General features: G+C 34.1%; 10 protein-coding genes and 2 long non-coding RNA genes across 18 annotated transcripts; 4 read left to right on the top strand and 8 right to left on the bottom strand.

Moving 5' to 3' along the window:
- Positions 1-11,432: 11,432 nt before the first annotated feature.
- LOC11408985 (probable WRKY transcription factor 19) lies at positions 11,433-17,744 on the bottom strand. Of its 2 annotated transcripts, XM_039835251.1 has the most exons (6): positions 16,817-17,744; positions 16,227-16,613; positions 15,748-16,038; positions 15,098-15,379; positions 13,209-13,450; positions 11,433-12,484 (listed from the first exon to the last, which is right to left on the bottom strand). In XM_039835251.1, the coding sequence occupies exons 2-5, from the start codon at positions 16,461-16,463 to the stop codon at positions 13,211-13,213; spliced, it is 1,050 nt and encodes a 349-aa protein (XP_039691185.1). In that variant the 5' UTR covers positions 16,464-16,613; positions 16,817-17,744; the 3' UTR covers positions 11,433-12,484; positions 13,209-13,210. The 2 variants fall into 2 exon arrangements, with proteins under 2 accessions (XP_039691185.1, XP_039691186.1); XM_039835252.1 differs by lacking the exons at positions 11,433-12,484; positions 13,209-13,450 and having other exon boundaries at positions 15,099-15,654; positions 16,817-17,737.
- Positions 17,745-20,447: 2,703 nt separating this feature from the next.
- Positions 20,448-28,859, top strand: LOC120580926 (uncharacterized). Its single transcript, XM_039835253.1, has 3 exons — positions 20,448-20,769; positions 22,704-22,797; positions 28,101-28,859. Exons 1-3 carry the CDS (start codon positions 20,685-20,687, stop codon positions 28,654-28,656), a joined length of 735 nt encoding a protein of 244 aa, XP_039691187.1. The 5' UTR covers positions 20,448-20,684; the 3' UTR covers positions 28,657-28,859.
- On the bottom strand, positions 23,425-28,056 carry LOC11422817 (TMV resistance protein N). Its single transcript, XM_003620065.4, has 5 exons — positions 27,201-28,056; positions 25,863-26,976; positions 25,391-25,681; positions 24,522-25,298; positions 23,425-24,447 (listed from the first exon to the last, which is right to left on the bottom strand). The coding sequence occupies exons 1-5, from the start codon at positions 27,701-27,703 to the stop codon at positions 23,935-23,937; spliced, it is 3,198 nt and encodes a 1,065-aa protein (XP_003620113.3). The 5' UTR covers positions 27,704-28,056; the 3' UTR covers positions 23,425-23,934.
- A 13,144-nt stretch (positions 28,860-42,003) lies between the features above and the next one.
- Positions 42,004-42,878, top strand: LOC112418056 (uncharacterized). Its single transcript, XR_003008357.2, has 3 exons — positions 42,004-42,197; positions 42,299-42,492; positions 42,695-42,878. It is a non-coding gene; the product is annotated as an uncharacterized lncRNA (long non-coding RNA).
- A 79-nt stretch (positions 42,879-42,957) lies between these two features.
- LOC112418055 (uncharacterized) lies at positions 42,958-43,785 on the top strand. The gene is made up of 2 exons (XR_003008356.2): positions 42,958-43,089; positions 43,177-43,785. It is a non-coding gene; the product is annotated as an uncharacterized lncRNA (long non-coding RNA).
- Positions 43,786-45,991: 2,206 nt separating this feature from the next.
- On the bottom strand, positions 45,992-47,623 carry LOC112422852 (protein FAR1-RELATED SEQUENCE 5-like). Its single transcript, XM_024786558.2, has 4 exons — positions 46,951-47,623; positions 46,740-46,856; positions 46,216-46,326; positions 45,992-46,134 (listed from the first exon to the last, which is right to left on the bottom strand). Exons 1-4 carry the CDS (start codon positions 47,621-47,623, stop codon positions 45,992-45,994), a joined length of 1,044 nt encoding a protein of 347 aa, XP_024642326.2.
- A 21,203-nt stretch (positions 47,624-68,826) lies between these two features.
- Positions 68,827-73,073, top strand: LOC11415067 (TMV resistance protein N). The gene is made up of 5 exons (XM_003620055.4): positions 68,827-69,415; positions 69,565-70,669; positions 70,839-71,099; positions 71,182-71,967; positions 72,050-73,073. Exons 1-5 carry the CDS (start codon positions 68,898-68,900, stop codon positions 72,605-72,607), a joined length of 3,228 nt encoding a protein of 1,075 aa, XP_003620103.1. The 5' UTR covers positions 68,827-68,897; the 3' UTR covers positions 72,608-73,073.
- A 2,542-nt stretch (positions 73,074-75,615) lies between these two features.
- On the bottom strand, positions 75,616-83,954 carry LOC112422652 (probable cyclic nucleotide-gated ion channel 20, chloroplastic). Of its 2 annotated transcripts, XM_024785970.2 has the most exons (14): positions 83,698-83,954; positions 82,334-82,426; positions 81,199-81,684; positions 80,717-80,908; positions 80,503-80,601; positions 80,116-80,253; positions 79,680-79,928; positions 78,835-79,080; positions 77,933-78,078; positions 77,624-77,701; positions 77,380-77,509; positions 76,821-77,073; positions 76,557-76,719; positions 75,616-75,950 (listed from the first exon to the last, which is right to left on the bottom strand). In XM_024785970.2, exons 3-14 carry the CDS (start codon positions 81,667-81,669, stop codon positions 75,827-75,829), a joined length of 2,289 nt encoding a protein of 762 aa, XP_024641738.1. In that variant the 5' UTR covers positions 81,670-81,684; positions 82,334-82,426; positions 83,698-83,954; the 3' UTR covers positions 75,616-75,826. The 2 variants fall into 2 exon arrangements, with proteins under 2 accessions (XP_024641738.1, XP_024641737.1); XM_024785969.2 differs by lacking the exon at positions 82,334-82,426 and having other exon boundaries at positions 83,698-83,952.
- A 7,274-nt stretch (positions 83,955-91,228) lies between these two features.
- LOC11411638 (probable cyclic nucleotide-gated ion channel 20, chloroplastic) lies at positions 91,229-96,197 on the bottom strand. 2 transcript variants are annotated; one of them, XM_039835087.1, is made up of 7 exons: positions 96,063-96,197; positions 95,882-95,959; positions 94,319-94,448; positions 93,747-93,999; positions 93,202-93,364; positions 92,844-92,960; positions 91,229-91,677 (listed from the first exon to the last, which is right to left on the bottom strand). In XM_039835087.1, the coding sequence occupies exons 1-7, from the start codon at positions 96,194-96,196 to the stop codon at positions 91,656-91,658; spliced, it is 897 nt and encodes a 298-aa protein (XP_039691021.1). In that variant the 5' UTR covers position 96,197; the 3' UTR covers positions 91,229-91,655. The 2 variants fall into 2 exon arrangements, with proteins under 2 accessions (XP_039691021.1, XP_024642325.2); XM_024786557.2 differs by having other exon boundaries at positions 91,229-91,627.
- A 9,943-nt stretch (positions 96,198-106,140) lies between these two features.
- On the bottom strand, positions 106,141-113,825 carry LOC120580880 (probable cyclic nucleotide-gated ion channel 20, chloroplastic). 2 transcript variants are annotated; one of them, XM_039835085.1, is made up of 10 exons: positions 113,625-113,825; positions 111,698-112,147; positions 111,221-111,412; positions 111,008-111,106; positions 110,620-110,760; positions 108,695-108,742; positions 108,493-108,614; positions 107,734-107,842; positions 107,228-107,411; positions 106,141-106,558 (listed from the first exon to the last, which is right to left on the bottom strand). In XM_039835085.1, exons 2-9 carry the CDS (start codon positions 112,130-112,132, stop codon positions 107,310-107,312), a joined length of 1,248 nt encoding a protein of 415 aa, XP_039691019.1. In that variant the 5' UTR covers positions 112,133-112,147; positions 113,625-113,825; the 3' UTR covers positions 106,141-106,558; positions 107,228-107,309. The 2 variants fall into 2 exon arrangements, with proteins under 2 accessions (XP_039691019.1, XP_039691020.1); XM_039835086.1 differs by lacking the exon at positions 108,695-108,742 and having other exon boundaries at positions 108,493-108,635.
- A 5,736-nt stretch (positions 113,826-119,561) lies between these two features.
- LOC120580881 (putative cyclic nucleotide-gated ion channel 19) lies at positions 119,562-120,557 on the bottom strand. The gene is made up of 2 exons (XM_039835089.1): positions 120,241-120,557; positions 119,562-119,964 (listed from the first exon to the last, which is right to left on the bottom strand). The coding sequence occupies exons 1-2, from the start codon at positions 120,525-120,527 to the stop codon at positions 119,841-119,843; spliced, it is 411 nt and encodes a 136-aa protein (XP_039691023.1). The 5' UTR covers positions 120,528-120,557; the 3' UTR covers positions 119,562-119,840.
- A 10,226-nt stretch (positions 120,558-130,783) lies between these two features.
- On the bottom strand, positions 130,784-143,030 carry LOC25496702 (probable cyclic nucleotide-gated ion channel 20, chloroplastic). 3 transcript variants are annotated; one of them, XM_013597345.3, is made up of 14 exons: positions 142,759-143,030; positions 141,479-141,919; positions 140,996-141,187; positions 140,785-140,883; positions 139,888-140,025; positions 138,386-138,634; positions 137,307-137,552; positions 134,604-134,749; positions 133,795-133,872; positions 133,558-133,687; positions 132,939-133,191; positions 132,445-132,607; positions 131,740-131,856; positions 130,784-131,156 (listed from the first exon to the last, which is right to left on the bottom strand). In XM_013597345.3, exons 2-14 carry the CDS (start codon positions 141,902-141,904, stop codon positions 131,057-131,059), a joined length of 2,337 nt encoding a protein of 778 aa, XP_013452799.1. In that variant the 5' UTR covers positions 141,905-141,919; positions 142,759-143,030; the 3' UTR covers positions 130,784-131,056. The 3 variants fall into 3 exon arrangements, with proteins under 3 accessions (XP_013452799.1, XP_039691017.1, XP_039691018.1); XM_039835083.1 differs by lacking the exon at positions 142,759-143,030 and adding an exon at positions 142,040-142,399; XM_039835084.1 differs by lacking the exon at positions 140,996-141,187.
- Positions 143,031-144,179: the final 1,149 nt, after the last annotated feature.

Below are 144,179 nucleotides of genomic sequence, written 5' to 3'. Positions count from 1 at the left end.
TTGCCTGGATCGCCCTTTCGGGTTTTCGATCCACCGGGGAAATAAATTCTCTTCAATGCCCCATTTTTGCCTGAACTGCCCTTTCGGGTTGTCAATCCAGCGGGGTGCTCATTTTTGCCTAAGCCGCCCTTTCGGGTTTTCAACTTAGCGAGCCTATTCATTTTCATGCATTTTCATTCTGTTTTTTCATTCTTGCCATTGACCACAGACTATCCTGGAGGAGAACCTGCTTGTAACATATATTGAAATAGACATCAACATACTCTCGCTCATGCATGTTTCATTTGAATGTACCCTGTTGCTCAGGTTTGCTTTTCAAAATAGACAAAAAGTTTTCAATTTTCAAAAAATGTTTGTTTCAAGCATTGTCATTATCAAAATAGAAGGAAAATAAATTGTATATAGCTTTGAAAGTAGAAGAAAAATAGAGTTTCAAACAAAAGCAAAGGCTCAAATTGATGTATGAGAGTGGTGGTCAGCCGAAGGCGTGACTCCACGGATTCACAAAGCTTGGAAAATGGTAATTTTATTGGTTGGTGGTACATTGAACACAGCAATCATTACATTTCCTGGAAACTTTGGATTCGCAAGCGTAGGAGCTTTTGATGAAGATAGTCATTAACAGCTGCAGATGCCCCAAGGGGGACGGTGGTTGGCCAGATATAGTTACTTGCCTTTTGTTTCAATCTCATTTTTGCATGAACCGCCCTTCCGGGTTTTTGATTCATCGAGACGCTCATTCTTGCCTGAGTTGCGTACAATCCCAGCGAGCTTTTTTTATATTTGTTTTTTTTTGTCCCTTATTTTTGCCTGGACCGCCCTTTCGGGTTTTCGATCCACCGGGAAGCGCATTTTTGCCTAGGCCGCCCTTTCGGGTTTTCGACCTACCACGCTGTTCTTTTCATATTTCTAGGCAAAGTATTTCTTGACTATATCGGCATTCACTGGATTTGGAAGTTCTACACCATCCATGTGTGTAAGGATTAAAGCACCACCAGAGAAGGCCTTCTTGACAACATAAGGACCTTCATAGTTAGGCGTCCACTTGCCCCTTGGGTCGGGTTGCTGGCTTACCCTCCTTTTCAATACAAGTTCCCCTACCTTGAATTCTCGAGGATGGACTTTCTTGTCAAAGGCAGTCTTCATTCTTGCTTGATATGATTGTCCACGAGCCATGGCATCCATACGTTTTTCCTCAATCAAATTCAACTGATCATACCGGCTTTGGCACCATTCAGCCTCGGATAACTTTGCTTCCATGATCACACGGAGAGATGGGATCTCTACTTCCAAAGGGAGAACTGCTTCCATACCATATACAAGAGAGAAAGGGGTTGCCCCGGTTGAACTGCGCACGGTAGTACAGTAGCCATGCAGAGCATAGGGTAACATCTCATGCCAGTCCTTGTAAGTGGTTACCATCTTCTGGACAATTCTCTTGATATTCTTGTTAGCGGCCTCAACTGCACCATTCATCTGAGGTCTATAGGGAGAGGAGTTATGATGCTCAATTTTGAATTCTTCACAAAGAGCTTGCACCACATTGTTGTTCAGGTTGGTACCATTGTCGGTAATAATCTTGCTGGGAACACCATATCGACAGATGATGTTGTTCTTGATGAACTTAGCTACCACTTGCTTGGTCACATTGGTATAAGATGCTGCTTCAACCCACTTGGTAAAGTAGTCAATTGCCACTAAGATGAAACGATGACCATTTGAAGCCTTCGGTTCAATCCTTCCAATCATATCGATGCCCCACATTGAGAACGGCCATGGGGATGACATAACATTGAGAGCGTGCGGAGGCACATGAATCTTATCAGCATAGATTTGACATTTGTGGCATTTTCTGGCGTGCTGGTAGCAATCATGCTCCATGGCCATCCAGTAGTAACCTGCTCGTAACAACTTCCTTGACATAGTATGCCCTGTAGCATGGGTCCCGAAGGTACCGTCATGTACATCATGCATTAACTGCTCTGCTTCATGTTCATCAACACATCTTAACAATACCATGTCATAGTTTCTCTTGTACAGAATATCTCCATCTAACAGGAATCTACTGGCCAATCTTCTCAGGGTCTTCTTGTCTTGTTTGGAAGCACCCGGCGGATACTCACGGCTCAGCAAGAACTGTTTGATGTCGTAGTACCAGGGTTTATAGTCAACCACATTTTCGCCAGCCTGATCGATCACATCCCCAATAGCAAACACATGCGAAGGTCTTTCAAGTCGTTGCACTTTGATTATTGGCACATCATTCCAATGGTTTACTCGAAACATGGAAGATAGAGTAGCAAGAGCATCAGCCATTTGGTTCTCATCACGAGGAATATGGTGCAACTCAACCTTCGTAAAATATGTCAGAAGACGTCTCGCATAATCACGATAAGGAATCAACTTAGCATGGTGGGTCTCCCATTCACCCTTTATCTGATTGATGACGAGCGCGGAATCTCCATAGATGTCGAGGTGTTTGATTCTCATGTCAATTGCTTCCTCGATCCCAAAGATACATGCTTCATACTCAGCCATGTTGTTTGTACATTCGAACAGAATTCTGGCGGTAAAAGGGATGTGATGCCCCTGCGGGGATACAATGACTGCCCCAATTCCTTTACCATAAGCATTGACAGCACCATCAAAGACTAAACCCCACTTGCTATTGGGATCTGGACCTTCCTCAATCAACGGTTCTTCGCAGTCTTTTGATTTCAAGTACATGATTTCTTCATCGGGGAAATCGAATTCAATTGGTTGGTAATCATCAAGAGGTTGGTAAGCAAGATGATCAGCAAGAATGCTACCTTTGATTGCCTTTTGAGTTTTGAACACAATATCATATTCAGACAAAAGCATCTGCCAGCGTGCAATCTTTCCAGTAACAGCAGCTTTCTCAAAGATATACTTTATCGGATCCATTCTGGATATCAACCAAGTTGTATGATTCACCAAATAATGACGCAGGCGTTTGGCAGCCCAAGCTAGAGCACAACAAGTCTTCTCAAGCATTGTATACCGAGTTTCACAATCGGTGAACTTCTTGCTTAGATAGTAGATAGCATGCTCTTTCTTTCCAGTCTCATCTTGTTGACCAAGCACGCATCCCATGGACTCATCAAATACTGCCAAATACATAATCAAAGGTCTTCCTTCCACGGGTGGGACAAGGATAGGTGGTTCCAGCAGGTAATTCTTGATGCTATCAAAAGCTTCTTGGCATTCATCATTCCATACAATAGGCCGATTCTTGCTCAAGCAGTCGAGTGATCTCATATGGTATGTCATCATCCTCTTCATCTTCGGCTTCATACACAGGGAATTCAAAATTTGGAGGAACCGTAGGATTACTGTGTTCAACGGGTTTATTATGGTTCAAACTGCATTGAATGGTTGAATGATTTTAGAAAATGGTTTTTTTTCTTTTATGCAGTTCTTTGAAATTGATAAGAAAAATAAAGATGTTTTGGTTTTTTCTGGTATTACCATTATTTCCAAGGAAAAAAGCACTAAAAAAAAAATAAAAGTCGTGAAAGAAACGACAATTTTTATTAATAACGGCGATGCCGAAACAAACATGCCCTTACAGAAAATATCACTGTCGCTTCGGGCAGAGCGAGAGGATTGTTATTTTTTGAAAAACAAAACACTTAAGCAACAAGACACATTACTCGGAAACATGCATGATTGAAGGAATGATGATGGCATCCCAATTTCTCGCAATGCCTCCTGGTATAACAAACATAGGCCTAGGATCAAATCCAGTCGTCTTTTCAGTAATTGCATTGGCAAACCCAGCACTGTAGAAGGTTCCTGTGGAGACTCCTGAAGTTGGGGAATATCCGAGACCCTCTTTATGCTTATTCTCAAGGAGTTGTATTAACTTGCCCCAGCCAGCAGCTTGTCCTTCTTGGATGTCATTGACAGTCAGATAATTGTCGTTCATCAGTCTCTGGATGTCATTCTGAACACCGTAGCAACCCCAAGGATTATGGAAGCATTCTGGGCAACTGGCATGATCATGGTCAAACAGAGAGGCTTGGCATAACCCGATGTGTAGTGGCACCAGAGGAGTTGCAACGTTACAAACGTCCGATCTGGGAGCTTCCTCATATACCTCAATCATGTTTACAGCAGCGTGATTCGGAAGAGGATTGTCGACGACATGAGGGACGTTATTCTCAAAGGTCAATTTTCCTTGGTCTATGAGTTTTTTTACAATGTACCTCAACGCGTAGCATCCTCCGACATCATGACCCATAGCACCTTGATGGAAATCACACTTGAGGTCCGAACGGAACTTGGGAGGCGATGGATCAAGTGGAGGCTTGCCCTGTCTGGTTGTGCAGTGCCCTTTGAGAAGTAGAGTCGGGAGTAATTCAGCATATAACATTGGTATCAGAGGAAAGGTAGGTCTAGCTTGTTGCTGCTGTCGTTGTTGAGCTGGAGGCTGTTGTTGCATTCGCTGAACGACGGCATTAACGGGTACCTGAGGTTGTCCCGATGGCAAAGGATACTGATGATAGAATGGTGGAAAGAAAGGATGCTGAGAGTATTGCGCATACGGGTACGATGGAGGTAGCTGAGCAGCATTGATGTCCAAGACCTGGAACGTGATCAGAAAGGTTTCGGGACAGACAGTTATTGGCAGATCTATCTCCCCAAGAATGTTCTTACGGGATCCGTCGAAGGCTTTAACCAGAAAGGTGCTCCTTCCCAAGGGAGTTCCCCGATAGCTCAATTGATCCAGAGTGGCCGTTGTCTGAGGCAAGCTGGTATTGACAGAGATAGGGTTCGTCCCAGGAATCTGGCCATTATTGACAGTACCAGAAACGCCAGCTGCAGTACTAGGAGTGAAAAACGGTGGAAGCCCATACGGAAACCCAGCTGGCATAGCAAAGCGAGCGTCTGCAGATGCGGTTGGGAGCATGCTTGTAGTCACCGGTACAGCTGTGACTATAGGGATAGCCGTAGCTGATTGTTCTTGAGCGGCTAGCAGAGCAGTCATGACATCATTAGCTTTAGCCAATTCCTCCCTTAGAGTGGCTAACTCGGTACGGAGCTGAGCGTTCTCTTCTTCCATAGCCTTTTTCCTTCTTCTGTATTCTCTGGTTCGATCGATTCTGTCAGGTTCGTAGACCTTCTGAGCACGAGCCACTTTTCAAACTGTGGCAGAGGAACCAGGAGGTAGTGAGCACTTGGAAGCCTTTGTGACCGATGTATGATGCATATGATGCATGATATGCAGATGCAAATGCAAAAACGACTCTTTTTAATGTCATCGAAGGACTTTTTAAACAAATTCGAAACATTGTAAACACTGTTAAACAAGCAAAATAAGGTTTTACAATGGTAAACTTATGAATACAAGTTCACACCTGCGGTGTCTTACAATGTTTCGATCTGTCTAAAAAAATCTTCGATGTATGCGTGAAAAAAAACTTATGCATGAATGCATGTATGCATGGTTGTTTTGTTTAGTTACAAAGAACAAGGTGGGTTGAGATTCAAAGTAACAGGGCCATGGATGGACACGGCGTCCGGTGAACTAAGGCTTTGGATAGTAGTAACCAAGGTTCTAACACAGTTCCCAAACTGCAACCTCTCTCACATATATCATGGTAGTACAGGACGACACCCGTTCCATGATTATTTGTGAGAAGGTCTAGTTTGAGTGTAGTATCGCGTGACGACTAAAGTTTGAGACAACACTCAATTTAGCCACCGCACTACGTCCTAAAAAGGCTAGGATGGGTTTGGTAACTACGGTTCATAGCTTCGTCGAACAATTGAAAGTGAAGTGCCTAAGCATGACAACACACGTCGACAATATCACCTTCAAAATGCCTCAGCTATGTGAGATTGATCGCATAATCCAATACACGAGGCAACCCCCGGATCGAATTGTCGATTATATCTCTACCTAAACATAAGTTCACTCAGCCCGGGTATAGGACTTTTGATATTCTCACCCCACACGTCAAATGAAAATAAACAAGTATTCACATATGTAAGCAATAAAACAAAGCGTAAATATAAACTAAGGAAAACTAGGCGCAACCCGCTAAAAAGAGTCCCCAGTGAAGTCGCCATTTCTGTTATCATGGTTTTTGGGTGTCAAGCCATTAATTGGACTTGAACCTTTTGACCGTTGATATCTCTCTTTTTTCTTGGGAAGGGTAAAAGGAGAAAAACCCTTGAGTTTCCGGATTCGGGGGTCGTTTTCGCTACGGGAAGGTGTTAGGCACCCGGGGCGATTATGGTATTCCATAAGAACCGTTCTCCTAAATTTATTTCTACGCTTTATTTTTATTGCCTACTTATTGAAAGAAGTTTTATTTGAGTGAAGAATGGAGGTGAGAAGAAGTAGAATTTGATTTATATTTCGGCTTGGAGGGGTTAAAGTCCCTTGCCTACGTACCGTTTTACGGGATCAAAACCGGCGTAGTTCTTGCTAAAAAGACTTGTGGTTTTTTGTTTTAATTGCTTGATTTTAAATTTTGGAAATAATTTTTGAAGAAAGGGATTGAGAGGCTTCATGAGCATTAGAGTATGAAAAAGTGAGGGTTTGTTTAGTGACTTTGCAAAAAAGTCTTAATGATTAGGTTTATTTGAGAATTTGATTGAGAAAATAAAAGGGAAAAATTGTTGGAGTTTTGACTCCATTTTTTATGAAAAATATTTGAAGTGAATTTGTTTGCATATTTTTGGAAAAAATTGGATTTTCTCTAAGTGTTTAAACCTAAGCATTCATCTAATCATGCAATCCTAGCCATACATCTACACATGCAATCCTAGGCATACATCTAGGGTGAGTGTGTGCGTGCCGGTGCGCCATAGTGTCCATAGTCCATATTACAAAAATTGCCTAAATACATTCTATGGCCTCTTTGCCAAGCTACAAACCAATGATAACAAATTACATCACCGAATGAATTAAAATTTGCAAAAATAAATGCTAAGCTAAAGAAAGTGGAGGAGATAGTGAAATGCTATGAGTGAAGTCACATAAGGAACAAAATGTTAGTGAAACAAAGAAAAATATAATGGGAATGATAAAAAATGCACCAAATGAATATGCAATAAAAAGGGGTAAAAACATGAGAATTTATCAATCACAATATGTAAAAATGCATCAAGAACATATATGGAATTTTAATGAGCAAAAATTAAAGAACAAAGTAAAGGAAATAAATGCAAAAATAAGCAAATAAATTCTAATACTTAGAGGAAAAATTAAAATGATGGGGAAATATTTTTAGAAAATTTTTTAGAAGCATAATACACCAAGAAAGTGTAAAAAAGGTATTTAAAACACAATTAAAAAGCAATAAAAAAAAAACTCAGCAGGATTTAATCTGGACCGTTGGATGAATCCAGAGGTCCAGATCAAGCTCTCAAGATCACATCACAGCCATTTGATCAAAGATCAAAGGGTCCAGAAAAAAGCATAAAAGATAGTGTAAAATGCAGGAAGCATAGTGACCGTTAGATCAAAGATCTAACGGTTCAAACAGAAGATATACCATATTTCACACAAAAAGTCATGCACAGGATTCAAAATCAAACACACAGCAGCCATCAGATCTTGGAACAATCCAGATCTGATGGTTCACAGAGCGAGGGAACATGGCAAGAGCACGCACGCGCGCGCGTGGGATCGGAGGGAGTATAAAAAGGATTTTCTCTCACAAAAACCTCACAAAACCTTTCCTCTTCTCTCTCTAAGTTAAACTTAGAGAGAGAAGCTCTCCCTTCTCTCTAAAAAAGGTGGCGGCCGGAGCTGATATGGAGGTGGCGGCCGGAGCTTTTCCGGCGCGGTGGCCGGCCGGTTTCCGGCGGCGGCGCCACCGCGTCGGAATTTTTTTTATTATTTTTTTTCAAAATTTTTATACCAAAAGCTTCGTTTCCTCCTCCTCTACACAAATCCGGCACTAGTTTTAGCGAGAAAGGTTCGGTTCGGACTAGATCTACATTTTTCTTTGAAAATTTTTTCACATCTTTTTTGAAAAAAAACCACGGATCTATATATCCTTTTTGCTCTAGTGTCCGAATACGGCCTTAGAATTTTCAAAATCCGAACGTACAAGCCTAGATCTACCAATACATATCCGTAACAAACTTTTTCACATGTTTATTCAAGCACAAAAACGCGGAAATGGCCTAGAAAGTGAAGAAAACGTGTTACCTTCGTCGTTGAAATGAAAAAAAATCCGAGCCTCTTCTCTTCCTCCCCGCGCGCGCGCGTGTGGCTCCGGTGGTGCCGCTTTTGCTCGAAAATCCGGTACGTTTTTTGTGTTGATGTGATGTTTCGCGGTGGTTTCGAGTGAATCCGGTTCGGATTTGTTGATTTTGTGATGATTTGAGTTGGTTTTGAGTGAATCCGGTTCGGATTTGTTGATTTTGTGAAGATTTGTTCTTGGTGTTCTTGGAGAATTTTTGGTGATTTTCTGTTTTGGATCTAACTGATTTTGGAGAGAGAAAGAAATTTCTGTTTTTGTGATGTGACTGATTCTTTTTTTTTATTTGGATCTGACACATCTATTTATAGCCTGCCATGTGTATTTGTGGGCCAATGAGAAAATGCCATCTGGACTGGGACTGAAGTGTGCGAAAATTCTGGACAAAAATGCCCCTGGGACCTTTTCTGCAAAAAAAATAATAAAAAAGGACTGGACAGCAATTAAAAATGGACAAAAAATGAAAATTAAAAGGTTTTGGACTAAATTGTGATTTAAAAATAAAATTGAACTAAAAAAAGTAATTTTGACAAACGTAAAGTGAAACTAAAATTAAAATCAACAAAAGGACTAAAACGAACCACTTACTGACATGAGGTATTTTAAAATACCTCCCTGTCGAAATATTAATAGGAAAAGACCAAAACGCCCCTAGGGACTAGACTGACTCGAATTGACTCAAATGCAATTTTTGAAATTATTTTCTTAATAAAGACTCGATAATGATTTGTACAGACAAATTGAAAAGACTCAGAGGCAAACACAAGGACTAAAATGGGTTCCACTGCAGGAAATGACCAAAATACCCTTTTGTATGATTTTTTGAAATAAAATGCAAGAAAAGTAATGCGACGTTTCAGAGAGTTCTTAAATGACTTGTAATGCAAGAAAAGACAGACAGAGGCAGTAAAATATGTTTTAAAAAGAGAGTAAAGATTCAGAGAAAAATAACAGAGAATTGACAAACATCAGTGTTAAAAAAGAAATTTGAACGAGTATTTTTAGGTCCAAAATCAGGGTATAACACATATCTAATTTTATATGTTTATAAATGGATAGCTAGCCATTTCTAGGTTAGGTCATGAAAGATAACCTTCCATGTAATTGTTTGATTATATTTCTTTGAATAATTCTATGAATATCAGTCGATTACTTTTCTATTTTATTCGGTTAGTATTGTTTTTAATGCTTTTAATCCATCAACAAGTGCTCATAAATCGATTTAGTTCACAATGATTATTATCCTAACTTTGTTAACTTGATCTATTCTAATCGTTCAATTATTGATTAGATTTAGACATAAAATAATAATAATTGTTACTTACTTTGGGATTCCTAAACCTTCATGGGTTATGGCTCACGTAATACTTTAGGGAGTAGTAACCGTTGAAGATTCTTAAACCTTATTTTCCATTCTCACACTTTTTTCTCCCTCGCCCACTTGTGCCTTACCTTGCTGCCCCTTCTCGATAATTTTTTCTCCCTCGTGCACAACCACAACACTACCATCATTACGTACCCCTCTCCCAACCTACCATTCCCCTCATCACTCACAACAATCCTATCAAACCATGCTGCTTTTGCATGAATACGAAACTGGCTAAAACAAACCGCATTCAAAGCATGCAATAATTTAGTAACATCACTTACTTTGCAAATATCACAAAACCATACACAACACCATACACATTCCGTTTCGGAGCAACAAAAATATTCTCTAAAATCCTGCACATTGCAAAAGCTTTCCACAAGTGAAAATATTGTATCTGTTACAGAGAGTTCGTAATGTAGAATGTAACGTACCTCTGAACTTTGGCCGACAATCCCACACCCTCTGAATGTCTCACGCGCGGCTGTTGTTTGGAAGGAACAACCGCGCGATACCGGCCTGCATCCACTCCATGTGATCGTCGGCGCTCACCAAAGCCATTGCCATCGTGACCAAAAAGATTTGCCTCCCTATCAAAACCTGCATAATTTCTAGAACCACACGCTTCTTGGAGCACAAGTAACATAATTCAATTCTTCAATCAAATCTTCTTAGATCACACGCGAAAATGCATCACTCCATGAATTCTAAATACGGTACATCACCTTATGTAAGATGTTGTATTATATGTCTAGGACATCTGGTCAACATTTTGTGAGATCATATTGTTTTAATAAAATAAGGCCAACTCCACAATCAAAAACACAACAAAATATATCAACATACAAGCACCGGTCACATCATTCGTAGTACTCATAAGAATACAATATTATGCCTCTAAAACAGAGGAAACTTCACAACAATAAAGACAGATTGAATGATTGAATTATTTAAATTCACATAGTGATTATTTCGTTTCCTTTATAAAAACAATAATTGACTTCATAGTGATTCTAGTGAGAAATTAACAATACAAAACATTATTTTACTAACAAATATTAAGACAAAATGTTTCAATTATGGAACATGGAAGGAAAGAGCTCATAAAACCATTATAAAAATCTACATGATTTCATTGAAAACATACGAAAGTTGGTTTTTATCCAACTAATGCAACTTGATTCATTATTCTACAAGCCCATTTATCAAACGTTTGCTAAATGCCTAACATCAAACGCTCTTTAAAAGCATACAAAATTAAAATTTAAGGCTTTCGAACATTTAAAGATACTATATAAAATAGTAGGTACATAATCAAAATAAAGGAGAGCAATGCATAATTCCTTTGCTATAGACATAGCATGAACTACCAAGGAATTAAGTTAGTAAACAAGCTCCAACAATTAGTAAACTATATCAACGACTCAAAGATGAAATTAACCTCACTTTTCATTACCTATGAACAATAGTTACAACTTATATACAAGGATTAAATTCCTGAGAACATACTATCACATATAACACTATCATCCCTTTCCTTTTGTTTTGTCGATGCAGAGTGAGATTTTAAAGCTTCGTATGTCATTTCTGCTCACCTTTAGACCAAAGATGTTGTGAATCCGGTTCTAAACAAAACCTTCACACCAATGCAATAAACAATGATGTGTGGAGCAAGTGATAGTGATAATCAATGAGAGCAAATGGTCTTCAAGCTAACAACAACAAAACAGCCTATGACTTGTGTATAGCAAAACCACACTAAGAGCTAACAAGCATAAACAAGATAAACGGTAAATGGAAAGAACAAAACACCGAACAAGATTGTTGACCCAGTTCAGCCAATGTGGCCTAATCTGGGGGAGAGAGCAGCTCTCCAATCCAATATGAGAAAGTGTTACAAAAGGTTACAAGAATTTAGCTTTCAAGCTTTACACATGAACAAACCCTAGATCTACCCTTTGGTATTTTCCCACTCTCACACTATGAACCCTAAATCCCAAGGTGATTACAATGTTTTTCCCAACCTAAGAAACACTCTCATCAAAGGCACACACCCCATAGGATCCCCTCTTTGATCTCCAAGTTTTCTCTCTTAAGTTCTCTTAAGGTTTTTTTTCAAAAAAGCACAAGAACACAATATATACTAGTCCTCCCCTGAAGAAATCGTGTCACGATTTCCCTAGATCGTGTCACGATCTGCAACGGTCCCCAGGTTGACCAGTCCTTATCAGAGATACTTAACCAGCAAGTTTCTGGATCGTGTCACGATTTCCCAAGATCGTGCCACGATTTTGCACCCTGCAAACTTGGCTCACGGCATCTCAGATCGTGTCACGATTGCTCTGTTCTTCCAGACCACAAATTTGAAGCCAATTCCAACAAAAGAGATACCAGCTTGAACATAAAACATGTCTCGATAGCATCATGCTCATGAACTACTGCAATCATCGTCTTCGCAATCCAATAATTTTCTCTTTTTACAAGGATCGGTGAATTGAATATCCGCCATGCTACTTTTCTGCTTTAATACATGGATTCCAAAATCTGTAACGAGTGTTGTCATCATCAAAGACCTGCATGTAATCTCTACATGGATCCATTCATTTTTCAGAAGTGCATTGTGCAGTATAGAATTGAACCGCATATCCTCCAGTTGAAGATCGTATAGATACGTATTATTCGGTTCTACCCCGATATTACTACCATGTCCAAGACCACTTTGACAGTCATAGTCTTTGATGAACAGATTGGGTCTTAATGAATGAAATTCACTGAGGGAGTACCAGAATTAAATACATTGGTGCTCAAACCACTCCAGAATCCTTGCAGATCCTGCCATACGAATGTTCGTATTTCCAGATATATGCAGCTCCTGTTAGTCATAAATAATTTATAAGATTACCAACATAAATTACAATATGCTATGAAATGTAAAATGAAATTTTTAAGCATGAAAATAAAAACTTATTTAGTAGCATTCTCCTGCAAAGAGGAAGTCAATGATTTGAGCCGAAGTTGTCGTACATTTGTAGTCAGGATGGAATTCAGCTTAACATTTTGGTTTGGCAATAATAGACCGCCCTCAATAGTAATCCATGACAATTTTGGCATCATGATAATACTACTAGACAACCAAAGGATTCCACGTGCCTCTACTTGTAAACTATGAAGACCAGTGAGATTTCGAAATGAAAATGGCAACTCTTCTATTGAAGTTCCCACCAAAACAAGTGATAAGATATTTTCCATCTCTCCTAATATTTGAGACTAGAACAACATGAGAGATCCAGTTGATAAAGAAAAGTTAACTTCATCGGTTGGAAACTCCTAAGCTTGCAGCAACCTTCAGCAACTAGGACTTGAAGTTTATTTAGGCAAACAGAATGGTGAATTGTAATTAAATTTATACATTTTTTAATTGAAAATATTTCTAAATTTCGGAGACCAGATATGTCAAGTATCCGTTTTAGACTTCCACAGTAGTCTAAATTTAACTCTTTCATATCTATGAACCTCTGCAAAAAGGAAAAAAAATGAATAACCTAAAAGCGACGCATTGACATACAAGATGATATAAACAGAACTATTACTCAAACCTTCAATGAGGAAGGTGACTCAAATGATTTAAGCAAACTTCATGTGAAGGATATCTATGCCATTCTAGAAATCTCAAATTATTTGGAAGATGTCCGGGATCTTTGGGAAAGAAGCCACTTTTAATGATCAAAGTTTTGAGGTTTTTTGTTTTCTTGAACGCATCTCCTTTCCATGCTACTTTTACGTCTCCAACATCCAATGACAGGTAATCCATACATATAATTTCAATTCTGCTTGTTCCCTTGAAGCACACACAAAAAAAAAAAACACAAATCAGAAGAAATCTATCACTAAGTAATCAAAAGAGATAAATCAAGGATAAAGAAACAGTTTTCTATGAATCGGGGAAGTATTGTGAAATCATTCAGTCAATTCAGATGACGTAGGACGACTATTAGGTAACTTGGATATGGTGAGTTTCTTAGGACAATAATTAGTTCGTATGTACTGTGATGGACATCTCTTCCATTCCAACATCCAATAGTGAATTTACTTTTAGCCATCGAGACTCAAGTCCAACAGGATATTAATCCGTAACATGTAAAGGAACGCGACTGATTTTGTTGGAGACATCTTTGATTAGTCAATCTATCTACAGAAAAAAAAAAATTGATCTAAGCATATATTGAATCTTTCTTTGATTGGTGAATCTAAAGCCAAAGAAAGAAACAAAAGATTAGACGGAAAAAAAGAGTGGCGTGAAGTGGGGGTAACTTCATTTCTTGAATAAAAATCAAGGATCAAAACAATTATGATCTAATCCAGAATGTAGGATCACTCTCAATCACATCACCAAACTCATAATAGTTCTCGTACTTGTTTTCTATTTTTTCATTTATGCAGCGGAGGCGAAAAATAATTAGGGATACTAAAATTACTTTCAGTCCTGCCGCCCCTTATCTGCTTGACACAGTTGATCATTGAATCATCGTTCACAATGTCATCTAATGAATGCATTTCTGGATCTCGAAGAAATGAAAACTGTACATTAACACTTTCATAGGCATGACAATAATTCCATTCATTGTTTCTATTACACAAATTCTGTCAAAACTTGCATGTCCATGAGTATATGCTTTTGCACCAATGGGTAGTTCTATGATTGGCCTGAACTTTTTTGAATGGTAGTTAGTCGTCATCATCATCATCACCAAGAACATCATCATCATCATCATCTAATTCTTGCTTTTTATAAGGATTGGTGAACTGAATATCCTCCATGCTGCTTTCTTGTTTGAATATATGCATTCGACTTTCCTTAAGGTCAAATGGCATGATCGAAAAATCATACCTAACCACCGCATGGTTCCATTCACTTTTTAAAAGTACTTCATCCATTCTTACCATGTCTTGTAGTGGCAAACAAAATAGATATGTATGATCGGGTTCTATAGTGAAATAAGGAGGATGAGATGGACAGTCAAGAGCGCATTCAATGCCATTGAGGAATATTTTAAAAATGGAGAAAATAGATGAAAAGTTTGTGTTATATTTATGGCCAGTAGTACAGAAGAGAGCAATGGAAGGGAGCTTGTTATGAAACCAGAAAGAAATTGTTTGTCTCGTGCTCTGGTGCTTAAACGACTCTGGAATCCTCAAAGTTCCGGTCAAACAAAACATGATGTCTCCAACTTCATGCAGTTCCTATTAGTCATACTATGAAGCACGAACACTCCTCGGATTAGGCCTGTCCCGGTGTCGGACACGTGTCGTGTCCGACACCGACACTTGTAATTACACTGAATTATGTGATTTTTCAAATTATTAGCTTTGTCGGCGTGTCAGTGTCCGTGTCCATATCCGTGCTTCATACTCATAAAGAACTTGTAAGTTTACAAATATAAAGTATGCTATGAAAGATTAAGTTAAATACAAGAAAAAACAAAACCTGATTCAGTAGCATGTTTCTACATGAGGAACTTGATGATTTACAATTCAATGCAGACAAGCATTTTAAATTTGGCGGAAACCATCTAATTTCTTGAAGACATTCCGGAAGAATTGTGAAATTACTCTTCAATAAGTCTAAGTGTGTCATATTGGCAAACCACTTGAGAATTATTGGAAAAGATTCATCTGTTCGGTTGCATTTTCTATGCACAAGAGATTGTACATTTGTGGACACCATGGGACTTGGTTTATCACTCTGGTTTGGCAACAGATGATAACCCTGAACATCAATCCAAGACAATTTTGGCATCATCAGAATATTACTTGGTAACCTAAGAAACATTCCAAATCCATGTAGTCGTAAATTATGGTAATTTTTTTATGAGCGTTCAAGATTTTAAGCTTATTCAGGAACCCAATAGAATCATGAATCGTAAGTAGATTATTACATCTTTCAAATGAAAATTCCTTCAAATTTTGGAGACCAGATATGTCAGTTATTTCTGTTAAACATTTAGAATCGTCTAAACCTAAAACTGTCATACCTATGAACATCTGCAACAAAGAAAAATAAAAATAAAAAAGTAAAAAATGGATAGTCAGAAGGTAATTTTTTTGTCTACAAGACGATGAAGATGAAATCATTACCCTTTCCTTCAAAGAGTTAGCCAACTTAAATGATGTAAGGCCACTGTTTGGTAACTTGCATAAGGAAATATTCTTTGGAAGAAAATCAGATTGTATTTCATGTAAAGGAAATGCATGCCATTCCAATACTCTTAAACTATTTGGAAGATGTACATGAGGGTTGAAAAAGAAACTAGTTTTAACAACAAGTGTTTTGAGGTTTTTCATCTTCTTGAATTCATCTCCTTTCCATTCTACTATTTCTTCAGGTAATGCAAAATCCAAATGTATAATTTCAATCTGACTTGTCCCCTGCAAAAAGCACAAATCAACCATAACACATATGTATGTGTTACAAATTTACGTACACTTCCTTATTGAAATTTTCATGTTAAAAGGGAATAAAAAGTTTAACATGAGCATTAGTAGCACTAATATTCAAAAGAGATTAATTGAGCTTAAAAATAAAACGAGGAAAAAAAGGTCTATGTTAGTCTTACTGAATTTCCTTCTAAAACTTGAAATATATCTTCATAGAACCACAACCTGTTGCGCTTCCCAGGCTCTTTTGGTGATTCTTGTCGTACAATTTCTTTACCCATGTCTTCTATCAAGTCATGTAATGTTACATAACCCCGAGGACAAATTTTTAGAAGAGATTTTTTAACCAACACTCCAATATGATATTTCATGCATTGACCATAATGAGCACATAACATATATTCCTCCAGGTCCATAGATCCCTATCATCTTGACTTTGTCATTAAATCCAACAGCTAGAAGTGAATTTACTATTGGGACTCGACACTGCAGGCCAACAGGGTAATCAACAACATGTAAAGGGACACGACTAATCTTGTTGAATAAACTCGAATTCATATCCATTCCTGCCCAATAAGATAAGTTTGAGTAAATTAAAATCCCTTCAAATCAATGTATTGATATATTCATTCTTTTTTGGCATACAAATAACTAAAACTTGTTCAATTATAAAACACTTCTTTCCTAGGTAATCTTTAAGATGAAATTACTATCCAGAGATTATAGAAAAATTACATATATAATGAATAATATGAGTGAAGTGGGATACCTAGGATTGAAATGGTGGCCGGACAAGTTAGCTGCTTGGTTGACAGCCATCTTCCAATTATTCAGCCTCTTCATGTTGTCATTGTACTTTTCTTTGTTATTTTGGAACCTCTCTTCATAACTCCCAGTTTGATGCCGCACCTGAGAATGTTCAATCATAGAAAATAGGCAGAACTAAGCAACCCTTTGCCTTGAAGCAGTGAATAATGTGGACAAGTTCGTCCAAACAAAATGAAGAAGAAGTATAGTTGATAGAGAAGATTGGAATGAAAATCCTGGACTCTTCAATGGCCTTGAGAGTGATGGTGTGATTTCGTCCCCTCGTTAAAGCTCCGTATCATCAATGAAGGTGTGGACTCTGTTGAAATTTGGGGCCTAACTCATCCTTACAAAACCGGCTTGTAAGGTGAGGATTGCCTCCTCTTTATAAACTCTTATCAAGAGTTTTATCTATCCGATGTGGGACATGGGTTTTTCCCAATAGACTCCACCTCCACATAGAGCGTTGTAGAGTGTTATAAAACATGTCATCCATTGAAGGAATGAGAGAAAAGTGAATAACTCTTTTGTATTGATGAAGATAGAAAGTTACAAATGAGTAAAAGTGTCCCTCTAATATGTCACTAATCTATATCTCTAATATAGAGATTTTCAGTAAAACCATAGCGAGTGTCAGTGGTGAATCCATGAGAGAAGGAAGAGAAAGAGGAAGATGATTGGAACATACACATAGGGAAAAATAATGGAAGTAAGAGTATGGGAGTAAGAGCATGGATGAGTGTCTAGGATCTCAAAACAAGTCAAGAAACGAGACTAATGAAATTGGCAACACGGTTGCACTTTAGAGGATCCACTGACCAAAGACCGTTGTGAGTTAAACTTCCTTCCCATTTCCTATCTTACCAAATACAAAAGAAAAGACAAATCAACTTTCTTTATTATAAGCACAAGTGAAAATCCAAAGAAGTTGGATGAGTCGTGTTATTTAGATGGTTAGTTCACTTTAAACAAACACGTGATTAATTATGTTTAGAGATTGGTTAATTAATATAATAAAGTGTCCTAATTTATTGAACAAAATATTGGTGCATATCTTTTAAATTCTTCAACTTAATTATTCTCCTACTTAAAACACATCTACAGAATACAAAAAAAAAAAATAAATAAATAAAATAGTTTTTGAGTCACATGAAAAATAAAATAATAGAAATTTGGTTGGTGTGTGGTTAACTTGGTGGCCAGAAATATTCCATAACCGTGTTTTGTTGGAAATATTTCATTGTCATCGATTCCATTGGGTAAGCTGTTCTCATAGCATTATCATCAATTTTCAATCATTGAATACACCGTGCGTTGTTTGAAACTGAGAAATGTGTCTACAAGCATGTAATCTTTGTCCAAAAGTATCTCCCCAAAATAAAAAATATAAATGGTATTTTCACAATTAAAAATATATTAATCATCCCCTTGAACTTAGCTCAGTTGGTAGGGATATTGCATATTATATGCAGGAGCCGGGTTTCGAACCCCGGACACTCCACTTCTCCACAATTAAATTGTGTGAGCTCTAGCCACTAGGCTACTTGACCAAAAAAAAAATATATATATATATATATTAATCATAAACATTCATTTATTAGATTTTTTTTAGATGAGACTGGTCATAGTTGACCTTTTTTGTTGTAATAAGGTTCAGGCCTCCGCTTTGCATTTTAATTTCTCTTTCTTTGATAAAAAAAAAAATTAATTCTACAAAATTCTCTATATTAAATTGCAAAGCAGAAGTAGGCATGAACCTTGCAACATATAAGCAGGTCAATTATGACCAAACTCCAAAAAAAAAAATTCTCTATATTTTCACCTCCTCTCATTGAAAGTCCTTCCCTCCCTCCACTTTAACTCGAAAATAAAGCCAGCAGAAGGGTCTCTGTCATCAAGTATGATTGTGCAAAGTCATTTTCTATATTTACATCTCCTACCCCTCCATAGTCCATTCTCTATGTTTAAAATCTTTAAATTAATCATGTGTTGTGTTATTTGCTAAATGTATAAATTCTTATTTGCTTAATGTATTTTACCCCTTATTTGCTTAATGTAGACAAAAAAATAATTAACTCATGCACATGCATACATATAGCTGTCAAAATGGGTCAGGCCCATCGGGCTGGCCCTTTGGTCCTCTATTTTAGTGTGGGCTGGACCGTAAAAAAGGCACGAAAAAAACGACCCTATCTTTTTGGGCCAGCCCTCGGGACTTGCATTTTAGATGGGCTGGCCTGGACTGGGCCGCCGGGCTTGCGGCCGACCCTTAAAAAAAAAGATAGTTTATATATAGTTTTGTTAGGTAAGACAAAATTATTTTATTATGTAATATTGAATTTTGTTATCTTCAAGGTTCACTTTGTAAGTTATGATAAGTACTTTACTTTTGCATTGATTCTTTTGTGTTATGTATCCTTATGGATGTTGATTTCATTGACGTTCTATATATAATTTAACTAAGTTTACGAAGACATGTGATTTATTTGATGTATACTAATTTATGTAATATGTTTCTATTAAAATCAAATATGTGATATTTAGCTTTATTGTTCTTTCCATTGATTTTTTTCCAAAAAAAAACAAAATAATACATTTTGAAATATGGGCGGGGCTGGCCCATTGGGCAGTGTAGCCCACTCCTAATTGGGCTGGGCTCAATTTTGGTAGCCCATGAATCAAGTGGGCCGACCCACTAAGACCCATTTATATGAGCTGGCCCACCGGACTGAGGCGGACTGGATCGGACCGACCTATTTGACAGCTCTATGCATACATTTTTAAGACTAAACTTGAAGTGACCATTTAACTATATCTATAACACACTTAAATATACGATTTCATAACAGTTTAAAATTTAATAGCAAAACAAGCTACGCAAACACAGTCAGGCAACTGAAAATTATAACATATTTGCTCATTAGTTTATCATACTGCATCTGTTGTTTTAGAGAATAAAAAGTTTTGACGAAACAGGTATCAACCAAAAAATAGACCTAAAACACGAGTACATGGATCGAAAGAGTTTTCGTGTGGATTGCACGAATAGGTTATTTAATCCACAATATATCTTTGTTCAGTGCCTTCAATTGTAATTTCAAATGAGGTAGATCGGATTGAAAACAGCTTGCATATTTGATTATATATGAGGATTGAGGGATGTGCTACGGATTGGTCTTGAATGTTGTAGTTTGTATAGAGAGGGACAGCTTTACCGTGGTAGTTGGCTTTTTTTGTTAACCCTCTGGTTCTTAAAGAGTCGGGCGTTAGTAATCCGGAGTTTGACCGCGGGGTAAATAAAGTCTTATAAAAAATTATTGCACCAATAAATTGTAATATCCCGCATGTAAAAATTCAGTATCAGTTATTTTAACTTTGAAATCTTTTTTTCAGGGAAGGACAAAATGGTAATTGTGCATAAGACTTTTCAGGACTGAAACATATTATTTCAACGGACTATGGGGAATGAAATATTTTGCTTAAAACTTTTACGATATTTTATCGGATATTCTAGTTTGAAAAAGAGTGTAAAAAAAGGGCATTTTGGTCATTTCAACCTAAGGATACAAATAAGACAATAATTTCTACACTTTTTTCCATCTTTCTCTCTCTCCAAATTTCAGATTTTTCTTCTCTCTTCCTCTCTAGCTCACGTCTTCTCTTCCTCTCCTCACCCAATCCATCAAAAACCATTAATTCTTCATGAAATCATCATGAAAATTGTTTAAGAGTGTCCCTTGTAGTGATTAGACCAAGAAGTTCAAGGTTTGAAGTGGAATCTCAAGTGGGAAGCTTATTCTAGTAAGAGTTTAATTCAAATAAGGTTAATTATGGATGCCCTTATGGTTGAGCGTGAAGTTGATAAATGTTTGAAATGCAAAAGTGAGACGAGCCTATGCCATTTTAAAGGATTAAGGTGAGTTCCTTTAGCTTAGAACCCACCTTTGGGGATCAATTATGATTATGTTACTTTATTTTTTTGGTTACAATGGTAAAAGAAACAAAGAAAAAAAACAAGAGAGAAATTAAGTTCTTAGGAAGCAAGTTCCCACAGCGTCATCTTTAATCTTGACAATAAGATCATGAGGGGGATTGTGGTGCTCCGTGAATTCTTCAGTGGACGAGGCGCCAAGCTTAGCCATGAAGTCGGCACAATGATTTCCTTCCCTAAGAGTATGAAGGATAGTGAAATTGTTTGAAGCTAATATCTCCTTGATATCTTGAATGAGCACTGCATAGGCATGGAATCTGGGTATTGCGGCTGTAATGAGGCTGATGGCAATCTGAGAATCCGAAAAACAGGCTAATTCTTCAATGCCCATGCTTGCTGCGAGTGTGAGGCCGTGGAAAATGGCTGTGAGTTCAGCGTGCAGGATGCACGTAGAGTCTTGTATAAATCCGGAAAAAGCCTTCAGAAAAAGTCCCGCATTGTTGCGTATTATTCCTCCAAAGCCAGCTCGGATAGGTGTGCCAAGGCAGCTGCCATCGACATTGAGAATGATACAACTTTGGTTACTGTTATTCCATTTAATCCAGCGGTCCGATACAGCAGTTGTGGCAGTTTGGAAGCTCTTCATGACAGTTTCTGCAGTGCGCTGCAGTTTACTTTATTGAGATAACATGAATAATTAGACCATTTTTAGAATTACTCGCCGATTGTGCAAGCATGACTATCATGCCATATGAATAGTAGAATAATTATTTTTGAATTAGGTATCCTTATTTGTTTATTCTAAAATCTCATTCATGTTAATAAGTATGTTTATGCTAGTATAAATGTTGGAGGGAAATTCTATCAACGCAATTGATGTATATAATTATAGTAATGATTTGAAAGAAAATTGAAATGAGTAACATGCTCATAGAAAGAAAGAAAAAAAAAATTGAGAAAATCTCCGTTTGCTACAACGAAGAGATAATGTAGTCTATGAGGTACGGCTCATAGTAACGAATGCAAAATCTCCGTTTGCTACAACGAAGAGATAATGTAGCCTATGATGTACGGCTCATAGTAACAAATGCGAAGACTCCGTTTGCTACAACGAAGAGATAATGTAGCCTATGAGGTACGGCTCATAGTAACAAATGTGAAAACTCCGTTTGCTACAACAAAGAGATAATGTAGCCTATGAGGTACAGCTCATAGTAACAAATTGAGAAGAAAAAAAAAACTCTGTTCGCCACAACGAAGAGATAATGTGGTCCAAATGCACAGTAAAATTTGTAGTTAATGATATGAAACTTAAGTCAAGAATTATTCGAATAATATTTCAAAAACTTATATTTTTCAATTATGGAACCAATGAAAAAATAAATAAAAAAATAAGTACCCTCCAACATGAATACTAACATAGCATAAACATATTAACATGAAAGTTATGTTTAGAATGAATTACTATGAAGCATTATTTCATTGGGTATTTTACCAATCGTTGAAAATGAGGAATTTTAGTTATGTAACTTCGGTTTAGTTTAGCCGAAACTAGTTGTTATCAGAATAAAAAAAAAAAATCAGAGACATACTCAGATAAGCATGTCAAAGTATAAGTTATACCAGAATACGATATATTGGATATATAATTGTGATTATTATTATGATTATGGTGATTATGCTTATGATTGAAGTTTTGAGTATGACAATGTTTATGATATAATCAAAATAGTATTTCAGACAGCGATTTTAGTTATCCCCTAATCGCTCAGTTATGCATAATGAAATCATATAAACCCGAAATGGGTTGAGTTTAGTAACAGATGGCGATCCTAGGTTCCCCGAGATTGCCTACAGTCTAGTATAGGTGGAACTCACTGAGACATTTTGTCTCAGCCCAATCCTTTTTATTTATTTCAGATGTACAAGTTATTATACAACATGATGGTTCGTGATGAAGAAGTAGAAGTCGCTGAAAGTTTCACGTCAGTAGTGTTAGTGTTATTTCAGAGGTATATAAGACGAGAATTTTCTATATATTATTCCGAGGAAATTTTTATTATTGTAATTTTAATGTATCCAATGCCAATTTTAACATACATGCTAGATATCATAGGAAATTTCTAGTAGGGGTGTTACATAAATCGAGCCCGAATTTTCCCGAACGATTCGTTGTTGATGATTCTCGCTAAACCATTGAGTTCAATCATTTGTTTGTGGTAGTTGAGCTTTTGTTGCTACAGCAAGTTTCATATGTACAGTACTGTTTAATTACAATGGCAGGAGTTAAATATCCCTCCTAAAAAATGGCATGAGTTAAATATGAGGGATGGAGTTACAACACAAGAGAGAGTTGATGACGTAATATTATGAAATAAAGTTTGGTGTTTTGGATAAAATGGTAATTTGAAGGAAATCCGACGACTATACAAGTTACAACTCATTCGCAGGGATAACACGAAATTTTATCTCGTGCACTTTAGCATTTTTCAAAACACAATATTCATGACAGAGCCTTTAAAAAAACATGAGAAATGTATAAACCTCGGTAAGCCCTTCCACAGGTAACATCCTACTATAAACAAAATACAAAACCAAAACTAAATAATCAGAGAAAGAAAATTAAAAATTATAACAAATAAAGAATAATAGTACCATTGTATTAAACTAAATAAGCTTGAATAGATTCATACCGTCTCTTTCAATGCAATTAAAAGTAAAGCTTCTGTCAAGCTGACAAATTTACAAATGTACTATTGTTGCATATACAAGAAGTGAATTAAAGCATCAGATCCTAATTATGAGTGTCGAAACATGTATTCCGAGAGGATATCAAGTCAAAAAGGTTGAACACACAACATTGACAATCTCAGTAAGGCCTTCTAACATTGACATCAGTTGTGACCCTAATTAGTTTTGATACCTTCGAAGTTGAGTCATAATTCTCATATCTCCAAACGAATGCAATGCTGGGCTAGAAGAAATGATATCAACTATATACATGACCAATTTCACATCCATGGCAACTTATCCATTCATTGTCACATCAAAAGCACAAGTTTTAACAAAACCTTGCATCTCTATGAATGAATCTATGATTTTCCACCAAGGAATGATTCATGATTATGAGTCTCAATCCAATCCAGAGTCTAAATCCAAGAAGCTTGAACAACTTCGGAATTTAGTTTGTAAGGATCAGTGAATCGAATATCATTCATGCTGCTTTTCTGCTTGAATACATGAATTCCACAATTTGTAAGGAGTGACTTCATCATCGAGCCATCACACCTAACCTCTACACGGATCCATTCATCTTTTGAAAGTGCTTCATCCAAATTATAATTGAGTTCTTTGTCTTGCAATTGCATATCCAGTAGATAAGTATGGTCCGGTTTCACCTCGATTAAAGTAGGATGATATTTATTTGTTCTGTTCCATCGATGATCAAGAGCCCATGCAACGCCATTGACTCTTAACGAAAGAAAGTGACTGTCAGGGAGCTTGTTATTTATGGATTTAGTAGCAAAGAAGATAGCCATGGAAGGGAACTTTTCACGAAACCAGAAAGTAATTGATGGTCCCTTGCTTTGGTGCTCAAACCACTCTGGAATCCTTTCTGTTCCTGCCCAACGAAAATCTGTGCTTCCAGCCTCATGCAGTTCCTGTTAGTCATAAGTACTTCATAAAGTTCTGTTTGGCATTATAAATTATGAAATATTAAGAAGAAGAAAAAAACCTGATTCAGTAGCTTCCATCTACACAAGTAAGTCAGAGATTCACAGCGCAATGCAGACACATGTTTTAAATTTGGCGGAATCCCCCTAATTTCTTGAAGAGACTTACAATTATCCAATTCAAGGCTCTGTAAAAAGTTGCATTCTTTGAGGCATTCCGGAAGGATTGTAAAATTACTCCCTGATAGGACTAAATCTTTCACATTAGTAATTTGACTGAGAACTATCGGAAGAAATTCCACTGACAACTTGCACCGAAGAAACTGTACGCACGAAGACATCGTAGTAGAACATAGTTTATCATTGTCTTTTTGAAATAAGAGACATCCATAAGCTTCAATACGTGCCAAATTGGGCATCATTAGAATGCCAAATGGTAACCTAACATTTCTACTACCCCATATTAGTAACCTATGAAGCCCAGAGAGATTTCGAAATGAATATGGGAGTTCTTCTATGAAAGTGCCCCTCAAAAGAATCCGTGTTACATTTTTAATCTCTCCTAATATTTCAGGAAAACTTTTGAGACTCGTACAATAAGAAAGCTCCAATTCATGAAGAGAGGTGAGCTTCATTGGTGGAAAACTTGTGAGCTTGCTGCAACGCTTAGCATTCAAGATTTTGAGTTTATTTAATAACCCAACAGAATTGTGTACTGTAATTAAATTCTTACAACATTGAAATGAAAATGTTTCTAAATTTGGGAGACCGGATACATTATGTATTCTTATTAAGCACTGACAGTGGTCTAAAATTAACTCTCTCATATTCACAAATTTCTGCAAAAACAAACAAACATATAATCATAAAAAATCATGAATAACATAAACGATGGCATACAACATGAGAGAAATGAATTCATAACACATACCTTTATTGAATCATGCAATTCAAATGATGTAAAGCAGCTTTCACGTAACTTGCATATGGAAAGTTTCTTCTGCCAAAAAATTGATGGTGAATCTTGTGAAGGATAACTACGCCATTCCAGTACTCTTAAATTATTTGGAAGATGCTCAAGACCTTTGGAAAAGCGACCTCTTTTAATAATAAAAGTTTTGAGGTTTTCCATCTTCTTTAATTCATCTCCTTTCCATTCTACCACTTCTTCTTCCTTAGACAATGGGGATTCCATATATATAATTTCAATTTTACTGGTCCCCTTTAAATACAACGTACAAGTTAAACGAAATACACGTGTATGGTACAATTTCAACACATTTATGTACAGAAATTTACATTTATAAGAGAACAAAAAGATGTAACATAGGCATTGGCAGCAGATGGAACAGGGACAAAATAAAGGTTAAAGACTAAAAAACATCTATACCAGTCTTACTCACCAAATTTTCTTCTAAAACTTGGACTATGTCTTTATGGAACCATAATCTACTCCGTTTCCCAGGCTCTTTTGGTGATTCTTGTCGAACAATTTCTTTACCCATCTCCTCTATCAAGTCATGTAATGTCACATAAGTACAACCACATTGTCTATAAATCTTTATTAGACATTTCTCGATCAACACTCTAATATGATATTTCATGCATTCACCGTAATGAGCATAGAGAATATCTTCAACCTCTGCTAATATATATCCTCTGAAACAACAAGCAATGTCGAGAAAAACACTTTGCTCATCTTTCTCCAAACTATCAAAGCTCACTTTAAGTATCTTCAGGACCTCTTTATGAGGAATCCTTTCATACCGATCTAATGTAGATTTCCACTCATCTTTATGCTTTCCAAACAAGCTAGAACCAACTACTTCTAAAGCCAATGGAAGGCCAGAGGCATAAGTAACTGCACGGTTTAAAATGTGCTCATAACTTGAATCAACTTTATTATTTTTAAATGCCTTCCATTTCAGCAACTCTAGAGCTTCTTCCTTATTTAACCCATCTAGTTCATAAGTTCTCTCAATCCCATGACATGCTAGCAAATGTTTGTCTCGAGTTGTAACGACAACCCGACTACCATGACCAAGCCAATTAGGGTCTCCAGCCAAAACCTTCAACTGTTTTAGTTCATCAACGTCATCGAGAATCAAAAGAACCTTCTTTAGTCGTAGCCTTTCCTTTATTATTGGTATTCCTTCACTTACATGTCCAAACTTAACGCTCAAACCAACTGTTTTAGAAAGGAGTTTTTCTTGGAGATCTTCTAAGCCATGTTTAGCTGAAATTTCTCTCACATTATGAAGAAAACACAAACATTCAAATTGATCGGCAATAAAATTATAAATTGCTTGTGCAAGTGTTGTTTTACCCGACCCTCCCATCCCATAAATCCCGACCAAGCAGACCGCATCATTGGAACCAACATCCAGAAGTGATTTTATTTGTAGCAATCGAGACTCTATTCCAACCGGGTAATCCGCAACATGTAAAGGAGTACGATTTATCTTGTTCGATACTTCTTTAACTATCTTTGTAATAATCTCATACTCATATTCATTCCTAACCAATAAAATAAGTTTGAATAGTATCACAATCACATCTATGCATTGATATAATTACAAGCAAAGTTGTTTTGATAAACAATGAGCTAACTTGTTCCACATAAAAGGAAAAAAAAAATATTTATACTCTTTACCATTTAAAAGAAATGATTTTACAAATGAAAATTTAAAAAAGAGACTAAAAAACAAACGGCAAAACAGGAGTGGAGTCAAGTGGGGTACCCAAGATTGAAATGGTGGCCAGAAAAGTTAGCTGCTTTGTTAAGAGCACATTTCCATTTTAGCAACCTATCCATGTCATCCTTTTGATTTTGGAACTTCACTTCTTGCTTAGCTATTGCTTCACCAAAACATTCGGTTTGATGTCGAATGTGAGAAGGATCCACACCATAGAAAACAGGCAAAACCAAACATCCCTTTGTGTTGAAGCAGTCAATGATGTGGACAAGTTCGTCCAAGCAAAACGAAGAAGAGGCATAGTTGATGGAAAACACAGGGATGAAAATCCTAGATTCTTCAATGGCTTTTACGAGTGACGGTGATATTTCGTCACCTCCTTGAAGCTCCCTATCATCAATAAAAGTGTGGATTCCACAGTCACGAAGAGCTTTGTAGAGATTTCCAGTGAAACCGAAACGAGTGTCACTGCCTCTGAAGCTGAGAAAGACATCGTATGTGAAGCCATAGGAGAAAGAAGTAGAAGAAGAAGGTGGTTGCAAAGCCATGAAAATAGAGAAAAATAGAGAATCAAAAAGAAAATGAATGAATAATGTGATAATGGTCAACGGTTATACTTTGGAGAATCCGTATGTGATATATGACCAATGACCATTCCGAAACTTCCTTCATATGTTCTCTCTCTTTCGTGATCAATAATAATTTAATAATCAACTTTGTATGTCACGAAGTTGGTTTAAAAATTACACAATCATGGTTTGTTTGTATAGGTTGCAGATAAAGTTTTGATCTACTCCCTCCGTCAATATTTATAATACCTTTTGTCATTTTTTATGGATATCAAGAAAAAGTCAAGCAGTGCAATTAATGTATCAAATTTATCTATGATTATTCTAAATTATCTTTTTATGTATGGATGCATCAACGGTTGACTTTTATATTTAGGGAGCTTCTATCAGTTATTGACACCTTTGGGAACAAAAACAGGGTTAAACCTGTGAGGGTTGGATCTATGTTAGACTCTGTCTTAAAGGAACCTACTACAAGGGAAGAAAGGGCCTCTCAGTTCAAGTCACCAAACACAGACTCACTCTTGTTGTCCTTGGATTCGGGGAGGCGTTTATCTCCACCCTTGGAGAATGATGTAATTGTTGTTGTTCCCTCAACTTCTACTCTTGTTACTGGTTTGCCTGGTTTGGATAGCACACTCCCGCATTGTGCTCTGCATCAACCTATCACAACTTACCACACCTCTCTAACATCAGACAAACTTCCGGTTTTGGAACCAGTGCATGCTGCAAATGTTTGTTCTTCTGAAGCTCAGAGAAGTGTGGACATTTTACAAAAGTTTTGGGGGATTATACTAATGGAGAGCATGATTCTAGCCTTGTCTGTCTGGCAACAACCAAGAACAAAAAGGAAAAAAAGCAGAAAAATAGACAAGTTTCACCGAAGAGCACAAGTAGTAAGCACATATAAACTCGTTCTAAAAAGGGTGTAGTCAAAAGTAATCCTAAATATTTGTGACTGTATTTGTTGTTTGACAGTTTCCTTTCTTTGGTTTACTAGCAAAGCTATGCTTCTCGCCCTTTCTTTTATCAGAGACATTTTGGTCTCCATTTTTAGATTCTCTCATTAATACTGTAATAGGGTGCAGACCCACTCCTGCCGATTTTAATGCATTTCTTAGCCTTTATCAAAAAAGGTACAGTCGTTTAATTCAGCCAATCAAATTTCAAGTCATGACACGTCAGATGTAGGACAAATTTTAATATGGACCACTTGCTCCATATGTCCCATCATGGACAAGTTTATTTCATGATCTTAAAGGTTAGATTTACTTGGTCTCTATATTATTGTGGTACGTCATCTACACATGATTTTTCTTCTAGTACCAATTCGCTCTCCTTTTATTTCCCTTTTTTTATTTATCCATATTGTTGTGTATGCCTTAAATTTGAGATTCTGAGAAAACTCATAATCGTGACACGATTATGAATGGCGTGACACGATTTTGTTGGCAGAACGTATGGTTTCTGCTGAAGGAAAATTGTGGCACGATTTGTGCAGGCGTGATGCGATTTATGGATAAGGTTGTCGTACCTTGGGTCGTACTCATCAATCGTGACACGATTTTGGATGGCGCGACGCTATTTTGTCAGTCACTGTGTACTATTTAAGTGTTTCAGCTCATTTTTGAAGGGAGAGGAGAGAGAGAACTTCAAGAGAGGAAAACTTGGAAAATCAAAGGAGTTAACTTTAGGGTTGAGGGTCTTTGATTAGAGTTCTCTTGGGTTGGGAAACATTGTAAACACCTTGGGTGAGTGAAAATCATTGAGTGTCTTGTTCATTGGTGAGAATGGGAAAATGGGTAGAAATTAGGGTTGTTCTTTGTGAGCTTGTTTAAGCTAATTTCTTGTAACCCATTTGTATTTCTTTGTAAGAACTCATTGATAGTGGATTGGAGAGATCAATCTCTCCCCCAGAGTAGGTCAAGTTGGACCGAATTGTGTGAACATTTCTTGGTATGTTTTGTTTTATCTTCTCCCTTTATCTTTTGCTTGTGGTTATGTGCTTTTCACTTTGATTCCTATATTAGATCTATGTGTTGTTATTGTCGTTATTGCTTGTGTTTACTTTGATATTGGTTACTACTTTCCTTTGCTCCACACGTCATAGTTTGTATTGGTGTGATTTTGAGACCGAATTCACAACACATATGCTATCTCTTCCAGATATTTATGAAATCAACATCTTCATCTTCTTCATCATTTATTCATCAACTTATTCATCATCTTCATGACAGAAAAAAAAAAAACCCAAAAAATTAAAAAAAAATGAAATTAAATAATAAAAAAAACATTATAGTTAAATACATTGCCATAAAAACACTTCTAATTTCAATTCCTCTTTATTTACATCACAAAGCCTCATACATGATAACTGTTCCCGTCTCTTAAACTAGCTACTACATATTCTTTGCCCATTTTTTCTAATCTCTATCAAATACTCTAATTGAAAACACATTGATGACATTCAAGGATAAACCTTGAATTTAGCTTTTCTTTAGAGTACAAATGCCCAGTCCCTTCTTCTTAGCTTAGATGCACACCAGATACTAATTCTAATTCTATACTAATTTTATTCTGATTTAATTTTTTACAGTCCTTCTTTTTTTAACAAACAATTGCAGTCCTTGTATGTTATAACAATTGCAACATATACATAGAGTTTTAAGATATAGCTTTAACATGAATTTAACTTTTTCTTCGTTACTCAAATGCACAATCCTTATATGCTTGAACAATTGCAACGTATACTGTTAACTAAAATATAGTTTTTTTATTTATCTTTTATTTGTAGCTGATAAATAACACTATGGTAATTCCAGTTTTTCTTATCTATTTCATTTTTGTTTTTAAAAAAATCAACATTATAGAAGGAAAAAAAAAAGGAGGAAAAAAAGCATCCAATCATCAAAAACGGGGGAGTATTGTTTCATGTGTGTCAAGAATAACTTCGTCTTAAAAAAATTTAATATACATGCTGAAATGCCACTTTAATTGATACACTTCTCCCAAAAGCACTTTTTTTTTTTATATTTTATTGTCACACTTAATTCTTACTTTTTTTCAAAACAAAACATTAGGACTAACCATCATTTATTGCTCCTTATCATGTGCCCTTAAATCACAAGATAACATTACCCTTTTTATAAACATAAGTTGACTTATTAATTAAAACAATTCTTGAAAAATGGTTTTTCTTTTAGTTTTTCTTTCTAAACGAGTCTAGGTCACAAATATAATCAATCAGGCCGTTGAATATGACTTTAATATAGTAATTAGGAAGTAGGAACTTGAATTTTTCAGATCGGAATTTGATTGGTAAGTCGATCTAACAAATTATCCCTTCAGAAACCTAGTCATCCGGGAAGTACACTTGTCCGACGACTTAAAGGAGTCTAGGTCACACTTAATTCTTACTTTTTTTCAAAACAAAACATTAGGACTAACCATCATTTATTGCTCCTTATCATGTGCCCTTAAATCACAAGATAACATTACCCTTTTTATAAACATAAGTTGACTTATTAATTAAAACAATTCTTGAAAAATGGTTTTTCTTTTAGTTTTTCTTTCTAAACGAGTCTAGGTCACAAATATAATCAATCAGGCCGTTGAATATGACTTTAATATAGTAATTAGGAAGTAGGAACTTGAATTTTTCAGATCAGAATTTGATTGGTAAGTCGATCTAACAAATTATCCCTTCAGAAACCTAGTCATCCGGGAAGTACACTTGTCCGACGACTTAAAGGAGTCTAGGTCACACTTAATTCTTACTTTTTTTCAAAACAAAACATTAGGACTAACCATCATTTATTGCTCCTTATCATGTGCCCTTAAATCACAAGATAACATTACCCTTTTTATAAACATAAGTTGACTTATTAATTAAAACAATTCTTGAAAAATGGTTTTTCTTTTAGTTTTTCTTTCTAAACGAGTCTAGGTCACAAATATAATCAATCAGGCCGTTGAATATGACTTTAATATAGTAATTAGGAAGTAGGAACTTGAATTTTTCAGATCGGAATTTGATTGGTAAGTCGATCTAACAAATTATCCCTTTAGAAACCTAGTCATCCGGGAAGTACACTTGTCCGACGACTTAAAGGAGTCTAGGTCACACTTAATTCTTACTTTTTTTCAAAACAAAACATTAGGACTAACCATCATTTATTGCTCCTTATCATGTGCCCTTAAATCACAAGATAACATTACCCTTTTTATAAACATAAGTTGACTTATTAATTAAAACAATTCTTGAAAAATGGTTTTTCTTTTAGTTTTTCTTTCTAAACGAGTCTAGGTCACAAATATAATCAATCAGGCCGTTGAATATGACTTTAATATAGTAATTAGGAAGTAGGAACTTGAATTTTTCAGATCAGAATTTGATTGGTAAGTCGATCTAACAAATTATCCCTTCAGAAACCTAGTCATCCGGGAAGTACACTTGTCTGACGACTTAAAGGAGTCTAGGTCACACTTAATTCTTACTTTTTTTCAAAACAAAACATTAGGACTAACCATCATTTATTGCTCCTTATCATGTGCCCTTAAATCACAAGATAACATTACCCTTTTTATAAACATAAGTTGACTTATTAATTAAAACAATTCTTGAAAAATGGTTTTTCTTTTAGTTTTTCTTTCTAAACGAGTCTAGGTCACAAATATAATCAATCAGGCCGTTGAATATGACTTTAATATAGTAATTAGGAAGTAGGAACTTGAATTTTTCAGATCGGAATTTGATTGGTAAGTCGATCTAACAAATTATCCCTTCAGAAACCTAGTCATCCGGGAAGTACACTTGTCCGACGACTTAAAGGAGTCTAGGTCACAAACGGAAACAAATATAATCAATCAGACCGTTGAATATGAACTTAATAGAGTAAGAAGGAAGTAGGAACTGTAATTTTTCAGATCGGAATCTGGTAGGTAAGTCGATCTAACAAACTATCCCTTCAGAAACCTAGTAAACTAGGAATACGCTTGTCCGACTACTGAAAGGAGTCTAGGTCACAAATGGAAACAAATATAATCAATCAGACTATTTAATATGATCTTAATAGAGTAAGAAGGAAGTAGGAAACTGGAATTTTTCAGATCGGAATTTGATTGGAAAGTTGATCTAACAAGCTATCCCTTTGGAAACCTAGTTAACTACGAAGTACGCTTGTCCGACTATTGAACGAGTCTAGGTTACAAACGGAAACAAATATAATCAATCTGAACGTTGAATATGACCTTAATATAGTAAAAAGGAAGTAGGAACTTGAATTTTTCAGATCAGAATCTAATTGGAAAGTCGATCTATCAAACTATCCCTTCAGAAACCTAGTCAATTGGGAAGTACGCTTGTCCGACGACTGAAACGAATCTAGGTGACAAACGGAAACAAATATAATCAATCCGACTATTGAATATGACCTTAATAGAGTAAGAAGGAAGTAGGAACTGGAATTTTCAGATCAGAATCTGATAGGTAAGTCGAGAATTTCTAGTAGTGCATGTCTCTCTCTTTTTATGTTTTTCACTTCCATTTGGTCTTGTTCTATTTGAACTGAATACCAGAAGTAGTGTGAGTAGCTTCACAAATCAATTTGTTGAAAGGAAAGTTGCTGGTTGTGGTGGTGGTGAGAGAGACATGGAGGAGGGAGAATAGTTGGTGGTGTGGAAAATAAATCCAGTGTTGAGAGAACATGTTAAGTAGGTGTTCTTCATTTAATCAAATGGTGGAAAAATTTTATACTTTCCCATGTGAAATGCCACCCCAAAAGTGGGTTACATTATTTTTATTGATAAGACCGGTGAGTTTTTGCACATGTTTATTAAATACAATAAACTTTGATTTTCTTGAATTTTACACGCACACAAGGGTTTATGCACAAGTGTATTCTGACCAGACTTCTTGTTCTCTATAGTATATGTGTGTGTAAGAGCATAGTGAAACATGAGTTAGTCATATCAATACTACTAAAGATAAATAAGAAAAGCATAGCAGATAATAAAAACATTACATGTATTGATCTTTTAACCAAACCACGAAAATTTCATTATTGGATGAAGAGACATCCTTGCTTCTTCATCCATTTTATATAAAAGTGCTTGCTTTCACCTTGAGTCTCAGATTAGCTTCCCTCTGTCACTCGACATCCTTACATCGTTGCTTCCATTTGCATCTTCAAAATCTTCCTTCAAACACTATTGAAGGCTCAAACTCTACTAAATATGATGAAGAACAATAGATGATTAAATGCTTATAACACATGCTTACAATCCTCAATATTGTCCACCCCGTCCCGAAACCCGGACATACATATGTATAGGCATGAACATATAACACCCTCTTCAAAGCATGTTGTGCTCTTTCTCGTTCCTAAGTGGAATAAAAAATATGGAGAAAAAATATATTTAAGTTTATTCTTTAATAAAGAATTGTATCAGTAATCTATACTTCTATACTATTTACAAAGAGAATGCATAGTTTTAAGATGACTTTTTCGCTTCAAATTATATACCCGTTAATAAATTTGACTATAAGAATGTTATTTAGTTTATGTCATTGCAAAAGATAAAAATTTATATTATATTTGTCATTGCAAAAGATAGTTCCTTATTAAGTAATTTAGAATACTAAATGATTCATAGTCACAACAATAATATGTCGTAAAATACCAATTGCAAAAACTGCAGATATGTGGCATTCATATATTGGTCAAAATTTGCCCCTTGCTTCCACGTAGAACAAAAGCACGAAAATTTCCAAGGAATTCGAGTAAAAAGGAGCCGCTGTCTATATAAGAAGGAACCAAAAAAAAGCTCAATCCCCACATTACACAAATCACCAACCTAGCTTAATTCATGGCAAAAGGCAGAATGGTCTCAGCATCCAAAGGATCTTCTCAATCTGATATCACAACGACTCGGCAATGAACTCGATCACATTCGTTTTTGATCAGTTTGTTTCAATTGGCACTCTTCTTCCATTCCAAATCATCATTAAATGTTACAATGATTTGGAGTTGAAGAAGAGCTCAAATTGGAACAAACAGATCGATAACGAATGAGATCAAGTTCATTGACGAGTCGTTGAGATATCAGATTGAGAAGATCCTTTGGAAGTTGAGACCAATCTGCCTCTGCCATGAATTCAGCTAGGCTACTGATTTGTGTGATGTGGGGATTGACCTTTTTTGTTGTTGTTCCTTCTTATATAGAGAGCGGCTCCTTTCTACTCTAATTCCGGGTGTGGTTATGGTGCATAAGGATTTCCTTATGCACCGTGCATAATTGCTTCCTACACCTCAACCCATTTTGTCATACACCCCCCCAAACCAAATGAAATCAAACTAAAGCCCATTTTGTTTCTCTCCAAAAACAGAACCTCATTTCTCCAAAAACCAAAGTCATTTCTTTTCAAAAACGAAACCACATCGTTCACCTTCACCGTAACCGTCACCGTTGCTCACCTTCATTTCTCTCCAAACCATCGTTGCTCACCACAACCTCGTCGGTCGTTGTGTTCATCACCACCAGAAACGAAACGAAAAGAAACGAAAATGAATCGCTCAAAACAAAACCAAACGAATCGCTCACCCTCGCCGTCGCCGATCAGTTGCATGGCCGCCTTCGCTGTGTTAGAACCACCGTCATTTCATAACCACCGTCACTGAAGCATTCAACATCACCGTCACTGAAGCATTCAACATCACCGTCACTGAAGCATTTCAAAACCACCGTCACTGAAGCATTCATCGCCATCACAGAGTTCATCACCATTCAAACGAAACAAACAACAAAAATGATGAAAACAAAACAGGTTCGAACTTATCATATATGATTTCTTGCTCAAATAGTTTTGAAAGTTTATCTTGTGCTTTAAATTTGGAAATGTTAGTTAATTTCGAATTTGTTTAGTTTTAGAAATGGTTTTGTTTAGCTTGGAAAGTAATTGCATTTGTGTAACCCTAATTGATAGTTTAATTTCGAATTGGGGAAAATCATCTCAAATTGAAAGTTTAATTTCGATTTGGGAAAAATCGACTCACATAAATAGATATACGATTGACAGAGTGTTGATTTGAAACATTAGCTGAATTGAAATTTATTATAGGTTTAGAACACATTAGAAAATGTTGATTGATTATAGGTTTTGAAATAGTTTCATAAGTTCTATTTGACTCTATTCTCGATCAAACAACCACCGATGTACATGTACTGACTGCGTCAAATTTCGGACTGCATAGAAAATAATTACAAAATATTTGAGCTTACATTCATGACAGCATTGTCATTTAGAGAATGACAATGTAAATTAGTTGCATTGTCATTTAGCCCTTGAAAATATAGCATCTTTTGGTTTTAGTTCATGTAATTTTGCTTTTGGTTATTGATGTTTTGTTTTAATTTTGTTGTTATTTCACCTGATCACGAAATGGAAATGACTTCTTTTTTCCAAAATCAAGGTCTCTGGTTATTGATTGTTGTTGAATAGTACACTTGTAGACCATAAGCTTTTGTCAATAGATAAATTATAATCTAGTGGAAGAAAATGAACATAACAGTAGTACTTCTTATGATCCTTTTACTATGTCACAAATATAACTTATGTGTTGTTAATCAAATATCATGTCACTTGTAAATATTATTCGCACACTTTTATTAAAAAATTAGCTTAAAGATAAATTGGTTTGAGATTAGCTTAAAGATAAATTTTCCTGAAACTGGTTTGAGATTTTAACCCCACACAAAATAAAAATACAATCAAATCAACCATTTGGAATTCAACAATGAAAACATCTTCTTGCAAATTTCTAGTTTCTTGTGACTCAACATTCTCTAACTAAAATTTTATAAGCTCTTCCAAACTTTTGATGCTCTTTAATGTTATTGAACTAGAGGAACTAGCTGGTGGAACAAGAGAATATGATTTCATTCTCTAACTTTGCTTGATTTGCTAATCTATTGTTTGTTTGTTTGTTAATCTATTGTAATTAGGATATTTGACCTCATTTAATTCCTCAAATAAGTAAAATTTTATGCTTCTTTTAAAGTTGGTACATATGCATATGCTAACAATCAGCTCAAAATACAATAATCTAATTATGAACAATACAATAATCTAATTATGAAACTTTGATTGTCTGACATAGGTGTTTAATAAAATCACAGGCCTAATAATTTGAGATTCCTCGACAAAGAATGTCAAAACTCCATACTGTCACCTATCTTTCTTATATATGAAGCCAAGAGCAAATTTTAAACAGAAATGGGCCTAGTTTGGACAAACAATATAATTAAGTGCTTATAGCATAAGCGTCTATCATATAAGTACTTGTGTTTAAGCTATTTCTATAACAAAAGTTGCAAGTTGCAAGCTGTTATATAAGATATGGAAATAATCTAAAAAATGCCTTTAAACATGTCATAAGTTGTTATAAGCGTATTCACTTAATAAGCGATGACGAGTTCGTTGAAAAGTTTCTTACTGAAAGTGCAAAGAGGTTAGCACAAAGGTACAAAATTTTCACTAGTGGATTAACCAAAGTTGGAATTAATTGTTTACAAAGTAACGGTGGACTTTTTGTGTGGATGGATCTGAGAGGACTTCTTAAGGAAGCTACATTTGAATCAGAATTGGAACTATGGAGAGTGATTATTCACGAAGTTAAGATTAATGTTTCACCTGGTGTTTCTTTTCATTGTTCTGAGCCAGGGTGGTTTAGAGTGTGTTATGCTAACATGGATGATAGAAATGTGAAAATTTCTTTACAAAGGATTAGGTCATTTGTGGTTCAAAATATAAGGAGGTTATGAAGAAATACATTAGTATGAATATATTTTTAACTTTGCACTATTTTCTGCTTGGGAAATGGTTTCTGTACTTAGAAATACATTTTGCTTTTGACAAGAAACCATTTTCTAAGAAATTCATTTCATTGATACATGTACCCACTAATTCAATGTTCTTAACACCAAAACCATTGTGCTGTGGAAATGGTTTTGGTGAGTTGTACTCCAAAATCATTAGATGTATTTAATAGTTTTCTTTGCTCATGCAGGTGAAAAAAACTAAAGAGCTAGAGCCATTGCCATCATTCAGTATTGGACTAACACAAATGGAAGAGGAGGAAAGTAATGTCACTGATGGTGATAAAAATAAGAAGCAAAAAACAAAAGAGGCTAAGGGCAAAGAAAAAAAACAGCACATAAAGATGAGTAAAAAAAAGAAACAAGAGAATGAAGAACAATTGGAGGAGGAGCGGAAAGAAGAGGCTAAAAGTAAAGAAAAGAATGAAGGAAGTTCAGATGAAGAAAATGCAAAGCAAAGACTGAGGCATAAGATGAGTATACCTAAGGTATATGATCTTATGAATTCAGTAAATGGCAAACAAAGAAAGGAGGAGATCATTAACGTATTGAACGAAAGTGGCTTTGGGGGAATGGTTCATATCTGCAACTGGAACAGAGTCTACACTTTCTTTGTGGATTGGATAGTTAAAAACTTTGACAAAGAGAACATGTGGATAGCATTAAGCAAGACCGAGGTACTTCCATTGAAAGAGGAAGATGTACATCGGGTCTATGAGCTTCCAATGGCGGGGAAGCATATTAACATTGATCTCTGCTCTGTGGAAGCAATTAAGAGATTGAGGATAGAATTAGGGCTGAATGGAAATTATTCTGCTTCTGTGAGGGTGACTGATTTGGATAGAATATTGAAGACTCAAGAGAATCCAAAAGCTTGGATGAAGGGTGCAATATGTATACGGATCTACACTACAGCTGCGGAAACCTTGGAAAGAAGAATAGCTGAGGGAAATGTTGGAACTTCTATGAAAAATGATGCAGTTACAACAGAAACAAACACAACCAAGGAAAATCCGATTGAAGTGCGACCTGAACCCGAGAAGAATAGAAGTTTGAGGACCCGAAAAAGAAAATCATCCATACCACAAACAAGCACTCGAGGGGGAGAAAGGTATTGCATCTAATTTTAGTCTCTTAATGACACTTCACATCAAAATTGTAAGACTCTGAACAATAATTTTGTAAATCATGTTCAATGACATTTCACATGAAAAACTGTATCTGTTGTTTCATATGCTTTACTGATGGTTTCAGGTTGAATAATGACAAAGATGTAGCAGATGAGATGGATGACAAAATCATTGATGATAATGACGAAAATGAAAAAGATGAAATTGATGCCAAAAGACTTGATGAATCAGTGAGGAAAGTATGCAATATAGATCTTTCTTTTACACAGGAAACAATCTTAAAGTATCCTGAGTTTTTTGATGATAGGGTAGAAGCTTCGAATGCAAAGTAAGTAATGGATATATATGATGTGTTTTAATGGTTTTTAATTTGTGATGTGTAAAACTATAAGAACGAACTAATGGTTTTCTATATGATGTGTTTGCCAATAGTGAATCAGTTAAGCCACAATGTGAAACAAGCAATGTGATGGAGGCGGAGAAACCAGAGAAGTTTCGAGAATTTTTTGATCGGGGAGAAGCTTCGAATGCAGGGTAAGAAATGAATATATATGAACTAACTAATGGTTTTTAATTTGTAATTTGTAAAACTATAAGAACCAACTAATGATTTTCTATATGTGATGTGTTTGCCAATAGTGAATCGGTTAAAACAGAATGTGAAGCAAGCAATGTGAAGCAAGAAAAGTTGATGTTAGATGTCATACCCCAAATTTGGACCATTTAAAATCTTTTTTGTCCATATTTTGAAATAGTCCACATTCTCTTCTATTCGTTTTTTTTACCATTTAAAACTCGTGTTTTTCTTCTTTAATCATAATAATCAAGTCATTTTAAAAGGTTTAATCATATTTTAAAAATCGCGTCCTTTTAATCATTTCAGACAAAATTTCGGCAGGGAGGATACTTTGAAGTACCTCATGTCAGATTTCGAAGGGACTTTTTTTTTTATTATTATTAATTAATATTTTATTTTTATTTTATTTGTCATTTTTTATTTTTCTGTTTTTTTTGTTTCTTATTATTTTTATTTGTTAAGTCTTTATCCCCAAGTCTCCAACAGGGATATTTTGGTCTTTGATCTGTACCAGAGCCAACCCTATTTTGTCACTATAAATACATTGTCCAATCATTGGGAAGAGGGGACTGTTCACGCGCGTCAGTGAGAAAACACGCGTCAGAGTCAGTCAGAAATTTCAGCCACCAATAAAATATTCACAAACACCATTCACTTTTCTCTCTCATCCAAATTCGGATCAAACCACAAAAGATCAACAAAAATGATATGAACACCTCAAGAACCTCATGAACATGAAGAACACTATGAACACAAAATTTCCAGCACACTCAAATCATCACATAATCACCATAAACCAACAGAATCAACTCAACTCATCACAAAAACACCAAAACCGAACCGGTTTCCATCTACATAATCAAAACGTGGTTCTTCATCACCAACACCAACAATTTCGAGTCAAGCAAAGAAGAAGAGAAGGAAAATGAAGTGAAATATTCCGGATCTAGAAGAAAACAAAGCTTTTTTTCTCTTTCTACAACATATTTCTCCATTTCAACTAAGGTAACTATATTCCCTCTCCTCTTTTCTCTTTCATGTACAAAAAATTTCAAATCTTCGTTTGTAGATCTAGCTCAAATCTCTCTACCCTTTTTAAAACTAATACCGGATTTGCATAGAGAAGAAGGAGAAGAAGCTTTTGATGTAAAAAATTTCAAAAAAAAAGTAAAAATAAAACTCCGGCGCGGCGGCGGCTTGGCCAATCACCGCACCGGAGGAACTCCGGCCACCCCTTCTTCATCTTCTCCGGCGATTTGTTTTTGGGAGAAGGGAGAGCTTCTCTCTCTAAGTTTAACTTAGAGAGAGAAGGATTTTGTTTTATGTGTGTTTTTTTTTGGTGAAACCACTTTATATAGCCTCATCATTTTATTTTAATTCCATGTGTGTTGTTCCATCGTATTACCGTGTATGATTATAGCTAGGCCGTCAGATCGTAGATCTAACGGCCTATGATGCATCTCGTATGTGGTTGAGTGTTTGTTTCTTTTGTGTGGAATACTGCGTGCCTGCTGTTTAACCGTCAGATCATTGATCTGACGGTCACTGTGCTTCCAGTATATCCTTCCTTTTTTCTGTTTATTTTTTAAAACCGTTGGATCTTAGATTCTATGGCTGTGATGAGATCTTGGGATTCAGATCTGGACCTCTGGATTCATCCAACGGTCCAGATTAAATCCTGCTGAGCCAATATTTTTTTTCATTTCTTATTTTTAATTGTCTTTATTTTTAAATACTGTTTTTTTACACTTTTTGACATTTTTGTGTTTAGAAAAAAATTCCAAAAATATTGTTCTCACCATTTTAATTTTCTCTAATTTTTAAAAATCTATCCTATTGGTTTTCTTTTAAACTTTTTTGTTTATTTCTTATATGATGATCTTAATTGTTGCTTGTCTTAATTCCTTGTTTTTTATTACTTATGTCTCATTCACCATGATATTTCTTATGTTACTAACGATTTAATTTTTGTCTTGAATCATAGCATGTACATTTAATTTTCTCATCATTTTATTTTGTCATTGACTTAGTGTGTATAAATAGAAAATTGATGTAAGTTTTATTTCTTGCATTTTATTTTGGCATAAAGGCCTTAGGGTTGTATTTAGGAATTGATGTAATAATGTAGGTAACACAAGCACCGACACTACCACAATATATTTACCGCTTTCCGCTCGTTCTTTTTACGACGCTACGTTAGTTTTCACCGTTAGTTTAGAAAAACCATTTTCTCAAAAAATCAAATATGCACAACTTCAAAATCATTTTCTTAATAACATTTTTCCTTTATTTTCTTAATCAAACTCTCAATCAATTTTAATTCAACTTCAATCATTTTCAAAATTTAAAATCAATCAACCTCACTCATTTTTTTTTATCTCATGCCTTGAGGCCTCTTTCTCTTCTTAAACCCATTTTCAAAAATCTTAAAATCAACCTAACCCATCAAAGAAATTTTTGTGTGGAACTACGTCGGTTTTGATCCCTTTCCCAAAAAGGTACGTAGGCAGAGGACTTGTCCTTCCAAATCAAATAAAAATAACCAAAAACATACTCCTTCTCCCTCCATTCTTTCATTTAGATTTTTAGGTAATAATTTTTCAAGTAAGCCAAATGAATTTAGCACAAGATAATCCAGGTAAGCGGTTCCTTCGGAGTACCGAAGTCGTTTAGGGTGCTTAACACCTTCCCTATTTGAAACCAACCCCGAATCCAAAGTCTCGATAAGGGTTTTTACTCATTTTTTCCCTTCCCACGAATAAAAATTGAGAGTTCAAAGATTGACGATTTAAATCAATTAATGGTTTGATATCCGAAAATCAGGGAGCACATTAGAGGAGAACCTGAAGGAGCAGAAGCCTTTGGAACCTAACAAACACTTTGTTATAGAGTAAGAATCAACCAATGTGACAATTCTACATTACAATTGATTCATTAAATTCTGCACAATATTAATTCTGCAAACTAACAATTATGTAATTTATTTGACAGGGCAATTCCGTTAAGGTCGGTGTTACCAAATGCAATAATCGACTTGGATAATGTCCAAAATGTGCAGACAAAGAAAAGAAAGAAGCATGATATGCTTTATTCTGGTGGCACATACCCTGAGCGTAGGAGAGCTGTGAAGAAATCAAAATACCTTGCAAGCCCTTACGATGAAGGTGTCTATGAGTCAAATGCAAGTAAGATGCAGAAGGACATATCTATTGGCAAATTATATGAATTAGTATGCTTTGTTAACATTCTAAAAACATTCTAACAATGGTTTTATTTGGTTACTAATTAAAACATTCTATTGGTTTAATTTCTTGTTTTATTAGGTTAGTAATCTCAAATAATATTCTAATAGTACAAAGAAATCCTAAATGTTTTATAATAATTTAGGGAGGAGGTTTTGTATTGCTCGGATAACAAGGCTCAAGCTTTCAGTCTACATAGGAGAGACTTATGGTCACTTCAAAAAGATGAATGGGTGTCATGCTTTGTGATAAATGCCTAGGTCAATTGCTTGAACTGGAGTCAACCAAATGAAAAAATGACACGAATGGTTACACCATTCATAAATTATGTACGCATTACATTCCATTAATGTTAAAAGTTTACATACTGTTTAGGTCTTTTTGGAATTGATTTTAGTCATTTTATATAAACAAGTTGACTTGCAAAGACCTGATGCCCTAAATATAACGAACCCAGTTGCATGTAAAAGATTCATTGAAAGACTGAAAAAGTTCAAATACATGGATTGGAAGGCTATTGACCCTACATGTTTAGAATATGTAAGACTCAGTTCATTATAATTTTGGAGATTTCTACATATTGAATGTTTGACTTATATGGTGTTGATTATTCTACTGATGAAATAGATAATGACGCCAGCACTAATTGGAGATCCGGGTTTTCATTATGTATGCTTCGTTGTGAATCTCAAGAGCCAAAAATTTCAATTCCTGAACAGCTTGAAAGGAGAGACATTGAACATGAAGAATGGCGAAGCAACTCTGTACAAGAAGATGTTTGATGTGTAGCTGAAGGAGGTGGAAGCATTTGTGACAGAATTGTATAAGAAAAGAATAATCACAATGCCTTTCCAGTTTAGCACATTCAAGTGGGAAACACCAAAGATGCCTAATCAATGTGATAAAGACAGTTGTGGAGTCTTTTGCATGAAGTTTCTTGCTGAATGGGATGGTGGCATTACCGAAATGGAATCGTTCAAAGATTGGTCCAAAACGAGAAAGCATGGGAAGAATGGCAGGGTTGCAAAAACTATGGATTTGAGAATTGGAATTTGTTCAACAATATTAAGCGACTCAAGCAATAGCAAAAGAAACTATGTGGAGAAGGCAGTAACTTCATACTATGAAGAATTGCTTCAAAAGCTAACACCGGATTAGTGTTAATGTTTTTTTTTTTAATTGAGTTTGTATAAAGATGTTTATGAATTACTGAATCTGTGTCAAGTTTATGATGAATTTTTGTATAAAGGTGTTTATGAATTTTGATGAATTGAAACAAAATTAGGGGTATGGAATACTGAAACCATAAGTATGGTATAATGGTTTTGATAGTGTTCTATGTAAAACCAATATAAGGGTGTAATGGTTTTAAATGAAATTATTATTAATACATGGTTCTAATGGTTTTGTAATAAAAATAAATGTGATAAACATTTATTTTTGGCCCAAGAATGCTCAATTTAATTTTATTTTATTAAAATTAGGGGTATGGAATACTAAAACCATAAGTATGGTATAATGGTTTTGATAGTGTTCTATGTAAAACCAATATAAGGGTGTAATGGTTTTAAATGAAATTATTATTGGTACATGGTTCTAATGGTTTTGTAATAAAAATAAATGTGATAAACATTTATTTTTGGCCCAAGAATGTTCAATTTAATTTAATTTTATTAAAATTAGGGGTATGGAATACTGAAACCATAAGTATGGTATAATGGTTTTGATAGTGTTCGATGTAAAACCAATATAAGGGTGTAATGGTTTTAAATGAAATTATTATTGGTACATGGTTCTAATGGTTTTGTAATAAAAAAAATGTGATCAACATTTAAATAGACTTGTATGTCAAAGAAAAATAATTGTCAAATGGTAAATAAAATAAATATAATTGTCCAAGTATTATTTTTAAATGGTTTTAAATAAAAACTATTACAGAAACCATATGTATGGTTTAATGGTTTTGATAGTGTTCTATGTGAAACCAAACTAATTGTCAAATGGTAAATAAAATAAATATAATTGTCCAAGTATTATTTTTAAATGGTTTTAAATAAAAACTATTATAGAAACCATATGTATGGTTTAATGGTTTTGACGGTGTTCTATATGAAACCAAACTAATTGTCTAATGGTTTTGTAACAACCTATAATCATCAATACATAATAAAGAATGTGAAATGTATAATTTCCAAATAAAATCTATTACAAACTTATAACATAAAAACAATCAATCAGTGACCGCTTTTTTTTTTAAAGCTTCATCATCTCTCTTTTGTTTATTCCGATTTATAAGGAATTTCTGCCTTTCTCTAGCTTTTTCATAATCACTTTTAAGTCGCTTCTTTGACTTAATTGGATTTGGTCTTTCTTTGAACTTTGGTGCAGTGGACTTCACCCCAGCAGATGGTTCACCGACAGTAGCTCCTTTTGAAGACTTGGATGATGACGTCACGGAAGATGGGTCTGTACGAATACCTTTAGAAAGAAGCAACTCCTCTGCCTTTTTCCCAGCTTCAAGAACACCGTCGAGAAAAATTTCAGATGCCTCCGGATCTGCACAAAAACGTGTAGAAAGTTGAACGGTAACAGCACAAATTTGTTGATATCGTTGTGCTTAAGTGGTGTCTTCAGTGCCAACATTGATGGTAGATTTCAACTTATCAACATACGGACGCACATCTCTAGTCCAACGCTTTAAAACATATTGTCCAGGTATTGTCTTCAAAAAATGATATTGCACATAACCACCTAAGAACTCCAATATCTTCAAAACATGTCGACATAAGAAGCCCATGTTCTCAAACATACGACATGAACAACTAAAACTTTTGCTTCTAATGTCAACTGTGACAACCCTTTCATCAAGTCGATCATGATCTTCAAAACTTGTGAAAAGGTTTTCTTGAAGTTCTTCATCCAAAACATCGACATTGGAAGGCCCGTCATTATCATTATCAACATCATCATAATTATCATCAACCTTTTCAATTGTGAAAACTTTGAAAAACTTGTTAAAGGCAGACCCTTTTGTTGTGTCCTCCTCATAATAGTATTTGAAGAAAAGGTCATACTGCCTGTGAATAAATGCAAAGCAAGCTGATGTGTACTTGTTTACAACGGACCGCATCAGCTGACAGTTGGAATAATTATTTTTTGTTCTAGTGTTTGCAGACTTGAAGTCCAACTCAGCATGATTATCCCTCATTCTCTGTACCATAATGTTGAAATGACTAAAGAATCGAACAAGTGAATGGTCTGGCTGCAGAAATCAACGAAGAAAAGCATTGAAAGACTCATTTAACTGAGTTGTTTTCAGACCAGCTGTAAAATGTGACTTGACCCAAGCTGAAGACCAATGCATACGATTTCCGTAAGTTTGGACAAGCCACCTAAAGTCTGAAGTAGGCCTTCCATTAAAACAATTTTTCATCATCTGATCTCAATTATAGTCGAAATCTGATTCATCGTCTACATTTGAAACCAAATTAGTTAACTCATCGAAAAATGCACTGTTTGCACGAGAGCCAAGATTTTTCTTTGCATTCTCTGCCATGTGCCATGAACAAAGCCCATGAAAAACACCTGGAAAAATATTCGGAATTGAACACAATAACGCACTAGCCTGGTCTGTATATATAGTATGTGGTTTCTTATTGGACATACACTTCAAGAATGTTGTAAACAACCAATCAAAAGTAGTTGTTGTCTCATCGTACAATAGTGCAGCACCAAATAAAACACTCTTACGATGATTGTCAAAACCAATAAAGGAAGCTGAAATAATGACCAATAAATGACCTAAATTAGAACAAAATACAACATATATATAACTTACACTAAATAATGAAACCAACCCTAAATTATAATGCATTTATGCTAGTCTGTAATCACAAATTATAAGAAATCACGCCTCAGCAGTGAATAAACTCAATGATAAAACACACCGAGACACTAAGTATTCTAATAAGTATGTACTAAAGATCGATCACACAAGACAATTTCTGGCTAAGTAAAAATGCCTGCAACTTTATCAATCTTACATTCAATCTCTGACACATATGACAGACACACCTAGACACTAGGCAGTTCAAAATGTACTCCTACCTATACTAACCATGCCAAAACAAAATACAACATAATGAAAGTAAACACTAATTAAAAACCTGAGAGAAGTAAAAGATACTAACCTAATGGCCGATATTGATTGTTTGTTCGATAAGTTGTATCAAAACTGATGACATCACCAAATAGAGAATAATCCAGTTGCATAATTCCATCTGCCCAAAAAATGCTAGCTATGTCTTCTGCAGCATCAACTTGGATATCATAGTAAAAAGATGGTTTCGAGAGAGCTTCATTTATAAAGAATTCTTGAATTACAGTTGCTTCACCAACTACCATCTCCTTTTGACGAATTGTCATTAGATAGTTCTTTTAAGTCTGAAAACCGAAAAGGAAGATTCTCCGTACCTCCAACTCCTTGACCAAGAACTTCATAAGACGTTCTCATCGACATTCCAACTTTAGAATTTATTAGAGCTAGTTGTCCTTGAACTTCATTTACTTCTCGAAATGATCTCAGGTAACACAAATGCTCTGGTTTTTGTAATGGATGACAGTGAGCCACATCCCATCTATAAATCTTATACACATTCAAAACTTCATCCAACTTCAAAGATATTCGAGCTTTACAACCAACCCTTTCCTCATATTTTTCTTTCACTTTCATAAACTCAATAACCAGTGGACTGTCTGATGTTGGCCTGTTGTTAGGATTAAGCAAACTTCCCTTCTTGAAACCTTGTTTGTTACAAACATAAGGCACATAATGTACCTTATCTGATTTCTTATTTTGTGAATTATTCTTCGACTTCAACATAGTCCTGATAGAAAATCCAGTGTTATATGCATAATTACCATAAAAATCTTCAATCTCTTTAATAGATTGAAAGACTAAAGACTTCCATGATTCTTTATTGCTAGGGGAGTAACATTGAGAACTATCATGAATCAGTGATGAAGTTTCAACACTCAGTTGTCCACTCTCAGATGAAGTTGATATCAAATCCATTGAAAATAGCAACAAACACTATTAAGAACAAAAAAATATATTAGTGTCAGAACTACTAGGTTTTCATTGAAACTTATGCTTTATTATGACACCACCAAATGCTGAGAATTTAGAATTATTGGGATGTGTTGATGATTCTTTGTACCTACATACTAGGTTTTCATTGTTATCCTTGTGAGATACTGATTCTAGCACATTTTGATGCTATTAAAAATGTGGTTGTGTGTTAATTTTCGGCCGATGCACTAATTGCCATGCCAACGGTTGTTTTCTTTCAATGGTTTTGCCAGACACTAACATATTTGGTTTTATTGTATGTGTGTGTGAATTATTTGAATATAATCACGTGTGTTGATGCCGACATTGATATGTCTCATGTTCATCTTGTGCTTGAGTTAGGAAAAAACACACAAGAGCCAAAAATATAAGTGAAAATAACAAGTAATATGGAAATAGAGATTTAGAAGCCACAATGCACTTTGTTAGCACTTTGTTAAACTCTCAAAACTATGTCAAAACCATTGTGATGTGGAAATGGTTTACCATTAGAAGTACACAAAAGAATACTCCTAAACACAATTTTCCACAGACAGTAGGTAAAACTTAGGAATGAAATAGACCAGAACAAAAACAATTAACAATAGGGTAGAAATCTAGTTTCTTTTCCCCTGCTAAGAATTGTGGCCAAGCAACAAGAGACAAAAACAATGGAAAGGTAGATAATGAACTAAATAACAATCAAAATCAGATTACCTATAAACCATAGTGTAAAGATTATTGTACAATAACAAATCCTATTGAAATACCATCTTCTAACAATGAATGCAAGTTTATTTATTCACAAACCAATCACTGCTAATTCCAGCATATATACTACTAGCTAGATAATATTTTCATGCATGGTAAGTTATTCAATTCTATGCCAAAATGAGTCTATATACAAAACAACTTCCCTACTAATTAAATAAAGCTCTGTGTAAAACACAATTCTGAACCTATCAGTCATAATAGAAATAAAAATAAACTAGACTCAAGGCTGCTATTCCTTGAAAGAGTTTTCTTCCAACAGAGATGTTTTGTGCATTAACACTAGTCTATTTTCATACTCCCCCCGCCACAGTTTCACCGCCCTTTTCACCTCCATTCATTTCAATCTTCCCTAGACCACTACTTTCTCAGATAACAAAGAATGCACATTAACTTTTAACACACAGAGTATCTGTGACATTGAATTTTGACCACAAATCACAATTTTGACCACTACTTTCAGCATTCCATTTATTTAAAAGTAAAAGCATAAAAAGTGAGCCAATTCAATAAGGTATTTGGTGAAGGTTAGTAGAATCATGGTATACTTCTTTTTTGTTCTTAGGATCATGCAATTGATCATAAGAACAGAAATTCATGCAATTGATCATAAGAATAGAAAACAATTAACAAAAATCCAAAATTAGAATCAAAACCTAAAATACAACAAAAATCATATACATGATTACCTCTTCAATTGCAGTACGAATGTTGCTGGAGTGCTATAGCTGGAAAAACGACGTCGGAACAGCGAGCAAGGATGAAATTCGTGCAACCTTAGACGGTGAAATCACGTCGCAATCATGTCGTGAGCAGCCGGAAAACGACGTCGGAGCGGCGAGGAAATGTGAAGCAAGGTTCGCCGTTGAAAATCGACGCAAGGGTCGCGGTGAAGTAGCCGAAAAACCACGCCAGGCAAGGGTCGCGATGAGCAAGATCGTAGAAGAAAGGGTTTGTGCAATCAGATTGTGTGTGGGGTCTGAATGTGGGGTGATAAACTTTTAGCAAGTGTATTAAAAATATATCGAAGTAATAAAATTTATAAGTTCGTATCCACAGGGACTGTTTCAATTTCTACTCGGCAAAAGCGTTAAAATAAAGGATATATTAAATTCAATGGTGCCCTAGGCAGTTGAGTTGATTGCATAAAAATAATAAATTGCAAGTAAATAAACTGGTTGGAAGATAATATGGAAAACAGATGATTAAGCTTTCGAATTGGTCTCTGTGGTAGCTAAATTCTCTAAGTTCTCAATGTAAATTCAGCCTTTACGACGGATTAACTTATTAGCTTTGATCAATCTCTTGACTCAAAACCCTTTCCTAAGTTATAACCTTTTAATCTCTTAAACCGATTGAATAACCGCAGAAGCGATGTCAGAACGTTAATTCATATGTCATAACCCTCAATTTCCTATCTCTAGGTTCCTATGTTGAATTAAACAAAATTACTATTTCAGGATTAAAAGCTAGGGTTAGTAGTCATTCAATTCCTAAAATCAATTTATGTGATTGCAAGAAGCTAGGGTTAATAATCATGAAAACAATCATATAAAAAGCAATGAACATAAATAATTCTGAATAAAGACTGAATTATATTGATAACAATAGAGTCAAAAGCTACGTGGGTTCACAGATACAATAGATTCATCTTGACTTAATCAAAGAAATTAGCTAGACATAGCAAATGAATAAACAACACGAATAAAAGAAATTACAAACATAGATGTTTTGCTTTTCTTCGATCCTTGTGCCTTCTATTTCTTTGTGTATGCGCAGCTTCCGTTTCCTGGTTCCTACCCTCCAAAACCGTGATTCCTTTCTGCCGAAACGTGAATGGCTCTTCTCTTGTACTGTGCACCCTTTTATAACAATTGCCAATCCTTCTTTTTATTCTCGGGTCAACCAAGGCAAATTTGGGTCAAAGGCCCATTTCATTATTTTCTCCTTTCTCACTTATGCATCACGTTGCTTGAATATATATGTAAGGAGACATGCTAGTTTTTCTCTATTTCAAAGCCAATGAAACACATTTTCTTTTCTTCAATGGTCTGCCACGTTGTGGCTCTTTTTGTTGGTCATTTAGCCACCATTAGTAGTACTAATAGATGATAATAATATACTCCTTGACTCAATAAATTAAAAACGATTATCTATTTAAAATGATTTTAAATTAAATACTAAACTAATAAAAATAGATCAAAAACTTAACTAAAAAGACTCTAAAAATAGTGTATGACTGACTGTCATCATGGGGTCTGAGCTGAAGACCGTAGGATTATTACAAGTGTCCAATTGATCTGATGGTTGTGAAGATCTTATGCATGGTGCATAAGTTATGGCTTATGCACCATAACTTTTGCCTCTAATTCCTAGGAAAATTTCGTGGTTTTGTTTTACGCGGAGGCAAGTGGAAAATTTTGACCAATATATGAATGCCACATATTTAAAGTTTTTGCAATTGGTAATTTACGACGTATTACTGTTGTGACTATGAATCATTTAATATTCTAAATTACTTAATAAGGAAGCATCTTTTGCAATGACAAATATAATATAAATTTTTATCTTTTGCAGTGACATAAACTAAATAACATTCTTATAGTCAAATTAATTTACGCGTATATAATTGGAAGCGAAAAAATCAGCTTAATACTATGCATTCTCTTCGTAAATAGTATAGAAGTATAGATCATTGATACAATTCTTTATTAAAGAATATACTTAAATATATTCTTTCTCCATATTTTTTATTCCAATTAGATGTATATTTTTTCATACTACTAAGACGATATAAACATAATTATTTTCATTACCTATTACACATAATTATTTTCATTACATTAATAACAAACTACTAAGAAGATATAAACAATATTTTGTAAATTCATGCTTAGGTTTTAGCAGAAACACACTCGTGCTTGTTCTTTTTTTTCCATTAGCTAATAAATCACAAGATAAAAGTAAGAAAATTGTTCATTTTATAATTGACTACATACCTTATCAGTCCTAATTCTAATGCTTTGCGTTTGTTCCATAACACCCTAAATAGTCAATCTAATTATTTCAGTGTTTTAAGACATCTTTATTTACTTGATGTTTTAGTATACATAATTACAATCTAAACATCACTTTAGTGAATAAGGTATTAATATAATTCAAAAAAGGTGAAGTGAGGAAAGATTTAAGTTGAGAAAATTAAAGTATAGGAAATCAAATATAAATTACCTTCTTTTTTAGAGTAATGATAAAGACACCATTGTAATTATATATAGGATCTTTATTATCATCGTCACCAACATCATTGTTAACATTATCAACACTTCAACCGCCTTCCTAAATTAACATATATGACAGAAACAAGAATATATTTTGACTTTTCAGTGCATGTCTACAGATTCGTTGTATTACGTGGAAAATCTATTTTGCTATTGAATATTTGTTTATAATAAATATTTATTCATCAGAGTAGGGATATTGATAGTGAAAAGTTAAACATAGTCTAGCTATGTATGCAACCCTGACCTAAAAGCTATACATTTGCAAACATCTATTAAGGATTTAATATGTCATAGTTCTAGCAACAAGAATTAAAATCTAAATTATGAAATGTAAATTCTTCATCCATTTGTTATCCCACATGGTTTGAAACATTTATATATTTAACTTTGTTATAAATAAGGAATGTAGAGAAAAACCAAAACGATTCTCATTGTTTGAAATTAATTATGTAAAATGAAAATAATAATTTATATGTATATTTGAGTGTTCCACATCATCAATATATTGTTTAAAATAAGGGTAGGGCTATTTTTTTCCCAACTATATGAATTTTAAATAGCAAAGTCACCCTTACTTATAGGTATACACATACTACCAACCTTTGATCATTATAATAAAACCAAGAAAGGATATTAAGTTATCAATGTTTAGAATTGGAGATGCATGGTATCTATATCTAGAAAGGAACATTGAATCTATTTTTATATTTTAAAGTTCAATCTTATTTATGATGCATAAACATCTAATAGGTTTTACATAACTATATAACATGATTGAGCAAAAAAAAAACATGCATAGTTAAGTTTCACCATTAAATAAGAAATGACATATTAGAATACATTTCAGTCAACTGCAAATGCTGAAAATTGAAAAATCAAATGAATAAACTCAATATATGTTTAGAAGAGCAAATTATTGAAAAAAATATATCAAACAACAAATCTCTATTATTTACCTTGTCTATAGGAATAAATCATTTGAATTTGGATATGTTGCCATGGATGAGAGATCTACTTGAAATGGTGTTGATGTTGTTCGTAGAGCCATCCAGTGAAGTTAATTTTCATGCCGATCCTTTAGTTCAAAAACAAAAGATAATAATGAAAATATGTTAAACTTAAAATATTGTCCATCAACAAAGTTTACAACAAGTTTGAGAAAATGGATTGTTCTGAAAGTAGGTTCACTATCACCAACTGGTGAAAGCAAGGGATCATCCCTCTCCTTCATTTTGAAAATGATTGGTTTTAAAAGGATAAATTGTTGCACCCAAAATTGTATAATATAACATGCGTTGGACAAATTCATAAGAAGGGAGAATGGTGAATGAGTTAAAACCCAAACTTATCTTTTCGTACTTATAATTTTAAATTTGTCAAAAGTCTAACCAAACAAAGGGGTCATTTGAATATGTTTAGTCCAAACATGTAAATAATAAAATTCATAAAAAATAAGTAAAAATTAATTTATATTCAATGAAAAAGATATTTAAATTGGATATCAACATTGTGCGTAAGAATTTATTAAAAATATATATATATATATGTGCATGATAATAAAGAAGAATTGTTCTTAAACGAATGTAGCACAAAAGCATCTGCGACACTTTAAGTAGATTATACATTTATATTAAAACTTAAAAGTACAAGAATTAAATGTGTTAAAGTCTTTTTTAACTAATTAAATGTGTTCACATCTTGTTATCAATAATAGGATTAATTGTCTCCTTAAAAAACAATAAATGTGTTCACATCTATTTTTTTACTAATTAAGTGTGTTCACATCTTTTTTTATTAATTAAATGAGGGGTGCTGGTAACCGGTGCCCTCGGAGCATTGGTTAAAAAGCAATAAATGAGTAGATTACATTTATTTTACCTTAATTAAAGTGATAAATAAGTCAATTAATTAAAATAAAAGAGAGTTGTATTTAATACTATATCAAATTTCCATTCCTTTATTTTTCTTGTGATTTTAGTTTTTTGGTAATTTTTTTCACTTGGATTTTACTTCCTTATCTTATTAAAAATATGATTTCCTTTCCTTTAAATAAGTCAACTAATTAAAATAAAAGAGAGTTGTATTATATTAATTTCTTAACAATTTTTTTTTTCACGTGGATTTTACTCAAATAAATTTTCTCTGTAAATTTTATATGAATCATTTTTTTTTCTTTCGAACCTCCGTGAATTTTTTATGAATCGTTTTTAAAAAAAAATAAAATAAATTCAATGCTTGTATCACAAAATAGGAAATTTGACAACGTATTGAATGCATATTTTCCTTATTTTAACTTATTTGACAATGTATCACAAAAAAAATACCTTTCGGAGAGTATACTAAGGCAAAACCACGATTTCACAATGATTGGAGAAAAGGTGATCCTTTTCTCATGCTTTATAATTCATATCTAATTATATATGTTTATAAGATATGAATAGCTACCCATTTCTAGGTTAGGTCATGAAAGATAAGCTTCCATGTAATTGGTTGATTATGTAGATTAGACAAATTCTATGAATATCAGTCGATTACTTTGTTATTTTATTCGGTTGATATTGTTTTTAATTCTTTTAATGCATCAACAAATGATCATGAATCTATTTAGATCATAAAGATTACTTATCCGAACTTTGTTTACCTGACATATTCTAATCATTCAATTATTGATTAGATTTAGACATATAATAATAATTGTTACTTACTTTGCTATTCTTAAACCTTCAAGGGTTATGGCTCACATAAGAAATTAGGGAGTGGTAATACATTGGCTTAACTATTTTGTTAGAAGGCATTAAAATCCAAAAATCAATAATAGTATATTCATAGTTTGTAATTATCCAAGCAACTCAAGGAACTAAATCTGACATGAACTAGTCTCTCCCTCTCCCTCTCCCTCTCCCTCTCCCTCTCTCTCCCTCTCCCTCTCTCTCTCTCCAAGACTTCAAGGATCAAGAATTTTCCAGAAGAAGTGACGAGTTTTGCGATTACGATGAATAATACTTATTCATTAACCTCTAACCCACCTTCCTCCACTATCAAAAAAAAAAAAAAAAACCATCACGATGCCTCCCAAAACCTTCCATATCCCTTGGCCTTGCGCTGAACACGGTTTGGGATATTCTCCTCACTCAACTTCCAAAATCAATCCTTAAAGGAAATGATGGCAGTAGTTATTTCGTTAATTTTATTGTAAATTCTTGATCTTTTGAGTTCACAAGCAAGCTTAAAAAGCAAGGAAAGCATGAAAAGTTGAAGATTTTGAAGAAAATAATTTTCTGAAGAATATCGGAGTTCACAGTTATTTTGACCATGATAAAGTGCGAAAAACAGGAAAAATTGAAGATGCTGAAAAAACGCCAAAAACATGTCACGATTTGCCAAAACGTGACACGATTTTACCTGACTAGAAAAACATGCTCTCGACGTTGGGTAAAATGTGTCATGATTGCAAAAACGTGACAGGATTTCTGTAGCTGTTTGTGAAAACGTGTCACGATTTACTTAAAACTTGACACGATTTTGTGCGAGTTTCTGTTCATATTTAAGCGGAAGTCTATTCTAAAGACAAGGGTTACGAATTCTGGAGAGAGAGAGAAAGAGTGATTTGCAGACCTAGAGACTGAAGAACGGGGCGATTTCCTCCATTCTTTACCAGTTTATGTATGTTTTAATTCTTTCATTGATTATGCTATTTGTAAACTCGATTATGAGTAGCTAAATCTCTTAGAGATTAGGTCTACGATGATTCTTGGTAACCTTAATTGAACCATGTTGTTGTGAAACTCTATTTACTGTGAATGACAAACTAGTTTTTATTCAAGTCAATTGTTCTTAATGCTTTTTATATATTAACACTATATAAACATGATTTAGTGAGATTGAATGACTACTAACCATAGCTTCGACTTAGACCAAATTGAATTGATCTAATAAACATGGTTAGTCTAGGAATGAAGAATCGTTTATTAGTGATATTAGGTTAACGTACTTAAACCTTCAAAGATTATTAGACCACCTAAGGAATTAGGGGTTGTAGTTTGAGAAGAGGGTCCTAACTCAAGGGATTGATTATGACTATTTTGTTAACTATCGTAGAACTAGAAAATCATTCATAAGAATAGGTGCAGTATACCAAAACTATCTTATATTTTCCAAAACTATCTTTATTTTATGTTTATTTAATTTTATGCAATCAAAACTACTGCCTAGGGCACTAAAATAATTTACGCATCCTAGATATTATCCTTAGTGCTAAATTGAGATTAACACAGTCCATGTGGATACGAACTTATAAATTTTATTACTTCGATAGTTTTAGTACACTTGCTAAAAGTTTATCATGTTTTTGGCGCCGGTACCGGGGACTGTTGAATCATTTCAATTTGGTAATTTCGTTATTATTTAGGATTTCTGTCATTTATATTTTTGTTTATATATATAAAAAAAAATTACTCTTGTTGCTTTTATTTTATCTTGTGTGGTGCTATGATGGTATCTTTTTCTTTTTGTTGTTTCTGCGAGGTCAAGCAAAATACTATTTGATTTAGGTTGGGAGATATACCATCTAGACGCACCTTAGGGGACTATGGTATAGGAACACACCAATGTCCTATCACTCATGGGTTTCAACCGGCAAACCCAGTTGCCTTCAACATAAAAAAATCAATTCTTGTGGGTCTTAGAGAAAATCAATATAATGGAGGATCACTTCAAGACCCATACAAACACTTGAGTATATTTTATGAATCTTGTTTGTTCTGCTGCCCATATGGAGTGACTGAAGATCAAAAGAAGTTGCAATTGTTCGCTTTAACATTAACTAGAAGAGCAAAAGATTGGTTGCATGCTCTGCCTAATGGTACAATTCAAAAATGGGATGAGTTAGAAGAGAAGTTTTTGAAGCGGTTGTTTCCATTATCAAAGTTGTTGAAGAAGAGAGCAGAAATTAGTGGTTTCAAACAAGGTGATACAGAATCTCTCTACGATGCTTGGGAGAGGTTCAGACTGTTATTGAAGAGGTCTCCACCACATGGTTTTAATATACTGGAACAGATGCAAATATTTACACACGGGATGAATGTTTAAACTAGGATGCTTCTTGATGCCTTAGCTGGGGGTAGTATAAGAGAAAACCCAGACCTTGAGGTTCAAACCCTAATTGAGATCATGGCTCAGAATGAGTATTATGTTGAGATTGAGCAAAGTGAGAAAGGAGTGCTTGGAGTGAATGAGAATAGTATTGTCCTGGCTAGTCAGGCATTGATGAGTAAACAAATAGAAGCACTTTCAAAATAGGTACAAGCCATAAGTATAAGACAAGTTCAAATTCAACAGATTAAACAACCACAAACAAAGCTAACCACACTTGAAGAAGCCTTGACTAGTTTCATCAAATTAACCCAAACCAACTTCCAAGAGATAAAGTCAAATCAAGAAAGTTTGCAAAGGAACAATGAAGCTTACTTTAAGAACCTTGAAACTCAAATTGGGCAGTTGTCAAAACTAATGGCAACACAATCAATGGGAGGTTTTGGTGGCAATACTTTCAACTGTCAAAAGAACGATGCATGTAATATGATTGGAGTAAGTGATGGGAGAGTAGCAGTTATCCTTATGGGATTGGATAAGAGTAAGAAAAAGAAAGTTGACTGTGAATCCAAGGAGGGAGATAAAATAAACAAACTCATAGATGCAAGCTCCATTTTGAGAATGTCTAAAAGTCAGCTCCTCAAGGATGGTTATAAGCCTCAAGTGATTCCATACTATGTGAAGTTGCCTTATCCTCATTTCAGTAAAAATAAGGAGAATGTTGAATATCCAAAGAATAAAAATCTCAAAATGGTGCTCAATCCGGTGAATCTTGAGAGTACCAACAGAAAGGTTGATGAAGTGGATAGTGAAGATGAAGTTGGAAATGAGCAACAAGAAAAAAATATAAATCAAAAGAGGATTCTTGTGGAATCAAAATGGAAATATCCACCCTGACTTGGGTGTTGGTGCGTCAAACTCAATGACGTAAAAGAAAGCGCTTGGTGGGAGGCAACCCATCCTCTTCTTATTTATTTTTGTTTTCAATATTTTATTTCTATTGTTTAGTCAAACAATCGTCAGTGTGTTTGAATAATTCATTTGTACCCCCTGTTATGTATTGAATTTCCACTTGTTTATTATTGATGAATTTTTTTGTTAGTTGATCTTTTACAGTTTAGTAACAAATTCTGGTTCAAGTGGTATACCTAAAGTTCAAAAGGAGGTGTGACTTGTGATTCAAAGGCGAAGTGTACGGAAGTTAAAGATATGTAGTCACAACTCCCAGAAATCTAACACTGTAAGGTTCATTGCCAAATTTTATTTTTCCAATTTACTTATATAGAGTGTTCCATGAATCTACATTTCTAGAACTTGCATTTTTTTCTCTACTGTCGATTCATCTTTATCATATACACACTGAGGCAAAAGTGCTTGGTCATGTGAGCCTTTTGAAGCCTTCCCTGATTATATTGAAATTTTATACTCTTTTTAGCCAAATTGAGCCGGTAGATTTAGATCTTTTTGTTCGGTGACAAACTACATTACAAGCTTAGAGACTTTTAGGATTTATCCCAAATTGTTATATCTGAGTTAGACATTGTAGAATGTTGCTAAATAATAAGTTTGAGGTTGATATTGGAATTTGCAACCAAAATGGTGTATACACAAAAAAAAAAAAAAAGGAAGAGAGAAAATAGAATGAAAAAGGGACAAAATATTGAAAATCCGAGTAACTTCAAACTCGATTGTCCCAATTGTAACAAATAATCTCTAGTACCCTTACAAGAATTGTGTTCCAAAGGTGAATGATGGATTGAATTTGTGCTTTAACTTCCGCATGAGTTCCTAACACAAAATTTTGTGTAGCCTACTTATCCAAATATTATCCCACCTTCACTTAAGCCCCATTATAACCCTTTAAGACCTCAAAGTGTGCATTATATTAACATTGATTTTGATTGACGTTTAGAAACTTTTCAAGCGTATGGTAATATGTAGTCTTGCATGTCAACTGTGTGTGAAACCTATTCATATTTTTGCGTGGAGTTGTGTAATGGTGGATGCTAACAAGTCAAACTAGCTCATCTTTTAGCTAGTAAGGAGTTGAACTTTTGGGTATTATCGCTTGATCAGGCAATTGTTATTTTACTGTCGATTCAATGTTGCAAATAAATTCCTTAAGGACAAGGAATGGTTCATGTTTGGGGTTGTGATGACAAAGTGCAAAAAACAAGAAAAATTAAAGATGCTGAATAAACGCCGAAAACGAGTCACGATTTGCCAAAACGTGACACGATTTTACCAGAGCAGAAAAACATGCTCTCGGCGTTAGGCAAAATGTGTCACGATTGCAAAAACGTGACACGATTTCTGCAGCTGTTTGTGAAAATGTGTCACGATTTATTTAAAACGTGACACAATTTTGGGCGAATTTATGAGCCTATTTAAGATGAAATCTATTTTGAAGACAAGGGTTACGAATTCTGGAGAGAGAGAGAGAGAGAGAGAGAGAGAGAGAGAGAGAGAGAGAGAGAGAGAGAGAGCGATTTGCAGACCTAGAGACTGAAGAACGGGGCGATTTCCTCCATTCTTTACCAGTTTATGTATGTTTTAATTCTTTCATTGATTATGCTATTTGTAAACTCGATTATGAGTAGCTAAATCTCTTATATATTAGGTCTGGGATGATTCTTTGTAACCCTAATTGAACCATGTTGTTGTGAAACTCTATTTACTATGAATGACAATCTAGTTTTTATTCAATTCAATTGTTCTTAATGCTTTTTATATATTGACACTATATAAACATGATTTAGAGAGAATGAATGACTAATGATCATAGCTTTGACTTAGACCTAATTGAATTGTTCTAATAAACACGGTTAGTCATGGAATGGATAATCGATTATTAGTCATATTAGGTTAACGTACTTAAACCTTCAAAGAATATTATTAGACCACGTAAGAAATTAGGGGTTGTAGTTTGAGAAGAGGGTCCTAACTCAAGGGATTGATTAGGACTATTTTGTTAACTATTGTGGAACTAGAAAATCATTCATAAGAATAGCTGTAGTATACCAATTAGGGGAACATAGATGATTCGAAATACCTGATATCATCTCTCTCTCTCTCTCTCTCTCTCTCTCTCTCTCTCTCCCCCTTATATTTTCCAAAACTATCTTTATTTTCTGTTTATTTAATTTTATGCAATCAAAACTACAACCTAGGGCACTAAAATAATTTACACATCCTAGATATTAACCTTAGTGCTAAATTGAGATTAACACAATCCCTGTGGATACGAACTTATAAATTTTATTACTTCGATAGTTTTAGTACACTTGTTAAAAGTTTATCAGGAAACAACCATAACAATCCCTAAAGATGAATATATCAAAGGATTGGAGTCTTACAAGAACAACCTAGATGCATGTGTGATTTAGCCCATACCCAAGAACAAGTTGCCCTAGCTAAAGTATGAGCAACCATGTTTGGTTGTCTCCTAACAAACTACAGCTCGAAGTTGGAATGTAAAGATAACTAATAAATAATACTAGAAACAATAACATAGAATTCTGAATCACCATGGCCCGGAGACGATAGAGCTTGCACTAGAGTAGCGGAGTTAGACTCGAAGACAACGTGATCCCATCTATTCATATTTGCAAAGTGAATGGCATCAAGTAAGGCTACTGCCTCCCCCTCCAAAACTGTCATATCTGTCCGCTGCCATTTCGTTTGAGCCTGAATAAATTGTCCACGGGAGTCTCTAACACAACACACGAAAGATGTAAGATGGTTACGATCATGGAACGTGGCTTCCTCGTTGCACTTCAACCACGTCTCGTTTGGTTTCTCCCAAACTGAGATGTTACCTTGCACTCTATTTTGCATGTGTTGCACAACCAATGGTGAAAGATGTTTATGAACCTCTTGCCATTGTTGCCATGCATCTAGTATTGTCCTTCCAATGCTTGTTGAAGTATGATAAGCATCATTTGAAATGACATCATTATATGCAGCCCAAATTCTTTGTGCAATGCTTGCAACTGAGCACGTTTCACATTTGCAGAACCTTGATGCTTCCTACGCATAGCATCCCGAATATCATTGGCTGAATTTTTGACCAATATTATTACCATGATTGTTCTATCAATGGATTGAAAGAGGTAGTTCTTTACTTTAAGATCACATAGCTTACTATCTTTTGCAGCTTTCTCTTGTTCTGGAGCATTGATGATGCCAGTTTCAATCAAGCTAGCCCAATGATCATAGACGCCATCAAACATAGGAATGGAAGGTTGCGCCAAACTTGCATAATCCTCCGTGGATAAAGCTTAAGGAATGAAAGGGAGAAGATGAAGAAACAAGCATAACAAGATTGTAAACAAACTTTCACGTCAAAGATTGTGCCTTCTAACTCATGATACAAGCCGTAACAAAGGCTCTACATACCACTTGATAGGAGAAGACTCATTTGCTATTCATTGAGTTTAAAATTACATCAAATAGATATCTATTTATTGTGAAGTATTTAAGTACAAGGGCTAGCTTGCTTTACAAGTAAGCAACGCAAACTAATACTAAACAAAACCAAACAGCTTAAGCAATAAGCTTGAACACCTGTACCTAACATAATTAATAATTGAGTAATATTTATTTGTGAATTTTATTTTATTGACAAACTATTTATTTTTTAATTTACCTTTTATATATCAAAGACTCCTTCTGTCTCAAAATAATTGTTTCTTTAAAAAATTTTGTTGTTTCAAAATAATTGTCACTTTACAATAACAATGCAAGTTTTAATTTTTTCCACTATTATATCATTATTTATTGAATTTCATTCAACTTAACTACTACTGCACTAACTAGATTCTCTAACATCAAGGAAAGTGTTGCTGCTGTTCTCTCTTCTCTTTCCTCAAACGCCATTTTCCGGCGACCCAACCACGTCCGGCGTAACTCCGGTGTGATTTCCCCCTTTATTTTTCACACTTTTCTCTTCGTTTTTCATGATTTTATGCTTCTCCACCAACATTTCATCTCTGCAATTGATGTTTTCCGATTTTATAATTCTCCACCAACGTTTCATCTCTGCAATTGAAGTTTTCCGACGCTATTGGGTGAATCTAAGGTTTGTTCGTTTTCCTCGGGAGTTTCCTTTCATTTGTTCTTTCGATTGGGATCAGTTGTTTGTCTGTCAGATTTGCTCTTTCTTTCATTGATATGGTCTGCCCTTGGCCGTTTCTTGCTGCTTTGGACACGGCGGCGGCGGGGACGATGCCGCCGGAATCTGGAAACTTTGGAAAATCATTTTCTCAAGCTCTCGCAGATTCAAATGACATTCGTCTCAGCCAGTTACCTTCGGTGGTGACTAAGACGCCGAATCCGCCAGAATCTGGTAAGTCCTTTGTACAAGCTTTGTCTTCTTCCGATGAGCCCCAATTGACTAAATTGCCCCCCAAAATTGTGATGGGAACCAGTGTTCGTTTCAAAGTGTCTCAAACGGAGTATGAATCAGGTGTGGCTGAATGTCAATTCAACCTCCATGGCAGAGTTACTCTGCACAAGGGTGATCAACCTTTGACAACCTTAGCTTTGCAACAGAAGCTGTCTATTTTGCAGCCCTATTTGCGTAATTGGAACATTACACCTTTGGGAAAGGGTTTCTTTGAGTTCCATTTTAGTTCATTTGAAGATATGCGAAGAACTTGGGCTTTGGGTGTGGTCAATTTGAAACCAGGGATTCTTTGTAACACCCCGTTTTCCCAACATAAAAATTTCATAACAATTAATCAGAGTTTTCCACATAAACGGAATGCTACACTTCTTAAAAATCATAAATGGAATAAATAACAATTTATCCTTCATAATTCAATTCAATATAAATATTCAAAACTTCGCAGCGGATTTAATTCAACAACTAAAATAGTTTTTGGCATGAAGGCCTCATCATAACATCTCATAAAAATCCAAACTAAATCATAGTCATGTAAAATCATAAGCAATACGTAAGGAATAGAAAATACCCACAAAATTTCTCATCTCGTTACGTATCAGAGCACCTAAAGACACAGTGAGAGATGGCCACTCACGAAAGCAATTAACAGCTACTTATTCTCGATCATCTGCAAGTTACTCATACGAAGAGCAACATTTCCAAGCAGAAGGGGTGAGATTTTACAAACAATAATATTAAGCATATAATTCAACAATTAAATTTAACAACATAAACATTATTAATTAATAATAATAATTCTTCATATAGTTCTTCATTAATAGTCCAATCCACTTCTAATCATCATTAACTAATAACAAATATAAACAACAACATATAATCATCTTATAATAACATAAGCAACAACATATTCATCATCTTATAATAATATAAACACAACATAATCATTAATATTCCATGGTTTGTCATCAACAACAACTTCAACGATTCAACGACGACGACGTCAACCTGACAATACAGCTACGTGAGAGTACACCACCTCTTATAATACGACAACGTAAGAGTACACCACCTCTTATAAAACAACAACGTAAGAGTACATCACCTCTTATAGAACAACAACATAAGAGTACACCACCTCTTATAAACAACAACGTAAGAGTACACCACCACTCACAAAACACCTGAACATAAACAGTCACCAACAACAGCTTCAACTACGACTTCAAAAACTTAGACAACATTAACAACTTAAGACTCAAATACTTTGGAAAGACAACTTACAACTTTACAACTTAGACCAACACCTGAAACTTGATCAATATGCAACAACAACAGAAACAGTACAAGCAATTCACAACATAACAATATTAATGAAGAGCATCAACAACTTAAACATCATACATTTTCCACATAAGGCATATAAATATTTCACATAACCAACAACAACAACATAGGCAGCACGTAAACATCTCAAGGTATAACAACATCAAATGATAATCAACATCAACTTAAACAACTTATATAATTCACATAATGCATATACATTTATATCACATTATTAACAACATCAAATCATATAATTCAGGCTTACTGAAACAACAACAGTAAGATAAGGGACTTGCTCGCTAGGCGAGCGATGAAGATCATCACTCGCTATGGCGAGGATCATCACTCGGGAGGCGAGCGATGAATGTTGGCTCGGGCAGAATTGCAGTTTTCACGAAAATTCACTTAATCACATGGTTTAAATGTCAAAACTGATTCCTGTAATCATCCTATGGATTATCTAAGGTCTGTAAACAATTTCTACATCAATCTAACAACTTTTCATCAATTAAACATCAATTTCTCACTTTAACCTAATTCTCCAATTTTCTAAAACCTCAACCTACAACCATGTTAAATTCATCTTCAGAATCACATACTCAGAATTATTGAAGATTAGTCCCACCCTTACCTTAGTATTGATGATCGGCGGTCTCTCTCCCTCTTGGTTCTTTTTTTTTCTTGTTTTCTCCAAAAAGCAGTTTCACGTAAAAACTTTTCTAAACCTAGTTTCCTCCTTATATCTCTCCTCAATCCACTTTATTTTATTTCCTCTATTTCCACTAAACTCTTCTAAATTCCAATATTTATTTTATTTTCAAATCTTATTCTAGTAAATCATAAAATAAGTCTTTAAATAAAATATCAACTCATCACATAATCATATAAAATCGCACAAATCATCAAAGTGGACTCTAAACTCTATAAAATAATTAAATAATTAAAGAGAGCGTTACATCCTTCGTTTCTCTTGCTGGTCAAGGGGCTTCAAACCCCAAGCTCAAGTGCGAACCCATGCTCAGATTTGGGTTAGACTTATGCATTTTCCTCAAGAATATTGGAGGAAGAGAACCCTTTTTGAGATTGCTTATGGTTTAGGCACTCCTCTTGCTATTGATGACCTACTCTTAGTAGAAGATTTGGGGTCTTTGCAAGGGTGCTTGTAGATGTTGATCTGTCTGAGCAATTATTTGAGTCAGTGGTTGTTGAAACTGAAGGGTACGCTCTATCCATTGATATCCAATATGAGAAACAGCCTCCTTTTTGTGTCAATTGGAAGTTCTGGGACACAATCTTCAAAATTGTAGGAAACTGAATGGATCAAACAACACTGACGGACCTGTCAAATTGAAAACCAGAAATGATTTGAGTGGCAAGAAACAGGTTGATGCTGACACGTTGGGCAAGCTCTCTGGTGCTCGAAAAGACTCACACTCTCTTCCTAGCAAGAATCTAGATGGCTCTGATTTGATGCATAAAGAAACTGATGAGCATGTGAACTCCCCTGTTAAGATTTTCGACCTTGAAACCACCAATAATGAAAATACACAATCTGAACAGGCTGCTACTGAACTACACAACATAACCAACTCCCCTGATTCTCATTTACGACTTGGAAGCTTGAATGACCTACATGACACCGAGTACTTGCATGAGGAAGGAGATCAGGAGGATGTAGCCATCATTGTTTTCATGAAAGGTGTGATTTTAAATCCTCTTTTTGGGATGAACTCAAAATCACCCTCTGCTTTAACTCTACATAATCCTTTTGATGGGTTGCAGGAAGATAGTGCAATTCATCTTGAGGAGAACCCTCTAATGGATCAGATTCAATGTCAACCTGTTGCTGATCAGGTGCATGCTATTTTGGAGCCTGTTCTCATTATCCCTCAGAAGGATGGTGTCCTTGTTCCTCATAAAAGCATTGCGAATCCTGGTGATTTAGGGGAAACTGAGAGGTCGTCATTCCTCAGTGTTGCCTCTGCATCTATCTTTCAGCTTGTGATCCTTGTGAACTGAGACCACGCCTAATGCATGTTCCATATACTACTATGTATGCTGATTTGAGTACTGATAAGATACCTTTTACCACAACACACAACTCTAAGACACCAACAGCTGCAGCAGTTAAGAGTGTTCAAATTTTGAAGCAATTTTGGGGAGATGTGGAGGATGGTGACTCTGACACTGAAGACCTCACTGTTATGCAAACAGGTGCTGATCAGTATTTGTGAGTGACACTGAAACAGTTGGCAAAGTCAAGCGTGGCAAGAAGAATAAAAAACAGAAAAGCCCCAAGTCTGTGGCTGAAGCAAGTTCTGCTAGAATAAATACTAGATCCAAGAAAAATCTCAATATCAACACATCCTAATGATACAGTTTGCGTGGAACCTCGTAAGCATTGGAAAACATGACTTTATGTTTCTAGGCATAGTCATTTAACACATATGGAGTGCTTGGTTAGCCCACATAAATGTTTGAGTTTTTAGGAGCTTTCATCTGAGTTGTGCTCTTTTTATTAGCATAGTTTTTTTTTAGTATAGATTGGTCATAGTTGGCCTACATATATGTTGTAATAAGGTTCAGGCCTCCTCCTGCTTTGCATTTTAATTTTTCTTGCTTTGATAAAAAAACACTACTACACTAACTACAATTATCAAATGAATTTTAGTAAATGATACTAATTTTATCATTGAAATCAACATAATAAATACTTCTCTTAAAAATTATGTATAAATTTTAAACGACTATTATTTAAAGACAGAAGAAGCATTCTTTAAACAAAACTTCTATTTATAAATTCCTTAACTAATACGTATGGTGTACTGGTTAGCAATACTCTAGTAAATTAAATAGTATGTCTTTTAACTACAAGACACTCATTTTGAATAATGTTCTTCACCCACCAGGTTGGAGCATGGTTGGTGTTGAATCTAAAGCATCTTCTCCTGGATAGATGCCTTTAGCAGTTGACAACGAAATGTTTCCAATAAAAGACGGTTGCGAGTGATGCGCAAGTGGCAAAATCATAACATAATAATTGAAGCAGGAAATTTTGTTTTGTTTCACAAGTATTAAATATACTAGGCACACAGTTTTTGAGAATTTGGATTAGAACAATAAATTAATTGACTATATTATCTACTCATCAACCAAATTTTCATTATTATTTTCTTTCATGTGATTCAAAAAAAAAAAGAAATTACCCTCTTTTTCCCTTCCAGGTATAAACTGACTATCCTCTACGTGCAATTGCGGAGACTAATCCCTAGAACATTGTAGGACCCAAATAAATAACATCTTCTTATATATTAAAGTTAACAAGTAAGCCCTAATTTTAACCTAAACCCTATTGCATAATTTTACTGTTTTAACCCTAATGTTCACACCTAATCTCCTATTTTCATGAACAATCCTATTGCTCTCTCCTAATCTTCTTATATATTAAAGGTAACCCGTAAGCCCTAATTCTAACCTAAATCCTATTGCATAATTTTACCGTTTTAACCCTAATGCTCACACCTAATCTTATATTTTCATGAACAACCCTAATGCTCACACCTAATCTCATATTTTCATGAGCCCTAATTTTAACCTAAACCCTGTTGCATAATTTTACCGTTTTAACCCTAATGCTCACACCTAATCTTATATTTTCATGAACAACCCTAATGCTCACACCTAATCTCATATTTTCATGAGCCCTAATTTTAACCTAAACCCTGTTGCATAATTTTACCGTTTTAACCCTAATGCTCACACCTAATCTTCTATTTTCATGAACAACGCTAATGCTCACATCTAATCTCCTATTTTCATGAACAAAGCAAATCGGCATCGCTTTATTTCCCCTATTTCTTCAAAACAAATCGCCCTATTTCTTCAACAAAACAAATCGCCCTATTGGAATAAAAGGGTTTTGAAAGATTATAGCAACATTTTTTTTTTGTTAATATTACACTTTTTATCCAAATTAGAACTGAACTCTCTTTGTTAAATATTTACCACAAAATGCACCTGAATTTTGCAATCTATATAAACAGGTGGAAGAAACATTTCAACAAACAGTTAAAGGGTATCATTTACGGTAAAGGCCAAATATTCGATAAAAGGAAAATTATTTAAATAAAACATTTTACATGTTGAGGTTAAGAATGAACTATTTTTAGGTACATAATATAACATTAACATATAATTTTTACAAAAGAATGAAGTAACATTTTTTCAAAAAAGAAAAAGAAAAATATGAAGTAACATACCAATAATATAATATTGACATATAATTTTAACAAAAGAATGAAGTAACACACGATTGATAAAAATTAATATTTTTTTGGTGAATAAGCGTGGTGTCTGAGGTTCGAATTCCAACATCAGCATATATTTGGGACCACATATTTCATTCTCTTTGATATGCATTGAGATTTGTTTTTGTCTATTATATCTACAATGTATATGACCCGTGCGGCAGCACGGGTGGAAAGTCTAGTAATAATTGAAGCAGGAAATTTTGTTTTGTTTCACAGGTATTAAATATACTAGGCACACAGTTTTTGAGAATTTGGATTAGAACAATAAATTAATTGACTATATTATCTACTCACCAACCAAATTTTCATTATCATTTTCTTTCATGTGATTAAAAAAAAAAAAAAAAATTACCCTCTTTTTCCCTTCTAGGTATAAACTGGGTATCCTCCGCTCGCAACTGCGGAGACTAATCCCTCGAGCATTATGGAACTCAAATGGACGACAAATTCTCCCTAAAAGTTTTAACACTGCTGCATGCCCAAGGCTGGATTCGAACCCAGGACCTTAGTTAAGGTAGAAGAGACCGTTCCATCACATCTAAGTGCTCTTGGGTACCCTCTTTTTCCCTTCTGAAAAAGTGTTATAAGTTGGAGAAGAATTTAGTCGAAGAATTTAAAAGATATATATGCACTAGTATTATAATCGATGAGTTGAGACAATGTGTTATATTTATTCACCATTCACTGTATGCAATTAATTACAATTAATTACATGTTTGAACTGTACTAACCATCCAATAAACACTTAAATTTAATCCGTGAAACTTTGAGGTTGTTGCACATCATTGGTTTTTCAATTGTGTTTCTAAAAAAGGTTTTTCTATTGTGTGTAAATTTGATTTTAAAAAAAGTTGATTTGTCTTTTTTTGTCGTATTTGGTAAATAGGAAGTAAAGAAGTTTCACTCAGAATGGTCTTTGGCCCTGGGTCCTCTTAATTGCAACTATTTGCCATTTTTATCATTTTCACTTCTTGACTTATTTTGAGACCCTAAAAACTCACTTATACTCTTACTTCTCAAACTCTTCTTACTTCCATTTCTTTTCTCATCTCATGGCTATGCTCCAATCATCTTCCTCTTTCTCTTCATTCTCTTATGGATTCACCTATGACGTGTTTCTTAATTTTAGGGGCACCGACACTCGGTATGGTTTTACTGGAAATCTCTACAAAGCTCTTTGTGACGGAGGAGTCCGCACCTTCATTGACCATAAAGATCTTCATGAAGGTGATAGAATCACACAATCCCTTGTCAAGGCCATCGAAGAGTCCAGGATTTTAATTCCGGTCTTCTCTAAGAACTATGCTTCTTCTTTGTTTTGTTTGGATGAACTTGTCCACATCATTCACCGTTACGAAGAAAAGGGTTGCTTCGTTTTTCCTATTTTTTGTGACGTGGAACCTTCTCACGTGCGACATCAGACGGGGAGTTATGGTGAAGCATTAGCTAAGCATGAAGAGAGGTTCCAAAATAACAAAGAAAATTACAACGACAACATGAAGAGGCTGCATAAATGGAAGATGGCTCTTAACCAAGCAGCTAACTTGTCCGGCCACCATTTCAATCCTAGGTACCATACTTCACTCCGATTATTAATTATATATTAAAAATTACTATTGAACAAGTTTTAGTTATTTGTATGCCAAAAAATTCAGAATTAATATATCAATACATTGATATGAATGTCATATATTTACTCAAACTTATCTTATTGGCCAGGAATGGATATGAATTCGAGTTTATTCGGGAAATAGTCAAATATGTATCCAACAAATTGAATCATGTCCTTTTACATGTTGTTGATTACCCCGTTGGCCTACAACATCGAGTTTTAAAAGTAAACTCACTTCTAAAAGTTGGATCTAATGATAAAGTCAAGATGCTTGGGATCTATGGACCAGGAGGGATAGGTAAGACAACACTTGCAAAAGCGGTTTATAATTTCATTGCTGGTCAATTTGAATGTGTCTGTTTCCTTCACAATGTGAGAGAAAATTCAGCAAAACATGGCTTAGAGCATCTCCAAAAAGATTTGCTTTCCAAGATTGTTGGATTGGACATTAAGTTAGCAGATACTAGTGAGGGAATTCCAATCATAAAACAAAGGCTACAACAAAAGAAGGTTCTATTGATTCTCGACGACATTAATAAATTGAAGCAGCTGCAAGCTATGGCTGGAGGGACTGATTGGTTTGGTGCTGGCAGTAGAGTGATTGTTACCACTCGAGATAAAAACTTGCTAGCAAGTCATGGGATTGAAGTAACATATGAAACACACGAGTTAAACAAGAAAGAAGCCCTTGAATTGCTTAGGTGGAAGGCTTTTAAAGCTAAACAAGTTGATTCAAGTTATGAGTGTATTTTAAACCGTGCAATAAATTATGCTGCTGGCCTTCCATTGGCCTTGGAAATATTAGGTTCCAACTTGTATGGAAAGCATATAGAAGAATGGAATTCTTTGTTGGATCGATATGAAAGAATTCCTAGTGAAGAGATTCAAAAAATACTTCGTGTGAGTTTTGATGCTTTGGAGGAAGATGAGAGGAGTGTTTTTCTCGACATTGCTTGTTGCTTCAAAGGGTATAAATTGAAAGAGGTGGAAGATATGCTTTGTGCTCATTACGGTCAACGCATGAGATATCACATTGGAGTGTTGGTTAAAAAATCTCTTGTGAAGATTATTAATGAGCGCTTTGTGACATTACATGACTTGATAGAAGACATGGGTAAAGAAATTGTAAGACAAGAATCACCAAAAGAACCTGGAAAACGTAGCAGGTTGTCGTTCCATGAAGATATATTTCAAGTTTTAGAAGAAAATTCAGTAAGACCAATATAGATTTTTATTTTATTTTAACTTTAACCATGATTCAGCTCTTTTGAATATTAGTGCTACTATTAGATTAAAATTATGGCATTAAAATTTCTTTAAGGAAGTGTGTGTGAGTTATGACACATCCATATGGGTTTTGGTTGATTTGTACTTTTTGTAGGGAACAAGTCAAATTGAAATCATACGTTTGGATTTTCCACTACCTCAAGCAATTGTAGAGTGGAAAGGAGATGAATTAAAGAAGATGAAAAACCTTAAAACACTTATCGTTAAAACTAGTTTCTTTCCCAAACCTCATGTACATCTTCCAGATAATTTAAGAGTACTGGAATGGCATAGTTTACGGGATATACCATCTGAATTTCTTCCAAAGAATCTTTCCATATGCAAGTTACGCAAAAGTTGCCCTACGTCATTTAAGGTGGATAACTCGATCGATAAACCTATTGTATACAAAAGCATTACCTTCTTCTGACTATTGTTTTTTTTCTTCTTTTTTGCAGATGTTCATGGTTTTGAAAGTTTTACATTTAGACGAGTGTAAACGTCTAAGAGAAATAAGTGACGTATCTGGTCTCCAAAATTTAGAAGAATTTTCATTTCAAAGGTGTAAGAAATTACGTACAATTCATGATTCTATTGGGTTCCTGAATAAACTTAAAATCTTAAATGCGGAAGGTTGTAGGAAGCTCAAGAGTTTTCCACCCATTCAATTGACCTCTCTGGAACTACTTAGACTGTCATATTGTTATAGGCTTAGGAACTTTCCAGAAATATTAGGAAAGATGGAAAACCTAGAAAGCATTTTTTTGAAAGAGACATCCATAAAAGAATTGCCTAATTCATTTCAAAATCTCAGCGGGCTTCGAAATTTACTCTTAGATGGATTTAGAATGTTTCTTAGGTTACCAAGTAGCATTCTCGTGATGCCAAAATTGTCTTGGGTTCTTGTTCAGGGTCGCCATCTATTGCCAAAACAATGTGATAAACCAAGTTCCATGGTGTCCTCAAATGTAAAATCTCTTGTGCTAATAGAATGCAACCTAACAGGTGAATCTCTTCCAATAATTTTTAAGTGGTTTGCTAATGTGACAAATTTAAACTTATCAAAAAGTAATATCACAATTCTTCCGGAATGCATCAAAGAACTTCGTTCCTTAGAGAGACTCTATCTGGATTGTTGCAAGCTTCTTCAAGAAATTAGAGCAATTCCACCAAATTTAAAATTCTTGTCTGCGATAAATTGCGAGTCTTTGAGTTCCTCATGTAGAAGCATGCTACTGGATCAGGTTTTGCATTTTCTTTTATTTGAGTTCATATTTCTTAACTTACTTTATCTTTCTAAACTCACAAGTTATTTATGACTAATAGGAACTGCATGAAGTTGGAGACACCATGTTTCGATTGCCAGGAACTTTAAGGATTCCAAGGTGGTTTGAGCACCAAAGCACACGACAGCCAATTTCTTTCTGGTTTCATAACAAGCTCCCTTCCATTTCTCTCTTCTGTACTATTGGATGTAAATACCACCCGAACGTTACATCTATTTTCTCCTTTTTCAAAATAACCATCAATGGCTATGAATGCTTTCGTGAAGGTCCAACTAATTTTCCTTATATTAAAATTGAAGCCAATCATACATATCTAGTTGGTTTGAAACTACTAGACCTGGACAGATTGGGTGAAGCATTTTTAAAAAGGGAATGGAACCATGCGGTGGTTACATGTGATATTTCAACTGTGCCATTTGACCTTAAGGAAAGTCGAATGCACATATTTAAACAAGAAAGTAGAATGGAGGATATTCAGTTCACCAATCATTATAAAAAGAGAGAATTAGTTGATGATGATGATGATGATGATGATGAGGAGGAGGAGGAGGAGGATGTTGTTGATGTTCTTGATGATGACCACCACCATTCACAATAGTTCAGGCCAGTCACAAAACCACCCATTGATTCATGGACATGCAAGTCTTGACACAATTTGCAAGGTAGAAATAATGAATGGAATTATTCCCATGCATGTGAAAGTGGTCATGTGCGGTTTTCATTTCTTCGATCTTCAGCGATGCATTCATTCGATGATATTGTGAATGTTGATTCAATGATCAACGGTGTCAACACAGATAAGGGATGGCAGAACCAGAAGAAATTGTAGTTTCTCCATTCGTTCTTGGTATCTTGTGCATAATTGGAACAATAGAAAACAAGTACGAGAACTATTTTGAGTTTGGTCATGCGATTGAGAATAATCCTATATATGTTTTGGACTAGATGATAATTGTTTTGATCCTTGATTTTTATGTAATGTACCTGAGACAATAGTGTATATCATTTTCGTGAGAATTCTATCAAATATATTCTGAACTGATAAGAGTTCATCTCTTTTCACATGCTGGGATTTTTTTACTTGATATATGGTTGCTTAGATTTCAAGTCTTAGAAGCCATTCAAATTTGGACTCATGAATGTCTATGTATCCTTTTGCAGTTTTGTTTATTATGTGATTGTACCCTTTTGGATTGTATCACTGCGCTTGCACCCTTTTGCTGTTTTTTTTTTATTGTCATATTTGGTTCTGATTTTAAACAGCTTAAGTGCAAAAAATTAACATCCAATCCATACTTATGAGTTTCACTTGTTGACTTATTTGGAAACCCTAGACACTGATACATACTCTGATTTCTCAGACTCTTACTTCCATTTCTTTTCTTTTCTGCTCTCATTGATATATGCTCTAACCATCCTCCTCTTTCTCTTCCTTCTCTTATGGATTCATTTATGACATGATCTTTGATTCTAGGATAAAATCAAGAATATTGAAACCAGTTTTGCAAAGCATGTTAAAACATAAAAGTGAGTTGATCCAAATTCTGAGAAAAAAACAATTATACTCAAGAGTCAAAATGAATTTTATGTGACTGTAATCACTTTTACCTCTCTCATATTTGATCCAAATATATACTTGAGTTATGTAATTGTGGCACTAAGAGTTAACATGTAACTGGGATGGGAGTTGAGTGTATGAGTTAGAGTTGATTTGAATTATGTCATTGAAACTTGCAAACAATCATTCTATTGCTCATTCCGTCCTAAAATAACTAAGTCATTTGATCATTTCACATGTATTAAGAAAAATGTTTAAGTAAGAGGGAGAGAGAGAGAGAGAGAGAGGGAGGGAGGGAGGGAGGGAGAGAGATGGTTGAATTAGATATAACAGTCATAAGGAAGAAGGGTTTGAATTGTGATCCTTTTAAAATTAAACTTGTAACTTAAAATTGATTCTCAAGTTGTAAACTTGGAATAGTTAAGTTAAAAAAAAAACTGACTTCATAACGTTCTGAAGTGTTAGTGCAATAATAGTTTAAATAAGTAAATGTGTTTGTGTGTGTTGTGTTTACTGTAAGTAAAAGTATAAGGAAGAGAAGAAGAAGACACATAAATTTATAGTGGTTCACCTAACATGGGCTAATCCACTCCTCACAATCTTGTGAGAATTTTCACTGTGATGCTTGAGATTCTCAAATCCTGCACCTTACAATCTTGTTCACCTGAACAACTACAACCTGTATTCTCTAAGTCTCGGCAGGCTTACAACCTTCCTTTCTAAGTCACACTTAGATTTTACAACTTTCTGCTTAAACTAACATTTTAGTACCCCTAAAGCTAGATGAGACTTTTATTTACAATTGATTGGAAGTTTGAATGAAATCAGATAAGAGGAAGAAGAAGAGGAGGAAGTTTATCTTTGAAAAGATAAGAGAGGAGTTTGATTCACACTCTTGGAGATTTTAATAATCTTTAGAGTTGATTTGTGAATTCAAGTTGCTATGAACCTTTAAACACTTTTAATAAGTTGTTTTGTATGCTTGTAAGTTGTGTGTTTCATTGCTGAGCCTTCTTCTCCCTTTAGTCTTGTGCCACATGTCCTGGGGCCCACCAATATTTACTTGAAAGTTTGGATCAACATTCTGAACTTCAGAATGTTTCTAGATTCCAACAACATAGATCAGAATGTTGTTGTGCTCTTCAGGATACTTGAGAATGTTGTTGTGTTCATCATGATACTTGAGAATGTTTTTGTGTTCATCATGACCTTGTACCTGGGTTCATCAAACATGAATGTATGATGTGTTCATGGGTTTAATTAATGCGTGTCAGATGAATTTATGGGTTTTGCCCATGAGTAGTGTTATTTGCACATACTTCAGAATGTTGTTGGACAATGCCTTTTTCAGATTTTCCTTGGAATGCGTGCAGGAGAGAGGAAAGTGGATCTGCATCTTCATGCTTATGCTTTGGGGGATTTCTCTGGTTCATGTACTGTACCAAATCACATCTGTGTCCAATTATGATTGAATGAGACAAGATCTTTGCTTTTTGCTTTTGCATTCACTTTTCACCGACTGTATTGTTCACATTCTTAAGCATGTGTTGAACTGAACATTCTGAACTTCAGAAAGTTCCTTTATTTCACTTAGGATTATGTGTAAGACTCTCATTTGATGTAATCAAATCCTAATAGTGAAACATCAATGAAGTGTAGTGTGTAACATCAATAAAAATGTTCAGTCTTAAATGAACATTACATTTTTATATTCATTTTTGCTGTGAATTATTCCAACTGCACCTAGATCCATTGAAAGAAGTTTAATTTTGAAACTCTACATTTTTATATTCATTTTGCTGCCTAAAATAACTTTCCGAACAATTTTCGCTGTTGCAATAAACTGAGAAATGTTATTTTGACAACTTCTTAGTTGTCGAACACCGTATATGTATACAAAGTCACATTAATAGTTTTTAACACTTTTATTGTCTCTTTAAGTATAACTTGATTTTTTGTTTTTATGATATTATTATTTCAATCTTCAAACACTCCATGTATTAATTTTACCTAAGGAATAATATAACAGTTGCTTAGAATTCTTAAAATTGAGAATTATTTTCATTCCTTAAATCAAAATGTTCATGGCTATATTTATCATGGTGAATTTAAGGATTTACTTACGTACAATAAATTCATTATATAGCACCTAGCTACTTTATAACTCTATAAGCTTATTCTATAAAAAAATTCCCTATAAGCACAGCACTATTATATTCCAAAGACTTCATTGTAGTGAATCAAACATTAGAGTAGAGCCTATGGCATCAATGTTTGATAATCATTTTGTGTGGTATTAGCTTTACTTAGACGTTTCTTCCTGTATCTCCATGCAACCCGAATTCTATTTGCTGCAAGTGATCTCCAGTAAGTTGATTCATACCTAACATAACATAACCAAATCATCATGTCAGAGTCATGTAAATAGATATTAGGCATGTAAATAACACACTTTAGGATTTGAATCAGATATGCAAATTGTTACGAGTCCCACAATGGATGAGATAAGATATGACAATATGTATTCAAGCTGTAGGTAGTTCTTACTTCTCACCTTTCATGCTGGTTTTTTAAGGGTTGAGTTAGGCCTAACCAAGATTCTAAGATGGTATCAGAGCCTGTTGACTTGGGCCACAAATCATTTATATTCACGCACCAAGTACAATAGATTTGGGCGCATTGGGAAAAACCTAATTCCCACATAAAAAAGAGATAAGGTCTGAAAATGTGTTTATATGTGGTGGGTGTTCCTAACCTTATAAGCCAAATCTATAAAGGTCGGGTTAAACCCAACCCAAACAAATTATTATGAATGGTCTTTGCCTAAAATGAAACATGGAGATATATATGCTATGTAAAGAAGTTATAGAAAAAATGAAACAACATTCTACATGAAAGATAATGCAATTGAATCGTAAAAGGGTGAAGACATATTGAAGTATCGATGCAAAGAGAACAAGGAAAAGGAATGGATCAATAAATAAATGACCTTATAACTCCTTGAACACGAGGGCTCCGCAAAAATCTTGCGAAGAGAGTTGTGACTTCTTCAATGTCTTTAGCACGAAGTGAAAATGCCTCCACATTGGTTAAGCATCTTACTGTTCTGTCGCTAGTCAAACCCTGGCCGTGAAGCTTTATTTTTTTACCTTCTGCAAGAGAAACCACATCGATTAAACATGGTTTGATGCACGTTGCTGATTGTGACAACTTCTTTGGAGGCATGTTATCATTATATCAAGTATAGTTGTACCTTTGCTTTCAGAAGACTGTTCAAGATACCATCTTAGAAGTTCTTCACCACAAGCATCCCCTTCTGATAACGGAACCGGAATTCCATCCTCTCCGACGCTCTCCAATTTTCCACGCACAATAAACACCATTTTCTGTACAAGACCACCCTGACTGAGAATTTTACTTCCTTTAATGTATGTCGTCTGTATTAGTCTCTCACGAATGGCGTCTAAGATAGGTTCATCCTCAGCCATATGGGCAAAAATTCGAACCTGTACAAATGTTAGATCATCGTAGAAAATTAAATCACCATTATAAATAGCATTCAGACATGTTTAATATAATTGGATTTTAATGTGTCATTGTTTTAGTTTCATTATGAATATGCATAAACCTTTGTCTTGAAAATTGTTTTCTCATTCAACTTCTATTGGATTCCAACAAGTTACAGGCAGACATAGGGAAAACGAATTTTATTTAAAGCATTTTAGGTGAGATTTTAAAGTCCACATAACATCTGAACCATATAAATAAAATCGACTTAAAGAGTATATCATGAACTCTTTTTAAATGCATACTTTATTAACAAATTTGAAGAGATGGCGTCTTATGTCTGTCTGGAGATCTTCTGGCAAATTTTCCAGAACCATTTTCTCAGGAACACCCCTTGTTGCAGCCCAACTATACCGTTCAGCCTGACGTACTCTCCTGCATGACAGATATCGTATCCATCATTTGTACATTATATGTAATTCCATTATTCAATAGATGCGTTTTGCCAATGTTGATATCATTCGTTAAAAGAATTAGAACATTTCATACCTTTTAAGATCTTCTGGTAAGCGACGATGGTTCATCCATTGCTCAACATCACGGCCTCTAAGTTGCATTTCTACCCTCCTGTAAGTAGGATGGAACAAAATGTATCAAGATTTTAAAATGAAAGGAACTTTAAACAGAAGTTAATTTAGAAGGAAACAGAATGACTTATGTGTTTGGTTTCATGGTAGGGAGAGCCAAAAATGATTCGTTCAAAATCAATTTTTGTTATCACGGAACGAAACACACACAATAAAGCATTGATGTCACCAACAATTAACGTAAACATAAAGTAAGAGAACCACGTTCTACCTCCGTCCAAGAGCCTGAAGAAAGTTCTGTATGTTTCCAATGAGAAGCGCAAAAAGCAAGAGTCCCAATCCTATGATGGACATTGTAAAAAGAACTTCCCACACAAAATAGCTTGGTTCTTGATTACCAGCTAGAGTACTGATTTGCTGTATTAAAGATCAATGTGTATAATTGGTAAGTAATATCAAACCATTCATTTTCCTTTTAGGGTTGATTCAAGTTAGCCCTTGACATGATATTAGACAACATTTTGATCATTTTTTTCAAAGTTCAATCCTTGTCTTCCCCCTTTTTTTATAATATTAAATGTTAAAATGGTATAAATGTGATTTGGTGAAACTGCATACGAAAATTTAGAGGAAAACAATATAGTTTTGTTAATTACCCATTTACTTTTACATAAAAGGAGGAAAAAAATTTGATTGGTTAACATAACTCAAATATGTATATTGTGTTATGTTCAGTGGATGGTTAATGAATTTAACAAGGTATTAAGTTGAATGCTACACCTTGTTATATCCATTAACCATCTACTAAACATAATTAACCATGTATTTGAACTGCGTTAAGTTGCCAAATTGTTTGAATTTCACTGCTCCATTTTGTGTCAAAATAACACACCTCTTACTTTTAAAACCTTGTTTTTCCTATCGTCAAACATAACTGGTTATGACTTATGAGACATCCATATTAACTTTTGCACGAGTTTTCATACCAATTTACATTGTTTATCTTCATAGTCCCCTTTTGTTATGTTGTCTCGTTAAAAAGATATGTTAAGCTGTTTATCTTCATTGGAGGCACAATATATTAAGCAAATTTGAATATTCGCAGCTCAATATTATAGGACAAAATTTATATAATTACAACTGAGGGAAGAAAATAAATTGCAAAATGCATACCTGAAATCCCCAAAAGAGTGCATACACATATTTGTTGACCACCCTAGTTTCTATCGTAAGTAGTACAGCAGCGTTATAAATTCCATAAGCAAAAGCACCAGATGAAGAATTGAAACAATCTTTGGCGCCCTGATCCTGGCTCCATGTAACTGATAAATTCGACGATTTAGAATTACAATCAATCAATTCCATGCATCCAAGTAGTTTAGCATTATGGCAGGCATCACGCAAACATTGGTTAACCCTCTGGAAGAAGAGAGATAATATGATTGAAGTTAGTAAATTGAAATTTACCCAACATTCATTTACAGAATTAAATTATTGATTCTAATTGAATCATTCTTATTTAAAGCATTCAACAAAACATAATAAAACTTAATTTTGATTGTAATTCTTGCAACATATTATCATACTATGGCCCTGTTTGGATAAACAACTTGATAAGGGCTTATGATAAAAGATAAAATAAATGCAGATTGTTTTCATATAAGCTATAAACTGTTTTCATAAGCTATCATGGAGAGCTCATGGAAATAAGCTCAAAACAACCTATAGACATGTATAAGTTGTTTCCATAAGCCATTCCAAACTGTCTCAAAAGTGGTTATATCAATAAATAAGCTCAAATAAGTCTATCCAAACAGGCCCGATGTAACCTTATAAATCAGAAGCATTAAAGTGAATCGATTAATATTTTTTTCTTTTTCCTTTCATTATGTGAAGATGCAGGGTTCTTTTTATTTGAATGCAAGGTGAGAATTTAAAGCAAAATGTGAAATTTTAATGAGGAAGAATTTTTTTTTATTTTTTAGAATGAAGCTTCAAATGTCATTTTTATTACTCACCTGTAGGCCAAAGAGATACCAGCATGAACCAACAACATGGCCGGATAGCATAAAAATCAGAAGATTTATAATGAAATTTGCCCAGGCTGACTCGAATATGAATCCAGTTGGAGACTGACCAATTAGCAGAGGCAAAAATCTGAACAATCTGGGAATATATTGAATAAGGATTCCTAGACGTAGAAGATTCTTGGCATAATTTGCTCCTGATATCCCCAAGGAAGTTGGTAGGATAAATAGTATCATTATCTGCAAATATTTCACAACATACATCATAAACTTGTAGTCTTTTTCACAGATTAAAATCCCTTTTCTTCCGTGTCAAATACATATCGTCAAACACTTATTCAATTCCACGTACTATTTATTAAGGCATCAACACAACACCGAGGTAACGGTGCCAACAAACAACATGGAGAGATAGGAAGATATATACCTGAGGAAGAGGTGATACAACAAATAAGTCGAAGAGAAAGTAGCTCTTAAAGTAATTAACAGCTATTTTCTTGGGATGGTCAACTAAATCCCCAGCACCAACAACCCTTGACTCAGGAGAAACATAAGCCAACCTAAACTGCAAAAAAGGAAACTGGTAGAGTTATATAATCTTTAAACAATGAAAACACAATAACCTAGACATAATACTCGACGTCCATGTTTAAGATTCAAGACATATGCACTTTTTTCTTCCTACAAGCAAAGAGGGACTAATGAAAATTATAAGATCAACCATTAGAAACATTTACATTCAAATGGTCTATCATTCTATCAATAGATGGATTAGCAAATATTAAATCCAAAAATGTGAGAACTGACAAATTACCTGGAGAAGAATGTTCAAGAGATACACAACATCGGTTATGCTTCTAAGTACAACAAGTGTTGTTGCCATTGCGTGGTTGATTCGAATACATTTATTTTTCTGCAGAAAACGAAAAAGAAAAGGCGAAGTTTTATTTTATTTGTAAGTAAAGAAAAAAGTAATGTAAAATGATGTTGGAAGGTTTTAAACTTAATTAAAATGAAAAGAATCATACCTCCTCCACATAGAGTAAGAAAAAAAATAACGGATCAACAAAAATTGCGACCAAGCAAAATATGGCCAAAACCTTGTTCCATTGTTGTACAACTTTTGCATGAGGGTTCATAACTCCAGGAATACATGAATTGCAGAAAGAAAAAAATTTCCTTCCATAACCTTTGGCGTCGCCATATAGAGAATTGTGGAACTGTAAAACATTCAAAACAGGAAAAATGTATGATTGGTTATGTGAAAGTAACAGCAAACACAAACAGAACGTGCACAACTATATGACAAAAAAGGTGCATTCATCATAGTGATTGCCATTGAAAATAAAAGTAAAGCTATCTATAAATATGAAAATAATCAGATATCTATAAATTATACTTTTAAAAGAAGGCTGAATCATCGTCATGAAGTCAATTTCAAAACATAGAAGTCAGTCTTTTCTTAAATTTATGAAGAAATAAAAGTCGATTACTTTAGGAAGAAAGATACCTTGGGATCAAATATAGTGGAAGCTCTTGGTTTTCTTTGCTGAGCAACTTTGAAGTAAGTAGGGCAAGTAGTACAATAAGGATCATTACACATTCCTAGTTGTCCAGACCTTAACAAGTGTTCATTTTTATCCGTGCCATCAAATGTAGAAAACTTCTCTGTCTTGTTCTCCCCTACTTTGTTTCCTGCCACCATTATATTATTCTGAAAAGTATTTCCAGTTGCAGGAGAAACATATAATGGACCACTCATTTGGCTAACAGGAGTTTTCCTCGTGGTACGAAGCGGACCAGTATGTCCGACAAGATTTGGTTGTCTCTCGTATGGATCTAGAGAAGCCATAGGAATAGAAATTGAAGCACTCCGTGTCCTCGATATGTTTCTTCGAAAGGTAGAGTCCTGAGGGTCATCAGATCGTTGTCCACGTGTTTCTGACAGTATCGGAATTTCATCTTTGTCAAAATGATTCATGTTTCCTTCAAGATTCTGAAAAACAGAAAAACATCAGTATACGTGTCTCGGTACCATCTCAGCAATTTTAAAATGAAAGAATCCAATTCAGCTCAAATTTAAAAGGGGAAATATAAATAATAAAACAGCACATAACCAAGTGACTTGCTCAAGTGATTAATGAGCTTCACTTAGGGATGAATCGCTTAGGAGAACCCGGGTTCAAATTCTGACTTGAACAATCATTGGACAAACTTTACTTATCTCCCGACCAAACCCGGATTTCTCCTAAAAACTGGGGTTAATACAACAACAACAACAACCAAGCCTTATCCCACTAAGTGGGGTCGGCTACATGGATCAAATGACACCATAGTGTTCTATCATACACCAAATTTGGATCCAACTCATTGACCTCTAAATCCTTTCTAATGGTTTCTCTAATAGTTTTCCTAGGTCTTCCTCTACCTCTTTTAACTTGACTCTACTCCATTTGATCTACTCTTCTTACCACTTTATTTACGGGTCTTCTCTCTACATGGCCAAACCATCTAAGCCTATTTTCTACCAACTTTTCTACTATAGGTGCTACCCCCACTCTCTCTCTAATGGTGTCATTCGTAATCCTATCATGTCTAGTCTTACCACTCATCCAACGCAACATCCTCATCTCTGCTACACTTACTTGATTCTCATGTTGACTCTTAGCCGCCCAACACTCCGTACCATACAGCAACACCGGTCTGACTGCTGTCCGATAGAACTTTCCTTTCAAAGACTGTATGAAAAGTCAAAGACTGTATGAACTGTCCGATATTTTATGGGGTTAATACCATAAAATATATGATAAGTCAAAGACTGTATGCTAGTGACAAAGCCAGATGGAACTCAATGCATTACAAGAAAGATCTTTGTTCTTATCTAGCCGGCAGTCAAATGTAGAATGATGTATTTGACTTTACATAGAAAAATTTCTGATGACATAAAAAGATATACAAGTGATCTTTTATTAAGATGGAAGTAATGAATACCAATATCTTAAACCATTAGAAGCATGGACGAAAACCAAACGTGTCAATTAGACTTTCATTGACCTAAACTAACCATACAATTGTTGAAATACAATTAACATTCAAGTATCCATCCTCTATAGTATTTAAAGGAAAAGTTAGTTAGTTAACTTGAAGACACACATCTATGCACTTTTTCATGTCATTGAATTTGAACCATCCTCTACAAAGCATCACTACTTGTGTTCAATGCCAAAGCTAATACTCAACATATACTACTTCAGTCTCAAATATAGGCACGAAATCATGTTTGATACCATTCCTTCTGTAAAAAAATATTATTATTTCTAAAACACCCTCACGAATTTAGATTTTTTTGATAAGCATATTATATTTATGAAATATCTACCGCAATGTGGTAGTGACTACTCTTCATTGGACAATTTTGTCAACAGCGAAAAAAAACAAAACTTTAGTCAGGATTTCAATAATCCGAATTTCAATCAGAAGACAACTAAAGTTTTGTCAATAACTGTTCTAGTCATGATTCAAACTCGAGTTTTCCTGGGGAGAAAATCTTAGTAACAACTGATTACTAACATTTGTCACTCAAACAAAACTCGAGTTTTCCTCGGAATTCAAATTTTAATCAATAAAATTAACAAAATTAAAGTGGAAAAAACTGACATATTAAATTGTCATCAGTTAGAACTTTTTCTTAATAAACAACAATATCACACAAAAAGACAAAACATTGTAAGTTTATAATAATAAATAACCTATGAGAATTGCAGTTGAGTAAGGAACAAGTGAAAATTACAAAAAGCTAAAGAACAAGCAACAATAATGAATTCATCAATCAAAACATCCAAACAAACAAGAGCTCTTCCTTTAAATGAACTCCATTGGTCAAAATATTAGTCGGTCTTTGAGTCGGATACGAGTTCCAAACAAATTAATATATAATAATCAATTCATCAATCAAAAACAAACAAAAAACACAAAAGATAGAAAACCCAGAAAGAGTTAAGAGTAAAACCTGATTAAAGATTAGCTCAACGTGAAAACCCAGAAGCTATTTTGCACCAATTCACGTTAAAGTATGCATTTTTAGGAAATTGGTGATTATGGAGTAAACAAAGGTGGACTGAAAAAATGGATAATGAAAATTGAAGTGTGAGTCTTCTCTGTGTGAGAGAGAGTGTTTGTAAAGGTGAAGACTTTGAAGGAGTCAATTTGTAAGAAGCTGAAGTCGTTGGCGCGTGAGTTACACTGTAGACATGTGCGCGTTGTTATAGTTACACGAATGTTTCTGTTACTAGACAGACGTGTTTTTTTAGTTCACCAGATTGATTGATATATGTCTTTTTGGTACATTAAGACATACATCTACGTGTGTTTGTTGATTTATATGGTTTTTTAGTGATGTGAGAATATTATTTATTTGAGTGAGAATATCATTTATGTTATTTTATATATTCACACTTATCAAAAAATTAAAAAATTTAGATTCATTGAATAACTAATGCATCAGACATATAAAGTGATAAGATATAATGATTATTCAATGAATCTAAAAAGTGACATGCTGTCATATGGTAAATGACATCATATATTTTTGGTCCCTATAAAATTGAGACATTTTAAGTATAGTCCTTACTTAATTATAATAGAACTAAACTTATATAGACTAAAAACATCTATGCACTCTTCTCGAAAATTTGTTAGTCAAATGTAGACCAAAAATTTGTTGAACAAAAAGACACGACATGATAATACACTATAAATGTGCAACCACCGTAAAATAGCATGCCAAATGACAAATGGACTTGAATTTCATCCCAAAGGTTACCTCAAAGGATGAAGATGTCATATATATTTATACATTTAACAACTCAGGAATTTGAGTAGTGTGAGACTCCAAAGAACTTCAATATTCAATACCCACCCTCAAGTCTAGTGTTGGTCCTAGGTCTAATTCTCTCATTACAATATGTTTTAGACTAGCTCAAGACCCATAATTCTTGGTATACATGGCCTAAACACACAGAGACCGAAACACACATTGATCCAACCAATCGGCCTTGGATCTTACTACCTCAATGCCTCAACCGCCAATATAACAGTCATTGAAGTCGAACGTTCATGAGCGTCATTTATAACTGAACTTGCATCAATCCCAAACAGCTCTATACAATATCTATAAAATGCTTCCTTCACCACAAATTCAAGAAAAACAACTCCTATCATTTGCACATGCTTCACTCTTCCCTCTCATACTTACTTGAATGTTGAATTGTTTGCATGTGCCCTTCTCCCAATTTCAATCTCGGAGGTTGTTGCTTAATCTCGACTGACTCATCTCGATCACGTAAGATACTAATCCTTAAGCGAACTCTGATGCCATTATAAATATGCTTGAATCTTATCTTAAAAGTTATCTCAAAGAACGATGATGTCCAAGCACATTTGTACATCAAATAGTCTAGAAACCTGAGAGATGTTTAGTAATATGTTTTTGGGCTTATTATATTTAGGTAAAGGATTCGGAAGACCTTCTAATTTTATATTTTGTTTAGCTAGGTTTATAGTTTGTTGAACTCAATCATATGGCTCTTGCACCGTTAAGTTGAGATTAAAACAATTTTTGTAAAAACGAATTATTTTATTACTTTAACCAATTTTTAACACACTTGTAAAAAGTCTATCATCCATCCTTTCAATATGCTTATTCTCCATAGACTAGTGTCACAATTCCAACCACTTACCACCTATTAATATTTTTCTGTTAATTCGCTATCCAATCTAATCTCCGACTAATCAGAGGTCTAATCTCGTCGTCCGTTTGTGAGAGTCGCATTTAAGACAAAACAATGTTTTGTATGGATTAACCCATCAAAATTGACATAGAAGGATGTCAAACCTAAAACATTGAGATGACGTTAAGATGAGCACTTATAAAATTTCAAACCAACATCTTAGTACCATGTACCAACCCAAGTGGGTTCTTACTAACCGTATTTTTCATAAGAATATAATTCTCTGATTGTATTGATATCATTTGTGAAAATATATACAACTGTTTTCAAACCTATTTAGGAAATTAAATAAATTTTCATGAATTGTGATTCATGGCTAATGAATGGCTAATCAATACTAATGAATGACTAATCAATATTTATAAGTCAAACAATGAATATAGACATATTCTAATACTCCCCGCAGTTGAAGCGGGAGGTTGATGAACGTTGAGGTTGTCTCTAAAATCTTGAAAAAGAATTAAGAGAAGACCCTTGGTAAAGATAACTGCAATTTGATATCTTGAGGGAACGTGAAGAACGCGAACATGACCTCGAGCTACCTTTTCACGAACAAAATGGATGTCCATCTCAATATGTTTCGTTCGTTGGTGCTGAACTGGGTTACCTGAAAGATATATGGCACTTACATTGTCACAGAAAACCATGGTGGCTTTGTGAATAGGACAATGTAACTCAAGAAGTAGATTGCGTAACCAACATGATTCCGCAACCACATTTGCAACTCCACGGTATTCGGCTTTAGCACTAGAGCAAGATAATGTGGGTTGCCTCTTGGACGACCATGAGAGTAGGTTATCCGCAAGAAACACACAATAACCAGAGGTGGAACGTCTAGTGTCGGGGAACCCTCCCCAATCAACATCTGTATAAGAAATTAAGGAGGAAGTAGATGATGGATAAAGATGTAAACCATGTTGGATGGTGCCACGAATGTAGCGTAAAATACGTCTGAGAGCGTGCATGTGAGCTTCCATGGGATTGTGCATGAAGAGACATATTTGTTGTACTGCATAAGAAATGTCTGGTCGAGTGAAAGTGAGATACTGAAGTGCACCTGCAAGGCTTCGATAGAGAGTTGGATCTTCAAATGGAGAGCTATCAGTTGCACTTAGTTTCAGTTTTGTATCAACCGGTGTGAGGCAGGGTTTGCAAGATGACATGCCAGCACGGACAAGAATTTCTTTTGCGTACTTCTTTTGTGAGAGAAATAGACCTTGGGAGTGGCGAGTGACTGCAATACCCAAGAAGAAGTTTAGGGGTCCCAAATCTTTTATAGCAAATTCTGAACTTAGTAGTGAAATGATAGATTTTCTCAAATTATCGGAAGAAGTAGTGATAATAATATCATCCACATATAAGAGGAGGTAAGCTATATGAGTGCCTTTCTTGTAGCTAAAGAGAGAGTGATCACAATTGCTTTGAGAGAAGCCAATTGAAGAAACATAATCTGCAAATCGTTTGTACCAAGTTCTAGGAGCCTGTTTTAGACCATATAAAGATTTACGGAGATGGCACACATGATGTGGATTTTTCGAGTCCCTGAAGCCTAACGGTTGATGCATGTACACCGTTTCTTTGGCTCGCCATGTAGAAAAGCATTTTTGACATCTAATTGATGAATTTGCCAGGATTTTAACATAGCAATACTAAGGACAGTTTGAATTGTTGTTGGTTTAACAACTGGACTAAATGTTTCTCCACAATCAATGTCAACCTGTTGACCTGCACCATCACCTACAAGTCGGGCTTTATGCCTCTCAAAAGAACCGTCATATTTCTCTTTATGTCTAAAAATCCACATAGATCTTATTACATTGACATCAGGTAGCCGTGGTCCTAAATCCCACGTCTTATTCTTAATTAGAGCATTATATTCATCATTCATGGCATTTTCTAATTTGGGTCTTTTAGTGCAGACGCTGGGTTTTTAGGTAGAGGAGATTTGGTAACATGGTTGTGTAGGCCACATTATTTTGGATTTGGCTTAAAATCAAGTCAGCGAAATAGGCTTGGTTGCTAGAGGAACCAAAATCTAATAGTAATCAAGTCAGCGAAATAGGCTTGATTGCTAGAGGAACATAAGAGAAATTTGTCTTTAGAAATTAGGTCCAACATAAGGTTCTAGGTTTAAGGTTTTGGTTTGTGAAGGATTTGTCGTTATGATGAACCAATAATCCGAAGGCTCTTTTTATTATTATATTTTCTTTCAACCAATTCAAAACCCCAACTTTGCAACTTAATCTCTTCTAATCATCAACTAAAGTTAATTGAATTGAACAACTCTCTGTCGGAACGATACTCTATTTTTACTACTTCGGTAGAACTGTGCACTTGCGGTTTTATCCCATCAGGGAAAGATTTGGGTATGGGTTCGGGGTGGGTACCTATATCCCCGTTACCCGTCCCGTACCCATGTTTTGAAATCGGGGAAAACCCAAACCCATACCCAAACTCAGCCAAAGCGGGAAATACCCGTCAAAATGGGTTTGGTATGGGTGGGTACCCGCGGGTATGGGTTTTGTTGTCATGCCTACTCCTAGTTATCGGTTTGGTGTCTGTTTGTAAAACCGGTTGGAAGAACATTCATTGTGTGTATATGTCTCTCTACTATCTTTATTTCATCTCTTCGCTATATAACTCTCTTCTCCCTCTACCGTATTTTGTCTTTCTATTGGAGATAAGTCTATAATATCTCTTATCTCTTATTACTTAAAGTTAACCCGTAAACAATATTTTGTCATAGATTTACCCTAATTTCTTTGCTTATTTTACTATATTAACCTCATCTCTTTTATTATCTTTTATGACTTAAAGTTAACCCGTAAGCAATAATTTGCCCTAGATTTATCTTAATTTCTCTACTTAATTTTACTATATTAATCATATCTCTTCTATTATCTCTTCTCTTATTACTTAAAGTTAACCCGTAAGCAATATTTTGCCCTAATTTCTCTGCTTTATTTTACTATATTAACCCCATCTCTTCTATTATCTCTTATTACTTAAAGTTAACCCGTAAGCAATATTTTGCCCTAGATTTACCATAATTTCTCTACTATATTAACCCTATCTCTTCTATTATCTCTTATCTCTTATTACTTAAAGTTAATCTGTAAGCAATATTTTGCCCTAGATTTACCCTAATTTCTCTGTTTAATTTTACTATATTAACCCTATCTCCTATTAATAAAGCTTAACCCGTCTCGCTATTACTTAAAGCTTAATCTGTCTCGCTATTATGTTAGCCAAATTATGTTCCTAATTTCAATGATAATCGCATTTATTGTTCATTCCAATTAAAAGATCAAAATCTGTGTCGGGTCGATGTCATGTTACAATATCAAGGTCGATGTCATGGACATAATATGATATGGTACAGTACCAATGTCTATGATAATTAATATTATGAATTTAATTAGAACAATTATGACATTCAATTAAACTCTTTTGTTACATGTCACTGCTAAATATTACCTTCGATATGACCCGTGCGATATCACGGGTCGATGGTCTAGTAATAAATAATATTTCTCTCATGTCTCTCATATCTCCATCTAATCTCTTTTCTCTTCCTTTCAAAACTCTCTTTTTGCTAACATCTCAATTTTGCATCCGTATACATGGATCCGATCACAAGGATTGTTCCACTTGGGGGTCTGAGAACAGAGAATTTATTCCCATGTGAAGACCTTGTCTCTGGGCAATTAACTAAAATAAATTTTATACTTTTGGATGGAAGGCATTATGGAGGTTGAAGAATGTATAGCGTGACTTGTGGGATTATCCTGAAAGACCAAGGGTGATTGGATGCAAGTGAATTAGGTTTGAAGACTTATTCTTGTAACCTTTGATATCTCTTTTGTAAAGTTACTCATCATTATAGTGGATTATAAGACTGCTCTCTCCCTCATACTAGGTCAATTTTAGACCGAACAGGGTAAACAAATTTCGTGTGTTCTCTTTTTCTTTCTCTCGCTGTTTCTACTTTTGCTTGTGTTTATAATTCTTCCCACGTTGATATTGGTTGCTTGATTATTTTTGCTCCACACATCAAGTATTTTATTGGTGTGATTTTTTAAGGAATTCACAATAAGCCCCAATAAGTAAATTTGGTTTAAATGGAGGAGGGTAATTCAATGGTTAGATGTAGAAGGAGATAAAAATACGAAGTTGTTTTACATAAATAGCTGAATTATGTGCTTATAGCGTAAACACATATGATACAAGTGCTTATGTATGAGCTAATATATAACACATATTTTCCATTGCAGTTGGATCCCCTAATTAGACAGTTGTTGGCTGACCAACAGTACCGGCTGGATGCACTGTTTATGCTGTTTTTTAGGAGCATGTAAGTGTAAAATTTTGCACTTCAATTAAACTTGTAATGCAGATAATCTTTCTCATAATGGGATCAGAGTATAATTAGTTTAGAATAGAATGATAGTTCCTCCTTCAGTTTTAGGTTGCACCTGCTTCTGTTTTCATTTAATGTTTTCAATCACATTGGAATGTAATCAGGATTGTGACTAAACAACATAAATTAGGTATTACATTTACCTGTTTGGATAAACTCCTTAATTAAGTGCTTATATCATACACATGCTTGCCGTATAAATGTTAAAAAGGTAAATCACATAGTCTCATTTCTCTCGCAAATTGGATGAACCATAATAAATTGAGAACAGAACGAACACATTCTCATTCCCGATCAGCAAACGACGTTCTTAGTCCTGCTCGCATTGTAATCATCCAGGATACAATTGCATGCAGATTTTCCTGCGACATTTGCTGCGGGAATACCTGCGGGCATCTTTGCAGGAAATGTACTTGCAGGCAAATCTGTAGGGAAAGCGCTTAAGGCTCTGTTTGGTAAAAATAGCGGATAGTTTATAAGCTACCTGATAGCTTATAGCTGATAGCTTATGACTGATAGCTATAAGCTAGTTAAAGTGTTTGGTAAAATTAGCGGTTCAACTAGCTGATAAATGTAAAATGACATAAAAGGGTATTCCTAATTAATAATAAAATTTATATCAATTGATATTAAAAATATTTAAAATTTAAAATTTAATATATTAATTCAATATTTCTTCCATATATTATTTTTAAATTAATAAATTTGCTAATGTTTTAATTAAAATTTATTTTATTTCAGTTTTTATACTTCATAAAAAAATTAAACAAAACCTTTCATAAACGTGATTATTTTCTTTCAAAAATATTAAACAATAAGTACGTAATTGACGTCCTATATTTTTTATTTGGTAGTGATTTTGTAAGGGACGTCCTATTAGGAGAGTTGCTAGATAATAATAAAAATAATAAATATTATTAAAAAAAAATCATAAATAAAAAATAAGTACGTAGACGTAATCAACTATCTTTATGTTTTAAATTAAGTCAGGTACATACAAACAAAAATATTAACCATGCCCAATATTTTATTTAAAGGGACGTTATGTGCCGTTGCCAAATAATAATAATTACATTGTCATTTAAATATAAGGGTAAAACTGGTATTCAAATAAAATAACAAGGGTAAAAGTGGAAGAAAAAACAATAAGCTATAAGCTATAAGCTCAAACGCTACTTGGAATAGCTTCTCAAAAATAGCTTATAAGCTCGTGAAATAAGCTATAAGCTCATGGTAAAAAAGTATTACCAAACAGAGCTTTTTTTGTCAGACGAGTTTATAAGCTATAAGCTATAAGCTCATTGACATATCTTACCAAACAGACCCTAAAAACTACAATCAACAACTAAATTTTTGCGGGATATTTTCACTTTTTCTGCGGATAATTTCAGCAGAAAATTACCTGAGGATTTCAAAGTTTGGAAACAATATCTGACAAAGGTATTACCTAAACGCCTAAATCTTTGGAAAAATCCATAGAAAAATAAGGACTTTCTAGTAGTGTACTTTATAACTCCCTATAAACATACCACTATTCTATTTCGAGGACTAGAAATTACAAACAATAGAGTTCATGGAAAAGTACAGTGAATCAAACATTAGAGTACAGTCTGAGTTCAATGTTTGATAATCACTGTGTGGCATTAGCTCGTCTTAGACTCTTCTTCCTGTTTCTCCATGCTATCTGAATTCTGTTTGGTCTATGTGATTTCCCATAAGGCGATTCATGCCTAACATAACACAATCATCAGGGTCGTCCTAAGAATTTGGAGGCTCGGCTCTGGGAATGAAAAGAGGCCAGTGAAAAAATCAAAACGTATTTTTTTTATTTTAAAAAGCAATGTTCTATTTATATTTTTTAAAAGATAAATATAAGGTGCCGTATATATGCGATACACCCAAAGGTGAAAATGACTACCGTATACATGAGGAACCCCCACCTAACACCAAAAACAAGAGGACCTAATTCTAATAGGCATAAAAGGCTAAAACAAGGAGACAGAAAATGGCTGGGGGTATTAAAAAAAAATTGGAGGACAGTAGTACTAGTGGGTATTAAAAAAAAAATTGAAGCCCATGACTGAAGGAAGCCTAGCTCTGTTGAGCTGTTTGCACCCCCTCAGAGCCGGGCCTGACAATCATCAAATAAATATGTCAAGCCATGATTTTGATAATGTATATTATATATGCATAAATGTCACACACCCTTGTAATATGTGTATGTATGTGTGAAGGCCATCTATGTCCTTTTATTTCCTAATTTTTTGGTAGAAAATGACGGATTTATCATACTTGCAAATTTGTAAGAGTCTCGTATTAAATGAGATAAGAATTGATAATGTGTATACAGGTGATGGGTAGTCCTCAGCTAGTTTAGTAAGAAATTATTTAGGTTCAACCTAAATTTAAAAATAGTACTCCCTCTGTCCCACAATTTGTCGCTTTAGAGAATTTTTATTTATTTTTTTCCAAATTATATGTCGCTTTACAATACCTATGCAACATTAATATTACTTTTCCTATTATAACCTTAAATATTTATTACTCTCTCTTCTTTCAATTCTTTTATTGATCTTTTCCATATTATTTATTAAGAACAATTTTGTAAAACAACTCATAATATCTCTTTTCCACACAATATTTATTGCATTTCTTAATATGTGTGAAATGCTCAAAACGTCATACAATTTGAGACGGAGGGAGTATAAAGTCAACTAATTTTGACCACCCATTATTTATATTCACGTACCAAGCACAATAGTGTTCCACGTAGAAAATATATAAGTTGTGAAAAATGTGTTTATAAGTGATGCGTGGAAAAAACCTAACAAGACAATTTTGCAAAGGTTGAGTTAGACTTGATCCAAATTTTAAGGCAAATAATTATGAATAGTTTTTATTGGACAAATTGGTTTTTATATAATAAGCATGGATGGAATGAATGACCTTAATGTTTGATAATCATTTTGTGTGGTATTAGCTTGACTTAGACACTTCTTCATGTTTCTCCATGCATCCTGAATTCTTTTTGCTGCAAGGAATCTCCAATAAGGTGATTCATACCTAACATAACACAACAACCAAATCACTTGTAATGTGTGTGTGGATGGTCCTAACCTTACAAACAAGTTTTATAAGGTTTGAACTAGACCTATTCCAAATTATAAGATAGATAACTATGAATCGTCTTTATTGGAAATGAAGCAAGGAGATATATATGCAATGTAGAGAAGTTATAGAAAAAATGAAACAACATTTTTTCTATTGACAGAAACACATCAAGGTAATGGAAGGAAGGAATGACCTTATGACTTGTTGAACGCGAGGGCTCTGCAAGAATCTTGAAAAACGAGTTGTGACTTCTTCAATGTCTTTAGCGTCGAGTGAAAATGCCTCCAAATTGGTTAAGCATCTTACTGTTCTGTCACTAATTAAGTCATGTTCTTGAATCTTTACTTGCTTACCTTCTACAAGAGAAACCGAGTTACAAATCAAAGGATGACAGCTGAAGATTTATCTCATAGGTAAAATAAGCTTGAGATTTTTTTTTTGTTGGTAGATATGCTTGAGAGCTTGATGGAGAGAAAAATTTCATAAAATTCATATTGATTGATAAAAAGATAAAATGAAAATGATTGCAATTTTCTCTTTCTATAGAGCTTAGGAAAAGACCCACAAACTAACTAAAATCCTAACTAACTAACAAACTGAAGTGAAGTCTAACTAATTTCTGTATTTTCTAATAAACCATATTGATGAAACATGTATTTTAGTTTCTAGCAGGCTATGCCAGATGATTATTGCTACTTCTTTTGAGGCATGTTATCATTATATTAAGTATAGTTATACCTTTGCTTTCAGAAGACTGTTCAAGATACCATCTTAGAAGTTCTTCACCACAAGCATCCCCTTCTGATAACATAACCGAACTTCCATCTTCTCCGACGCTCTCTAATTTTCCACGCATAATAAACACCATCTTCTGTACAAGATCACCCTGACTGAGAATTCTACTTCCTTTAATGTATGTCGTCTGTATTAGTCTCTCACGAATGGCGTCTAAGAAAGGTTCACCCCCATCCATCAGAGACAAAATTGGAACCTGTAGAAATGTTAATTCCTCATAGAAAATTAAATCATCATTATAAATAGTGTTCGGACTTGTTTAATATAGTTTGCTTTTTATGCGTATTTGTTTTAGTTTACTTATGAATATACATAAAAAGATTTGTCTTGAAAATTGTTTTCTCATTCAACTTCTATTGGATTCCAGCAAGCTACGGGCAGAGACGTAGGGAAAATAGAATTTTATTTATTGCATTATAGGTGAGATTTTAAAGTTCACATAAAAATTGAACCAGATAAATAAAATCTACCTAAAGAGGATATCATGAAATACTTTTAAATGCTTGAATGCATACTTTATTAACAAATTTGTAGAGATGGCGTCTTATGTCTGTCTGGAGATCTTCTGGCAAATTCTTGAGAACCATACTCTCAGGAACACCCATTGTTGCATGCCAACTATACCATTCAGCCACTCGTACTCTCCTGCATGACAGACAAGATAGTATCTATCATTTGTAGATTAGGTTGGAGCGAGCTTGTGATGGAGACAACTGCAAATACTTGGAAAAAGAAAAAGATTGCACAAATAAGCTTCAAAGCGTGTGTGGACACACTAAACTTTAGGTTTGATTTACCCCACCAGTTTATGCAAATCGGATGCAAGTGGCAAAACTAACGAATCCTCTTCAGACACTTTGTAACCCTTTATATGAATTGCACACTCATATCAAACATGTCAATCAATGATATTTTATAGAATAATGTTCTCTCAATTACACTCGTGTACTAGAGAAAAACATAAATGACTTACACTCATGCACTCATGAAACCAAAATTTTCGTATTTTGTATTCTGCCTTTAGATTATAGTTGTTTATAGAGAAACTCATGTCAATTGATGAAGAAAAATGACTCTTTGAATAGATTCATCTGTGGCCAAATCGAAAGGTTATATACATTTAACGTTCAGAATTTGTCTATGTTAGAAATCCTTCCCCAAGCGTGAAGGGTGGGTTGGTAATCCCACCTTAATTGCTATCTGCCTCTAGTTGCCTTGTGTTGATTTGTCTTTGAAGGGGTGGATTTAGTCCCACATCGGTTAGATAAGACGCTTGACAAGAGTTTATAAAGAGGAGATACTCCTCATCTTACAAGTTGGATTTGTAACAATGAGTTATACCCCAAATTTCGACAGAAAACACTTGGGTGACATTGGGGTGCCATTGTCATGTCACAAGTGGTACTTAAGCCATGAGGTTCTCCCCCATCTAATTGACTAGTCTTTTGGGTTGAACTCTCTTCATGGGCTTAAGTCCAAGTCCTAACAATTGATGCTTTCAATAAGGTGTTCTACAGAATATTGATAGGTGACTGTCAAAAAGGAAAGGGCTACCATCGGGTCAGTGCTGATAGAGTGAAAGCCGTCGTGGATGTCGGCTCTTGAAGGGTGTGATAATGTTAAGGTCCCACATCAAGTAGAAAAAAGTGATTGATGTGGTACTTAAGCTATGAGGTTCTCCCACCTATTGCCACGCTTCATGCCCATTGGGTATAAGCGTGAGGGGGTGTGTAAGTAATATCACCTTAATTGCGATCTGCCCCTAGTTGCCTTATGTTGGCTTGTCATTGAGGGGTGGATTTAGTCTCACATCCACTTGGCTATTAACACAATTGTGTAGCTTATTCACTCTTATAAATACTCGAACATTTCAAACTTATATTTTGGAAATATCCAACAAATCATGTGTAACCATTTTTTGATAGATGTGTTATGGCAATGTTGATGCGAATGGATCGTTAGAAGAGTTAGTATAATATATTTTGGAAATCTCCAACAAATCATGTGTAACCATTTTTTGATAGATGTGTTATGGCAATGTTGATGCAACTCGTTAGAAGAGTTAGAATATTACAAACCTTTTGAGATCTTCTGGTAAACGACGACCTCTCATCCATTGCTCAACATCGCGGCCTCTACATATCATTTCTAGCCTCCTGTAAGCAAGCATTATTAGTCAAATTTTGTAGTTTGAGATAAACTTAAACTGGCCAACAATGACAGAATTAATATGCGCAAAAAATAAGAGAAACCTTCTACCTCATGCCAAGAGACTGAAAAAAGCCCTGTATGTTTCCGATGAGAAGTGCTAGAAGCAAGAGTCCCAACGCCATGATGCACATTGTAAAAAGGACTTCCCACACAAAATAGCTTGGAGCTTGATTGCCAGCCATAGTAATTACTTGCTGTATTAAATTCACATAGGTGTAATTGGTAAGTAATATCAAACTGTTTACGTGCCTTTAAGTGCTTCTTAGGTAATACGGTGGGTTTTTTTTTCTTTTAAATCACAGTGACCCACAATAATTTTGCAATAGGTGTAGTTTTTATTCAAATAACTTTCCATTATATATATATCACATATGAATGGAAGACAAATGGACAGCAAGTTGTGCCGTTAAGCTTTGTGGATAACAAAATCAATCCTCAAATACAATCTCTTTTTTTTTTTGTTTTTTTTTTTTTTTGCAAAAGCGGTAATTCGTCGTGATTTCTGCTCACCCACCACAATGCTAAACATAAACTTAACCTCCAGTTGCTTTAGAGCTGGGTAATAAGTTTTTGCATCCCTATGTCTCTTAAACGTGAATTTTCAGAAGCTACAATTTCTTGTTGTGAGGGGACGGTGGTGGGTAGGAGATCCACCACAATTCCAAACATATGCCTTGTGTTGGCTCAATTTACCCTTATATAGAAGCACACAAGGTTCTAAGAAAAATGTTCTCTACGTTGAAAACAACCGTTAAGTTATTATACATCCTTTCAAAAATAAATGTTCCTTAAAAAAAAAGTTATTATACATCCTTTAAAAAAAAAATAAAAAATCTTATTATACATTATATGTTCGTACAAATAATTTTAGGCTTAAGTGCATTTGTGACCCCTTAACTTTTAAAAATTGGGTGCCAAAATTGCAACTTAATGTAAAGATAAAGGTCAAAAAAACTTATTACCATAAAAGTAGAGGCCCAAATAAGCATATTTCCATACTATTTTTCTTTTTTTATTAGGGGGTCAAAATTGCAACATTTTAAAATATAAGAGGAGAAAATTGCATTTAAGTCGTAATTTTAATGAGTTTTGCAATTTTGTGATTTAATTCACACTACTACAACCATAAACTATAACACAACACACATAAAAGTCGAAATCGTGAAATCCTTAGCACAACCCGTTGGAGATTAAAATATATTAATTCTCCATTTTCCAAGTAGCTAAGGTTTATTGTTTAACAAGAAGATTAAGTTCAGTGTATCTAAGGAACTTGTGTTAGAAGCTTAAATACTCCTTCGTAAATTGCATATGTTTATTACCATTGTAATTATCATGTTTTTAAATTTAGTCTGTTGTTGAGTGCAAAGTAACTTAAGTAAATTGTTTTCAATTTTTTTTTTCAAGTAATTTAGTGGCTAAATTTCATCTTCAAAAGTGAATAATCCGAGGTTCAAACTGCAACCTCTACATATATAATGCAATTGTGTCTATCAATTGAGCTATACTCAAAGTGACAAATTGTTTTCAAATTTTGTTGTTTCATTTTGTGTCAAAAATGACACGACCCTAATTTTAAAACCTTTTTTTTTTTCTATCATTTACCATAATTGGTATGCGACATCTGCATTAACTTTTGTACAAAAGTTTTCGTATCAAGTTACCGTGTTTATCTTCTTCATAGCTCCCTCATTATGTTGTTTTGTAAAGAAGATTCATTTTAGGGAAAAATGTATGTATAATTACAACTGAAGGAAGAAAATAAAAGAACAAATTAATGCATACCTGAAATCCCCAAAAGAGTGCATACACATATTTGTTGATCACCTTAGTTTCTATAGTAAGTGGTATAGCATTTGCATAGATTCCATAAGAAAAAGCACCAGATGTGGCGTTTAAACAAGCATTGGCACCCTTATCATTGATCCACCTAGCTGATATATTACTCTCTTTAGAACGACAATCAATCAAGTCCATGCATCCAGGTAAATTCGAACGATGGCAGGCATCTTGCAAACATTGGTTAACCCTCTGGAAGAAGAGAAAAGCATAAAAGGAAAAATAACTTTTTTAAGACTATATCAAACAGACCCTTTATTGAGTAAGAAATTTTGTATTTTCCAAAACTAATCTTCAAGTCATTTTACTCACCACTAGAGCAAAGAGGTACCAGCATGAACCAACACCATGGGCAGAGAGCATAAAAATGAGAAGACCTGTAGTTAAATTTGCCCCAGTTGACGCATATATGATTTGGGTTGAAGACCGGCCAATTAACCGAGGCAAAAATCTGAATAATTTTGCAATATACTGGACAAAGATCAATAGACTTAAAAGATTCTTAGCATTAATTGCTCCTGAAGACCCCAATGAATTTGGTAGGGCAATCAATATCAGTATCTGCCAATATTTCAAAGCATTTTAATATACTAAATAAAATAGGAAAAGGGGAAATTACTTAGATTTGTTTTTTTTTTTGACAAAAGGGAAATTACTTAGCTGTGTACATTTAATAGTTGTATATGGTTGTTAATGTTCATGGCATTATTTATTGTAGTGGAAATACAATGAATAAATGTATGGTATGTTTATTAATCTGCTAAAAAAAATCAATGACAAGATAAAACAACTACAATTGTAAGGTGTTTGATTTGTAAAATTGGTTTAGGGAAATAACAAAATGGAGGTAAGGGACGGGACATAAAGTGAAATTCTTGTCCCTTACTAAACAACAATACAATTTTTTGTCTTACGTACAAGTGGTATAAAATACCAAAATAGTTTTGTCCACCAAAAGTGGTATAAGACCAAAAATTATACAATACTATAAAAGTTTCTCTTATGTTGTTTTGCCTTATGTTTTGTTGTTCTGTCTTGTGTTGTTCTGTTTAGTATTAACTGTTTAGATCAAATGCACCCATATCAAACTATCCCAAGGCATAACTGATCAATTGATAATGCCCATATTATAAAAGTTTGAAATTCCGCCTTAAATGCGGTCCGCCCCTAGTCGCCTAAATTGTGACCTTTGGTTAGCCTTCATTGCAACCTCCAAAACCTTCGTTTGGTGGCTTTGAGGGGGTGGATTTAGTCCCACATCGGATAGATAACACTCTTGAGAAGGGTATATAAAGACGAGACACTACTCACCTTACAAGCTGATTTTGTAAAGATGAATTAGACCCCAAATTTCAACATGATATCGGAGCCTATCCTAGATCTATCGTTGGGCTTCCCACATCGTCCACGCTTCAGGCCCATTGGGCCGGGCTGAAGCGTGAGGGAATGATTCTCACTCCTGTCTACATTCCCCACCTCTGGAAGTATTCTCTCCTCATCCCCGTTCCTGTCCCTACGATCATCATCGCAGGAACCCCGTCAACATTAAAAATCAATCAATTTTTTTTTTATTATTTTCAATCATTTTAAAAGTAAACAAAAAGTTAAAGTTTAGTCATAATCAAATAAAAAAACTGACATTATTGTTAGCTTTGTGACCCTCTAAACAAAATAAATGCTCTGTGACAACAATAAATATCCCTTGTCAGTTATATGCAAAATTTATAAGCATATTGTGTGAAGGAAAAAATATAACGTACTTGAATATACACACATAAAAGTTATGTTGATAAAGTGCTCGTGGACGGCCCCATGAGGCGAGCGCTAAGATCTCATCCCCATCTTGAAACACACTTTAGGTGAGCTTTCTCCCCGATCCCCGTCCCCACGGAGAAAAATTTCCCACCTTCAGGGCCCTAAACAAGACAGCCTCGGCTAGGATCTCCACTCACGATTACAATTTGACATATGTAGCCGATATTGCTTGGCTGACACCTTCACTCAAATTCTAATCTGAGACTTCGTAGTTGCGTGTGAATTTCAGCGATGTTTTGCTACATCGTCTGTAGATAAAAACATAAAACCAATTCTTCTGAATGGTATCGCGAGCTCAGTAGCAATCCTCACAAAACAACCCCCTTTTTATTCTCCTACATGAGTGTTCTACAACTAGGTTATAGTGATATGTTCTTGGTTATGTGGCTTGTGTGTCTTTCTTGGTTTTGCAGTTTTTTCTCTTGGACATTGCTCTCATTGATGTTTGTTCCATCACTAGATCTGGTGTGCTCTGTTTTGTGAACTTGGTGTGCTTCTTTATTAAACTACCATGACAAAGAAAAATAGTTGGATGACCGAGTTTTAGCGACTTTAGTGTATTTAATTGACAGATGAATGATTAAAATAAATTATTTTGATGAGAGAGAATGATTGGTTAGAAGAGAGATAAAGACAAAATCATCCGTGCCACCCAAGTGGAACCCCATGATGAATCCATGGAAGGAAAATTTGGAGTTCTCTTCACCGGCAAGAACTATGCTTCTAGGGAATTCTAATTCAAAATGTACATCTAGGGTTATTTAGATAAGACCTCCACAGCACCGATAGAGTAATCTGCCATAGATGCTTGGGAAAAGATGCCTAAATTATTTCCTGGATTTTCAGCTTTATTGAGACTCGGATGATTCATAATTTTCATTATGTTACAACTGATAAAAGCATGTGAGAATATTTTAAGCAAATATACAGCTAGGATAATACTGCAAAGAGTTTTCAGTTGGAGCTCGATATAGTCAATTGGAAACAAAGTAATATGTCTATTTTGGAGTATTAATCTGGTGTCTTGAATTTGTGGACGTAACACTCATCCATCTTATATGATGATATTCGCAAAACTTCCCTCGAGCGATATATACCATCGGTAACCAGGATCAATTTCTTATGAAACTTTGTCCGAAATTTGATGTTGTAGGAGGAACATTGTTGAAGCAGGGTCATCTTTCTCCTTTGAACACGTGTTGGTGAGCTTCTCAAGGGAGAGAAACATCTACTTACCAAGGTAACTATATCCCATGATTATTTGGTTCTAGAACCGGTGACAGTCGCCTTTGACGTGCAATGTAAAGGAAAAGGTGGTAATATGTGTCAGGTCTAGTGTTTTTCGTGAAACAATTTTCTCATGTTTCTCATAATATCAATAACGGTAATTATAAATACTACAAACAATGGGGCCTTATCCTCTTTGAATGTCCCAAATTTCCCCTGAGACCAACAAAACATCGGTGTTCCATGCTACTACCATTTCAGCATTTTCACTTTTCAACAAATGGTACTCTCAACGCTTTTAGTCTTGGCCATTCTTGGTAAGTCTTCAAATCTTTCAGTCCTGGGCATTCGTGGCAGGTCGTCATACGTTTCTCAAACGTGGTAGACTGGATGGGTCGCTTGGCCCACTTCAGAAAAGTATTTTCAAGCACTTCATGCTTACATGCCTTGTGCTTGGGGGCTTTGAACTAGATGGATGGCCCGGTTCACACACCTTTCACTATAAGAGTCCAACTAGAGAGCGGAGGAACCCATGACCCAAGCCACAAAGTCATGTTTCTTAGAGAACAAATTTCCAACCTACCTGAGCGAGACTTAAAGAGCAAGTAAACGCCGAAATACCCATACCTAATTGCTAGGCAATGTAATGTAAATATTCGAGGCTAACGAGGGCAAGGAGTGGCCGCCGGTGCACAAAACATGACAATGAGTGGCTCCTGAAAGTTTATAGGCAGATTGACTTCACATCGGAATGAGAGGGATCCTAAGGTCGTGTAGAAATGAGACTGTATGATTGAATGAAAGCTTATAAGAATTGTTTGGTACTATCTCTATCAACAAGATGCATCTTTTTTTTTTTGGTAGCTTATTCCATAAGAACTCCACAATTAAGCATGTTTGACTTTGAGCAGTTTTGTGATGGGTAACCTTTCGAGAAGTTTCCGAAAAGCGTGTGAATGATGACAAAACACGCTAAAAAATCTCATGTTGGATTACGGGGTCAATCGACAATACTTAAAGTTGTCTGCGATGTTACATGAATCATTTGAGGAGCAAGCAACCAACCACACAATTATAGAAGAAAATTGCTAAGCAAACGGGGAAGAAAAGCTAATTCCGATATATAAGGAGGCCTCTAGATAAGCCAATACTAAACACATCAAGCTTAGTACTTGGCACCCTTCCTACAAGGTTTGATTCTAAGTTTACTAGCGACAACATTTGATGCCCAGCGCGGGGTTGTAGTAGAGTTATTCCCCTTCCTATCGATATGAATTTGAATCACATGGAGCAATCAGTAAACAGTGACAGCATAACCAAATAGGTTGTATAGGCCATCATTGAGGACATGCGGCACCAAAACGAGATCCTGCAAACTCAAATACAAAAATCCCGACAATCTGATGGTGACTCCAGCGAAAAGGAGGCTCATAGTTGTCACTTTCCTAGCCAAATAATGATCGACAAAGCAATTGAACCTTTGAAGCATAAGGGATCTGATCCAGCGGTCAAGCATACACTTAATACCAAGAATCAGATCACTATCTCCAGATTTTATTCAGAAGCAGAAGCAGAATATCGTGCATTAGCTTCAGCTACATGTGAACTTTAATGGATACTTTATCTGCTCAAAGATTTACATGTCCAATCTTCCAAGCTCTCAATCTCATTTTGTGATAATCAAAGTGTCATCCACATAGCAGCTAATCTAGTGTTTCATGAGAGAACAAAACACTTAGAAATAGATTGTCACATAAAAGGGAAAAATTGCAAGCTGACATCATAAAGCTCCTTCCTGTATCTTCCAATCAAGTTGCCGATTTCTTCACCAAATCCTTGCTACCTCAACCTTTTCATACTTAACTATCCAGGTTGGGATTAGTAGACATCTAACAACCTTCAACTTGTGTATTACATCATGAGAAGAAAGAATTCAACAATATAGTTGACTTGCTTATGTTAAATAATAAAGTATCAGGTTATGTTATTGGGCTGTTAGTTTAGAGTCCATTAGGTTTTATATTTATATTCTCTAGTAACCTTTTGTAATGTTAAGCTATTGTTAATCATATGAAACCCTAGCCCTTTTATGATATTATCACTTTCTCTCTATTATCTATATTGTTAACATGGTATAGAGCTTGTTTTGATCCACCTTAAACTGCTTGTTGCTTCCGCTATTGAGTTCCCAAAAGTATGGGATGTGTTTGGTTTGGTCCTTGATTATTGATTAAGATTGTAAGCTGCAATTTCATTTTGGGTTTGTTCTTCTCTCTCTTCCGATACATCCGATTTCCTCGTTCAATTCTGGATTTTGTTTTCTCGTTGTTTAGTATTGGTCTTTTGAACTTTTTTTTTGTTGGTTGTTGGTTCCCTTATCGGTTGTGGTTTTTTTTTTTTTGGTCCGTACTTGGTTGTGTGTTGCTTTTGTTTGTTGTAAGTCGTCTGAATGTTTGATTGGGTAGCCAATCTCTGACCTTTGTGAGTCTTGTGAGAATTATATTAGTAAGTACAGCCGTTGGATTATGTGTTATTGTTTTCCTTGGAGTACCATACAAATTGATTATGTGTTATGGTTTGGCATATAGATTCCTAAAGGCAGCAAACAAATAAAGAGAAAGTAATCGGCTTTTGGGTCTATACTTATTTATTTGTGGGGTTGATTGAGTCTTGCTGATTGTTTGGCTTTTGAGGTGTTTGATGTTAGATTTGCTGCTTGTTCGGTGGTTTTCTATTTACCTCTTTCGGTCTCTGTTTTCATTGGTTTAGATTGATTTTGTTCGTTTAGTGTTTGTTTTTGTCTAGTTTGTTTCAGCTTGTCTTAGGTTCGTTTTTGGTTCTTCAATTTGTATTGGTTTGATTTTGTTCGGTTTAATTTGGTTCAGTTTGATTTGGTTTCGTTTGGTTCAATTGTTTGGTTGTTAGGTGAGTTAAGATTGTGCTCACATTTGGTTGTTTGTTGAGTCGATTGCTCACAATTGGTTGTTTGATGAGTGAGTGCTCACAATTAGTTTGTTTGGTGAGTGGTGAGCCGAGTGCTCACAATTGGTTGTTTGGTGAGTCAGGTGCTCACAATTTGGTTTCTTCTCCCTTTTGATTCTTCAATTTGGTTGTTTGGTGAGTCTAGTTCTCACATTTGGTTGTTTGGTAAGTTGAATTCTCCCAATTTGATTTCTTCACCCCCTTTTGATTCTTTCAGTTGGTTGCACTTCTCTCCCCTTTTGATCCTTCTGATTGCATTTCTCCCACTTTTGATGATTCTTTGGTTGTTTCTCTATCAATTGGTTCTTTTGTATGGTTGCTTCTCCCTACTGATGCTTGTTTGGTTTAGTTTGAAATGGTTCTTCTGCTTGGATGATTTCTCTCTTTGGCTGGTTGATGATTGTTGTTACACTCTCTATGATGACAACTCACTTTGGTTGCTGCTCTCTATTGGTTATGCTATCAGCTGATTTGGTTTATTTTTCTGGGTTAATTTGTAACAAGCTTAAAGCTTAGTAAACTTCATCTTGAGGGGAAGTGTTAGAACTTTATATTATTTAGTATGTTTCTTCGTATTTTGTTTAACAAAATCACAATGCTTCTTTGTGATGCATCATGAGTTTGACAATAGGTGTTAAATAATAAAGTATCGGGCTATTTATTGGACCTGTTAGTTTAGAGTCCATTAGATTTTATATATATTCTCTAGTAACCTTTTGTAATGTTAAGCTATTGTTAATCATATGAAACCCTAGCCGTTTTATGATATTCTCTCTTTCTCTCTGATTATCTACTAGACCATCCACCCGTGCTGTCGCCCGGGTCATATTAATTGAAAACAAACATGCAAATATATTGAGAATAAAAAGTGCTTGCGGTACAAAATAAAAAGTTTACGATAAAATTACAATAAAAGAAGACATTAGGTTGGTAGATTGCGGAAAATCTCCTTGTAAACTACATTCGAAGTGTTATCCATGCTTTTGCCATTCTCATCGGTCATTAAAATATTCAAACCACTCCTGGAGGTCACTCTGGATATTGCGACATAAAGCTGACCATGAGAGAATACGGGTTGAGGACGATATTAATTGAAAACAAAACATGCAAATGTATTGAGAATAAAAAGTGCTTGCGGTATAAAATAAAAAGTTTATGATAAAATTACAATAAAAGAAAACATTAGGTTGGTAGATTGCGGAAAATCTCCTTGTAAACTACATTCGAAGTGTTATCCATGCTTTTGCCATTCTCATCAGTCATTAAAATATTCAAACCACTCCTGGAGGTCACTCTGGATATTGCGACATAAAGCTGACCATGAGAGAATACGGGTTGAGGATGATACACAACCACTTGTTTGAGTGATTGTCCTTGACTCTTGTTGATTGTCATTGCAAAACATATAGATAGAGGAAACTGTCTGCGTTGGAACTTAAACAGTATCCTTGTATCCGACGGTGTTAGCGACAGCCACTTCAATCTGATTTTTGTTCATTAAAAGAGATGTATAAATGCATTCAACAATGGCTGCAACAGGATCACCTGAACGATGCCTCATATTAGTGGTTAGAGTTAACACTTACAGTGATTCTAGAGTGGTGAAGAATTAATGCTAGCATGAAGGAAATTGGAAGCATATAAGATGCTCTAAGTGATTTTGAAAATGGAAGCATATAAACAGAGAAGGGTGTTTTGTAAAATGCACTAATAAAGAAAACCTTCATGAGTTATAGATTAACAACCCCTATCTATTCCATTATTTTTTATTGGATCACATTAGTGACATAAGAATAATCACCGCGTTTTACGCATATTAGCCTAACTTATATAAAGAAAAATTTATATAGAACTGAATTCTAACTACTAAAATGAATAAAAAAGAATATAAGTTAATAAGGATTTCCTAAAAAAAACCAAGTCATGTAAGCTTAAAATATCCTTTTTAAAGATACTAAAACAGAAGAAATGTTCTATTCAATACAAATAGCATACGTGACATAAATTCCAATTTGTTGCTATATTGTAAAGTTACTACTAATCACATAGGTGGCATATGCATGAACACCGCGATTGATGATTATATCTGTAAATAACGAAGATGAGTTGGCATTATCAATACCAAGTATCTATACACCTGCATTAAGATACAGGAGTGAAATGCTTTTAGAAAGATCATGTCATAAAATCGAATAGTTGCGGCAATTAACGGTGGTATGGTGCCTTATAATGATAAAAGACATTCACTAAATGAGTTAAATACTTCAAGAAACAATAAAATTCGAATTAAACAAAATAAGGATATGAAATGTCATACACCATAACCGGCGCTTAAAGGAAAACGAACAAATAGTACTTCAAGAAACAAAAACAATAGAGAAAAATACATAAACAAAAATTTCTAGGCAATTGTAAAATTAATATAATTAAGGGACTGCATCATGACACTCATCCTAATTTTTAGGCTCAAGCTTCACACACTTCAGCTTGATAGATTCTGTGGCAGATTCGTCCCCATCCAACTTATAAGCTGTCACATCTGAAACACCTTTCTCAGCTGATCTTTTCCATACAACTTTGCTGCAAGGCGTCTGTTCATCCTCTTTCTCACGATCATTAACCTGGATGACATCAGTGTCCTTTTGATTAACGGTAGACTTGGATGAATCAATGCCCTCAACCTTCATGATACAATAAACAACATTCAATTATCATGAGCAGCTTGGAATTGAAGGCGTAGGGCGCACAATATAAAACAATTATTTTATAACTGCGGTTATTTTAGAATAAATAAAAAACATTATAGAAATTAATTGTTTTTATGCAAATATTACTATAAGACAAAACTTTACAAATAAATATATGATGCACAGTTATTAAATTTACTAATGAATTTCTTAACATAAATGCTACATGAATTACAGACGCACATTTTTCTTATTAGTTTCTCTATACCTTAAATCTTAGATTATATAATATCATAGCAGTTAAAAATAAAAAACTATTTGACAGTGTTTCTGTAATATTAAATAAGCTCCGGATTTAATAGCAGTAAAAGTAGAGTGAATTGATCACAAAGTAAACACGGTTGGAATCAACACTATAACATAAGATTAATGTTGCTTGGTAGCCGTAACAACAAAATAGCGGTGACATAGTCCGCAAAAAATCAAATCCTAAACTGGTTCATCTATTTTGCTATCATTGTATGTATATGTTTATGACTGCATTTTTAAAATCAATATACCTGAGTTGGAACAGTGATTGACTGCATAAAATAAAAGCTATGATTATAAACAGTGCGCATAAACTGTGATTATTAGAATAAGGATATTGTATCGACATAGCACCTTGATATTATGAAATACCATGAACCTTTTTATCATATCCACATCATCCATCATCAGTGATTCGCTTCACCACATAGCTATGTCAATTATGTATAAGATTTCCCTCAGCTACTTCAACTTTGAACAACATATGTTTCCCATAGAAAATATCCAGCTCGGAAGGGAAATCACTTGCATTGTTTTGCTGCATATAGACAGGAATAATGTTACACATATGGTATTAGATAACGATATCAAAGACACATGTAAATTAGTAGAAAGTTTAGTATTAGTTAAAATTATAATCACCGCTATTTAGCAGCACTTGGTAACAAATAACAGTGATTAAACAGTGACTAATATTGCAAGATTTTAAACTGTCATTAGTTAAAAATCAATTACTACATGCATATATTAAATAAGTTTGTTCTTATGAGCATGTGCTTCTATACTTGCCTTTGTTTAAAAAAATGAAAAAATAATTTGCCGTTGTAGCCATAATAAACATTAGATGCTTCGCCACATACCTTTGTAGAGTAGTAATTCCCAACTTGCTTCTTCTCTGCATTGAACCGGACACCCTTTGCAGTCGTAGAATTGCATCCTCCACACCATATATTATAAGGCATCTCAAACCTGAAAGAATGATCATTATATAATATGGAATAAAAGGTAATAAAATAAAATAGCCCAGATTGGAAAAGGAGGCCAACTGGTTCAGCTCTTTCAGGTGTACACACAAATCTAAATTAAAGCATGCAGTGAAATACACAAACCATATAACACGCCAGTAAGTAGCAGCCCTACGTAAGATCATATAAAGTAGACTATCCCTTTCGATCATAATGGACCATTAAATTGGTCAAAATTCATAAATCATGAAACATATCAAATACTTTTTAGATATGGGAGACTATGATACACGGAGTATTAATATTATAAGAGATCCCATACTTTAATTGTTGTCACACTTTGTTTGTCATGAAACACGGAGTATTACAACCAAAGTTCAGTATGCTATTAGCGGAACATATAGAACAAATTATTAGCGTTCATTACTTTGTTTGTCAAGCAGTTTATGGACAAACTTTGTCATCCATCTTCATTAATGTGATATGTCAAACATCCTATATTAAACTAAAAACAAAAAAATCACCCGTAGAAAAATGATGGAATTAAACACAACAAAAGTCACACAAAGTATCATTTTCAGTTAGAATATCATGTTGGAATTCCAAATCTAAGTGTCAAAAGAAATTGAAAAGGAAAAAGGGAGGTTCTCAAACCTCACAAAGGTCTTGCTGCTTTTTTGTCTGCTCTCGTGGAGCTTCCACTTCAGCTCGTCGGTGACACATGACAGGAGAATTTGTTGTGAGCCGAATGTGCAGCAAAAACTATTATTCCCTATCTGGGAAATGGATTTGAAACACTGTCAAAAAGTAAACAAAATTTATTAGTTGAAGAAATGTGTTCATCATGAGTTATTACCTTTTCCTTGACTTGATTAAGAAATGCACATAGGAGAGGTGTCATATTCTGAAATTGGAGAAAAAACAACCCTAAGTTAATTTTAAATTCCAATCATAATGAGAGTTATTACCTTTTCCATGACTTGATTAAGAAATGCACATAGAAGAAAATAAGAATGTTGTACCAAAAAAATAAAAAATAAGAATGAGGATTGCCTCAAGTAAGTTCTTGTGATCTTTTTATCGAACAATTATAATGCAAAGTAGATTTCATCAAACTGAATGACTCATAGTTGATACTAAATTTCAAACAACTAATAATATCAAATTCAATTTCTATAATTTTGAAACCCATTCTATGACTGATTCCGTACAGGTTTGACTACTACTAACTACAATTTTGAAATCCCTCTATGGCTTCACTATAAAATTTGTAAACGGTCACTCTATCAGACACAAAGCAAATCAAAATTCTAACATCAACATTAACAAAATCTACACCAGAATCAAGATTATCACCAATTTTATAATGAAAACCTAGAATAAGACCGGAAGTAATAAATTTTATAGTGATAATCTACATCAGCTTTGAATAAATTGCTTCCTGATTCAGACAGCTCCTGCAAACGTCCTTTAATTTTACTATCCAATAACCAAAAGAAACAAAAGCAAAAAAATCACATTGGTAAACAAATTATAAAAACAGTGATATACAACCTGTTAAAACAAAAGAGATTCTACATTGACAAATGCATCTGTCAAAATACATAGCTTCAACATTCTGAACAATTTTGGTTGAACTAAACAGAGCCTTCGTTCTTTTTACCACTTTTTATTCTCAAAAATACCATTGTTTGTTCAATATAACAACAAAATACAAAATTCACTTAATTTAACGTTAAATCAAATAAACTTAAATAAACCCAGATATTTAATTCTAAAATTAACAAATTAGCATACATCAGATTGGGATAGATTGAATACCTGGAGAAATGAAATTAGGTCAGCAAAATCAATATGTATTTTCATGGGTTAAAACCAACAGATCGAGATGCAGAGGATTTCGAGATCTGGATTTGATGCGAGATGGTTTACGGAAGGTGGCCGGAGCTTGAGTCGATGAGGATGAAGAGCAGAGCATCGACTGGGAGAGGAGAAGAGCAGCATCGACTGGAGAGGAGAGGAGAAGAGCAGAGCATCGACTTGGAGAGGAGAAGAGAAGTGACTGGGAGAGAATGAGGGAGAAGAACCGTGTTTTTTTTTTTTTTAGTTAAGAGGCATTGAGTGTGTGATATCCTTATTATCTAATCCTAAACTACAATGCAAACAAAACATCTAAAACCCTAATCCTATGTTTTGAGCGGGAAAATTTTGCTAATACCTCACTTAATGCCATTTTCAAATTTCAAATCCCTTTACTATATGCATTTAAAGCATTACATATTTCCCATGTACATTTACATGGTTGTGTATAAAGCAGTTCCAAGTAACATCGTAAATGACAAATATTAATCTATGATGCGGTTCCAATGCATTACATTCCCCTTATCCTTATATCAACGATGTTACTTGGAACTGCTTTATACACAACCATGTAAATGTACATGGGAAATATGTAATGCTTTAAATGCATATAGTGAAGGGATTTGAAATTTGAAAATGGCATTAAGTGAGGTATTAGCAAAATTTTCCCGCTCAAAACATAGGATTAGGGTTTTAGATGTTTTGTTTGCACTGTAGTTTAGGATTAGATAATAAGGATATTGTTAACAACTTCTAATATAACGAAATGTTAGCCTAATTAGCTTAGCTTAGATTGATCTGTTGTATGCTAGCTCATAGAATCTTATTGTATAACATCAATCAATAGTCTATAAATACATCATGTAAACTCTGATTCAATAATGCAATATCACAAATTATTCACATGAGGAAGAAATATACCTGAGGAAGAGGTGATCCAACAAATACGTCGAAGAAAAAATAAGTCTTAAGGTATTTAACAGCTATTTTCCTTGGATGGTCAACTAATTCCCCAGCATCAAAATTATATGACTGCGGAGAAGAAACATAGGCCAACCTAAACTGCAAAAAAGCATCTTGGTAGAGTTATTTAATCTTTAAACCATGGAAACACAATAAACTAGACATAAAACTCGACAACCATGTTAAAGATTCGGGTCACATGCACTTTTTCTTCCCATAAGTAAAGAGGGACTAAGGAAAATTATAAGACCAATCATTAGAAACATTTGTATTTAAATGGTCTATCATTCTATCAATAGATGGATTAGTAAAATTAAATCCAAAAATATGAGTACTGAGAAATTACCTGGAGAAGAATGTTCAAGAGATACACAACATCAGTTATGCTTCTAAGTATAACTAGTGTTCTTGCCATTGTCAAGTTGATTTGAATACATTTATTATCCTGCAGAAAATGAATGAGAAAAAGTGAAGATTGTATTTATTTTTAAGTAAGGAAAAAAGTAAAGTAAATGATGTTGGAAAATTTTACACTTAAATAAAATGAAAAGAATTAAACCTTGTTCACATAGAGTGAGAAGAAAAATAACGGATCAACAAAAATTGTGACCATGCAAAATATGGCCAAAACCTTGTTCCATTGTAGTACGACTTTCGTGTGAGGGTTCATAACTCCAGGAATACATGAAGAGCAGAAAGAAAAAAGTTTTCTTCCAAAACCTTTGGTGTCGCCATGAAGAGAATTGTGGAACTGTAAACATTTAAAACATGAAAAATATATGATTATTGGTTATGTGAAAGTAACAGCAAACGCGAACAAAACGTGGACAACTATATGACGAAAAGCATTCATCATAATGATTACCATTGGAAACAAAAGTAAAGCTATATATAAATATGAAAATCATCAAATATCTATAAATTATATTTTTAAAAGAAGACAGAATCATCTTCGTGAAGACAATTTCAAAACACATAAGTCGGTGTTTTCTTAAATTTATGAAGAAATAGTCTATTACTTTAGGAAGAAAGATACCTTGTGATCAAATATATTGGAAGCTCTTGGTTTTCTTTGCTGAGAAACTTTGAAGTACGTAGGGCAAGTAGTACAATAAGGATCATGACACATTCCTAGTTGTCCAGATCTTAACAGGTGTTCATATCTACCTGGGCCATAAAATGTAAAAATCTTCTCTGTCTTGTTCTGAAAAGGATTTCCAGTTAGAGGTGTAGCATTTAATGGACCACTCATTTGGCTAACAGGAGTTTTCTTTGTGGTACAAAGCGGCCCAGTATGTCTGACAAGATTCGGCTGTCTCTCATATGGATCCAGAGAAGCCATAGGAATAGAAATTGAAGCACTCCGTGTCCTCGATATGTTTCTTCGGAAGGTAGAATCCTGAGGTTCATCAGATCGTTGTCCATGTGTTTCTGATAGAATAGGAATTTCATCTTTATCAAAATGATTCATGTTTCCTTCAAGATTCTGTAAGACAGAAAAACATCAATATATTTGTCTATGTACCATCTCAGCAATTTTAAAGTGAAAGAATCCAATTCAACTCAACTTCAAAAAGGGAAATATAAATCATAAAACAGTACATAACCAAATGATTTGCTCAAGTGGTTAATGAGCTTCAATTTAGGATGGATCGCTTAGGAGAACCTGAGTTACTTGAACAATTATTGACCAGACTTTACTTATCTACCAACCGAACCCCGGATTTTTCCAGAGAACCGTAGGTTTAATACCAAAAAATGTTATGAAAAGTCAAAGACTGTATGCTAGTGAAAAATGCTCAAGTGAAAGTAATGAATACCAATATCGTAAACCTTCTAAAGCATGGAAGAAAACCAAACGTATCAATTAGACTTTCATTGACCTAAACTAACCATACAATTTTTTAAATGCAAGTAACATTCAAGTATCCATCCTCTATAGTTTTTAAAGGAAAAATTACCTAGTTAACTGTAACAGTTAACTTTAACACACACATCCATGCCCTCTATTATGCAATTGAATTTGAACCATCCTCTATAAAGCATCACTACTTATTTTCGACTTCAAAGCTAAAACTCAACGCATACTACTTCAGTCTCAAACATAAGCAAAAAAATAAAATAAAAATCATGTTTGGTCGTTTAAAATATAAACTAATTTCACATTATTCAATGATGATAGTTGATAGTATTCCTTCTGTAAAAAAAAAATTCATTATTATTCCAAAAATACCTTTAAATCAATTTAGTTTATTTTACTAAACATGTTATATGTACGAAATATCTATCGGAATATGGTAGTGGCTAATCTGCATTGAACAATTTTGTCAACAAAAAAAAAAATTGTTCGATAATCTTTTAGACACACAAGGTGGATTATGGGTTCTCAGTTGTTCTCCATAAACAAGTGTCATAATTCAAACCCCTTACCATTAGGAGTAACACATGGTAGTAATTCCATTTATTTTATTTTTTTTTGGGTATTAACACTTGGTTTTTGGAAAAAAGGTCATGATAATCCGAATTTCAATCAGAAAACAACTAAAGTTTTGCTAGCAATTGTTCTAGTGAGGATTCAAACTCGAGTTTTCCTCCCTTAGAGACGGGTAGCTAGAACTAATGGATAAGGTGTTCGAGGTCCTAAATCAAACCCCAACAAAAGAGAAAACAAATATGCTAACATTTGTCATTAAAAATAACTCAAATTTTCCAACAAATTCAAATTTTAATTAATAAAAATAACAAAATTAAAGGGGGAAAAACTGATATATTAAATTGGCATCAGTTCGAACTATTTTTAAATAAACAACAATATCATACAAAAAGACAAAACATTGTAAGTTTATAATAACTTATGAGGAACGAGTGAAAACAAACAAAAAAAAAAGAGCAGCAATAATGGGAAGGAAAAAAAAAAACACAGACACAAGGAAAGAAAACTCAGTAAGATTAAAGAGTAAAACCTGATTAAAGTGAAAACCCAGAAGCTATTTTGAACCAATTCACGTTAAAGTATGCATTTTTAGGAGATTGGTGGTGACTATGGAGTAGGCAAAAGTGGACTCAAAAAATGGGTAAAGAATATTGAAGTGCGAGTCTTCTCTGTGTTTGGGAGAGTGTGAAAATGTAGACTTTCTACCAAGCTGAAGGTGGGTTTCACTGTGGACATGTGCGCTTTCTTAGAGATTCACGAAGTATACTATAATACTAATATAACTATGGGTCATAATATTAACTTGTGTCCTAAGGTACAGGTTAACAAGCTGAAAATAGAAATAAAAAATAAGTTTTATATTTAAAATATAAGTTTTGAAACTTTTAAAATATTAAATGCATGATTTCTAAGAAATTTTTTTTATAATTGATTTATTAACTTGTATTTTAAAGATACGATATATCATTTCCTTATAACTAACAGGGATTCCTTACAAAAACCCAAACCCAACTTGTACACTTCATTTTTTAATAAAATTATTTATTAAGTATTCATATTCAATGATTCTAATGAAAATATAATAACAAGATTTTAATGAAAAATGATTAAATAGATCTTATTAATAGGTCTTATAAGATCTCGAAAAAATTTCTCATCAATGCAAGTATCTAATAGATATCGAATCTTAAAAAAATAAGACCCTCCAGTTCGAGATGGTCTTACTAGACAAGTGTTTTTCTAATACGTTATGATTTATGTGTGTAATTATATGCTTTTTTGTGATATGTAATATTAATAATGTTTCTTTCAATATATATTTTTTGAGGTGATATGTGTTTTGATACATTTATGTAAAAGTGACTTAAACTATAAATATGTATATGTGAAAATCAATTTTAGAATTAATAACTACAAATTCTATCTTCAAGTATAATCAATTCTATAGACACAATCAATTATACTTGATAACAATTAAACATGTCAGAATCAATTTTATAACTTCTGAATCAATTATGATCCCTCTAGAAATGGAATTAAACATACGAACACGAGTCACGTTTGTCTTGCAAGCGTATCCTAGTTGGTAAACACCCTCTGCACATTCACCAAATCAGATAGTTAACTTTCGGTGAAACCTTCTAAAGCCAAATATCTCGCCAATTACTCGTTTGACGAAGATGAGAAGCATCAACTAATTCTTCCACACATAACCTATATGCGCTACACACCGCGTAATAGCCATTCTTCTCCGCTTTCCAGATCAACCTATCATTCTAAAACTTGATCAATTTATGGCGTATTCAAAATGTAAGAAACAATATCAGCACTGAAAATCTTCCGAACCAGAGGCGCGTTCCATCCATAGTCATTGTCACTTGTTAAAATATACATCTTTCTTTCCTTCCACTTTCACTTCTACCAAACAATAAAAAATACATTTTACTTTCTACTCAATTTACTCTTACTTTATTTCCTTTTACTTTTTTTGTGATCCAAACCAAGCCTTATTGTATGTTTAATTCCATTTCTAGAGGGATCATAATTGAACCAAGCCTTACTACAAGAAAATCGCTGATTTGCTATAAAACAAATGGTAGCTTACTCGTAGCTAATTTCTAGCAAAACTCATTTAGCTACCATTTGGTTGTGATTTAGCTGTCATACATGCCGTAGCATGTATTGGGCGGCAAATTATCTAGTAAAATATTTCCTAGCAAATTGAAAAAATATTAATGAATATACATCTAGCAAATATCATAGAAAGTCTTTTATAAATAACAAGGCAGGGGTCATTCGTTTATAAGCAGTCAACCGATCATTTTTCAAATGAATTCAGTACAATTATACAATCTTAAGACATAGAAAGAGGGAAGGACCCGAATATTTGAGCAGTCAAGACGCAAAATGCTTCTGCAGCTTAGAATGGTGAAAACATCCTGATAGGAATATATGAGGGGATGCCCCGGCCTCATGCTGATCAGCTCATAATGGTAGAACAATCTACATAGAAAGGATTCTTCTCGTTAGATTGAAGATCATGCTAATCAACACAATAACCTGAGCTACTATTCATAAGAGCTCTAACCCAAAATACCGTGAATCACATAAAGTATAGACGAGTCATCACATAAAGAATGAGGTGCATTCTTTATAATACATGTTGTTTTCAAAGGGGCTTGCGAATCACTACCTAATTTTTGAAAGGAACAATAAAACTTTTGGGTGAATGTTTGAGAGCTGTTGTTTAACAGGTTTGACCTTATTCAGAGGTAAGAAAATGGTTGTAGTTGAAAGGTGCATTCTCTACGTAATCACGATCTTCTAGCGGAATCAAACTATTGAGAAATATCTCCAGTTGATCTCTGCAACGTGACAAACATATCGATCACCAGAACCATGCTGTGCTGCCAAAAAATCGAGAACATGCTCCTGACGTTGTCGTCGTTCTTTAATTCTAGCCGACTGAACGTTATTCTCCCGTCGTCCAACGTTGGACGTTCATACCAAATGTATTTCACCCTCCTTGTGTCTCCGGGGTTGAGTTCATGGTTGATTTCATCAAGTTGATCCTTAAGACCTTTTAACGTGACATTAATGTACCGAACTTTGAACATCTGAGGATTTTCACTATTGAAGCGTAACAAATCGATCATTGTTTCAATGAAAAACTCATTCAAACATTTCATCAAATAATTGGAGTGCAAATTATACATAAACCCTAAAACTGATAATTACAACATAAACATGCAAACATCTACACAATTAAGCAATATAAGTCATTTACATGTAACATTATTTTTTGTCAAAAAAATCAAAATTTAAACTAAACCCTAAAACAAAAAAAAAATCTAATTTAAGACAAAAAAATTTAATGTAAACATGCAAACATCTAAACATCATAACAATTAAGCAATATAAGTCATTTACATGTAACATTGTATCATTTCTTGCAAAAAAAAAAAAATTAAACAAAACACTAAAACTAAAAAATTCTAATTTAAGTGAAAAAAATCTATCATACCAACATAATTTAAGTGAAAACTTACTTGTTATTGGAGTGTTGTTTGATTTGAAGTTGAAGGAATTTCGAATTTGAGTAATTTGAGAGAGTTTTGAGATTGGAAATGAGGAAATGAAGTTTTGTCTGACCTTAAAACAACATGCAACGTGAGTTAACCCACACAAATTTAACGGTAATGTGAGTTAACTCACGCAGAGGTATTTTGGTCATTTCAGTTGGAAATGAGCAATTTCTGTTTAAAGAGCAGAATTCTTTAAATGATTGGACAGACAAAAGAGGTGGGTCAGAAAGGACCAGGTCGGTGCTTGGAGTCACATATGTTAATAATATATAATATGGATAATATTAATTATATTTTACTATATGTTTCATTGGAAGGTGAAATATTATTTTTTGTGAATTGAGTGTGATCATAATAATTATAAGTTGGATCATTTTTTTTAGGCTTAAATATGTGAAAGGTACCTATAATTTAGCGCCTTTTTGGTTTTCGTCTCTGTAAGTTTTTTTGTTCTAAAACAACCCTTGTATTTTCGAATCCATTTGAAACTCGTCCTTGCCGTCAGGTTCCGTCAACAAAAACGCTTTGGTGAGTAACGGAGGCCTAGGTGGCACGTTCTGAGTTGGCAAAAGTTGCTGAGATGACATGAGAGATGATAAGTATTGTTGGCAGAGGGACTAAAATAAAAAACGCATATTTACGTAGGGATGAAATTAAAAAAAAGTAAACATCAAAATTTAAAATTTAAAAACCATTGTTTCTATCTTCTTCCTCTCTCCCATCTTCTTCATCTCTCTGCAGATGTTCCCACAAAATAATTTCAGTAATTAGCCCTCGATGGAGAATCAAGCAAAACCTAATTGGTAGTTGCAACAATTTGAAAGCTAATTGGTAAAATTTGAAATTTGATTTAAAATAAAACAACTGAATTGACGGTGGTTATACGTAGCTTTCACATAACAAACCAATTGCATCTATGGAGTTATGCAATGAATAATTGTTAGGTAGGTAGCGCTCATGCTAGCCAATCATAATCGATTACAATTAGCATTATAGAAAACTCTGGTATTGACTGATAATTTATGAGCTTGAAGCTCTAACAATGGAAGCAGAAAATAAAGAAATGACACCAGAGTTGCAAGAACTCCTAGACCATATTGATTTTGCTGTGTTCTTGTGGTGTGCTTTGTTTCTGGGTTTATTTTTTATGTCATTTGTTTATGTGTTTATTTTGTTCTTTAAGTGTTGTTTTTGTTTTGCTCTTTCATCCACGTTTTTAAATCATCAGCCACAAAACACTTACTAGTTTTCAATTATCGATTCTCTTGTTGGATTTTCGTCCTCCTTAATGATGAGCTAGTGGTTCTCTTGTTGAGAGTTCTAAGGCAGGATTGATTTGTGGAAATATATCTTATATGGATTGTTCATTCAATTTGGTTTGATAAATTTAAAAGGCAGCACAAGCTGAATGTATGAAATAATGTAAAAATGTCATAGTTGTTCATTTTTTAAAATAACACAAATAGGATTGTTGTTAGAGATGAAGAAATTGGGGTTGAAGATGAAGAAGAAAATTTTAAATTTCAAATTTTTATATTTACATTTTTTCAATTTCATCCCTCTGCAATTTTGCATTTTTGGTTTTGGTCCCTCAAATCTAGTCACTTTTGATTTGTGAGTACACATAAGCGTGTTTTGCCATGTCATCGATTGCCACGTGTGACCTCCGTTTGCCAGCAACGCGTTTCTGTAATGGTAGTTAACGTTAGGGACTAAAACCAAAAGGTTAACAACTTACAGGGTTAGTTTTAGAACAAAAAAACTTACAAGCAGACAAAAACCAAAAACACGCGAACTTACAGAGACCTTTGATATATTTAAGCCTTTTATTTATTATTCTCTACTTCACCTCATAACTTTATCTCTTTCTTAATCTCAATCTTTATTTATAACAGAATAATAAAATAAATAAGGAGAATATTAAAGAGTACTCTTAGGGCATTAGTTAAACAAACAAAATAAGTAACTTTTTTTTTTTTTATAAAAAGTGGTGTAATTATTACTTAATTAAAAGTCAAAACTTATATTTTTAAAACAAATTTTCTATTTATAATTTCCTTAACTATTGCCCTGAGGACACGTTAGTAAGATCCAATAAATAAAAGAGTGAGATTAAGAAAGAGATAGAGATAGGAGAGCGATGTAGAAAAATATTGAAGGAGAATATCGAAATCCCTGATTTATTATAATTTTGCATGCAACTTATAGATTATAGATGAAAGAAAGTCATAAAAATATATAAAAGTACAATGTTGAAGACATGAGAATGTTCGGATGGTTTATGGTGGTGACTAACTTTTAGAGATAAATTGAAAAGAGCTTTAGACATGTCATAAGCTATTTTTGTAATCTTTTCTTAAACACAGTCTCACAATTGTGTATATCGTTCGCATAATGGGATAGGAATATAATTGGTTTAGAATAGAATTAGTTCCTCCTTCAGTTAATTTAGGTTGCATTTGATTCTCTTTTCATTCTATGTTTGACATCACAGTGGAATGCAATCAGAATTGTGACTAAATGACATAAATTCCTTTAATTGAGAAAAATTTAAGAAATTAGGTATTGCATTTATCGGTTTGGATAAGCTATTTAATTAAGCGCTTATATCATACACATGCTTATCATATAAATGTTAAAAGGTAAGTCACATAGTCTATCTATCTCTCCCAAATTGCATGAAGCATAATCAATTGAGAACAGAACGAACACATTCTCATCGCCGTTCAGCGTATGACATTCATAGTCCTATGCGCATTCTCATCATCCAGGATACAATTGCATGCAGATTTTCCTGCGCCATTTTCTGAGGAAGTACCTGCAGGCATGTTCTCATCAGGAAATGTACCTGCAGGAAAGCCAGTTGGAAAAACGCATAATAAACTATGATCAACAACCAAAAGTTTCTTGGGGATATTTTCACTTTTCCTGTGGATAATTTCAACAGGAAATCACTTGAGGATATAAAAGTTCCAAAACAATATCTCACGAAGGTATTACCTAAACACCTAAATCCTTAGAAAAATCCGTAGAAAAAAAAGGAATTTCTAGTAGTGTACTTTAACTCCCTGTAAACAAATCACTATTCTATTCCGAGAACTAGAGATTACAAACAATAGAGTTCATGGTAAAGTGTAGTGAATCAAACATTAGAGTACAGTCTATGACCTCAATGTTTGATAATAATTTTGTGTGGTATTAGCTCGTCTTAGACGCTTCTTCCTGCTTCTCCATGCAACCTGAATTCTGTTTGCTGCAAGTGATCTCCAATAAGGTGATTGATACCTAACATAACACAACAACCAAATCATGATGTCAGAGACATGGTTTTGATAATAGATATTAGGCATGTAAATAACACACTTGTTATGTGTTTCCTTACCTAACAAACAAGTTTTGTAAGGGTTTAGTAAGACTTGCTCCAAATTATAAGGCAGATAACTATCAATGGACTTTATTGGAAATGAAGCAAGGAGATTCGTATGCAATGTACAGAAAAAATGAAACAACATTTTTTTCTATCGACAGAAACACAAAAAGGTAATGGAAGTAATAAATGACCTTATGACTTGTTGAACGCGAGGGCTCCGCAAGAATCTTGCAAAATGAGTTGTGACTTCTTCAATGTCTTTAGCGTCGAGTGAAAATGCCTCAACATTGGTTAAGCATTTTACCGTTCTGTCACTAGTTAAGCCCTGTCCTTGAATCTTTACATTTTTACTTTCTACAAGAGAAACCGAGTTATAAACCACAGGATGACAGAGATGAAGATTTATGTCATAGGTAAATAAGCTTGAGAGCTTTTTTTTTTTTGTAGATATAAGCTTAATGGAGAGATTCAAATTCATTTTGATTGATAAAAAGATAAAATGAAAATTATTACACTTTACTCTTTAAATAGAGCTTAGGACAAGATTAACAAATAAAAATAAAATGATTGTTTCTTTAACTTTCTTTTAATATAAAAATAGAAGTAATTTCAAACTAGTTTTTGACTGAAGAAGGTTTGCCACTAATGAGTAATGACTTTTGTATTATAAATGTTAGGATTTTGAAACTGCGTTTCTTTGCCCTACTATGACCATTAACAATAAGATATGGATTAAGAAGTCATAAGATGGCAGTATTGTTGGCGGATAGCAGGTCCTTAACTTCAGCGATGAGGGCAGCGCAGCATAAGTGTGAAAATTCATGGCTGGTCCTGTAATGAGATTTAAGCAAAGAAGGGAGTCGTTGTAACACACAAATTCAGTGATGTCCAAGTCTCGAGCCAGAAGTTAAACCGTGGTAGATTGCAGAGAGCTCAGCAAGTAAAATGTCTTCTGAATTAGAGATGAAACCAGAGAAACCGGATAGGTAGTAACCTGCAGAATATCTCATGAGGCCTCTGAAGCCAGCTCGTTGAGGTGTTCCAAGAAAACTCCCATCCACGTTAAGAATGTGGCACGATTGATTGTTCCAACCCCGGACAACTAATTATATACTCGAAGTTTGCATATTCAACGACCTATTATTTTAATTTGTGCAAAATATACTAAGAGATGTGTTATGTGTGTATGATCCGTGAGCTTAGTTCAGTTGATAAAGACAATGCATAATATATGCAAGGTTTGAGGTTTGAACCCCGAACACCGCAAAAAAAAGATGTTTAAAGCAGCATGAATTTGAGATGACAAAAATATTATTTCATTCTTTATTATTAAAAAAAAATTAGTGTCTAAACTCACAAAATAAACAAAGTGATGAGATGTAAAGAATTACATGTTAGAATCCGTGACCCAACATATTAAATGTGTATTTTAACCCTTTACTATATATTTTTCTTTTGGTGGTTAACCCTTTACTATATTTTATTTTTGAACCCTTTACTATATGAATTGTACTTATGGAACAATTTTATTTCAATAATTCCAATATAGTAATTAATCTTCTTTGTCTTTTATATGCTTAATGAATTATGAAAAAGATTTGTCATCAACTAAACAATTTAGCTACCTGTTTTTACTCAAAATATTACATTTCGTAGTTACTAAGAATGCTTAATTAATTTTGAAATAGACTAGGTTGTCATCAATTGTACAATTTGGTTTTCAGTTGGTTGAAAAATAATACAAATGTGTTTAAAATGTCAACTATTACGAAATTAATGTTAGTCTTGTTTTTTTGCTATCTAAAAATCATAGGACAATTGCATCATGTACTAGAAAGCAACTTTAGTACTCGAAATACCATGCAAAAGCTTAAGATGATACTATGCATAATTTAGCAAAAAAAGTTCAACATAGACATTTGTTGTGAGATCTTTTATTGGAGACTGCTGCAAATACTTTGAACAAGAAAAAGCAGAAGAACATTAGGATGGTTGTACAAATAAATTCCAAAGCTTATGTATACACTAAGTTTATGCAAATTGAATGCAATGGTTTCAAGTAGTCATAGTTAGATCCATCTAGAATGGGTGGTCTATTGACTTGACCTCCTTACTTTTTTATGGTACCGGAAAATTTCTTCCCTAGATCTCACTCAGAAACAGAACAGAGTGTCTGCTTTGATACCAATTGAAATTTCGGCACGTAGTATAATAACGAATTATGTACACAATGTTATGACTAGTCAGATGTCTCGCAAGAAGTCAGAACATCGTGACAACAAATCACAAATAACCAATATAATTGAAGGACAAAAAGTAAATAACTCAGGTTATTTGCTGACCCAGTTCGGTGCAATTTCACCTACATATGGGGGCTACCAAGGCAGAAATGAAATCCACTATAGTAGTATCAATTCGAAGCATATATAAAAGTCTTCACAAGCTCACTAACTTCTCACTTAATCACTACCCGTGGTATTTCTACCTAAGACTCCTAGTCCTAAATATGAGAACCCACTCACTTCCTCTTAGTCACAGACCAGTGACAATCCTTGAAATCCTTAACAAATATGGAGACACTCTCCTAGAAAAAGAATCAACTCGTGCTTAAAAGCTTAGAGGATTCAAAGTATTACAACTCAATTACAAAGTCCAACTCTAATATCAAAGAAATATGAGAGTGTCACACAAATAACAAAGACAGACTGAAACCCTAGATGACTCTTTTGCAATTGTAGCTTCAGTGAATAATTAGGTCTTCTGTCTCTATTTATATAGCCTGAATGTTGAATAGGCGTGATGCACAAGTTCGGCTAAACATCAGCTTAAATCTCGATATTTCAGCACAAATATTCTGAAGCAGATTGGATGTTTCCTTAAATGTTGCAACAACATTCTTAAGGACTAAGTTAAGCATAAACTGCCTTCCTCTTCTTCTAGAAGCACCCTTTCTTGGTCAACTCTTCACGTGAAACAAATCTTTAGATATTATATGAAAATCTTCACATTTAAAATAAATCTCCAAGAATGTGGATCAATACACGCTATGATGTCATACCAACATGTTAAGACATTATGTCTGACATTTTTCTATAACTAAAGTTTTAACAAAATGCAGTCAATACATGTCTAAAAACCTAACGATAATTTATAAAAGAATTAAAACATACGTGTACTTTACAATTATTAGTTACTTTTAAAAAAAAAATGTATGTCATTTTATATTTATTAGTCACTTTAAAAGTTTATTTTGTCAAACATTTTAATTTGAATCAATGTATTTTTCGGCTATCAAACATCAACGATAAACTAGTTTTTCAACATGGGGGCTTAGGACAGACCAGTGGGCCACATGGTCTACGAGGGAACTTTTAAAGTGAGAACCCACTCACTTCCTCTTAGTCACAGACCAGTGACCGTCCTTGAAATCTTTAACAAATATGGAGACACTCAATTAGAAAAAAAAATCAACTCGTGCTTAAAAGCTTATAGAGATTCAGAGTATTACAACTCAATTACAAAGTCCAACTCTAATATCAAAGAGATATGAGAGTGGCACACAAATAACAAAGATAGACTGAAACCCTAGATGACTCTTGCAATTGTGACTTTAGTGAATAATTAGGTCTTCTGACTTGTTTGTTGAATGGGCATCATGCACAAGTTCGGCTAAACATCAGCTGAAATCTCGAAACTTCAGCACAAATATTTTGAAGCAGATTGGATGTTTCCTTAAATGTTGCAACAACATTCTTAAGGACTTATAGTTAAGCATAAACCGCCTTCCTCTTCTTCTAGAAGCACTATTTCTTTGTCAACTCTTCACGTGAAACAAATCTTTAGATAATATATGAAAACTTCACATTTAAAATCAATCTCCAAGAATGCTGATCAATACACGTTATGATGTCGTACCAACATGTTAAGGTGTTATGTTTAACATTTTGCTATAACTAAAGTTTTAACAAAATGCAGTCAATACATGTCTAAAAACCAAACAATAATTTATAAAAAAAATTAAAACATACATGTACTTTACAATTATTAGTCACTTTAAAAAAGTAAACATATGTCATTTTATATTTATTAGTGACTTTAAAAGTTTATTTTATCAAACATTTTAATTTCAATCATTGTATTTTTCGGTTATCAAACATAAACGATAAACTAGTTTTTCAACTACCATTTACTTCCTCTAAAAAAAAAATTATCAATTACTTATTAGTTTCAAGCTAGCTTACAGTTTAATTTTACCAAACAGACATGGAGTGGCAATATCATCCCAAAAATTTAGTATATGATATACATTATAATTTATAATATCTTGAAGTAAATAAGTTTGTGTGTGATTATTAAATATAGTTTATTAACCAATCTTATTAATATAATTATTACACGCGAGATGGAATTTTATGAAATATAAAATGATTGGTGCGAAAATAATACAAGATAAACACTACTCTTTTAATTATGGTTGCTTATCACGGGATGAAGGTATGCAACATGGGGGCTTAGGACAGACCAGTGGGCCACATGGTCTACGAGGGGGCTTATGACATCCCCATGGTTCACATGATCTATAAGCTTCACAACACTTTTTCAAACCTTGGACATTACCGACTAGAGCACCTATAATTGAAATCAGAAACACCAAAAATTTCAAGAACATCTTCAATGTAATTTTTATTATAACCAAGATTGATTTTCAAAGTAAAGTGAATATCTTGTAGCGAGTTGAATGTTAGAGCAATGCATGCTAATTTATAGGCAAAAATAGAACCTATAAAGCATCGTAGTTAAAAATATTTTGATATCAATAATGTGAAAACCTTAATCTTTTATAGCATATAATCACTTTTCAGTCAAAAAAATATATTAATTCATTTTTTATGTTGACTGACTACTATTCTTTTATTAATTTATTAGGCTATAATTTTAATGATACTTTTTCTTTTTGACTTATTATTTATTAGTTTCACATGTTTGTTTTTTTTTGACAAAACATGTTTTTTTTTTTAAGGAGGAAGTTTGACATGTTGTGTATACTTGCATATGCCTATGTCGTCAGTATTATAAGTATTTAACTAATTAAAAATTATATAAGTTAAGTCACTTTTACACGATATTAAGTATTGTATATACATTTAATTATTTTATAGGTCGTTAAATTATTTGAATTTTTAAATAGTTATTGTCTAAAAAAAATAATATTGTACTCAAATCTTTGAAATAGTACGTTTTATGTAATTTGGTCATTTCCTTAATTAAGGTTTTACAACGTTTACCTCAACTTGTTTTATTTAGGTAAACTCGACTCGAGAACTTGTACGAGTTTACCTAAAATTAAAATATAAAATTTATTATTTACATGTCATATGTAAACTAATATAATATTATAAATAGTCCAATAATGCAAAATATGATTAAATTATAAAGGATTTTAACCACCATAATAAAACATTATGTTCAACTAAACCTCAAAATACAAAATAAACTTGCAAAATCATAAGTCTCTTTAGCCAACATGTAATAGAACGATCAAATTATATAAAATATAAGAGAAATGATATTTAAACATCCATTTGGTAACAACTTTTTCTCTCATACTCACATTGTTTTTAACTTTATCTCTCTATTGCTTTGGCTTCCGTGCAAGTACTTACTTTTTCTTTGTAAATGATGGTTGTTAAGTAAGTTGTCAACCAAATTGATTGTTAAAATAACACTCCTCAAAATATAATTGTACAGGGAAGTGATTTTTTTTTTTTTTTTAGTTTAGAAACTTAAAAAATATCTAATAGTATAGGAACCTACAATATAAAATATTATATGTGTTCCGTCAAAAAAAAAAATTATATGTGTGTGTGGATGTAAATATCAAATAAAGGAGGAGAAAGAGGAAGATGTAGAGATCTTAAAGAGATCGGTGATAGAGGAGAGAATATAACGAATATAGAAATGAGAGAGAACAGTCATTGGTCTCTCTACTATCTTTATTTCATTTCTTCTATCTCTATGTTATATGTCACGACCCAAAATTCACAATCGTGACCGGCGCACGAACTAGAACATCCTAGTTCGGTAAGCTTATTGACGACACTTGGCAACTATAATTTAAACAATTTTCATTTGACTTAAAATGATATCCACTGAAATTTCGACAGAGCATCCTCTGTATTTTGAATATTTTCCAAGACTTTAATCCTGATTATGAACCTGTATTCTCATCCAGAGTTTCAAAAGGACATATTTACATATTTGTACATCTCAAATAAAACATTCCTAGACTCCAAATAGTTGCATATACTCTGATTCAACATATACATAAACAAAAGAGACATCCATCAAATAAGCCTACCAAACAAAAGTGACCCTACTGAACTTTGAGTCTACTACCAGCTTCCTACTTAGCTGCTTGAAAATCTGAAAAAAAAAATAGAAAATAAAAGAGTAAGTCACAAGGACTTAGTGAGAGACAACAACCACCACCAACTAGAAGGGAAACACACAAGGACACGATTATTTATTTTTCTCAAATCTAATTTTTAACTTACAAGGCTAGTAACTGTATAAAAAATATAATAAATTCACAATCAAGTGTACCATGAAAATTCATAAAACTTTGTAATTTTATCAAACTAAATAAGACTATATCAAAATTTCAATGTCGTCAAGAGGTGAAACCAAATCCACAACTTTAAAGAAAATATATAAATCGATTATAATGAAAAGGAATCGAGATAATCAAATCCAAATATAATATAAAAACTGGGCTTAATGAAATGGAATCAAAATAATCACTTCAAAGAAAATATAAAATCATATTCAATTTCATAATACCAAAATAATCAACTTGAAATAAAGTATAGAAATCTAACTTTGGTGAAAATAATCAAATGGGTGAATCGAGAACTAACTCCATCTCGTTGATAGCCCTTTCCTCCTAATGGTGGCCTTTCCATGGGGCGGCTCCATCTAACGGATAGCTCTTTTCTCTCGACTCAAAACAAAGTGTAAAACATTTTCAATTAGGAAGTTTACCTCTCATTGATATGCCCTCCCCTCCTAATGGCGGCCTTTCCATAGGGGCGGCTCCATCTATCGGGGTAATTCTACCTAATTGAAATCACATACTAGGTGCACCTAGATCGTCGTCATTATAACCGGATTTTCAAACAAAATTCTCAAAACACGTATCTAAACTCATCTTTCACAACAAATCAAAACTTATGTCAAAATACTTTCATCAAAACTCAATCGAAAATCTATAAGTACATCTAGATTCAAATCCAAATCCAAATCCAAATCGCGTACATATTAATATCAAATCTTTTTAAAAAAAACGCATATTTCAAACCATGCTTTACAAAATATGAAAACTAGTGCCAAGATACATGCAATCAAATTTCAATTCTTAAATCCAATACTCTATAAATCATAGGTCAATCCAAAACCCAAATCCAAATGGAGTGTATAACAGCATCAAGATAATTTTCAAAACAAAAACATATTCCTCAAATACCATTTTTGTCAACATCTCAAACTTATGTTAGAAACTTCAAACATTTCCTCAATAAATCATAGACAAGTTCAACTAGACACCATATTAATATTCATGACATTAAACATAAATTTTCAAGGACAAGAAAAATGTTCAAAGCTGTGTTCTCCATTTTTATAAACACTTTAACATAGAAAATCAAAATATCAATAATATTAATAGTAAAAATATGTGATAATGATCGTTATCAACTCACCCATACGACGAATCACCTAAATTTGTTCTCCAACCATCCTAGGAGAAACATTGAAAGCAGCTGCCCACATACCCATTTCAAGAAAAGCCGAAGCACAACAAAACTGATTCAAGCTTCTTCATTGTTTTTTTCCCCATTGCAGCAACATGGTTTTGAATTCTTGAGGAGCAAAACCGTGGCACAGGATTGCAATTTCCTTGGTCCCATAATATTGTAATATACCCACTAATTGTTTTCACCATAGTACTTTTTGGGTAGTATAGTATGACTCTCTCTTTCTCAAAACTTCAAAGAATCTAAATGTTTCAATGAATGGGTACTCTCTACTTTCTCTAGAGCACCTAACCAAATCCCAAAATTTTACCCAAGTATATTTGTAGAATTAGGGAAAAGTTTTCTTAGATATGAAATTCTTCTCATGAGTTTTCTTAGAATTCTCTTCTCTCTCTACCGTATTTTGTCTTTCTATGGGAGATAAGTCTATAATATAATAAAGGGTTAATAGTGTTTTTCACCCCTGTAATATATGTCATTTCTGGTTTTCGCTCCTATAAAATTTTCGGTTTGATTTGCACCCTCGTAAAAATTTTATTTTCAGGAAAACACCCCTAATAGGCCATTTTCAGAATTTTTTTTCAAAAAATTTTGGTTTTTGAATGACCTATTAAGGGTGTTTTTCGAAAAATAAAAATTTTACGAGTGTGCAAATCAAACCGAAAATTTTATAGGGGCGTAAACCAGAAATGACATATATTACAGGGTGAAAAACACTATTAACCCTATAATAAATAATACTTCTCTCATGTCTCTCATATCTCTATCTAATCTCTTTTCTCTTCCTTTCTAAACTCTCTTTTTGCTAACATCTCAATTTTTGCATCCATATACATGGATCCGATCACAAGGATTGTTCCACTTGGGCGTCTAATAAATAAATTTTGTACTTTTGGGTGCTATGGTCTAGTGGTGAGGAAGGGGATTCTTCATGAAGACGGAAGGCATTCCGGAGGTTGAAGAATGTATAGCATGACTTGTGGGATTACCCTAAACGACCAAGGGTGAATGGATGCAAGTGAATCTTCAGGAGGGCGGATTTGATCACTCTGGGGACTGAAGAAGTATGGTGTAGACTTGTGGAACTACCTAAAATTCTTATTGTAGCTAGATGCAAGGATCTTCGAGACGGATGACATTCCGATGGTCGAAGAGGTTAAGGTGTAGACTTGTGGAACTACCTAAAATTCCTATTGTTTAGTCGGATGCAAGAATCTTCAAGAAGGCAGAAGACATTCCGATGGTTGAAAAGGTTGGGTGGAAACTTGTGAAGCTACATGGTGTAGTGGAATGCAAGGGTAAGAGCAGAATGGTGGTTGATGGTTAAATTGGTATCATCACTAATTTAAAGTCAAGGTGGAGATTGTTGTGAAAGTGACTTAAAATTGGAGTTTTGAATCTGTTAAAATTGGTGGGTGAATGGTGCTGTCCGGGACCCAATTTTGAGTGTTGTTTTTTGGCGTTTTGGTATGACACAAATCGGTGGTCTAATGGAGGAATTCAGGGCCCGATTTTGCAAGCTGAAAATATAACAGAATCGTGTTTATGGGCTTATATTTGTTCCAATTTTATGAGGGATACTTTTACTATAAATATAGACATTGTATCAACGTAAACAAGAGAGGGGGGGGCGGGGTGCTGAAAAAAAGGGTTTAGAGAGATTTCTCTAAGCGGGAGACACTAGGGTTGTGAGTGATTCACCTTGGGAAACACTGTTAGGATTGAGTCCCTTGTTCACGGAAATAGATTGAGACTTTGGGTAGAATTAGGTTTAAAATCTTATTCTTGTAACCCTTTGATATCTCTTTTGTAAAGTTACTCATCATAATAGTGGACGGACGAAAGGCTGCTCTCTCCCCCAGTCTAGGTCAGTTTTGGACCGAGCTGGGTAAACAAATTGTGTTTTTTTTTTCTTTTCTTTCTCTCGCTGTTTCTACTTTTTCTTGTGTTTATAATTGTTCCCATGTTGATATTGGTCACTTGATTATTTTTGCTCCACACATCAAGTATTTTTATTGGTGTGATTTTTCAACGAATTCACAACATACCCAATAAGTAAATTTGGTTTAAATGGAGGAGGGTAATTCAATGGTTAGAGGTAGAAGGAGATAAAAATACGAAGTTGTTTTACATAAATAGCTGAACACATATGATTCAAGTGCTTATGTATGAGCTACTATATAACAAAATACAAAATAACACAAGCTGTTTCCATCTAATTAGCTATAAGCCGATTTCACAATCTATCATGACTAACTTTTAGAGATAAATTAAAAACAGCTTTAGACAGACATGTCATAACCTATTTTTGTAATATCTCTTAAACTGTCTCACAAGTGCATGTATAATTAGATAAACTAAAAAAAGTCAATCCAAACAAAGTTGTTGGCAGATTCTTTTACATCTTTGTTGTGGTATCTTTAACGCTGGTTAATTAAATATTCAATTGCATATTTTTCCATTGCAGATGATTCTGAGAAAAGTTATGTTGCTTGGATCCCCTAGTCAGACTTGTTGTTGGCAGACCAACAGTGCATCTGTTTATGCTGTTTTTGAGGAGCATGCAAGTGTAAAATTTTGCACTTCAATTAAACTTGTAAGCAGATAATATTTCTCATAATGGGATTAGGAGTATAATTGTTTTAGAATAGAATGATAGTTCCTCCTTCAGTTTTAGGTTACACTTGCTTCTATTTTCATTCTATGTTTTCTCTCCCAAATTGGATGAACCACAATCAATTGAGAACAGAATGAACACATTCTCATCTCCGTTCAGCATACGGCGTTCTTAGTCCTACTCGCATTCTAATCATCCAGGATACAATTCCATGCAGATTTTCCTGCACCATTTGCTGCAGAAGTACCTGTATGCATGTTTGCAGGAAAATCTGCGGGAAAGTCGGTAGGAAAAACACATAAAAACTACAATCAACAACTAAAAGTTTTTTGTGGATATTTTCACTTTTCCTGCAGATAATTTCGGCAGGAAATTACCTGAGAATGTCAAAGTTCAGACACAATATCTCACAAAGATATTACCTAAACACCTAAATCATTGGAGAAATCCGTAGAAAAACAAGGAGTTTCTAGTAGTGTACTATTCTATTCCAAGGACTAGAAATTACAAACAATAGAGTTCATGACAAAGTGTAGTGAATCAAACATTAGAGTACAGTCTGAGTTCAATATTTGATTATCATTGTGTGGTATTAGCTCGTCTTAGACGCTTCTTCCTGTTTCTCCATGCTATCTGAATTCTGTTTGGTCTATCTGATTTCCCATAAGGCGATTCATGCCTAACGTAACACAATCGTCAAATCAATATGTCAGAGCCATGGTTTTAATAATGTATATTATGCATAAAAGTCAGACAGCCTTGTAATAAGTATATGTATGCGTGAGGGCCATCTATGTCCTTTTATTTCCTAATTTTTTGGTAGAAAATGATGGATTTATCATACATACAAATTGTTGATAATGTGTATATAAGTGATATATGGTCCTCACCTCTCAAGCCGTTTTGTAAGAAATGAATTAGGTTCTACCCAAATTTAAATATAGTATAAAGTCAACTAATTTGGACCACCCATTATTTATATTCACACACCAAGCACAATAGTGTCCCACCTAGAAAATAGAAAAGTTGTGAAAAATGTGTTTATATCTGATGGGTGGAAAAAAACCTTACAAGACATTTTGCAAGGGTTGAGTTAGACTTAATTAAAATAATAAGGCAAATAATTATGAATGGTTTTTATTGGAAGTGAAGCATGGAATGCTATGTAGAAAAGTTATAGAAAAAAATGAAAAAACATGCTTCATGAAAGACATGCTGAATAACGATAGAAAGAAAACGAGGAAATGGAAGGAATGAATGACCACGATGTTTGATAATTATTTTGTGTGGTATTAGCTTGACTTAGACGCTTCTTCCTATTGCTCCATGCAACCTGAATTCTGTTTGCTGCAAGTGATCTCCAATAAGGTGATTGATACCTAACATGACACAACAACCAAATCATGATGTCAGAGCCATGGTTTTGATACTATATATTAGGCATGTAAATAACACACTTGTATTGTGTGTCTGTGTGTGAAGACCATATATCCTTTTTTATATAGAAAAATGACGGATTTGTATCAGATATGCATATTGTTAAGAGTTCCATATTGATTGAGATATGGTCTGACAATGTATATATAAGTGGTAGGTACTAGGTAATCCTCACTCTTCACCTCTCAACCAAATTTTGTAAGGGTTGAGTTGGGCGTGAACAAGATTCTAAGATGATATAAGCGCCTACTGATCTGAGTAACCCATGATCTATATTCATGCACCAACCATAGTAGTGAGGGGCATATTGGAAAGGGAAAAAAAAAAAAAAAAAAGTCCCACGTGGAAAAGATGTTTTGTAAGGGTTGAGTTAGACCTATTAAAAATTATAAGGCAGATAACTATGAATGGTCTTTATTGGAAATGAAGAATGGAGATATATATGCAATGTAGAGAAGTTATAGAACAAATGAAACAACATTTTTTTCTCTCGACAGATGCAAAACATGGTAACGGAGTGAATGAATGACCTTATGACTTGTTGAACGTGAGGGCTCCGCAAGAATCTTGAAAACAGAGTTGTGACTTCCTCAATGTCTTTAGCGTCGAGTGAAAATGCCTCCACATTGGTTAAGCATTTTACTGTTCTGTCACTAGTTAAGCCATGTCCTCGAATCTTTACTTTTTTACCGTCTACAAGAGAAACCGAGTTACAAATCACAGGATGACAGAGATGAAGATTTATCTCATAGGTAAAATAAGCTTGAGAGATTTTATATTTTGGTAGATATAAGCTTTGATGGAGAGAAAAATTTCTTCAAATTCATTTTGATTGATAAAAAGATAAACTGAAAATTATTACAATTTGCTCTTTATGTAGAGCTTATGGAAAGATCAACAAACTAACTAACTGAAGTCTAAACCATATTGATGAAACATGTTTCTCAGTTTCTATGAGGCTATATTAGATGATAACTGCTACTTCTTTTGAGGCATGTTATCGTTATATCAAGTATAGTTGTACCTTTACTTTTAGCAGACTGTTCAAGATACCATGTTAGAAGCTCTTCACCAGAAGCATCCCCTTCCGATAACAGAACCGGAATTTCATCTTTTCCAATGCTCTCCATTTTTCCACGAACAATAAAAACCATCTTCTGTATGAGACCACCCTGACTAAAAACTATACTTCCTTCAATGTATGTCGTCTGTACTAGTCGTTCACGAATGGCATCTAAGATAGGCTCATCCTCATCCATTAGGGAAAAAAATCGAATCTGTAGAAATCTTAGATCATCATTACAAAGACATTTGGATGTGTCATTGTTTTAGTTTAAAGATGAATATGCATAAAGTTTTGTCTTCAAAATTGTTTTCTCATTCAACTTCTATTGGATTCTACCAAGTTACTCCCTCCGTGTCAAAATATAAGCAAAAATCACTTTTTAGGTTCATTCATTTAATGATGTATGTGGTCCATATTATGAACCACATACATCATTAAATGAATGAACCTAAAAAGTGAATTTTGCTTATATTTTGATACGGAGGGAGTACATGTATATGAATAGGGAAAAGAGAACCATAAATAAAATTCATTTAAAGAGTAATCATGAACTTCTTTAAAATGTTCCAATGCATACATTTTTAACAAATTTGAAGAGATGACGTCGTATGTCTGTCTGGAGATCTTCTGGCAAATTCTCCAGAACCATTTTCTCAGAAACACCTCTTGTTGCAGCCCAACTATACTGTTCAGCCTGTCGTACTCTCCTGCATGACACGCATATCCAACATTTGTACATTATACATTTATTATTTGATAGTTGTGTATTTGCAATGTTGATATGATTTGTTAAAAGAATTAGAACATTTCATACCTTTTGAGATCTTCTGGTAAGCGACGATGGCTCATCCATTGCTCAACATCACGGCCTCTAAGTTGCATTTCTACCTTCCTGTAAGGAGGATGGAACAAAATGTATCGAGTTTGTGACAACCCTAAGAATGAAACACATCGAAACTTTACTAAAGAAGTTACATTATTAGTCAAAATTTCCAGCTTTCGATAAATTTAAACTGCCCAACAAGGACAAACAAATGGCCTACAAAGAATTAACATGATACAATATTTAGACAGGATGTTTTTTCCTAGTCCTACTTAAGTACTAGTATCTCGTTGAAAAATAATAATGATTTGAATCACATAGTATGAGTTGGATGTCCCGCATTACTTGGAAAGTAGAGGCTGAACACTTTATAAGTACGAAGACCCATAAATCAATACCTTAAGATTTTGGGTTAAGACGCAGTGTCCAACTAACTTGTGTGCTTTCTCTTGACACAATGTGGATAATTTCTTGAGCTCCCCTCATAACCCAACCCATAGTAGATATGATCAAACTTAAGAGGGGTGTTGATACGATGAATTACACCATATAGTTTGATACAATTCAACTATAGGATGCCTAGACAATCATCCTTCTACATTTTTATCAGATTTTCAAATGAAAGAAACATTAAACAGAAGTTAATTTAGAAGGAAACAGATGATGTGTGTCTGGCTTCATGGTAGATAGAGCCAAAAGTGATTCCATTTAATATTAATAATTTTTGTCACTGCACACAGCAAATGAGAACCGTTGCTACCAAGAATTAACATGCACAGAAAGTAAGAGAAACATTCTACCTCTGTGCAAGAGACTGATTAGAGGTCTGTATGGTGCCAATGAGATGCGCAAGGTACAAGAGTCCCAATACCATGATGGACATTGTAAAGAGGATTTCCCACGAAGAATTACTTGGAGTTTGATTACCAGCCAGAGTAATGATTTGCTGTATTAAAGCTCACAGATGTATAATTGGTAAGTAATGTCAAACTACTCATGTGCCTTTAAGTGCTTATTTGGTAACAAGGCGGATTTTTCGATATCACGGTGAGCCAAAATGATTTTGCAATAGCTACAGGTTGCAGTTTTTGCAAAATCACAATGACTCACCGTGATTTCTGCTAACCAACCGCAATACCAACCATAAACTTAGCGTTCGTTTGCTTTAGTGTGGGCTAATCATTCTTGCATCCCTATGTCTCTTAGACGTGAACTTGGAGAAGCTACAATTTTTTGCTTAGAGTGGATGTGCAATGGTTAGGCAAACCACCACAACTCCAGCCACAGGCCTTGTGTTGGCTCAAGCTGTCCCTTGACATGATATAAGAGCCAACAGGACCTAAGACACGGTCGAAACAGTATTGATAGTGTCCGTTATTAGTTGTTTCTAGTTTTGACAATGAACAAAAATCACAGAAACAGACTTTGGCTGCGACCTGAGTTTATTAATAGTTAATTTATTTTTTAGAAGAAACAAAAATCATTAAAAAAGTATGAAAATAATTAGTTATGAAATTATGATGAAACAATGGAAAGTTGTGTTCTTATACATTATAGTATAAATGACTTTAATAAGAGTTTTGCAATTGATTATTTCACACCGCTACGAGTGCAATCAGTAATGCAACATATGTAACAGCTGAAATGACGGAATCCTTAACGTGACTGGGACCTCACAGCAATTTAAAACCTTGATAACACGTATGATCATGATTTCCAATATTCATCCCATGACTCTCCCATTTGTCTAATATTAAATCTTAAAATGGTATGAAAGTGATTTTGCAAAACTACATATGAAATTGATGTTAAGTTTTTGTCTTTGCAGCTATTTTGCATTGTCACTCCGCAAAATTCGATTTCCTTTTCAAAATTAATTCTTTATCTATGAACAAAACGTCTCAAAAACACCAAATAATTGTGAATGATCCTTCAAATAAAGTGATCCAGGTGCATATACAAAAATCATCAATGAAAGTGACATAATATTTGTATCCCAAAGTAGACGACACCCGACTAGGACCCCACACATCAAAAACCAATCAACTTTAAAGAAATCTCCTAGCAACCTCTCAAAAGTGGGACCCACGCACTGTTGATGTTCCCAAACGACACAAAACAGCAAGGTGAGTCAAATGATTGCAGTGGCAATTGAATGCGCATGCCAGGAAATGCACAAGACTAGACCAGCGCATGACGGTGCGTCGATTGACGTTTGACGGCGTAATTTTGGTGGAATGCAGATCGGCACTATCTGATTTTAGATCCAGATCGTGTGTCTATGTCGGCAGAAGTGGCAGCGGCTCTGGCAGCTGCTCCGCTGACTGTCAGTGGTGGTTGTACACTTACTGCTGACTTAAGACCAAACAAACTAAAAACAAGGGTTAACCTTGTTGGCAGAACCCAAAGAAAAACCATTCTCTAGATACCATTTTTTAGTATGAATATTTCTCATTAATTGAATAGGTTGTAAACCAACTATTTATATATGTGAGATATGATCAAAATAGGAATGCAATCCAATCATAACTCCTAAAGATACTAACACATTATACTATAATAAATATCAATAATTAACTATGATTTTCATGTGTTCAAAAATACATTATATCCTTATAACCATCCAAATTATGTTCAAACATATAACAATTTTAAGTATTCATGTGTACTCGATATCTTTTTTTTTTTTTGGTCAAGTAGCCTAGTGGCTAGGCGCACACAATTAAACTGTGGAGAAGTGGAGTGTCCAGGGTTCGAACCCTGGCCCCTGCATATAATATGCAATATCCCTACCAACTGAGCTAAGCTCACAGGGATAGATCTACACGATATCTATTAACAATAATTTAGGTTCAGATATACACATGAAAATTGTGGTTAATTGCACTATATCAATGACCGACTTATGACAATTATTTTAGTCATAAAAATGTACACTCTCTTTTTAACTCTCTAACATTCACTTTCTTATTAGGTGTAATCCATGTGGGTACAACATTTTGAAAATGGATCTCACATAATGTTGTGAGACCCACACTCTCTCTAAAATTCACTCTTCCGTTGGATGGATGAAACCCATGTGGGTCTCACAACTTTATGTGGGATCCATGTATTAAACCTACATGGATCACACCCAATTAGAGGAGTGTTCATAGCATTTCTCCTTAACATAATTAACCATTTATTAAAACTGCATTAGTCATTCAAAATGTTTTCAAATTTTGTTGTTTCATTCTTGTTAAAATAACACAACACTTATTATTATATTTTTTTTTTCTCTATCATCAACCAAAAATTAGTTATGAGACATCCACATTAACTTTTGCACAAAAGTTTTCGTATCAAATTACTTTGTTTATCTTCATAGCTCCCTTTCAGTATGGTATGTTGTTTGATAAAGAAGACATGTTATTAAGCCCATTAGAATCTCCACAGCTCAAATAGGACAAAATGTATATAAATTACAACTGAACGAAGAAAATATAAAACAACAAAATGCATACCTGGAATCCCCAAAAGACTGCATACATATATTTCTTGGCCACCGTAGTTTCTATAGTAAGTTGTACAGCATTGGCATATATTCCATAATTAATAGCACCAGATGTGGAATTCAAACAAGCATCGGCACCCTTATCATCACTCCATGTAGCTGATATATTCCACCATCTAGAATTACAATCAATCAAGTTCATGCATCCAGGTAGTTTGGCAAGATGGCAGGCATGTTGCAAACACTGGTTAACTCTCTGGAAGAAGATAAAGGGATAAAAGGAAAGAAATTGGTAAAATGAAACTGGTTAATTTAGTGCTTAAGATTAGTACTTAAAATTATCGGAAATTTCAATGACAGTCGACAATATTATTCAAAAATAAAACTCAAGACATTTCTCATATTTACTGAGAAAATGACGACTTGATTGATTTTAGTTCATTATTTTAATAGTAAATATGATGAGGATCATTAACATATACTACCAAGGTACGATGTTTGTCGTCTTTGGATTTTTAAACATTTTTTAAATATTAGTCCACGGTAGACCACTTATGAAGGTGGTGGCCGTCCATATTAGAATTTCTCAAATTTTTTAATAAAGAATTCTTCGAAGAAAGATTCAAATGAAAATTTGTTTGAATAGATATTCTCTTAAAATGTCATTATAAACATTTCATCATTTTGTTATAAATTTTTTTGAATGATAAATTTTTTTATTTTTTTTTGGTCAGGGAATGATAAAATTTTATAAAATCTCTAAAATAAGAAAATAGTTTATCAGAAAAATCATTTTTGATAGATATCTTTTTAAAAAAGAAAAAAAAAATATATGTATGATTTTTATTATTTAAAATTTCTAGCAATGATCATTTAAGCTAATGAATGTCAAAATTTCTCTTTTAACTTGTAGCAAATGAGTTTGAAATAACTCCTACTATTTTTTAGTAAGCTTCTGAAAGGAAAAAAAAAAAACAGTTTAAAAAATACAAAGGAAAAATCACTTTTTTAAATCTATATCACAGAGATCCTTTATTAAGAAGTTTTGTATTTACCAAAAATGAATCTTCAAAAGTCATTTTTACTCACCTCTAGACCAAAGAGGTACCAGCATGAACCAACAACATGGGCAGAGAGCAAAAAAACGAGAAGACCTACAGCTAAATTTGCCCAGGCTGACTCATATATGATTCGGGTTGAAGACCGGCCAATTACCCAAGGCAAAAATCTGAATAATTTTGCAATTAACTGTACAAAGATCACTAGACTTAGAAGATTCTTGGCATAAATTGCTTGTGAAGACCCCAAGGAATTTGGTAGGACAATCAATATCATTATCTGCCAATATTTCACAGCATATTAATATACTAAATAAAATAGGAAAAAGGGAAAATTACTTAGCTGTATATATTTAATAGTTGTATATGGTTATAAATGTTAATGCATTATTTATTATAGTTCGAAATACAATGAAGAAATATAGAAAACTATAGCAAGGCATAACTCAATTGATAATGTCGATATATTATATTCTTTTTTTGAAGAAGCTACTTTAGCCCATCGAAATTGGCATCAGGGAGAATCGAACATGAGACCTTGAGAGGAGCTCACTCAAAGGTCCCAAGTCAACACCACCAGGCCAACCCAAGTGGGTTGATAATGCCAATATTATAAATGTCAATGGGGCGGAGCCAGAGCGGAGAGTACTTCTGTGCTCTCAGTCCTCATCATCTAAAATGATTTTCATTCCAGTCTACATTTCCCTCCTTTGGAAGCATTTTCTTGTAGGAACCCCATCAAGATTAAAAAATATCAAATTTTCATTATTTTTAATCAATTTAGAATTAAACAAAAAAATTAAAGTTTAGTCATAAATCAAATAAAAAACTAAGACATTATTGTTAGATTTGTGATCCTATCAAAAAAAAAAAAAAACCTGGTGACAACAATAAACATCACTTATAAATAAAATTTCACTTATAAATAAAATTTATACACATTTTGTGTGAAAAAAAAAATATATAAAGTACTTGAATATCCACACATAAAAGTTATTTTAATAAAGTGCTTGTGGGCAGGATCCCGAAGGGGCGAGGGATAAGATCTCATCCCCATCTCTAAACTCCCTTCAGGGGAGCTTTCTCCCCTGTCCCTATCCCCACGGGAAATTTTTCCCGCCTTTGGGTCCCTAAACAAGGCAGTCTATGTAGGATTTCTACTTACAGTTACAATTTGACATACCTAGCCATATTACAGAGCTGACACCTTCACTCAAATTCGAACATGTGATTTCATAGTTGTGTGTGTGAATTTCAAGGATCTTTCCTACATCGCCCATAGATAACAAAAATAAAACAGAAAACCAATTCTTCTGACATGGTATCGCAAGCTCAGTGGCAATCCTCACTAAATGTTAGCATTGCATAGGTTGATTTGTTGTATGCTAGCTCATAGAATCTTATTGTATAACATCAGTAGTCTATAAATACATCATGTAAACACTGATTCGGTAATGCAAATCACATGTTATTCACTTCATACTAATATGTATTGGTGTCGACCAACAAATGGAGAGATAGGAAGACATATACCTGAGGAAGAGGTAATACAACAAATACGTCAAAGAATAAGTAGCTCTTAAAGTAATTAGCAGCTATTTTCTTGGGATGGTAAACTAAATCACCAGCACCAGCACCCCTAGACTCAGGAGAAACATAAGCCAACCTAAACTGCAAAAAAGCAACTTGGTAGCGTTATTTAATCTTTAAACCATGGAAACACAATAAACTTGACATAAAAATCGACAACCATGTTTAAGATTCAAGACACATACACTTTTTTCTTCCTAAAAGTAAAAAAGTACCGCTTAAGTTAAAAGTGAAGTTCTGTTGGAGTGTGTTCCAACAAGTTCTATCGAACAGCAGGTAAGCAAGCGATGTTGTATGGTATGGAGTGTTGGGAGGTTAAGAACCAACATGAGAATCAAGTAAGCATAGCAGAGACGAGGATGTTATGTTGGATGAGTGGTAAGACTAGATGGCATAGGATTAGGAATGACGTCGTTAGATAGAGAATGGGGTAGCACCTATAGTAGAAAATGTGGTAGAAAATAGGCTTGGTGGTTTGGACATGTAGAGATAACACCTGTAGATGCGGTAGTACGAAGAGTATATCAGATGGAGGAGAGTCAGATTAGAAGAGGTAGAGGAAGACCTAAAAAAACTATAAGAAAAACCATTATGAAAGATTTACAGGTTAATGATTTGTATTCAAATATGGTTTATGATAACATTACGGCGTAATTTGACAATGTAGCCGACCCCACTTATTGGGGGTAAGGCTTGCTTGTTGTTGTTGTATAAGTAAATACAGACTAAGGAAAACTATAAGACCAACCATTAGACACATTTATATTTAAATGGTCTATCATTTTATCAATAGATGGATTAGCAAAATTAAATCCGAAAATGTGAGTACTGACAAATTACCTGAAAAAGAATGTTCAAGAGATAAACAACATCAGTTATACTTCTAAGTACAACAAGTGTTGTTGCCATTGGCATGTCGATTCGAATACATTTATTATCCTGCAGAAAACGAATGAGAAATGATGAAGTTTTTATTTTATTTTTAAGCAAGGAAAAAGGTAAAGTAAATGATGTTGGAAGATTTTACAATTAAATAAAATGAAAAGTATACCTTGTTCACATAGAATAAGAAGAAAAATAACGGATCAACATAAATTGCGACTATGCAAAATATGGCCAAAAACTTGTTCCATTGTTGTACAACTTTCGCATGGGGGTTCATAACACCAGGAATACACGAAGAACAGAAAGAAAAAAGTTTTCTTCCATAACCTTTGGTGTCACCATAAAGAGAATTGTGGAACTGTAAATCATTCAAAACATGAAAAATGTATGATTGGTTACATGAAAGTCACAGCAAAGACGAACAAAACGTGCATAACTATATGACGAAAAAGGCGAATTCATCATAATTATTGCCATTGAAAACAAACGTAAAGTTATATATAAATATGAAAATCATCAAATATCTATAAATTATATTTTTTAAAAGAAGACAGAATCATCGCTGTGAAGAGAATTTCAAAACATAGAAGTCGGTGTTTTCTTTAATTCATGAAGAAATAATAGTCCATTACTTTAGGAAGACAGATACCTTGGGATCAAATATAGTGGAAGCTCTTGGTTTTCTTTGCTGAGGAACTTTGAAGTGAGTAGGGCATGTAGTAAAATAAGGATCATTACACATTCCCAGTTGTCCAGACCTCAACAAGTGTTCATTTTTATCCATGCCATCGAATGTAGAAAAATTTTCTGTCACTATCATAGTATTCTGAAAAGGATTTCCAGTTGCCGCAGTAGCATATAGTGGACCACTCATTTGGCTAATCGGAGTTTTCCTTGTGGTGCGAACAAGATTCGGTTGTCTCTCGTATGGTTCCAGAGAAGCCATAGGAATAGAGATTGAAGCACTTCGTGTCCTCGATATGTTTCTTCGGAAGGTAGAATCCTGAGGTTCATGAGATCGTTGAACATGTGTTTCTGACAGAATCAGAATTTCATCTTTATCAAAATGATTCATGTTTCCTTGAAGATTCTGCAGAACAGAAAATCATCAGTATACTTATCTAGGTACCATCATTAAGCACTTTATAAACATGTTATATGTACCATCATTAAGCACTTTATAAACATGTTATATGTACAAAATATCTACCGGAATGCGTAGTGACTAATCTTCATTGGACAATTTTGTCAACAGCAAAAAAAAAAAAAAAATATCTTTGTTGAATAATCTGTTAGTCACGCGAGGTAGATTATGGGTTCTCTCCTGACAATCAAGTTTTTCTCCGTAAACAAAGTATCATAATTCAAACCTCTAACCACTTGCCTAAATGCTTGAGTCCCTTACCATTAGGACTAACCACATGTTAGTGATTCAAATTTTATTTTTTATGGTATTAACACTTTGGTTTTTGGAAAAAGGTCCTGATAATTCGGATTTCAATAAGAATACAAGTATAGTTTTGTCGATAATTATTCTAGTCAGGATTCAAACTCGAATTTTCCTAAGCGGGTGTGTAGCTCAACTTGTTTGAACTAAGGGATAAACAGTTGAAGGTCCTAGATTTAAACTAGGACAATGGAGAAAAACTAATATACTAATAACAACATTATGACACAAAAAGACAAAATATTGTAAGTTATAATAACCTATGAGGAATTGGAACTGAGTGAAAATTACACAAAACAGTAACAGTAATGAATTCATCAATCAAAAAATCATATTGAGCTCTTTGCTCTGCATTTAAACAAGTTCCAAAATAATAATAATGATGATGAACTCATCAATAAAAAAAAAAAAAAAAAAAAAAAAGAGAGAGCAGCAATAATGGGAAAGAAAGAAAAAAACACAGAAAGATTAAAGAGTAAAACCTGATTAAAGTGAAAACCCAGAAGCTATTTTGAACCAATTCACGTTAAAGTATGCATTTTTAGGAGATGGTGACTATGGAGTAGACAAAAGTGGACTGCAAAAATGGAAAAAGAAAATTGAAGTGCGAGTCTTCTCTCTGTGTGTGTGAAAATGAAGTGAGAGAGTGAGACAATGTGAAAATGAAGACTTTGAGTGTGAAAAAATGGATAAAGAAAATGAAGTGGGAGAGACCGTGACATGTGCGCTTTGTTAGGGAGTTAAAAGTTAAAGCCCTCTCCAAAATAAATAGATATTGTGGTTTGGTAGAGATAGATATAAATAGATATATAATGGGTTCCACCAGTACCAGTCTCACCGCTTTTAATTATTTGTAAAAAAAAAATTGTGTCTTTATGAATAAAGAAATGAAGAGATTAATAAATGGAGAGAATCTTGATCTTTAGCGTAAATTATACTCTTATCCTCTTAAAGATGATTGCATTACACTCATATACACTCTCCTTCTTTGAAAAGTAAAATTTATACTACTCCTCTCTTATAAAATATTTGAATTACAACCCCCTCCCTTTGATAATTAAATATACACTACGTTTTAATCTATTTTAATGATATATATTAATTTTGAACCTCCATTTAAGAAAAATTAATTCATTTCATTATAATTCAAATGTTAATGATAATTAAATTTAAATATTTGCATATTTATTTTATAATTTTGAGTATAAAATTAACTTTTAAATAATCATGTTTTATTGTTTTTAGTAATTTTTCACATATTTTAATTTTGTTTTGGGTTGTTTCATATTTTATAATAGGGTATAAAACTACGTGTTAATGAAATTGTGAATAAAAAATAGCAAAAAATATGTATTTAGTTTTTTATTATATTAAAATAGACCTGCAATACTTTTTTTTTTTCGTAGTGTATTAGATTATTATTTTTTTGCTACATTAGTTGAAATAAAAAAAAAAAAAAAGTATTGAAGGAGTAAAGTGTAGATTTTAACATAAGAGAAGAGGGAAATGCAATTGAGTCTTAGAGGAGGGGAGTGAAAAGTTTTCATGTTTTGAATAAGAGGGGATGAGAATGTATATTCTCTTTTAAGATAAGAGGGGAGGGGAGTGTAATTCAAACATCTTTGAAGGGAGGGGAGTGTAATTTACTCTAATCTTTATGGCACACAAATACTTTTTATGAGACAAATGTGTTTTTTTGTTGAGGAAAGATCATCTATGTTTGTTTGAAACAAATAGATAATATTATTTGGTGAGAGATAGATAAAAAATATATATAATAGGTCATACCACTAAGTAGATCCCACCACTATTGACTGGCCCAAGGCTATGTTCATCTGGAGGTCTTTCTACCAAATTTGGCCGAATGATGTTTCCATGGATAATTGCCAATTTTTGTTCAAAA

Source organism: Medicago truncatula, chromosome 6 (genome assembly GCF_003473485.1).
Source record: "Medicago truncatula cultivar Jemalong A17 chromosome 6, MtrunA17r5.0-ANR, whole genome shotgun sequence".
NCBI lineage: Eukaryota > Viridiplantae > Streptophyta > Magnoliopsida > Fabales > Fabaceae > Medicago > Medicago truncatula.
The sequence above is the reverse complement of the archived record's forward strand: the minus strand, read 5'-3'. Positions and strand labels throughout refer to the sequence as shown.

What these genes read in the sequence shown, in the direction of transcription:
- LOC11408985 (XM_039835251.1), bottom strand. Translation starts at nt 16,463, where the DNA reads ATGGACCTGGAGGAATATATGTTATGTGCTCATTATGGTCAATGCATG. An exon ending in AAGTTTTAGAAGGAAATTCA is followed by an intron (nt 16,039 to 16,226) that starts GTAAGACTAACA and finishes TGCTTTTTGCAG; the next exon opens with GGGACAAGTCAGATTGAAAT. An exon ending in GAAACATGCTACTGAATCAG is followed by an intron (nt 13,451 to 15,097) that starts GTTTTGTTTTTT and finishes GTGTGCTTCAAG; the next exon opens with GGAACAAGCAGAATTGAAAT.
- LOC120580926 (XM_039835253.1), top strand. Translation starts at nt 20,685, where the DNA reads ATGGATGCCCTTATGGTTGAGCGTGAAGTTGATAAATGTTTGAAATGC. An exon ending in ATGCCATTTTAAAGGATTAA is followed by an intron (nt 20,770 to 22,703) that starts GGTGAGTTCCTT and finishes TTTATTTATTTC; the next exon opens with AGATGTACAAGTTATTATAC. An exon ending in GTGTTAGTGTTATTTCAGAG is followed by an intron (nt 22,798 to 28,100) that starts GTATATAAGACG and finishes TTTTATATTTAG; the next exon opens with GGAGCTTCTATCAGTTATTG.
- LOC11422817 (XM_003620065.4), bottom strand. Translation starts at nt 27,703, where the DNA reads ATGGCTTTGCAACCACCTTCTTCTTCTACTTCTTTCTCCTATGGCTTC. An exon ending in AATTGCATGATTCAATAAAG is followed by an intron (nt 25,299 to 25,390) that starts GTATGTGTTATG and finishes TTGTTTTTGCAG; the next exon opens with AAATTTGTGAATATGAGAGA. An exon ending in GATGGAAGCTACTGAATCAG is followed by an intron (nt 24,448 to 24,521) that starts GTTTTTTTCTTC and finishes TATGACTAACAG; the next exon opens with GAACTGCATGAGGCTGGAAG.
- LOC112422852 (XM_024786558.2), bottom strand. Translation starts at nt 47,623, where the DNA reads ATGGATTTGATATCAACTTCATCTGAGAGTGGACAACTGAGTGTTGAA. An exon ending in CAATTCGTCAAAAGGAGATG is followed by an intron (nt 46,857 to 46,950) that starts GTAGTTGGTGAA and finishes TTGATGCTGCAG; the next exon opens with AAGACATAGCTAGCATTTTT. An exon ending in GTTTACAACATTCTTGAAGT is followed by an intron (nt 46,135 to 46,215) that starts GTATGTCCAATA and finishes ATATTTTTCCAG; the next exon opens with GTGTTTTTCATGGGCTTTGT.
- LOC11415067 (XM_003620055.4), top strand. Translation starts at nt 68,898, where the DNA reads ATGGCTATGCTCCAATCATCTTCCTCTTTCTCTTCATTCTCTTATGGA. An exon ending in GGCCACCATTTCAATCCTAG is followed by an intron (nt 69,416 to 69,564) that starts GTACCATACTTC and finishes CTTATTGGCCAG; the next exon opens with GAATGGATATGAATTCGAGT. An exon ending in GAAGCATGCTACTGGATCAG is followed by an intron (nt 71,968 to 72,049) that starts GTTTTGCATTTT and finishes TATGACTAATAG; the next exon opens with GAACTGCATGAAGTTGGAGA.
- LOC112422652 (XM_024785970.2), bottom strand. Translation starts at nt 81,669, where the DNA reads ATGAATCATTTTGACAAAGATGAAATTCCGATACTGTCAGAAACACGT. An exon ending in GGTATCTCTTTGGCCTACAG is followed by an intron (nt 79,081 to 79,679) that starts GTGAGTAATAAA and finishes CTCTTCTTCCAG; the next exon opens with AGGGTTAACCAATGTTTGCG. An exon ending in CACTCTTTTGGGGATTTCAG is followed by an intron (nt 78,079 to 78,834) that starts GTATGCATTTTG and finishes TCTTTAATACAG; the next exon opens with CAAATCAGTACTCTAGCTGG.
- LOC11411638 (XM_024786557.2), bottom strand. Translation starts at nt 96,196, where the DNA reads ATGGCTGGCAATCAAGCTCCAAGCTATTTTGTGTGGGAAGTCCTTTTT. An exon ending in TCTACAAATTTGTTAATAAA is followed by an intron (nt 94,000 to 94,318) that starts GTATGCATTCAA and finishes ACATTTCTACAG; the next exon opens with GTTCCAATTTTGTCTCTGAT. An exon ending in ACAGTCTTCTGAAAGCAAAG is followed by an intron (nt 93,365 to 93,746) that starts GTATAACTATAC and finishes TTTCTCTTGTAG; the next exon opens with AAGGTAAGCAAGTAAAGATT.
- LOC120580880 (XM_039835085.1), bottom strand. Translation starts at nt 112,132, where the DNA reads ATGAATCATTTTGATAAAGATGAAATTCCTATTCTATCAGAAACACAT. An exon ending in TCTTGAACATTCTTCTCCAG is followed by an intron (nt 110,761 to 111,007) that starts GTAATTTCTCAG and finishes GCTTTTTTGCAG; the next exon opens with TTTAGGTTGGCCTATGTTTC. An exon ending in TTAATCAAGTCAAGGAAAAG is followed by an intron (nt 108,615 to 108,694) that starts GTAATAACTCAT and finishes TCCATTTCCCAG; the next exon opens with ATAGGGAATAATAGTTTTTG.
- LOC120580881 (XM_039835089.1), bottom strand. Translation starts at nt 120,527, where the DNA reads ATGAATTTGAATCTCTCCATTAAGCTTATATCTACAAAAAAAAAAAAG. An exon ending in CGCGTTCAACAAGTCATAAG is followed by an intron (nt 119,965 to 120,240) that starts GTCATTTATTAC and finishes GTGTTATGTTAG; the next exon opens with GTATCAATCACCTTATTGGA.
- LOC25496702 (XM_013597345.3), bottom strand. Translation starts at nt 141,904, where the DNA reads ATGAATCATTTTGATAAAGATGAAATTCTGATTCTGTCAGAAACACAT. An exon ending in GGTACCTCTTTGGTCTAGAG is followed by an intron (nt 137,553 to 138,385) that starts GTGAGTAAAAAT and finishes ATCTTCTTCCAG; the next exon opens with AGAGTTAACCAGTGTTTGCA. An exon ending in CACGTTCAACAAGTCATAAG is followed by an intron (nt 131,857 to 132,444) that starts GTCATTCATTCA and finishes GTGTCATGTTAG; the next exon opens with GTATCAATCACCTTATTGGA.